The sequence below is a fragment of the Rhinoderma darwinii genome, chromosome 9, assembly GCF_050947455.1.
Source record: "Rhinoderma darwinii isolate aRhiDar2 chromosome 9, aRhiDar2.hap1, whole genome shotgun sequence".
NCBI lineage: Eukaryota > Metazoa > Chordata > Amphibia > Anura > Rhinodermatidae > Rhinoderma > Rhinoderma darwinii.
Genome location: NC_134695.1, coordinates 18,928,863 through 19,073,041, shown reverse-complemented (window position 1 = coordinate 19,073,041; position 144,179 = coordinate 18,928,863). Strand labels below are relative to the sequence as shown.

Below are 144,179 nucleotides of genomic sequence, written 5' to 3'. Positions count from 1 at the left end.
GCTAGGTCCAAGACTCCCAGGTCCCGACCAGCGGGCTTACTATGTTCTTTGCCCATTCCCCAGAGACCTTGGACCCATATCTCCATGGATTTTATCACCGATCTGCCTCCATCTCAAGGCAAGTCGGTGGTGTGGGTTGTAGTAGACCACTTCAGTAAGATGTGCCACTTTGTGCCCCTCAAGAAACTACCCAATGCTAAGATGTTAGCTACCTTGTTTGTCAAACACATCCTGCGTCTCCATGGGGTTCCTGTCAATATTGTTTCTGACAGAGGGGTACAATTATTTTCATTGTTTTGGAGAGCCTTCTGTAAAAAGTTGGAGATTGATCTGTCCTTCTCCTCGGCCTTCCATCCTGAAACTAATGGCCAAACTGAGAGGACTAATCAGTCTCTAGAACAATATTTAAGGTGTTTTATCTCTGACTGTCAATATGATTGGGTCTCCTTCATTTCCCTCGCTGAATTTTCCCTTAATAACCGGGTCAGTAACTCATCAGGGGTCTCCCCCTTTTTCTGTAATTTAGGGTTTAATCCACGGTTCTCCTCCGTTTCACTTGGTGGTTCCAACAATCCTGAGGTAGATGTCGTTCATTGGGAACTGTGCACAGTCTGGGCCCAGGTTCAGAAGAACCTAGAGGCGTCCCAGAGCATACAAAAGACTCAGGCAGATAGTAGACGTTCTGCCAACCCCTTGTTTGTGGTCGGGGATCTGGTATGGCTGTCTTCAAAAAATTTGCGCCTTAAAGTCCCGTCCAAAAAATTTGCTCCCCGAAATATAGGGCCGTACAAGGTCATTGAAGTCCTTAACCCTGTCTCCTTCCGACTGGAGTTACCCCTGTCTTTTCGAATACACTACGTGTTTCATGCCTCCCTTCTGAAACGCTGCTCCCTGTCCTTGGCTCCCTCGAGAAAACCTCCGGTCCCTGTTCTCACCACTGAAGGGGTAGAATTCGAGGTGGCCAAGATTGTGGACAGCAGGATGGTCCAAGGCTCTCTCCAGTACCTGGTCCATTGGAGAGGATACGGGCCTGAGAAGAGGACTTGGGTACCCGCAGGGATGTTCACGCTGCAGTATTGCTCAGGAGGTTTCATCTTCGGTTCCCCAATAAGCCAGGTCCACCTAGAAAGAGTCCAGTGGCCCCTCATAAAAGGGGGGGGGGTACTGTAAAGGATCTGCCAGACACAGCTTCTGTGTCGACGCCGTGGTTAGTCAGTCTGCACCTGCTCCTAAGTGTGATTGAGTGACCCCTTTTTCTACCAATCAGGTTGGGAGGCTGAGGAGTGGGAGAGCCTATCACAGCCTGGCCAGACGGAGCTAGCTCCCGCCCTCTATCTATTTATACCTTCACTTCCTGCTCCTCCTTTGCCTGTGATTCTGTCTGTTTCCTGGCTCTGCTGCTGCTGCTTATACTTTTGTCCTCTGCTCCATATTGACCCTGGCTTACTGACTACTCTCCTGCTCTGTGTTTGGTACCTCGTACACTCCTGGTTTGACTCGGCTCGTTCACTACTCTCCTGCTCTGCGTTTGGTACCTTGTACACTCCTGGTTTGACTCGGCTCATTCACTACTCTCCTGCTCTGCGTTTGGTACCTCGTACTCTCCTGGCTTGACTCGGCTCGTTCACTACTCTTGTTGCTCACGGTGTTGCTGTGGGCAACTGCCCCGTTCCCCGAGCTTCTGTGTACCCTTGTCTGTTTGTCTGTCGTGCATATAGTGAGCGTAGGGACCGTCACCCAGTTGTACGCCGTCGCCTAGGACGGGCCGTTGCAAGTAGGCAGGGACTGAGTGGCGGGTAGATTAGGGCTCACCTGTCTGTCTCCCTACCCCGGCATTACAGAGGTCAGCCGGGTCGTGGTGGTGTGGGAGGCAGGCAGGCTGCTCTCAGATGGTGGTGAGGTTCTGCTAGCTCCTGCTAGCTTCGGCTCCTGAGCGTACCGACGCAGGGCTATTTAACCTTGACGGTACGCTCGCAGCGGGGGATGTGGCGCTTGCCCCTGGCTAGCATGGGTCGGCATGGTGATAATGTATCACCAGCCGACTCATGAGCGCCCGCACGAGAATGTCCGTGCGCGCGGGAGACTTGAAATGGAGACAGGGGATAACTATCTCCTGTCTCCATGGTTACCAAACAAAGCAGGGCAATGCTAATTGTCCTTCTTTGCTTCCAACCGCATTCATGACCAGGGCTGTTGTTGTTACAGCCCTGGCTCATGATACATTATATGTATAATACATACACATATATATTATATATATATATGTGTGTATATATATATATATATATATATATATATATATATATATACACACACACACATACATACACACACACTATACACATATATATATATATATATATATATATATACATATATATATACATATATATATACATATATGGACACTTCCCTTTACAGCGGACATAGAATCTGTCATTACTATCTCTTGGGTTGGGCATGCCATAGTTTGACTCTAAGGGCTCATTCAGATGAGCGCGAATCTCGGCCGTGTGCTGTGTGTTGAAACAACGCACAGCATATGGCCCCATTGATTTCAATGGGGCTATTCACACATGCGTGAGTTTCCATGCAGCGAGTGTTCGTTGTGTGAAACTCGCTTCATGTCTTATATTGGTGCCTTTTCTAGCTGCCCATTGAAGTCAACAGGTGCATGAAAACCACAGACAGCATCCGTGTGCTGTCCATGTTTTGCTCATCAATTACATTGAAAAAAACAAGTGCTTGCGAGTACGTGAAAAACACCTGCCACTTGTAAAGCAAACTGATGCAAAACACAACGCACACGGACAGATTTTACGTGCATTTTTTAGGGGCGTAAATCTGTCATGCTCATGTGAATGTGGCATTACTGTCAAGAACCCTTTCCTATAATAATGTCTGAAACATTATTTTTCCATGCATACTGAATGTCCCCTGGTCCGTTGTTAATGTAATTATCTTGTATTAAAAATAATGTTAACTTTTTGAGATACAGCTGCTTTGTATCCTGTATGTAGAGCAGCTGTAACAAGCTAGTGCAGCGTCCATGGCCGCGGGCCGTCGGGTATACTCACCTCCCGACGCCTGCAGCTATGGATCAGTGAGCGCTGGCTCACATCTCCTTCCTAGGAGACCCCAGCGCCCACTTCCGCTCCGATCCGCTGTGTCCCGTAGGGTGCGAGTGTACGCTCGTGCCCGGTCTTTAAGGGCCAGCGCGCACCCATGTAAACAATCATCATCATCAACTACACATGGTTCCTGGACTATAAGAAGGGCCCTGCCCTTCTGATCCTTGCCAGAGGATTGTTATTTTATCCCAAGTCTGTCTTGCAAATGGTCCCTTAGTGTTTTCCCGTTCCAGTTGTTACCCGTGCCCTGTTACCCGTATCCTGTGCTGTGTTCTCATTTCTGAGCCCCTTAGTGCTGGAGTCGTGCCATACTGCACCTGCTGTGGTTTGCCACGTCCAGTGTCTTCTGCCATGTCCAGTGTCATTTGCCACATCTAGTACTGTCCGCCACGTCTGGCGCAACCTGCTGCACCTACCTCCATTCGTGCTGAAGCCACAGCCACTGTCTGGACAAGTTCACGTACCCTTGTGTTACGAACTGCTATAGACTTTTGTATAGACTGTGACTAAGGCAGCTGCTTCTCCGCTACGAAGGAGTGGCCTAATGGGTCCACATACCCTATGATCGTGACAATACGCTCAGGCCATGGAACCCTTTGGCCAGCCCAAGACCACAGTGCAGAAGATACAGACGGAGATGCATGACCTACGAACACGTCTGGATCAACTTCCTGAGGCGGTAAATAGTTTCATGGTCCGTCCGGATCAACTCACTGCTCCTCCTCCAGATGCTGTTGCTGTGCCACTGCCCGTTGCTCCCCCTGTTTGTTCCAGATCCTCAGTTCCTCTGATTTTTCCTCCTCGCTATGACGGTGATTGAAGAGCCTGTAGAGGATTTATTAACAAATGCACGGTTCATTTTAGGCTACGAGCTCATCTCTTCCCCTCCGAGGAGGCCAAAATAGCGTTTATTATCTCCCTCCTCGCTGGCAAGGCCCTCGCATGGGCGAACCCAATCTTGGAACAACAAGGACCTGTATCCTCGGACCTAGCCTTGTTCCTGCAGTCCTTTCGTGCCGTGTGTGAGGAGTCGGGCCGAACATCCTCTGCCGCAGCCACTCTGTTGACCCTCAAGCAGAAGGTTCCACAGTGGGGGTGTATGCTATCTCCTTCTGTACCCTGGCAGCAGAGCTGGCATGGAACAATGAGGCACTGGTGGTGACCTTCTGACAGGGACTGTCCTCTCACATCAAGGACGTACTGGCGGCCCGCGACTTTCCTTCTACCGTGGATGCCCTCATCCTGTTAGCCACTCGGGTTGACATGAGAATCCGGGAGCGCACTCAAGAGGTTTGACAGGAGAGCCGGGGTCACAGACCAGCACCCTCGGTCCAGGGAGAACTATTGCCTTCCCCTAGTGCGCTACCTGAAGAACCAATGCAGGTAGATGGAGTCCGGTTGTCCGAACAAGACTGGACTATGTATGTATTGTAGCCTTAAGGGTCATTTTGCGTGCCAATGCCCACAGAAACCGGGAAACTCCAGCACCTAGTGTTGGTTGGAGAGGCAACTCTAGGTGGGAAGTCTCCAAACGTTAAAAGCTATTCCAAATTATCGATTCCTGTGGCCATCGTCTCCGGAGAGACGTCGCATCCCTCCTCTGCCTATCTTGACTCCGGAGCAGCTGCTAATCTCATCCAGCAGGATCTAGTGGATCGTTTACATCTACCCACAGTTCTTCTGGCTGTTGCCTCTGTGAATGGTCTACCATTGCTCGATCTGATTGTGTTCATCACGGAGCCGTTAACACTACGGGTCGGAGCTCTTCACTCGGAGCAGATCGCCTTCCTTGTACTACCCAAGGCTATCAATCCTATCCTGCGGGGTCTGCCATGGCTTCGCCTACACGCCCCGATTCTTGACTGGAGCTCCGGAGAAATTCTTCAATGGGGTCCCAGATGCCATAGCCATTGCCTGACACAAGTTCGTCCTGTTATGCCACCTCTGCCTCAGTCACTCTCTGATCTATCATTTCAGCATGCCAGTTTTGCGGATGTCTTGCAAGCGAGAGGCTGAGACATTGCCTCCACATCGGAATTATGACTGCCCCGTTGAACTGGTTCTAAATGCTTTTCTTCCCTGTGGACTGGAATATCCTCTCTCCTTGCTAGAGACTTTATCCATGTCAACCTATATTAAGGAGATATGGAGAGGGGTTTTATACGGAAATCTTCCTCGTTAAGATGAGAGATGGATCTCTTCGACCCTGCATTGACTGTCATGGTGTCAACCAGATCACGATCAAGAACAATTCTGCCACTTATATCTGAACTGTTTGACCGTATACGAGAAGCCAGAATTTTTTCAAAATTAGATTTGCGTGGGGCTTATAATTATATTCGAATCCGTCAAGGGGACGAGTGGAAGACGGCGTTCAATACCCGAGACGGGCACTATGAATACCTGGTGATGCCCTTCAGACTGTGTAATGCTCCCGCAGTGTTTCAGGAATTCATCAATGATATATTCTGAGATCTCCTCTTTATCTGTGTTGTAGTCTATCTCGATGATATTTTGATTTTCTCCCCAGACCTGACGACCCATCGGAGGCATGTCCGTTAGGTTCTACTGCGATTAAGGGAGAATCGCTTATATGCCAAGTTGGAGAAGTGCGTCTTTGAAAATAAGTCTTTGCCCTTCCTGGGTTACATCATCTCGGATCAAGGTCTCAAGATGGATCCTGAGAAAGTAAAGTCTGTCTTGGAATGGCCACGTCCTCAAGGCCTGAGGGCCATACAGCGTTTCCTGGGATTCGCCAATTTCTACCGGCAGTTTATTCCAAACTTCTCATCTCTGATGGCTCCCATCTCTACCCTTACCAAAACGGGTGTGAACGCCAAGGTGTGGACTCCAGAGGCAGAGTCCGCATTGATTAGCCTCAAGAAGGCCTTTACTTCAGCCTCGATCCTCCATCATCCAGACGTATATCTGCATTTTTCATTGGAGGTGGACGCTCCTCTGTTGGTGAAGGGGCACTTCTGTTCCAGAGGAAAGGCAGTATTATGTGGCTATTACTTGAGACTTTTTTCTTCTGCAGAGCGCAATTACTCTATTGGGGATCGGGAGCTACTGACCATCAAATTGGCACTGGAGGAGTGGAGACATCTTCTAGAGGGTGCAGCTCACCCCATCTTGATCTACATCGACCACAAGAACCTCACCTATTTCCAGTCCGCTCAACAACTTAATCCCCGTTAAGCCAGGTGCTTGCTGTTCTTCACCCATTTCCAATTGTGCTCCACTACCATCCCGCTGACAAGAATGTGAGGGCCGATGCCCTGTCCAGGTCATTTGAGATGGATGACCCGTCCTGCATTGTCACTGCCAATTCTTTGCAGGTTAGAGACATCCCTCCGGGGAGGACATTTGTTCGGTTGGCAAACAGGAGAAGACTACTCCACTGGGGACACAGCTCTAAACTGGTTGGGCATGCTGGTGTTCGTAAGACCTGATTGCTCGTCTCTTCTGGTGGCCCACGCTACCCAAAGATGTTGTGGACTTTCTCTCTTCCTGCACGGTGTGTGCTTCTAACAAGGTTACTCACTCCAGGCTTACCGGCCTGCTCCAACCTCTGCCTGTACTCAATGCTCTCTGGCAGCACATTGCGATGGACTTTGTCACAGACCTTCCTCTCTGAGCAGGATGCAACACTGTCTGGGTGGTGATGGACCGGTTCTCGAAGATGGCACATTTTATCCCACTGACCGGCATACCTTCTGCTCCCCGACTGGCGATTCTCTTCATTCAGCACATTTTCCACTTGCATGGCTTGCCACTTCACATTGTGTCCGATTGGGGGGTTCAATTTACCTCAACGTCCTGGAGAGCCCTTTGTAAACTACTGGATGTGAGATTGGACTTTTCCTCAGCCTATCACCCCCAGTCCAATAGGCAAGTCGAGAGGATCAACCAGATCATGGAGAATTATCTCCGCCACTTCATCTCCTTGCAGCATGATAACTGGGTACAGCTTCTTCCATGGGCCGAGTTCTCGTATAACAACCACAGAAGCAAATCCACCACTTCCACTCCATCTTACATTGTGTACAGTCAACATCCAAGAGTCCCTCTTCCTGTGTCGACTACATCTCAGGTACCCGCTGCTGCCTCTGCATTTGGGGACTTTCTGCAAATCTGACAACAGGCCCAATCCTCTATTTTGCTGGCAGTCGATCACATGAAGCGAAAAGTGGATACAAAGAGAAGAAAGCCACCTCAGTATCTTCCAGGTACCAAAGTCTGGCTGTCCTCACTGAACATTCGTTTGAAGGTGCCCTCATACAAGTTTGCTTCCAGGTTCCTCAGTCCTTTTTGAGATTTTGCAACAGATAAACCCTGCCTCTTATAAGCTGTGGCTGCCTCCTAACCTCAGAATCCCCAACTCCTTTCATGTGTCCCTCCTGAAAACAGTGGTCCTGAACAGCTACAGTAAGACTTCCAGTACCACAGTTGCTCCCAGCGGTTCTTCTGATGTGTTTGAGGTGAGGGAGATCCTGGACTGCAAAAGGGTAGGAGGAATGACTTTCTATTTTTTGGACTAGAGAGGGTTTGGTCCTGAGAGGTCCTGGGAGCCGGAAGAGAACCTCAGTGCCCCTGCTCTCATTAAGAAATTTCTCTCTCGCTCTGGTCCCAAGAAGAGGCGGCGTAAGAGGGGGGATACTGTAGCGTCCGTGACCGCGGGCCGTCGGGTTTACTCACCTCCTGACGCCTGCAGCCATGGATCAGTGAGCGCTCAGGTACCCGTGTGTTACGAACTGCTATAGACTTTTGTATAGACTAGGCCAGCTGCCTCTCCGCTACGGCGGAGCGGCATAGTGGGTCCACATACCCTGTGATCGTGACAGCTAGTAACAAGCTAGGATACAAGCTGCATCCGTCAGGTCAGGAGCATTGATGGGTTCAGTGTCAGCGGGTCCTGCGTGCCTCTGACACACAGGATCAAGCTGTTACCGATTACATCTAAATTCATAACTTAGATGTGATCGATAACAGCTCGATCCGGCGTGGCAGAGACATGCAGGACCCACTGACACTGAACACATTGATCGGCGCTCGTTTACACGGCCTACGCAATCAGTTTCCGGACATATATAACATATGTGCCAAAGCCATCCTCTCCTCGCGAAAACAGAGAGGTCTTCCACATTCATATGGTGAGAGGGTAACAGTCACAGCACTGATCATATCCACTACTCACTTTCAGAATATCTCCAGATACAAACAAGTTCCCATCACGTGGATCAGATCTGTGTTGCATCTAGGATAAAAGTGAGTCTCTTGTACACCAATGTGCAATAAGAATTGAGGAGTTTTGGAGGCTCTGTGTAAAAGATAAAGCTAAGAAAGTCTGCGGGCCTCACTCAATGACAATTGAGATACGTATTTAAAAATTTCCCTCCAATGACCATCCTCTATAGGGCGAATATCTCGTTCCCATTTGCCTTTACTGTGCGCTGTTTTTCTGAGCAGTATCCAGGAGGTGTATATATAACACTAAATATGAACCCTGCCGATGAATTACTCCCAGCAATCAATGCAAAAATTTTATTAGGCGTTGCCCCAAGATTCAACTCATTAATTTCTGCTTGATATGCGTGCCTAAGCTGTAAAAATCCATCAGTACAATTGTGAACTCTGTTCGTAACAGATCAAATTGTTTAACCCCTTCCCGCACCTTGACGTTAATGCACGTCAATGTGTGCAGTTCGTTCGCGCACCTTGACGTGCAGTATCGTCTGCACTTTATAAGTTAACCGCCGCGCGGCGCAACACCGCAGCGGCGGTTAACTTTACAGTCTGTGTGCCCTGATGTCCGGGCAGACTACAAGGGACCAATGAAAGCGGTCCCTTGCTGGAGATAGCTCTGATTGGTTAGTCTGTTCAGACTTTCCAATCAGAGCTTTGTATCTTAGAAGAAAGGCGTCACAGGCTCCGATTTCCTGTTGGAGTCAGGATGTTAAGGAGATCGGAGCCTGTGGACGTCGTGTGAAGAAGCAGTGAAAAAAAACAAACAAAAAACACCCACTAACCCCTTGATCACAGCCTTTAACTGTGATCACCCCCTCCCTTCCTCTCCCAGTCTATAAGGGAGATTTTTTTCTGTTCTTTTTTTTGCATCAGTGAATCAGCGTCAGTTAGCATCAGTCAGTGTGTGGTTGTCAGTCAGCGTTAGACGTCGTCTTTTTGTCAGTGTACTTTAGTCAGCGTAAATTGTCAGTCAGTCAGCGTCAGTTAGTCAGTCTTTTTGTCAGTGTGAGTGAGAGTTTTAGTGTCATAAAATAAAAAAAAACAAAAAAAATATATTAGTGTACATTAGTGTTAGTATTTAGTGTTTTTTGTAAAAAACAAAAACAAAAAAAAGACAAAAAAAGTTATATTATACATTTGTTGTATACAGCACTTTAGTATACAAGTCCACATATACAGTTTGTAAAAATAATAAAAATGGCCCGCAAAACCTTTACTGCAGAGGAGGCGTATGAGATGCTCGCATCGGACACCGATACTGCGAGTGATGCTGGGTCCGCTTTTGTGCTGTCCTCCTCCTCAAGCGACACCGAAGAACCTCCTCGCAGTCGCAGGAGGGTTAGTGTTCAGGTTACACCTGCACCTGAACCCAATTGGTTGCCCCCAACCTCCTACACCTCCCCAAGTACCGGACTTTACTGCTGCTGCAGGGGTCCAAGTCCAGACATCAGGACTGTTCGAAATAGAGTTTTTCCAGCTCTTTTTTTCGGACAGCGTTGTGGAAAATATTGTTGAGCAAACTAATCTCTGTGCTCAACAATTTATTGCTGTCAACTCTGGTAGTTTTTATGCCCGGCCATTCAGGTGGCATCCCACCGACAAAGCAGAAATGCTGCAGTACTGGGGATTGGTCCTAAATATGGGCCTAACGAAGAAGCCATCGGTGAGGGCCTATTGGTCCACGGATATTTTGTACCACTGCCCCTTATACCGCACCACAATGCCCAGGGCTCGTTTTGAGGCAATCCAAAAATTCTTGCATTTCAATGATAATTCCCAGTGCCCCCCCCCCCAAGAATGACCCAAATTTCGATCGACTCTATAAAATTAGACCCCTTATTTCCCATTTGGCCCAAACATTTGCATCGTCCTATACCCCAGGAAGAGAAATTGCCATTGACGAGTCCCTGGTGCATTTCAAGGGAAGGGTGAAGTTCAGGCAGTATTTGCCCAACAAACGTGCCAGGTATGGCATCAAGATCTATAAGTTGTGTGAGTCGGAGTCGGGCTACACACATACTTTTAGAATATATGAGGGAAGGGACAGTCAGATTGAGCCCCCAAACTATCCACCTGTACTGACCACAACTGGGAAGATTGTCTGGGACCTCCTGCGACCCACTGTTTAATCAGGGGTACCACTTGTATATAGACAACTGATATACACGTGTACCCCTGTTCAAATGCCTGGCGGAGCAAAAAACAGTGGCGTGTGGGACCGTCCGCAAAAACCAGAGACAGCTCCCAAAAACCCTTCTCAGTCAACCCCTGCAGCGTGGGGAGAGCAGGGCGCTCCATAGTGAAAGGGTCGTTTTTTTTAAAATTCAGGGACAAGAAGGATGTCCTAATGCTGAAATCCATTCATGATGCCACCTGCTCTCTTGTCCCTGTGCGTGGTGCAACACCCACCACCACGTCACGGCCTGTCTGCATCCAGGCCTATAACAAATACATGGGGGGAGTGGACCTTTCTGACCAGATGCTCAAGCCGTACAATGCCATGCGGAAATCAAAAATTTGGTACAAAAAAATTGGCGGTGCACTTTGTCCAAATGGCATTGTACAACTCCTTTGTAATATACAGGAGCACTGATCAGGAGGGGACATACCTGGAGTACCAGGAGAAGGTAATCAAATCCCTTCTCTTTGGGAATGTGGCAGAGGTAGGGGAAAGTTCTACCTCTGCAAGTAGTGATGTCCCCAGGATTGTTCCAGGACAGCACTTTCCTGGTGAAGTGCCGTCCACAGAAAAAAAAAAGAGCCCCCAGAAAAGGTGTCGTTTCTGTGCCAAAAGAGGCAAAAGAAGAGACACGACATACCAGTGTAACACCTGTCCCACCCACCCTGGACTATGCATAAAGGAGTGCTTCCAAATATATCACACCTCTCTGGAGTTCTAAGTTAAATATGTATCTTCCCCTTTCAATTATAATTATCGGCCCTTTCATTTACAATTACACTGCCTTACCATAACCATTTCACCATTTAAAAATTGAACATCCCCTCCAAAACAAAACTAAAAATATCCATTATACCCCTAGATAAATATCTAGGATTTGTAATATGGTGTAGTATCTGCACAATTTTTTAGGCCTATGCAAACATGACATGTGCCCAAAAAATCATCCAAGTAAAATAAGGCCTCAAAATCCTTGTGGCCCTGCCATATGTCCAGCAACAGCAGATTAGGGCCAAGTTGGGGGTATTTCTAAACTCTAAATAGCCTGATAAATATTGAGGTGCTTTTCTTCACTTGTATGCTGTGTGTCTGAAAAATATGTCCTATAAATGAAGCATTTGTGAAAAAAATTGAAAATGTGATTTTTCACGCCACATTTCCACAAGATTATGCAAAAAAACTGTGTGGTCAAAAAAGTGATGACACCCCTAGATAAATTCCTTGAGGGGTGTAGTATTCGAAATGGGGTCATTTCTGGGTGCTTTCCATCATTATGGGGGCTCAGAGTCTCTTCAAAGATCAAATGGGGCCGTTGAACCAATCATGCAAAACTTGGGCCCTGAAAATCTAAGGCTGCTCCTTCAATTCCAGGCACTGCCATGTGCCACACAACATATTTGGACCACTTTGGGGGTATCTCTGAACTCGGTACAAATGAGCTAATAAATGTTGAGGTGTTTTTCTGCACTTGCATGCTCTGAACAATCTGTCCTATAAATGAAACATTGGTGAAAAAATTAAAAATGTAAAATAGTTTTTTTCACGCCAGATGTCGACAAGATTCTGCAAAAAAAAAGTGTGGTCAAAAATGTGATCGCACACCGAGAAAAATTCTTAGAGGGGTGTAGTTATCAAAATGGAGCCATTTCTGGGGGTTTCCCATCATTATGGGGGCTCAGAGTCTCATGCAAAACTTGAGTCCTGAAAAACTAAGGCTTCTGCTTCACTTCCATGCACTGCCATGTGTCCACACAACATATTTGGACCACTTGCATGCTCTGTGTCTGAAACATCTGTCCTATGAATGAAGCAGTTGTGAAAAATTTTTAAATGTTCTTTTTCACGCCAGATATCCACAAGATTCTGCAAAAAAATTATGGGGTTAAAAAATTGATCACACCCCTAGAAAAAATTCCTTGAGGGGTCCAGTTTCCAAAATGGGGGTCACTTTGGTGGGTTTCCACTGTTTTGGTCCCTCCAGGGCATTGCAAATGCGACATGGCACTGAAAACTATTCCAGAAAAATCCGTGCTCCAAAATCCAAATTACGCTCCTTCTCTTCTGAGTCCTGCTGTGGGTCCAAACAGCAGTGTATTACCACATATGTGTTATTGCCGAAATCGGGAGAAATTGCTTTACAAATGTAGTGGTGCTTTTTCTCCTTTATTCCTTGTAAAAATTTTACATTTCTATGTTTTTCCAGAAAAAAAAGAAGATTTTCATATTCAAACACTAATTCAAATAAATTTCGCAAAACAACTGTGGGGTCAAAATGCTAACTATACCCCTAGAAAGATTCCTTGAGGGGTCCAGTTTCCAAAATGGGGTCACTTTTTCTCTGTTTTTACTGTATCGGCAGCACAAGAACTCTTCAAACCTGACATGGTGCCTAAAATATATTCTAAAAAAAGGAGGCCCCAAAATCCCCTAGGTGTTCCTTTGCTTCTGAGGCCTGTGCTTCAGTCCGTTAGCACACTACGGCCACATGTGGGATATTTCTAAAAAGTGCAGAATCTGGGCAAAATATTCAGTTGAATTTCTTGGGAAAAAGCTTCTGTGTTACAGAAAAAAATGGATTACATATGATTTTTGGCAAAAATTCCTCTGAAATGCCTAAAGGGTTAAAACACTTTCTGAATGCTGTTTTGAATACTCTGAGGGGTGCAGTTTTCAAAATGGGTTGATTTATGCAGACTTTCTAATATATAAGGCCCCCAAACTAACTTCAGAACTGACCTGGTCCCTGAAAAAATAGGCTTTTGAAATTTTCTTGAAAATATGAGAACTTGCTGCTAAAGTTCAAAGCCTTGTAACGTCCTAGAAAAATAAAAGAATGTTCCAAAAACAATGCAAATATAAAGTAGACATATGGGAAATATAAACTAGTAAGTATTTTGTGTGGTAATACTATCTGTCTTCCAAGCAGATAGGTTTAAATTTCGAAAAATGGTAATTTTTGCAAATATTCTCTAAATTTTGAGGTTTTTGACAAATAAATATTGAATTTATCGACCAAATTTTTTCACTAACATAAAGTACAATATGTCACGAGAAAACAATCTCAGAATCGCTTGGATAGGTAAAAGCATTCCAGAGTTATTACCACGTAAAGTGACACATGTCAGATTTGAAAAATCGGCTTCGTCCTGAAGGCCAAAACAGGCTCAGTCCTGAAAGGGTTAATATGGTATATAATACATTCCATTTCTGCATTAACTATATCTCTGCTGAACCTGCATTTCAAAATGCTGAAACGTTTATTTTATGGTACTCTGCTTTCCTGTCTTCCTATATAGTCTAATGTTATCTCTAACTTTTATCAAAGTGTTTGATCGTCGTTAAGTTTTATCATCATCCAGAACAGCTAGTTTGTTTGTTTATCTCTGCAGAGCTTTTTCACCTCATGTGTGTAACGTTTATGGCCACGGCCCGTCGTTCTAACTTACCTCTCGACGGCCGTGGCCATAGACATCCGAGTTGCTTGCAGGGTCGTCCTCCTCCTGTGAGGCGCCGGCACTCACTTCCGGGTATCGAGACTGTCTCCGGTGGGTGCGCCCGCCTGCGCGTGCATGGTCTTAAAGGACCAGTGCGTGCATAATTGCAGGAAGTCTGAAATCTAGCCCAAAATGCTACTGGGCTATAAAAGGGGCCCTGCCCTCTTGTTATTTGTCTTGCTAATGGTCCTCTAGTGTCTTCCAGTCTCCTAGTGTTCCCTGTTCCTGTATCCTGATCTAGTGCCGTGCTGAGCTGTTGCCGTGTTGTGCCGCATTCCACGCATGTTCTGCTACGCTACGTCTGACTGCCGCCTGGTCCCAGCCAAGCCTGTCTTGCTGCTGTCTACATTGCCTCAGGTACCCTCTCTGGACTATAGACTCTGTACTATACCTGTTTGACCAGCTGCCATCCCGCTATGCGGAACGGCCCAGTGGGTCCACACCCTGCATCGTGACAATGCGTCTAGTTGATTTGATTAATAGCTGAACGAGCTTAATTAGGCCTAGATCTGAGCATCTACTCCCCTATAAATTTAGATGTAGAATAAGGGGAAGGCACTTGCTGCAGGGGTGGCATGAGAGCAGCAGTCTTCTCTGTCTAAGTATCATATTGTCAAAATGTACTGGCAGTTATACATGGCACTTAGACAGGGTAAGTGACAGGTAAGCTGCATTTCCCAACCAAGCAAACCTGCACACATCCCAATTATTACATTCACTATTTTTACAAAATACAAACAAACATGTTCACTACCGCACTCATCATTGCAGCTGTTGTTGGTTTACAAACCTACAGTCAGTGGTGGGATTCAAATTTATAACAACAGGTTCCCTATTTTGCGGACAAAGCCATATGCGCCGCAGGGGGGGGGGGTCACAGTGTTTTGCGGTGTATCGCGCCAATGAAAATTATTCTAATAATAAAATAAAACAATTACGATATTCCAAATACCCCCTACATTAAAGTGACTCTAAATAAAGAAATTCCCTGTCCAGAATGCTTTAGTGTGAATAAGCGTACAAACCTACCTACCCACACATTATATTAAACTCACCCATTGCGCACATTCAATAGCCTAAGCGTGCTCAGCCCATCTGGTTAGGCTGTGCACATGAGAAGGGTGGAGGACAGTGCGGCGTGCGCAGTAAGCTGCAACAACTCTCCCGGCTAATGCCCAGATACGGTGCCAGGAGCAAACTCAGTACATAAATACAACACCAGAACAAAGCTCAGTACATATATACAAAACCAGAACCAAGCTCAGTACATAAATACAACACCAGAACCAAGCTAAATACATATATACAACACCAGAACCATGCTGTAAAGGATCTGCCAGACACAGCTTCTGTGTCGACGCCCATGGTTAATCAGTCTACATCTGCTCCTAGGTCTGATAGAGTGACTCGATCTGCTACCACTCAGGCTTGTAGACTGAGGAGTGGGAGAACCTATCACAGCCTGGCCAGACGGTTGAGCTAGCTCCCGCCCTCGGTCTATTTATACCTTCATTTCCTGCTCTTCCTTTGCCTGTGATTCTGTCCTGTTTCCTGGCTCTGCTAGTACTATTGACCTCTGCTTCACATTGACCCTGGCTTTACTGACTACTCTCCTGCTCTGCGTTTGGTACCTCGTACACTCCTGGTTTGACTCGGCTCGTTCACTACTCTTGTTGCTCACGGTGTTGCCGTGGGCAACTGCCCCATTTCCCTTAGTTTCTGTGTACCCTTGTCTGTTTGTCTGTCATGCACTTATTGAGCGTAGGGATCGTCGCCCAGTTGTACGCCGTCGCCTAGGACGGGCCGTGCAAGTAGGCAGGGCCTGAGTGGCGGGTAGATTAGGGCTCACCTTTCTGTCTCCCTACCCCGACATTACATAATCACAGACCCAGATACCTTTTCTACCCTGGTTCCTACACAACTATGGACCCCCTTGAGACCCTGGCTCAGTAAATGCAGGGTCTCTCCCTACAGGTCTAAGCCCTGGCTCAGAGGGGCAACCAGCGTGATGCTAACCAGGTAGTGTCCTCCACCTCACCTCTTGAACCCCACCTCAAGTTGCCTGACCGGTTCTCAGGGGACCGGAAGACTTTTTTTCTCCTTTCGGGAGAGTTGTAGGCTCTATTCCCAATTAAGACCCCACTCCTCAGGTTCTGAGAGCCAGCGAGTGGGTATAATTATGTCCCGGCTCCAGGACGGCCCCCAAGAATGGGCCTTCTCCTTGGCTCATGACACCCCTGAAATTTCCTCTGTTGACCTTTTTTTTCTGCTCTCGGGCTCATATATGACAAGACTGACAAGACTGCCTTTGCCGAGAGTCAGCTGGTGACCTTACATCAGGGTAAGAGACCCATTGAGGAGTACTGTTCTGACTTTAGGAAGTGGTGCGTAGCTTCTCGGTGGAATGACCCTGCCTTGAGGTTCCAGTTTAGATTGGGTCTGTCGAACGCCCTGAAAGACCTATTAGTTAGCTATCCCTCTTCTGACTCTCTAGATCAGGTTATGGCTTTAGCGGTATGTCTTGACTGACATCTCAGGGAACGACGACTTGAACGTTTTTGTGCCTTCTCCTCTGGCTCCCCCATGATGGCTCCCGAGGTTCCGTTGCTTCGTTCTTCCACGGGAATCTCGGATGAACCATTCCAACTCGGAGCCTCCGTGTCTCCCCAACAACGTAGAGAGCTCCGCAGGAAGAATGGTCTCTGCTTCTACTGTGGGGATGACAAGCATCAAGTGAACAACTGTCCAAGGCGTAAGAATAAGCAGCCGGAAAACTTCCACGCCTAAGTGACCATCGGGGAGGTCGCTTGGGCGCACAGGTATTTCACGTAAATATGAAACCTAATAAGATCTTGCTTCCCTTTCAGGTCTCTTGTGAGGGTAGGTCTGCCACCGGAAGTGCCTTCGAGGATTCAGGGTCTTCTGCTAATATTATGTGTGTGGAATTTGCTATGTCTCTAGCTATGCCATTGATTGATTTGCCTAAACCTGTCCCGGTAGTGGGTATCGACTCCACTCCACTTGCTAATGGTTATTTTACGCAGCATACCCCTGTTTTTGAACTCATTGTTGGCTCCATTCATTTGGAGCAGTGCTCTGTACTTGTGATGCAGGGATTATCATCCGATTTGGTTTTAGGCCTTCCCTGGTTGCAGATGCATAATCCCATGTTTAACTGGAATACTGGGGATCTTACCAAATGGGGTAATGAATGCATGACGTCCTGTTTTTCTGTTAATTTTATTTCTCTCCCTGAGGAGGTAAACACTCTACCTCAATTTATTCAGGACTTCGCTGATGTTTTTTCTAAAAAGGCATCCGAAGTGTTACCTCCTCATAGAGAATACGATTGCGCAATCGATTTGGTACCAGGAGCTAAGCTCCCTAAGGGTAGGATTTTTAATCTCTCTTGTCCCGAACGTGAGGCCATGAGAGAATATATCCAGGAAAGCCTGGCCAAGGGTTACATTCGCCTCTCTACTTCTCCGGTAGGTGCTGGCTTCTTCTTCGTAGGGAAGAAGGATTGTGGTCTTAGGCCATGCATCGATTACCGAAACCTGAATAAGGTCACTGTAAGGAACCAGTATCCCCTTCCTTTGATTCCTGATCTCTTCAATCAGGTTCAGAGGGCCCAATGGTTCTCTAAATTTGATCTTCGGGGGGCTTATAACCTTATCCGAATCAGGGAAGGGGATGAGTGGAAGACTGCGTTTAACACACCCGAAGGTCATTTCGAATAACTCATCATGCCCTTTGGGTTGTGTAATGCTCCCGCGGTATTACAGAATTTCATAAATGAGATTTTAAGAGACTACCTGGGGGGATTTCTTGTAGTGTACCTTGATGACATACTTGTGTTTTCCAAGGACTGGTCCTCCCACATTGAGCATGTCAGGAAGGTGCTGCAGGCCCTTTGGGAAAACAAACTCTTTGCTAAATCCGAAAAATGTGTGTTTGGGGTGCAGGAGATACCATTTTTGGGTCAAATCCTCACTCCTAATGAATTCCGCATGGACCCTGCCAAAGTTCAGGCTCTGGCTGCATGGGTCCAACCTGCCTCCCTGAAGGCGTTACAGTGCTACCTGGGGTTTGCTAATTATTACAGGAGATTTATTGCTAACTTCTCGGTCATCGCTAAGCCTTTTACGGATCTTACTCGCAAAGGTGCTGATCTCCTCCACTGGGCTCCGGAGGTGGTCCAGGCTTTTGAGATCCTTAAAGAAATGCTCTATCTCTGCCCCAGTGCTGATTCAGCCTAACCAAATGGAGCCATTCATCGTGGAGGTTGACGCCTCCGAGGTGGGAGTGGGTGCTGTCTTGTCCCAGGGTACCAGGTCCCTCACCCATCTCCGTCCCTGTGCCTACTTCTCCAGGAAGTTCTCGCCCACTGAGAGTAACTATGACGTGGGCAACCGCAAATTCTTAGCCATTAAATGGGCATTTGAAGAGTGGCGCCACTTCTTGTAGGGGGCTAGGCACCAGGTAACTGTCCTTACCGACCACAAGAATCTGGTTTTCCTAGAATCTGCCCGGAGGCTAAACCCGAGACAAGCTCGATGGGCGTTGTTTTTTTTACTAGATTCAACTTTGTGGTCACCTATAGGGCTGGGTCTAAAATTATTAAAGCTGATGCACTGTCGCGTAGCTTCATGGCCAGCCTTCTTTCGGAGGAAGATCCTGCTTGTGTTTTGCCCCCAGGTATAATCATATACTGCACATACTTTTCAGTAGGACATTTTTGAAATTGGGCTTATATAATATTCCAATTTTCTGAGACACTCAATTTTGGGTTTTCATTAACTATTCCCATAATCATCAACATTAAAAGAAAAAAAAAAATGCTGGAAATAGATCACTCTGTGTGTAATGAATCTATATATTATATGAGTTTCATTTTTTTAATTGAATCACTGAAATCAATTAACTTTTTGATATTCTAATTCATTGAGAAGGACTAGTATAGAGCATCAGAACCAAGCTCAGTATATATATATATATATATATATACCGTGTTTCCCCGAAAGTAAGACAGTGTCTTACTTTCTTTTTATCCCCAAAAGCCCCACTATGTCTTACTTTCGGGGTATGTCTTATATTGGGAAAAAATTGTCGAATTTTTTGCACTTTACTTTATTATTTATTATTTTTTTATTACTATGGTCTGTCCCTCAAAGGTCAAAAAAGACCTTTGGGGAACTTTATATATATTTTTTTCTTTCTTTTACACCATCTTTTCCCCTGTAACTGGAGCTGCACAGCAGCCCCAGTTACAGGGGAAATCAGCCCTCTCATAGTGACGATTGTCACTAATAGGGCTGTGCTGGGTCTTGTTAGACCCAGCAGCAGTCTGTCACTAACGGGACCCTGCGATCATGTGACCTGTCACATGATCACCGGGAGGAATAGAGACAGCGCCGCTGCTGCTGTCTCTATTCCTGTACACAGCGTTCATTGAACGCTGTGTAAAAAGACATCGGATAAGACAGAAGCAGCTAAAGCTGCTTCTATCCTCTCCTCAGGGTCCCCGGCAGTCACTGACAGCCGGAGACCCGACATTCAGCTGCCCGATCGCGCGGGCAGCAAGTTAAAACCCGAGCCGTAAAAAGTCTATGGCTCGGGTTTTAAGGAGGAGGCGGCATTGACAAGTGCTGGGGACGGCGCGGTGACGTATGGAGAGGGGGGCGGCGCGGAAGTGGGCAGGAGGCGGCAATACCTCCGTGTTTCCCCGAAAGTAAGACATATGTCTTACTTTCGGGGTACGGCTTATATTAGCCGACCCCCCTGAAACCCCCGATACGTCTTACAATCGGGGGTGTCTTACTATCGGGGAAACACGGTATATATATATATATATATATATAGCAGGAACAAAGAACAAGTAACGGCACCAGGACTTCAATGTTGGGAAGATGTTGGTTTATTCACCACCAGGTGGAAAGAATGAGCAACGTTTCGGTTCACACCTGAACCTTTCTCAAGCTAATTACAACAGTGCATAGTGCCACATATATATAGTGATACATAAGATATACATTCAACAGTGCAATTAATAATATATATGTAAAAAATCCATTAATATATAACATATAGTTATACAAAAATAGACATATGCCAATATGTGTGTCCAATAAATGTGTTTAGGAAACAACATCTCATAATATATGATAAGCAATACAGGGAAAATAAGGTAATGTTATAATTACCCTAATCAAAAGCACCAGCTCATAATGAAGGGGGAGGAGCAGAGGGAATGTTCCAACGCAATTATAGTGGAAAAGAAGTAATATTATATCATAAAACTTACAGTGTCAGCTCTCGGTGATGCATGGAATAAACCATGGCGTCCCACGGTCGATAATGCGCATGCGCAAAATGGCGAACTGCCGGAAATGCGTCATGTGGAACGCATATCTGGAACGCAGTATAGCCGCGCATGCGCAGACAGTGAATTCTGTCACGACGTATGTTTACATCAATATGGAAAAAGACTCAAAAGAGTGTATAGCCAGCAATCTATAGTTTTTTATATATAGATAGCCCAGATTAGATGGGGGATTTATTTAAATGTCTATAACAAAAAGACTCATTTATGTAGTCTAAAAGGAAATGGCCACGGACCACAACATAAATGGAGAGAACGGCTACACCTAAAAATAGGTGGCCACATCTCACAGAGACAACATAGTCTCAACCACCCACTCATGTCTTTTTGAATTCAGGACCATGTTATAGACATAAATAGAAAAGTAATCATTTGTTACAAATAGAGATGAGTGAACCGGGACAACCCAACCCGGTTTCGGTCCGAACATCGGGAAAAGTTTGGTTCGCAGCAAATCCGAACTTCACCGGGTTCGGCCGAACCTGTTTTGACCGAACCCGGCTACATTTTGGCGCCTGCCACATGTTAGATGTAAAATGGAGGATTTCACAATATCACCTGACATCAGGCTACCCCATAATGCCTTGCAAAACGGCTCTCCCAGCCAATCGGGAGGCAGCATAGGGGCGGGCTCAAGCCTGCAATAAAAGTCTATGCACGGAGCTCAGCGGCCATTTTACAGAAAGGAGCTGTAGGGATAGCATCTCTGTGCAGTTAGGGAAGGCTTTAGGAATCTAAAAGCCAGGAATCCAGCAATCGCAGGGGCTCATCCACTACAGCAGGAGTCTACTCTCAACATCCAAATTGCAATACAAATTCTCCATTTGCCAAGCCAGTGTGTGAATAAGCTTTTATAAGGGGCTCATCCCCGTTACATGGGTTAACATCCAACTTGCCATCCAGGCAGGCAGCTGTAGTACTACAATGCCCAGCATTCCCTGAGTGCACCGCGGCGTGGCTGATAGAAATTCTCATTCATTGCCATTTGCCAAGCCAGTGTGTGAATACGCTTTTAGAAGGGGCTCATCCCCGGCCGTTACATAACAAATAACAATCCAACTTGCAATACAGGCAGCCTTTGTAGTACTACTACAATGCCCAGCATTCCCTGAGTGCACCGCGGCGTGGCTGATAGAAATACTCATTCATTGCCATTTGCCAAGCCAGTGTGTGAATACGCTTTTAGAAGGGGCTCATCCCCGGGGTTTTGATTCAACTTGCTGCACTCCAGCAGTGAAATGTCTGGTAAAAAAAAGGTTGTGAAAGGACGGGGTAGAGGAAAAAACACCCATGCCGTGTCCTCTTCCAGTCCAAATGTTGGATCTGTTGGTGCTAGACCCAGTGCCTGCTGGTAGTAGTAGCAGTATCAGCAAGCCAGACTTATCCATCTCCTCCGGTGGGCGGGTTACTTTAGACAATACGGCCATTGTGGACTGGTTGGCTGGCTCGCTGTCATCTAAGCAGGAAGACTCTGACGATCTGGCTTCAAGCCAGGTTTCGTTGGATTCCAGATCCTCTACAGTTCCTTGGCACAGTGACAGTAGTAATATGGGTATTTCTAGCGTTTCCATTCCATTATCTATGTCTTCACTCCCCCTTCCTAGCGGGAAGCCATCTTTCCTGAGAGTCCTAAGAGACATCTCCTCGGGTGCGAAGGAAAATACTGAACAACATAGTGATGATGATTTGTTTTCCGCGAGTCACCCAACGGAGTGTGTTGTGGCGGTAGTGGAGGTGGAAGCGGTGTCTGAGACGCATAGCTGTGGTAGTGGGGGTGTTGGTGGTGGTAGCCGTGGTGGCAGACGCAGTAATGAGTGGGGGCATGGAGCCCGCCATGATGTCACATCACATTCACAACACAGTGACAGAAGTGGCGGGGATGATGAGGAGGGCTATGATGATGATGTTGTTTTAGACAGGACGTGGGAACCAGGTGACGAGGTGATGACGGCGTCAGAGGAGGAGGGTAGTAGTGGCAGTACTGGCAGTGATAAACAGCCAAGCCGAGGTTGGGGCAGAAGTGAATCTGCAAAACGTTGCAGCGGTAGGGTCAGCTCAGGAGCCGGTGACGGCGACACCGATGCTGGTGTAGGCTCCCGAAAAAAGCCTGCCAGACAAGGGGCAAGCTTGGGTGGTGGTGGTGGACGTGGTGGTGGACGTGGCACTACCTCTTTACGGTACTCTGCCATGTGGCAATTTTTATGTACCTTCCCGGAGGACGAAAACATGGCACAGTGCCGTATCTGCAAGCAGAAAGTAAGGCGTGGGCAGGGCAGCAATGTAGGAACTACCGCTCTACGTAAACACATGGAGCGGCATCACAAGGCCATGTGGGACAATCAACATGCCCCACCATCATGTACATCTACTGAAGACCCCTCTGCCGCTGCTGCTGCTCCGAGTCCCTGTCATCTAAGTAGTAGCCAGGCCTTATCCACCATGTCGTTGTCATCATCATCATCACTGTCATCTAGTACTCCTCCTACGTCCCGTCAGTTATCCATTATGGAATCGTTGTCCATTAAGCAACAATATATACCCAGTCATCCACTTGTCGTGTGGACACCAGGCGCCTACCATCCTCCTCCTCCTACTCCTCCTCCTTGCCCTCCTCAATGGAGGTCTTCCCGTCCCTGACAGGACACAGCGTATCTTCCACTCCTCCTCCCTCCTCTTTTCATAGGTGCAAGGTGAAGCGCCACAACGCTGTCTTACACCTGCTGAGCTTGGGCGAGAAAAACCACACAGGGCAGGAGCTGCTGCTGTGCATCAAGGAGGAAATCGCACGCTGGCTGTCTCCTCTGAAACTCACACTGGGCAAAGTTGTCTCTGATAACGGGAAGAACGTTGTGGCTGCACTGCGTCTAGGTCACCTGACACACGCTCCTTGCATGGCACATGTGATCAATCTGGTCATAACACGCTTCTTAAAGTCATATGTTGGTTTGAAGGGTGTGCTGGCCAGAGGGTTTGCGTTCACTTTAGACGTTCGTATGCATTTAAGCACGCCCTCCTGGACTTGCAGCGTCAAAACAATCTCCCAGAACACAGCCTGATTTGCGAAGTTCCAACAAGCTGGAATTCCACCCTGCACATGTTGGAGCCAGTGTAATTTTCGAGCTCAGGCACTGGCAGCTGGTTAGAGACGCATGTCGCGTTTTGAAGCCCTTTGAAGAGGCCACACGATTTGTGAGCCGGGACGCTAGCGGAATGAACGATGTTATGCCGCTGATATTCATTATGGAGCAAACGCTCACAGCGATGATTCAGCAAAGGATGGAGGAAGGATCACATCTGGCTATGGATGTTGAGGAGGAGGAGGATGAGGAAACAGGACCTGAAGAGGAGCTGGATTTGGAGATGGAATCACCGGAAGGGATAGGGGACGAGGAAGCCGTACAACATGACAGTGATGGTGATGACTAGAGATGAGCGAACTTTTCAAAAGTTCGGTTCGGCAAGTTCGCCGAATTTCACAAAAAAGTTCGATTCGGACCGAACTAGTTCGGACGGAACCTGTCACTTACGTGTGCTGAGCATGCTACTGTCTCGGGTGCTGATAGAGTTAATGGACTGCACTAACTCTTTCAGCAACCTTGACAGTACATGCTCGGCGCGCGGAAAATACAATTTAAATGTAATAAAAAAATAAAAATTATACGTTCGTACTTACTTTCCTCCTGTCCGGCCTCCAGCGATGACGTTTCATCCCTTTCGCCGTTGCAGCCAATCACAGGCTGTAGTGGCGGTCGCGCACGTCAGGATGACGCTTCATCCCACGTCACCGCCTCTGCAGCCAATCACAGGCTGCAGCGGCGACATGGATGAAACGTCATCGCTGGAGGCCGGACAGGAGGAAAGTAAGTATGAACGTATTATTATTTTTTTTGGCATGTATGTATGTATGTATGTTGTATGTATGTATGTATATATGTGCATGTATGTTTGCATGTATGTTGGCATGTATGTATATATGTGCATGTGTGTATGTATATTTGCATGTATATATTTGCATGTATGTATGTATGTTTGCATGTATGTATGTTTGCATGAATGTATGTTTGTATGTATGTATGTATGTATGTATGTTTGCATGAATGTATGTTTGCATGAATGTATGTTGTCATGTATGTATGTTGTCATGTATGTATGTATGTATGTATGTATGTATGTTGTCATGTATGTATGTATGTATATATGTGCATGTATGTTTGCATGAATGTATGTTTGTATGTATGTATGTATGTATGTATATTTGCATGTATGTATGTTTGCATGTGTGTATGTTGGCATGTATGTATATATGTGCATGTATATTTGAATGTATATATTTGCATGTATGTATGTATGTTTGCATGAATGTATGTATGTATGTTTGCATGAATGTATGTATGTATGTTTGCATTTTATGTATGTTTGCATGTATGTATGTCATCATGTATGTATATATGTGCATGTTTGTATGTATATTTGCATGTATATATTTGCATGTATGTATGTATGTATGTATGTATGTTTGCATGAATGTATATTTGCATGTATGTATGTATGTATGTTGTCATGTATGTATGTTGTCATGTATGTTGGCATGTATGTATACATGTTTGTATGTATGTATGTTTGCATGTATGTATGTTGTCATGTATGTTTGCATGTTTTTATTTTTGCATGTATGTTTGCATGTATGTTTATATATATGTGCATGTATGTAATTATGTTTGCATGTATTTATGTTTGCATGTATATTTGTGCATGCTTGTATATATGTATGTATGTATCTTTGCATGTTTGTCTGTATGGTTTCATGTGTGTGTGTATGCATGTATGTATGATAGTTTGCATGTATGTGTGTATGTTTGTATATATGTATGTTTGCATGTATGTTTGTTTGTATATATGTCTGTATGGCCATGTATGATACTGTCTGCTGGCGCCCTGTATCTAAGTCAACTTCGCGGCAGGCTTCTATACATGGTATAACAGTCAGTTTCACACATTAAACTGAATCTAAGCCTACGACATGTTTTATTTCATATATTTTTTTTTTTTACAGGTTTGGTGTTTGGACTACGTCGGTTTCGAGGACTACTTCGATGACGGGTTTTTTTTCTACAATAAAATGGTTAATGAGGGTTGTGTTGGGGGTGCTTTATTTCAATAAAATATTTTCTCTATATCTTTGTCTTTTTCTTTTCAAATTTTATTACTACCACTTTAGTAATGGCCGCTGTCTGAGTGACAACATCCATTACTAAGGCGAGGCTTAGTGTTAGCCGGTGCAGAGGCTAACACTAACCACCATTATTACCCCGGTACCCACCACCACCAGGGGTGCCGGGAAGAGCCAGGTACGATCCAGTACCCGACCATCTGTTGTGATGGTCGGGCTCTGGGGCGGCCGCAGGCTGGTATTATGAGGCTGGGAAGGGCCAAAAACAGTGGACTTTCCCACCCTTGTAATGCTAGGCTGCTGCTGCTGTGTTGTATCTGGCTGGTTATAAAAGTGGGGGGGGACCCCCACGTCATTTTTTTTAAATTATTTATTTATTTATTTATTTTTTTTTTAAAAAGACATGGGGTTCCACCCAATTTATCATAACCAGCCACATACAACACAGTGTTATTAGCCTGGGAATGGACAAAACCAGTGGCCCTTCCCACCCATGTAATGCCAGACTGCTGCGGCCTTGTATATGGCTGGTTATTAAAAATGTGGGGGACCCAACCTCTATTGTTAAATTTGTTAAATTCAAAAAAAAAAAACGACGTGGGGTCCCCCCCATTTTTATAACCAGCCCGATACAACACAGCAGCAGCAGCCTAGCATTAGAAGGGTGGGAAGGTCCACTGTTTTTGGCCCTTCCCAGCCTCATAATACCAGCCTATGGCCGCCCCAGTACCCGACCATCACAACAGATGGTCGGGTACTGGATCGTACCAAGCTCTTCCCGGCACCCCTGGTGGTGGTGGGTACCGGGGTAATAATGGGTGGTTAGTGCTAGCCTCTGCACCGGCTAACACTAAGTACTGCCTTAATAATGGACGCTGTCAATCAGCCAACTGCCATTATCTAGGCACTAATAAAGTTTAAAAAAAAACACAAAGACAATTCTTTTTTATTGAAATAAGAAATCCCCAACAAAACCCTCGTTAACCATTTTATTAAAATTTGAAAAAACGTAGATCTACGCAGTAGTCCAACGAATCGAAGATGTAGTCCAATCGGTATATCAAAATCTGCAACAACATAAAAAAACAGTTATCAATGTGAACAATAACAATACTTCTACTCACATATATACACGCACACACACACAAACAACCATACACAAACACACACACACACACACATATAAACAAACACACCCATATATACACAAACACACACACATAAACACAAACACACACACACAAACATATATACAAATACACCCATACATATACACAAACACACCCATATATACACAAACACACACATACACAAACACACACATATACAAAAACACACATATACAAAAACACACATATACAAAAACACACATATACAAAAACACACACAAACATCTACACACAAACATCTACACATACACCCATATATACACACACATATATACACAAACACACCCATATATACACAAACACACATAAACACAAACACACATATAAAAACAAAAACAGACAAAGACACATACCCAAACACACACACTGTTTCTTTTAACTGCTGCTGGGGAACCCGCTCGATCCACTATATAAGGCTGCGCTACAGTGCAGCATTTAAAAGAAACAGGATCCTGACCTGTCCATAGAGTTTAAGGCAGCACAGAGTATTTCAGGAGATGAGCATGCAGATTCAGTGCTGCTGTGAACTCTGCTCTTACCATTACGTAGCTCTCAGTCTGTTACCTCTCCTCCACTCCTGTCCTCAAGAACACCTTCACATGATTGGCAAGTCACCACATAATGGTAAGAGCAGAGTTCACAGCAGCACAGAGTATTTCAGGAGATGAGCGTGCGGATCTTGTGCGGGGTGGTGACTTGCCAATCATGTGAAGGTGTTATTGAGGACAGGAGTGGAGGAGAGGTAACAGACTGAGCTACGTAATGGTAAGAGCAAAAATCACAACAGCACAGAATCTGTACGCTCCTCTCTTGAAATATTCTGTGCTGCTGTGAACTCTGCTCTTACCATTACGTAGCTTTCAGTCTGTTACCTCTCCTCCACTCCTGTCCTCAATAACACCTTCACATGATTGGCAAGTCACCACTGCGCACAAGATCCGCACGCTCATCTCCTGAAATACTCTGTGCTGCTGTGAACTCTGCTCTTACCGTTACGTGGTGACTTGCCAATCATGAAGGTGTTATTGAGGACAGTAGTGGAGGAGAGGTAACAGACTGAGAGCTACGTAATGGTAAGAGCAGAGTTCACAGCAGCACTGAATCTGCACGCTTATCTCCTGAAATACTCTGTGCTGCCTTAAAGAGGCTCTGTCACCAGATTTTGCAAGCCCTATCTGCTATTGCAGCAGATAGGCGCTGCAATGTAGATTACAGTAACGTTTTTATTTTTAAAAAACGAGCATTTTTGGCCAAGTTATGACCATTTTCGTATTTATGCAAATGAGGCTTGCAAAAGTCCAAGTGGGCGTGTTGAAAAGTAAAAGTCCAAGTGGGCGTGTATTATGTGCGTACATCTGGGCGTGTTTACTACTTTTACTAGCTGGGCGTTGTGTATAGAAGTATCATCCACTTCTCTTCAGAACGCCCAGCTTCTGGCAGTGCAGACACAGCCGTGTTCTCGAGAGATCACGCTGTGACGTCACTCACAGGTCCTGCATCGTGTCAGACGAGCGAGGACACATCGGCACCAGAGGCTACAGATGATTCTGCAGCAGCATCGGCGTTTGCAGGTAAATCGATGTAGCTACTTACCAGCAAACGCTGATGCTGCTGCAGAATCAACTGTAGCCTCTGGTGCCGATGTGGCCGACACGATGCAGGACCTGTGAGTGACGTCACAGATCTGCACTGCCAGAAGCTGGGCGTTCTGAAGAGAAGTGGATGATACTTCTCATCAGAACGCCCAGCTAGTAAAAGTAGTAAACACGCCCCGATGTACGCACATAATACACACCCAGTTGTACTTTTACTTTTCAACACGCCCAGTTGTACTTTTGCAAGCCTCATTTGCATAAATACAAAAATGGCCATAACTTGGCCAAAAATGCTCGTTTTTTTTAAATAAAAACGTTACTGTAATCTACATTGCAGCGCCTATCTGCTGCAATAGCAGATAGGGGTTGCAAAATCTGGTGACAGAGCCTCTTTAAACTCTATGGACAGGTCAGGATCCTGTTTCTTTTAAATGCTGCACTGTAGCGCAGTCTTATATAGTGGATCGAGCGGGTTCCCTAGCAGCATTTAAAAGAAACAGGATCCTGACCTGTCCACAGAGTTTAAGGCAGCACAGAGTATTTCAGGAGAGGAGCACGGCCGGCCACAGGCAGCCGGTCGTTTTTCCAAGCCGTGCTCCCATTATGCACACGACCGTAAAAACACCCGTTATTGCGGGTCGTAATTACGACCCGCAATAACAGCCTCATAGACTTCTGTTACCCACGGGTACCTTCCCGTTTTCTCACGGGAAGGTGCCCGTGCCGTTAAAAAAATAGAACATTTTCTATTTTACGGGCCGTGCTGCTATAAAATTTAGGGTATGTTCACACGACAGCGTCCGTAACGGCTGAACTTACGGGGATGTTTCCGCCTGAAAACATCCCCGTAATTTCAGCCGTAACGGCATGTGCAGGCGCATGAACGCCGCGTCCATTACGGATGTAATTGGCGCTGCTATTCATTGGAGTCAATGAATAACGGCTCCAATTACGGCCAATGAAGTGACAGGTCACTTCTTTGACGCGGGCGTCTATTTACGCGCCGTCATTTGACAGCGGCGCGTAAATATACGTCTCGTGTGAACAGACAAACGTCTGCCCATTGCTTTCAATGGGCAGATGTTTGTCAGCGCTATCGAGGCGCTATTTTTGGACGTAATTCGGGGCAAAAACGCCCGAATTACGTCCGTAATTAGTGCGTGTGAACATACCCTGTGTTCACACGCACTAATTAGCAGCGCCAATTACGTCCGTAATGGACGCGGCGTTCAAGCGCCTGCACATGCCGTAACGGCTGAAATTACGGGGATGTTTTCAGGCGGAAACATCCCCGTAATTTCAGCTGTAACGGAAGCTGTCGTGTGAACATACCCTTATAATGACAGCACGGCTCGTAAAAGCGGCCGGCTGCCCGTGGCCGGCCGTGCTCGTAATTACGAGTCGTAATTACGAGCACGACCCGTAAAATAAAAAAATAGAACATGTTCTATCTTTTTAACGGCACGGGCACCTTCCCGTGAGAAAACGGGAAGGTACCCGTGGCTAACAGAAGTCTATGAGCGCGCTATTTCGGGTCGTAATTACGACCCTTAATAACGGGTGTTTTTACGGTCGTGTGCATGAGGCCCCATAATGACGGGTGGCTACATGTGTGCACCCGTCATTACGGCAGCGTTGCTGGGCGACGTCAGTAAATAGTCACTCTTCAGGGTGCTGAAAGAGTTAACTGATCGGCAGTAACTGTTTCAGCACCCTGGACAGTGACTACCGATCACAATATAGAGTACCTGTAAAAAAAAAAAAGACGTTCATACTTACCGGGAACTCCCTGCTTCCTCCAGTCCGGTCTCCTGGCCGTTGCCTTGGTGACGCGTCCCTCGCGACATCCGGCCCGACATTCCTTGATGACGATGCAGCCCATGTGAGCGCTGCAGCCAATCACGGGCTGCAGAGGCCTCTGCAGCCAATCACGGGCTGCAGAGGCCTCTGCAGCCAATCACAGGCTGCAGAGGCCTCTGCAGCCAATCACAGGCTGCCGCGTCAGAAAAGAAGGTTGGAATGGAGGAAGAAGAGGGACTCGTCTGCAAGACAACGACCAGGTACGTATGAAATGCTTTTTATTTTATTTTTAATCAGCAGCCTCTTTTCTCTATCAGTGATTGATAGAGACAAGTGGCTGCCGATTTGTATAATATTTTTGACCGCGTTCGGTCAAAACGGGTTCGGCCGAACCCGGTGAAGTTCGGATTCGCTGCGAACCGAACTTTTCCGGAAGTTCGGACCGAAACCGGGTTCGGTTGTCCCGGTTCGCTCATCTCTAGTGATGACGAGTCTGACGACGACCTTGATGATGGACAACCATGGCAGTATGGGGCGGAGATGGAACCAACCGGGCCCTCTGAAACGCTGGCCAGGATGGCGATATGTATGCTTCGTTACTTGCGCGCTGACTGTCGTATTGTTAGCATGAAGCAAAGAGATGAGTACTGGATAGCCACACTTTTAGACCCTCGGTATAAAGCCAGAATGGGGGAGTTTTTTGCGCCTTCCGAGAGGGAGGCAAAATTGGCTTATTATCGAGAGAAGCTATGCAGCCAGCTTGTCACGGCTTTCAAACGGCAAACACCTGCTGCAAGCATGTCTGACCGGGGGGGCCACTCTCCGCTCCCCACTGTCTCATCGTTCCACCGCCTCTGGCAGAGCTACCACTGCAATAGGCGGCAGCAGCGGCAGCAGCAGCAGCAGCCAATTCAGTTTGGAAAATATGATGACAACATTTTTACATCCAATACCCCGACCTGACACACATCGTAGTCACCAAAGGGATGTTCACCATCACCAGGTGCAGCACCTAAACAAACAGGTTCACTCGTACCTGGACTGTGCCCTTTCTCCGTCAGAAATGCTGATCCCAGACCCCATGGACTTCTGGGTCAGCAGATTGGATCATTGGCAAGAACTGGCCCAGTTTGCCATGGGTGTACTGTCTTGTCCACCCTCCAGTGTAGCGTCAGAGAGGGTATTCAGCGCAGCAGGGGGCTTCGTCACCCCTAAGCGAACAAGATTGTCCGCCAACAGCTTGGAAAATCTCACGTTTCTGAAAATGAATCAAGCGTGGATCGGTGAGGATTTTAAAACCCCTGTGCCTGATGCCACTGATTAGATCTGACATTGCTGCTGCTGCTGCCGCTGCCGCCTGCTACTGCCGCCTGCTACTACGGGATTCTGTCCTGTCCACTCTTTTTTTAATGTGCCGCTGTTGGTGCTGCTACTACTTCTACCACCAATCCACCCCCAGTGCCGTCTGCTACAAGCAGGCCTGCCCCACCACAGGGCTTTGTCCTGTGACTATCCAGTCTCTTTTAATGTGCTGCTACTACTACTACCACCCTTGCTGTCTGTTGGCTACCTCTACTACCACCAATACACCTCCACTGCCGTCTGCTACAAGCAGGCCTGAGGCTTGCCCCACCACAGGGCTTTGTCCTGTGACTGTCCAGTCTCTTTTAATGTACTGCTACTACTACTACCACCCTTGCTGTCCGTTGGCTACCTCTACTACCACCAATACACCTCCGCTGCCGTCTGCTACAAGCAGGCCAGAGGCCTGCCCCACCACAGGGCTTTGTCCTGTGACTGACCAGTGTCTTTTAATGTGCTGCTACTACTACTACCACCCTTGCTGTCCGTTGGCTACCTCTACTACCACCAATACACCTCCACTGCCATCTGCTACAAGCAGGCCTGAGGCCTGCCCCACCACAGGGCTTTGTCCTGTGACTGTCCAGTCTCTTTTAATGTGCTGCTACTACTACTACCACCCTTGCTGTCCGTTGGCTACCTCTACTACCAACAATACACCTCCACTGCTGTCTGCTACAAGCAGGCCTGAGGCCTGCCCCACCACAGGGCTTTGTCCTGTGACTGTCCAGTCTCTTTTAATGTGCTGCTGCTACTACTACTACTACCACCCTTGCTGTCCGTTGGCTACCTCTACTACCACCAATTCACCTCCACTGCTGTCTGCTACAAGCAGGCCTGAGGCCTGCCCCACCACAGGGTTTTGTCCTGTGACTGTCCAGTCTCTTTTAATGTGCTGCTACTACTACTACCACCCTTGCTGTCTGTTGGCTACCTCTACTACCACCAATACACCTCCACTGCCGTCTGCTACAAGCAGGCCTGAGGCCTGCCCCACCACAGGGCTTTGTCCTGTGACTGTCCAGTCTCTTTTAATGTGCTGCTACTACTACTACTACTACCACCACCACCCTTGCTGTCCGTTGGCTACCTCTACTACCATCAATAAGCCTCCACTGCCGTCTGCTACAAGCAGGCCTGGAGGGCTTGTGAAATGCCATTGCTTGTTGATTTTACATTACATCCATGTATGGATGAACCCTGGCAGGCATCTGCCAATAAAAAAGGGTACATTTTTGGAGGCCTTGTCAAAAGCCATTGCTTGTTGCTTTTATATCCATGTATGGATGAACCCCGGCAGGCATCTGCCACCTTAAAGGGTACATTTTTTGAGGGCTTGTCAAAAGCCATTGCTTCTTCTTTTACCACCTTATATGTATGAACCCTGGCAGGCATCTGCCGCCAAAAATGGTTAATTTTTGTACCTTTTTTAACAATGCATTAAGCATACAACATGCACAAGTGCAGTGGTTTCTGTTAGTTATCACCGTGTCCCATCCGTTTTCCTATAGCCATACATGTTGGCGTAACTTTGACACTAACTTTGCCTTAAAGACAGCTCAAAAGTACTTGGATACACTCATGGGTGACCTAAGCGTGTTATACAGAGCTTCTAGGGCTTTTAAACAGTGTTATACACGATTTTTAGGGGCTTTCTTGCATCACAGGTTCGGTCAGAACTAGTTCGGTCCGAATCAAACTTTTTCATGAAATTCGGCGAACCAGCCGAACCGAACTTTTGATAAGTTCGCTCATCTCTAGTTACAAATATTGATTATAATTTATTCCATATGATTTCCACAGAGAGCATATAATACACATAGAAAGTTTCTTATTTACATCAAAGAAAATCTGTATATAATCCTTTGAACAAAATTGATTAAAAAACTTGACCCCATGATGTATATCCCTTCATATAAATTGGTATCTGTGAATAGAAAAAAAATGTGTATAAAGTGAGAAAATATGTATATAAAAATAAATATAGATAAAAATTCACATCTGTATTTATATAGATTTAAAAACAATGTCAAAAAGATCCCACCTACACTCAAAAGAATGGATTGGATATGGATCTATCAGACTCATAATAGATCATGTCAAATATACATGAACTTTCAGATATGTGGGAAATATGTATATTCTACATTAAGTCCCTTTGGGGACATGGTTTCAAGAGTAAAAATCCACTCAAGTTCTTTACGTTTGAGGGCCAGCTCTCTATCACCTCCTCGTCTGTTTAGGGGTACTGAATCAATAATTTTAAAGCGCATTTGGGATACATTATGTCTACAGTCTACAAAATGTCTAGAGACTGGTAGATCTCGTCTCTTAGTGTTAATACTAGATTTGTGGTTCCTCATTCTAAGCGTTACTTCCGTAGTGGCCTCACCCACATAATATAGGCCACATGGACAAATCAATAGGTAGATTGCAAAGGTGGTTTTACAGGTATAGAAGCCCTGAATTGTAAAAGTTTTACCTGTTTGTGGATGACAGAAACTATCTCCCTCAGGCCCCATGCACACGACAGCAAAAAACCTCCGTTTTTGCGGACCGCAATTGCGGTCCGCAAAAACGGAGCCATTCACTTTCATTGAACACTGACACCTTTCCGTAGCACTACGGAAGGGTGTCAGTGCCGTGGAAATGTTCCGGGAATTATGGAACATGTCCGTTCTTTCGCATTTTGCGGGCCGTGCTCCCATACTTTGTATGGGAGCACGGCCCGAAAATGCGGCTGTCAGTCAGCGGCCGGCCGTGCCCGCAATCGCGGGCCGGGATTGCGGGCACGGTCGTGTGCATGGGGCCTCAATCATATGATTACACATATTGCATCCCAGGCACGGAAAGTATCCATATTTTGGTGGGGCTAGAACAGTCTGTGACATCTTAGTTTTAGATCCAATATCTGCCCTTACTAGCCTATTTCTGATGGTTTTACCTTTACGGTATGCTAATAATGATGGCTCTTGGAATTCCTTAATAAGTTAATAGACGCCATTCTCTTCTCAGAATATTGCCAATTTCTGGGCTTGATGTAGAAAAAGTTGAGACAAATGGTATACGAACATTTTTCTTATGCACCACTGTCTGTTTATCTAAAAGTTGTTGTCTATCCATTTTTATTGTCTGTCTTTTATATAAATTGAGCATATCAGTTGGATATCCCCTACATTTAAACTTGTTGCACATCTCGTCCACTCTTTTGGACAACTGATCTTCATTACTAACAATTCTTCTAACTCTGAGAAGTTGGCTAAAAGGCAATGATCTCACCATAGCCCTGGGGTGTCCACTATTATAGTGCAACAGGCTGTTCCTATCGGTTTTCTTACCAAATATATCTGTAGTTAGAATACCATCTTGTAAATAGATCTTAGTATCCAAAAATTCAACCGAAGAGTCAGAATGGATCATGGTGAATTTGATCCCCTGACACATATCATTTAGGAAATCGTCCAGATGAGGAAGTCATCGTCTATGTATCGCCACCACCACAATACATTTCTGAAGTGGTGGGACACATAGACAAGATCCTCCTCAATCCGCCACATGAAAATATTAGCATATGTCGGGGCCATATTAGACCCCATGGCCGTACCCCTTTTTTGAAGGTAGAATTTATCACCAACCATGAAATTATTTTTAGTGAGTATAAGCTCAAGTAATGTTTTAACAAATTCAATTTTTCTATTTGAAAAATCCAAGCGTGTCAGGTGCTGAAGAGCAGCTTCAATGCCTAGGGAGTGATCTATGGTGGTATACAGACTTCCAACATCAAGGGTAGCAAGGAAAGATCGGCCAGGGACCCTGAGGGAGCCAATCCTGACGAGAAAATCAGTGGTATCCTTGATGTAGGAGTCAGCCCCCTTAGCAAACTGCCGCAAAATTTTGTCAATAAAGATAGCTGCTGGAACAAATAGCGAATCACTACCTGACACAATAGGGCGACCAGGGGGTTTAAGTGGATCCTTGTGAATTTTAGGAAGAAGGTAAAGCACCGGAGTAACCGGATGCCTTACCTTCAAAAATTCACAGAGGTCCTTATCAATAATTTTAGATAAAAAAGCCTCATCAACAAGCGATTTCAATTCATTCATAAAGGAGAATTTTGGATCACCTGATAATTCAGTATATACATCATGGTCATTCAATTGCATCTCCAATTCCTGCAGATAAAGGGACGTGTCCATCACAACAATGGCACCCCCCCCCCCTATCTGCAGGTTTAACAGTGATGCAAGTATTATCAATCAATTCATTTAAAGCCATCTGTTCCAACCGTGTGATGTTTCTATAATAGTTATCCCTTTTATTTTGCTTATTTCGAAATGCTTGAATGTGCTTATCGACCAATGAAATATATGCCTCAACCTCATGTGAATTTTGGGGTGGCTGAAACTTACTCTTTATAGTAAGATCTAGACTTTTCAAATCAAACATATACTCATTAGACAGGGGTACATTTATATCAGAAGAACCAAACACTGGTTGTTCTGAAAAATGTGCTTTTAATCTCAACATTCTAAAAAAGCACTTCAAATCAAGATCCAATTCAAACCAGTTGACAACATTAGTGGGACAAAATGATAACCCACGATTAAGAATTCTTAACTGTAGCTGATTAAGAGAAAAAGATGAAATATTAACCACAAGATTTACGGATTATTTTTCCTCGTAAAAGATGTGTTGTCAGTAGTGGGATTAGTGCTGTGTTTCTTGCATCTATTTGAACTATATATATATATATATATATATATATATATATATATATACACCATGTTCCAAATTATTATGCACATTGGATTTAAGTGTCATAAACATTTAATTATTAGTTTTTCAATTAAACTCATGGATGGTATTGTGTCTTAGGGCTCTTTGGATCATTGTAATCAATCTCAGACGCCTGTGATAATTAGTTTGCCAGGTGTGCCCAATCAAAGGAAAACTACTTAAGAAGGACGTTCCACATTATTAAGCAGGCCATAGGTTTCAAGCAATATGGGAAAGAAAAAGGATCTCTCTGCTGCCGAAAAGCGTGAAATAGTGAAAACATTGGATATTTCAAGAAAACGTAAGCGTGATCATCGTACTGTGAAAAGATTTGTGGCTTATTCAGAGCACAGACGGGTTAGTTCAGATAAAGGCATAATGAGGAAGGTTTCTGCCAGACAAAATCAATAGGATTAGGAGAGCAGCTGCTAAAATGCCATTGCAAAGCAGCAAACAGGTATTTGAAGCCGCTGGTGCCTCTGGAGTCCCGCGAACCTCAAGGTGTAGGATCCTCCAGAGGTTTGCAAGTCTGCATAAAGCTATTATTCGGCCACCCCTAAACAATGCTCACAAGCAGAAACGGTTGCAGTGGGCTCAGAAATACATGAAGACTAATTTTCAAACCGTGTTATTTACTGATGAGTGCCGTGCAACCATGGATGGTCCAGATGGATGGAGTAGTGGATGGTTGGTGAATGGCCACCATGTCCCAACAAGGCTGCGACGTCAGCAAGGAGGTGGCGGAGTCATGTTTTGGGCTGGAATCATGGGGAGAGAGCTGGTAGGCCCCTTTAGGGTCCCTGATGGTGTGAAAATGACCTCTGCAAAGTACGTAGAGTTTATGACTGACCCCTTTCTTCCGTTGTACAAAAAGAAGAACCGTGCCTTCCGTAGCAAAATTATCTTCATGCATGACAATGCACCATCTCATGCTGCAAAGAATACTTCTGTGTCATTGGCTGCTATGGGCATAAAAGGAGAGAAACTCATGGTGTGGCCCCATGTTCCCCTGACCTCAACCCTATTGAGAACCTTTGGAGCATCCTCAAGCAAAATATCTATGAGGGTGGGAGGCAGTTCACATCAAAACAGAAGCTCTGGGAGGCTATTCTGACATCCTGCAAAGATATTCAAGCAGAAACTGAATGGATGCAAGAATTGTGAAGGTGATATCAAAGAAGGGGTCCTATGTTAACATGTAACTTGGCCTGCTAAGTTTTTTTTTTATTGAAAGAGCTTTTGATTTCTGTAAATATGACCTCCTGATGCTGCAAATTCAAGAAATTACCATTTTAGTTCTCTTTACAACCTTTAACCCCTTTAGGACGCAGCCTGTTTTGGCCTTGTAAAACACACAGGGAATATCCGGCGGACAACCCATACCAGTGATATCGTCTTACAGCGACCGTGACAAAGGCCGAGGTTCGGCCGAAACGTCTTTACCAAGTCGCTTTCCACCTCAACTTTACCATCTTTTGTTGCAATAAAACTTAAATTTGTTTGCATCTGGATCTTTTGCGTACCTCTGTGAGTGCTGGGGTTATATATTTTCAATATTGTGGGATTCTCGTCCCTACCTTACTAGCACCACGCCAATTGATTGAGGAGTGCATCCCAATATCTATTTTTGTTTTGGCCTTGTGACACAGCCCATTTTTTCAAATCTGACATGTGTCACTTTATGTAGTAATAACTCCGGAATGCTTTTACCTATCCAAGCGATTCTTAGATTGTTTTCTCATGACATATTGTAATTTATGATAGTGAAAAAATTTGGTCGACAAATTTAATATTTATTTGTGAAAAACACCAAAATTCTGAGAAAATTTGGAAAATATCGAATTTTTTTAAATTTAAGTGTATCTGCTTGTAAAACAGACAGTAATACCACACAAAATAGTTACTAGTTAACATTTCCCATATGTCTACTTTATGTTTGCATCATTTTTTGAACATACTTTTAATTTTTTAGGACGTTACAACGATTAGAACTTTAGCAGCAATTTCTCACATTTTCAAGAAAATTACAAAAGCCTATTTTTTCAGGGACTAGTTCAGTTCTGAAGTGACTTTGAGGGCCTTATATATTAGAAAGTCAGCATAAATCACCCCATTTTAACAACTGCACCCCTCAAAGTATTCAAAACAGCATTCTCAAAGTCTCTTAACCCTTTAGGCGTTTCACAGGAATGAAATCAATGTAGAGGTGAAATTTCAGAATTATTTTTTTTTGGCTGAAATTCATTTGTAATACATTTTTTTCTGTAAAACAGAAGGTTTTACCAGAGAAACGTATCTCAATATTTATTGCCCAGATTCTGCAGTTTTTAGAAATATCCCACATGTGGCCCTAGTGTGCTAACAGACTGAAGCACAGGCCTCAGAAGCAAATGAACACCTAGTGGATTTTGGGGCCTCCTTTTTTTAAAATTATATTTTAGGCACCATGTCAGGTTTGAAGAGATCTTGTGGTGCCAAAAGCAGTGGAAACCCCCCAAAAGTGACCCCATTTTGGAAACTACACCCCTCAAGGAATTTTTCTAGTGGTATAGTTAGCATTTTGACCACACCGTTTTTTTGCAGAATTTAGTGGGAATAGACTGTGAAGATGAAAATCTACTTTTTTTCTGAAAAAACATAGAATTTTTTAATTTTTACAAGGAATGACGGAGAAAAAGCACCACAACATTTGTAAAGCAATTTCTTCTGATTACGGTAATGCCCCATATGTGATTATAAACTACAGTTAGGACCCACGGCAGGGCTCAGAAACGAAGGAGCGCAATTTGTAGCACAGATTTTGCTGGAATGGTCTTCAGGTGCCATGTTGCGTTTGCAGAGCTCCAGTACAGTGAAGTGAGTACAGTGAAGTGACCCCATTTTGGAAACTGTACCCCTCAAAGAATGATAAAGGGAGGTGTGGGGGTTTCAAAAGTATAATTTTTTTTAATCCAGGGAGGTGTGGAAGCATCTTCCACACCTCCCTGGATTTAAAAAAATCTGTATCGGAAGCAGTTCTTCATGCAGAGTCCGGGTTTTAATGGACAGGTGTCGCACAGATATATGGTATCCTTACGAATACCCATTTTTGCACAGACACGGCACCTTTTTTGTGCCTGCCGTTTTTTTGGAGTTGCAGGCACTTCACTTGGAAAGTGCTGCCCAGGAATGATACGGCAAGAACTATTTGAAGCAGCAGATGTTTCGCCCACCTCGTCTCCAAGCAATAGAAATGTAATAATTTTTTCTTGGTACTCCAAGTAGGTACCCTGGTGGCCAGCTTTACGGAAATGAATTGTACAGTGCCAACTGTACAAGGTACACTGCCAATTTTTTGTACCAAATTTAGCTTTTCCGCATGGCACTATACGGTTTTAACACCTGGTCATTCAGGTCAACCCCCCCCCCCCCATGAATTTATTATATGCCTGAATGCACAAAGGCTTCATTGTGGAGGTTGTGAATCCACGTGTGGGGACAGGGGTGCACCTGGCATCATGCATAGATGTCAGCATGCATACATCTTTTTTATCCCGGTATTTCAAACACAGGATGCCATCCTGCAGCAATGCCCTGATTTCTCCAATTTGCAGGGATTGGCCGATGAGGGTCTTGGGAAGGTGCCGCTGGTTTTTTCGGACCGTCCCACATGCCACAGTTTTTTTGTCTTTTAGACATTTGAACAGGGGTACAATTGTGTACCAGTTGTCCAAGTACAAGTTGTACCCCTGATCTAACAGTGGGTGCAGGAGGTCCCACACTACCTTCCCTGTTGTGGACAGGACGGGGGGACAATTTGGGGGCTTTATTGTCCTGTCCTTCCCCTCATAGATCCGGAAAGCATATGTGTATCCAGTCTCAGACTCACACAGCTTGTAGACCTCTATCCCGTACCTGGCGCGCTTATTGGGCAAATATTGGCGAAACTTCAGCCTATCCTTAAAGTGCACCAGGGATTCATCAACTGAAATCTCTTTGTCGGGGGTGTAGATTTCAGGAAACTTTTGGGGAAAAAAGTTTAAGAGGGGCCTAATTTTAAACAGTCTGTCGGAATTGGGGTCATCCTGGGGGGGACATAGGGAGTTGTCACTGAAGTGCAGAAATTTTTGGAGGGCCTCAAAGCGGAGTCTGGTCATTGTATTGCGGTACAACGGACAATGATATAAAATGTCCGTAGACCAGTAGGATCTCACTTTGGGCTTTTTAGTGAGACCCATGTTGAGAACTAACCCCCAATATTTTTGCATTTCTGCACAATTAGTAGGTTGCCAACGATTGGGCTGGGCATAAAATGAGTTTGGGTGTTCGGCTATAAATTGGTGGACGTAGATGTTTGTTTGGTCCATCATAAGCTCTATCAAATTGTCGGTAAAGAACATTTTGAAATATTCAATTACAGGCAGTCCTTCCGTCTGCACATTAATTCCTGCTGTAGCAGTAAATTCTGGGATTTGGGGTGTGTAATTGGTTGGGGGTGACCAATCACTGCTGGCAGTACCAGGGTCAGGCAGAACGGCAGTTTCAGGGTCAGGCAGAGATTAATCGGTGAGATTAAAAGACAATTGGAAACGGATACATATTCCCTTTTGAATGATAACCCACTTGATAATATAATGGGAACTTTAAATAGAAAATTGACTTTTGCATTGGATGAGGGCTTAATTAATAAAAATGAGTTTCAATTTTTGGAGGTAAGAGAACCCCGTATGCCCACGATATATGTGCTTCCTAAGGTGCACAAAAATAGGAACACACCTCCGGGTAGACCTATCATTTCGGGGTGTGATGGCCCAACAGACCACCTTGGTAAATACATAGACGAAAAATTGAAACCTTTTGTCCGTACACTTCCATCTTTTGTATTGGATACGGGGGATCTTCTAAATAAAATTGACAAATTGATTCTTGAGGAAGACTTCATCCTGGTGGGATTGGATGTGGAGTCATTGTATACCTCCATCCCACATGATGTTGGCCTCAAAGCGGTCGCGCATTTTCTGGAGAGGAGAGGAGGAGACTGGGCCCATCAAAATGAATTTATTATTGAAATGTTGGAATTCGTTTTGAATTATAACTGCTTCTCTTTTGATGGCAAATTCTATCGTCAGATTCGTGGAACAGCCATGGGATCCTCTTGTGCACCATCGTATGCCTGTTTGCACTTGGGCTGGTGGGAAGAATTTATAGTATACCCTCATCCTCTCTTCAGAAAATGCGCCTCCGCTTGGCTTAGATACATGGATGATGTTCTATTATGTTGGAAGGGACCATTGGACTTACTTGAAAGTTTTATTGGGGATTTAAACTCTAATAAATTAAATATCCTTCTGACCTTTTCTTATAGTGAAGATCACATTAGCTTTTTGGATCTTAATATTCATAGGGAAGGAAACAAATTAAAAACGACTACATATCGGAAACCAACATCAGGTAATACCCTTTTGGCAGCAAGTAGCCATCACTTTCCCTCTCAAATTAAGGGGATCCCGATAAGCGAATTTCTTCGAATTCGCCGCAACTGTACTGACTTCAGGGACTTCAAAAGCGAAGCACAAGATCTATCATCTCGCTTTGAAGATAGGGGTTATCCCAAAAAAATGATCAAGAAAGGATACAATAGGGCATCTAGGCAGAATAGAGAGGAAATTCTCAAGAGAGGTAAAAAAGATAACAGTAACAACAGAGTCAGATTCATTTCAAGGTATGGGTCCTATTGGAACATACTTCGGAATTTGATGATCAAAAACTGGCCACATTTAACTTTGGACAAAAGAATTAACTCAATAGTGGGGAATGTACCGAGTATGGTTCCAAGAAAGGCCCCCACTTTGAGGAATATGTTGGTGAGTTCTGAGTTTAAGAGAAGGACCCCAAGTAATGAGAAATGGCTACAGAAACGTCCAAAAGGAATGTTCATGTGTGGCTCTTGTAAATGTTGTAAGTACGTTTTAAAATCAGACACTTTTCTGGATAGTGAACACAAAAGGGAATTCAAAGTCTATAATTTCATCAATTGCCGCTCAACCATGGTCGTTTACTCCATTATTTGCCCATGTGGGAAACAATATATTGGGAAAACGAAACGAGAATTACATGTTCGCATCGGCGAACATATTAGAGATATCACCAAGGGTGAAATGGTTAATCCTCTAGCTGCACATTTTAAAACATACCATGCCCAATCACCAACTGGCCTAAAATTCATGGGGATTTATCAACTATTCCAAGACAGAAGGGGAGGTGATCCCAATCGAATACTCCTCCAAAAGGAAACTATGTGGATATATACACTGAGAACTTTGAATCCCAGGGGACTAAATAATGAAATTAAATTTAATATGTTCCTTTGAACAGTTGGGGGCCAAGAGGCTGTTTTATATTTCCCTCAACTTTCAGTATTTTCGAGTTAGTCAGTGTTGGATATAAACAATCTCTGATAAAAGAATATTACATTAAAGAATGGGACCTTTATTATGTCATCCCTGGAGAATGATCTAGGAAAATTGGTTGTGAAACTTTTGGATTTAATATACATACTTTCTGGTTTTTATCTTTGGAAACCTGATAGTGAAATCCCAATATGTCTTTGATGTGGATATTATATTTTTCATATAATCATAATCTGTTTTCAGTGGTATGAGTATGAGCAATGTTATTCTCAATATGGAATGATCAATTAATTGGATAAATAATTCCAAATGAATGAACATAATTTTCAATTTTTGCAATCTTCTATAGTGATGGGATTTGAATCTAGCTCTTTATGTGTGGTGGGAATGGGAGATCTATTGTTCTATGGACACTGGATCCCCATTCCTGCCCCCCCTTGGAATTTCATGATGGCTCCCATTATTTACCATAGTCTTATATACGCATATGTTAAATATGATGAAATCCAGTAGTAAAATTATCAAACTAATATTGATGGTATTGAAATCGATTCTGCTTTGGGGGTGGTGGGGACCCGGGTCCTAATGCCCTAACAGGTAGTGGTTCTCTTTCCCTGCCTCCCCTGAAGTATTATCTGTATTTCATATGCTTAGGTGTATGGTTGGATGTATCCCATATAATATATATTAAAAGAATTGAACAGATTTCATCTTGTGTCAAAATGATATAATGGGGGATCCCTTATTGAAGAAAAATTCGTTCCTCCATAAATCCACTACAAAGTCTAGATAGTAGTAGTTATCCGTATTCACGGAAGAATTAATATTGATAATAAAATTCAGGTAGTAATTGTATTCCTATGCAAAATTCAATTATTGGTCTTATTTTGACCAAGTAGAGACACACCACTGATTGCCCTCCCCTTGATAAATACTGAATATATTTATGAATATGATTTTCTGGATATTCTAATTGTCTGTTTGAATATAAAAATATCTATGCCTGCTATTGAAATTGAGAGAGATATATATCATTGCGGCATCTCATGAAAGATTTAAATATATAATATCCATAATATCTTTGTGTGAAACATTATGTTTTTTATTGAACCAATGAATGAATTTGGGACACTATAAATATAGTGTGTTTGGCAGCACTTGTCAAACTGCTCTGAAGAAATCCCGTTCAGGGATGAAACGCGTCAGCTGTTCTAATCAACGGGGCGGGTAGTGACGTCCAAACCCTGCCCAGAGAATACCTGTCCAGTGTTGAAGATCACACGTGGAAAGGAACATACGTTGGAATTTCTATCTACCTGGCTGCCGGCGTGCGATCTTGTCCAGCTGGGTCCGTTCCTCTTGGAGTGCCTTCAATTCACCTGAAATATCAGGGTGCGATCCTGCATTGCTGGGCCCCTACCTCCGTGAGTACAGTGGTTGTTGCCTGCATGGATCAATAGAGGAAAGCGCCAAGGGAAGCAATGGTGGAGACGTGGATGCTTTGAAACCAAATGTGTGGCCACACAGGTGAACTTCCCTCTTGAGGAGACCTGCCATTCCTCACCCCGGAGTCAATTACCTCCCCGCATGGTCTTCCCGGCACTTACTGGATTTCGGAGGCGAAGGTAAAAATCCATTTAAGCTTATATCTTGCTTCAAAGCCCAACTGCTTGAGGGCTATACATTGACCCTAGGATCTGTAAAAAGACTTCCTATTATCATAAGATTTGAATTGGTTTTGTTGATCCACTTGATGAGAGAAAAAAGCACGCTTATAACCACATTCCTCTAATTCTTGAGGCTATTTGTCTATTTTGAGAGTCAAGTCATATTATATGCATATAAAAAAAGTCTCTTTATTAATATCATTACCAGCTATTCCAAATAGGTACTTTGGCAATATTGTGATACAAATTACATATATGTTTGGAAACCGCAAGTGTGAACATAGCCCAGCGGTTTCTCATTTTGAAATCTCTTTGTAAAATTGTTTAACGCGTGTACATCGTGCTGTATATCCATCAGGCAATATCACCTATGTTCTGAAGGTTTATTGTATGTTCTCTTTCCTGGCCAGGAGAATTCTCTTTTTAAATTGTTACTTGTGTATTTATGTATAAATTTAACTTTGCCGGTATTATCTGGATTCAAAAAATAAAATAATTTTTTATTCTTATTGAACCCAAGAGTGCTTAGCTATATTCCTGGATCTTTTTCTTTTTTTCTTTTTTCATAGACCTTGGCCACTAACCCTCCTGTGACTACGAGGAGGTTCCTCGCTGTCACTAGAGGAGGAGGAGGAGGACGAGAGAAAGAACTATGGTTCCTCACCACTTGCGGAGTCCATATCGGATGCGATCATGGCGTACACCTCTTCAGCGGTGTAACGCTTCGCAGCCATTTTATAAATTTGTGTGTGTGTATATATGTAGTTTATACACACGTAGCTGTAACAACGTTACGTTGTATAACAAATATTTTATTTTATTTTTTTCAATTTTTTAACACTAAAGCTGAAACACTAAGTATTTTTTTTTGTTTTTTCACAGAAAACACTAAACACAAATAATTTTTTGGGGGTTTTGTTTTTTTTATAATACTTAGTACCACTTACTAACTGACACGAACGCTGACTAACTGACAAGTGACGCGACTAACAGTGACGGATTGACGCTGACAAGTGACGCGACTAACAGTGACGGATTGACACTAACTGCCAAACTGACGCTACGGATTGACGCCAACTGACAACTAACGCTATAGTGCTACAGATTGACGCTAACAAATTTGATGAAAAAAAGAAAATCTCCCTTATACACTGGGAGGTGTGTGGGGTCACACACTAGGAACAGGGAAGAGGGAAATTAGCGGTTGATTCTTTTTTTCACTTTGTGGGGGGCACACAACACGACCCAGGCTCTGATCTCTCCAACTTCTCTTCACCTACTAAGAGATCAGAGCCTGTGTCCGGTATTCTTCACCCGCCCTGGGTGAAAAACGCACTGTGATTGGTGGGTCTGAACAGACTCACCAATCACCTCTTCTATTGGTTCCCTGATGGTCACATGGGGCATGGGACAGGAGGGGGGGGGTCACATGGGGCATGGGACAGGGGGGGGGGGTCCCATAGTAACTGTTTCTGGACTCATTTCAAGTCCAGAAACAGTTTTGAAAACTTTATTTGCAGAAGCGATGTAATCGGTGGATCTGTCAGATCCGCCGATTACATTGATCGCCGGCATTGGACCGCTTTTACGGGTCCAATGCCGGTAACTGGGGAGTGTTAGTTGTCAGGGGAGGGGGTTTTACCCGCCCCTTTATCCGCCCCCGGCTGAGAATGAACTATGATAGGTGGGTCTGTTCAGTGCTACTTTTCGAGGACTATTCTATGGAGGTCGCGAAAAGCCGTCGTTCTTTCATCAAGATCTGTACTGCACTGTTCCAAGCGAAAGTGCGCTTTAACCTGCAATACCCAGCCATCTTACGGGTGTTTCAAGCTAATGGTCGGACCAAGACATTTACTACAGCGAAGGAAGCGGAGGACGCACTTGCAGAGTTATGTAGGAGCCGCCCCCCGCATGAGGAGCAACGCAGTCCAGAGCACAGTCCACGTCGCAAGTCAAGAGATGTCGGACGGAGTCGCTTGGATATGGAGCGGACTTGGGCAGAAGCTCTCCTACCCACACCCGGAAGAGATCGTGGAGGAAGATCCAGGAACAGAGGGGACTCTCCGAAGCCGCTGAGATGGCCGCGGGACCGCACCCGGTCTCCGTCTCCTGATTGACGATTGAAGTTTCTTCAGGACCCTTATATCTTATGGGGTGGTTCTGTGGACGCTGTAGACCAATCGCAGGGTTCAACCTTTTGCAGATAATTCTGGATGGTTACACATGAATGTCTTATAGCGAAGCACTTTTTCTGTTTTCAAATGCTCGAATGTTATAATGTCTGCTTTCTGATATAATGTCGTATATCTACTGGAGGGGGTCTGTGTTAGGGCCTGCTCTATGCTCTCTCTTTATTTGCATCTCCGATTGAAAATTCAGCAAGGCCTTTCTCTCTTACGGGTTTGTTTGTGGCCGTGGTAGGTCAAATACTCAGGGAATTTTCAGCAGGGGCCTCTGGGTCGCTGTCCGTGTCGGCCTTGTCACTACATTGTCTATATTGTTGTAGGAACGGATTCTGGGCTGTTTGCTCTTTGATATAATACCGTATACCTGCTGCGAGGGGTTTCTGGTCTGTTATGGTCTGAGGTATCTCTGTCTATATACGTATTATATATCGTGCTACGCAGGTCTGGGAGGAAGGGGGAGAGAGGGATGTGTTGAGCACACCAGAAAAAAGTGAAGTCTCTTACGCCAACGGGTACTAGGGGGATGACTGCCCTTACTGCAGGCGTTCTTTTTCTTTCCTTTTGTCAAAGTCTGTTGACCTTGATTTGGAGTTTATTTTTGTTCTCTAGGCTGGGTTTTGGCTATGTTCCTAGTGTTCATTCATGGCTTTTAAGTAAAGATGGATCCGACTCCCCGAGCCAACCACGGCTTTTTGACGCCTTTGCTCATCTTGTGCATAGCCCAATAACATGAAAATAGTTTCATGGAACGTCAAGGGGCTTAGATCCCCACAGAAAAGGACCAAACTTTTGCGGCACATGAAAAGATTACATCCAGATGTAGCCCTATTACCGGAAACTCACCTTACTGAGCCAGAATTTAAATATTTACAAAAGTTCTGGTTGGGCCAAGTTTTTGGCTCGGCTGCTAGAGACGGTAAGGTTGGAGTTATAATATTGATGCACAAAAATTTGACTTTTACATTGGTGTCCCAGGAATGTGATGATGAGGGCCGTTGGATCCATCTAGTGGTGGAACATGCAGGGGAAACTTTTAGTATCTATAATGTTTACGGTCCGAATGCGACCAATACATGTTTTTTCTGTCAGTTGGAAGCCCAGCTTCAGCAAGATCGCACCAAATTATTAGTGCTAGGGGGAGACCTTAATACTGTAAGGTCGTCTAGGGAGGATAGGAGCGCAGTGTCCATTTCGCATTGGCATAGGGATTTGATCTTGACAGACTTTTTGAGACACACTACCCTTACAGATGCTTGGAGGTGTTTACATCCTGATGCTCGGGAATACACACATTATTCCCATGTCCATCAATCATGGTGGCGTATTGATTATTTACTGGTGAGCGAAGCCTTTTCCCGCCGGTTACGTGACGCGACAATAGAGGATCTAGTCATTTCTGATCATTCCCCGGTTACCATTACACTGGCCGACACAGTAGCTAAGGGGATGGATTTTGTATGGAGGTTCCCCTCCTTTCTGATGGCGGATGAGGGTTTTTTACAGAAGCTAAGGGGAAGGTGGACGGAATTTGATGGGGATAATGCGTCGGACCCATCGTTGTATTGGCGTACAGCTAAAGCGGTGATTCGCGGGAAAATTCTACAATTTATGTCAATTCTTAAACGCAAGACTACCGAAGGGTACAAGACAGCGAGCGAACGATTACGATGTGCATAAATGGCATTTCTACAATCTCTGTCAACGACTCTGGGGAGGACTGGAGGGAAACCAAGCGGCAATTTGATCAATGGTTAGATAAAAGAGAAAGTATTTATCGGTCCCAATTTGATGCTGATCTTATGCAGTTCGGCAATAAAGCGGGCAAATTATTGGCACGCCTAGCGAGGGGGAGGTATACACCGTCACATTTTAACCCTTAAAAAGATAGCAACGGAATTCCTACATCAGATCCCAAAAAAATTAACACTATTTTGCGTACATATTACCAAGCCCTTTACTCAGACACGCCCATTGACTCCCAAAAAGGCAGTGAATTCTTGGGGAGGGTCAATCTGCCTGGACTCACTCAGGAGCAGAATGATTCCTTGAGCGCAAAGGTCACATTGGAGGAAATCACGAGTACCATTCGGACCCTATCTAACGGAAAGGCTCCTGGGCCAGATGGGTTTACGGGAGAATTTTTTAGGTCACTAAGAGAGGAAGTTAGCCCCATCTTGGTGGAATATTATAACATTTTACTAAAGACAGGTACTTTTCCAGCTGAGGCCAAAACAGCGAATATAATGGTGTTGCCCAAGAAAGGGAAGGATCCTCTTGACCCGGGGTCCTATCGCCCTATATCATTGATAGACCAAGACCAGAAGTTACTCTCTAAAATTTTTGCAAATCGCTTGGCTCTGTATTTACCTACATTAGTGGGAAAATCCCAAGTGGGCTTTGTTAAGGGTAGGGCAGCAGTGACTAATCTGCGTAAGGGGTTGACGATGCTAGAAACAGTCAGGCATGATCCCCAGCTAGGAACCGGGCCGGCACTCTTGGCGTTAGACGCAGAGAAAGCTTTTGATAACATACAGTGGGAATGGCTGGGGATGGTGCTGGATAAGATGAATGTCCAGGGAGCCTTTAGGATCTTTTTGAAAGGTGTCTATGCTAATCCCCAAGCTCGCATTTATTCCTCAGGATTTCTGTCGGCTCCCTTTCAATTGTATAAAGGGACCCGTCAGGGATGTCCCTTGTCGCCACTATTATTTAACTTAACTCTGGAACCTATGGCTAGATTTCTGGAGGAGTCCGCAGTTTTCAGAGGTATTCAGGTGGGGTCTTTGGCAGTTAAGTTAGCCTTGTTTGCTGACGATGTTATACTTTTTATGTCAAATCCTCAAGAGTACTTACTGCCAGTCTTCATTTTTTTGCATGACTTTGGGCAATGCTCGGGGTACAAAGTCAATGTAGCTAAAAGTGGACTGCTGGAGTTGGGTAAACCGTTACCTAGGACCTTTTGCCAATCTTTGGGATGTGGGATATATCCGGTTAAACAGTGCATTACTTATCTAGGCATTAAGATAGGGAAGGTGCCTGAAACCCTGTATGGCCTGAACTATCCACCGCTATTTAAAAAAATACAGGCGGAACTCACAAGATGGCGGCAGTTGCCGTTATCCCTTCTGGGGAGGTGCCACTTGATTAAGATGGTTAGTTTCCCTAGACTTTTATATCCCTTTCAAACACTCCTGCTCTTGCTGAAGCATGTGGATGTCTCCAAACTGAATTCTTCATTTACAAAATTCATATGGGCAGGAAAGAGGCCTCGCATTGCACTCACTAAGCTTATGTTAGGTAAACATGTGGGGGGGCTGAAGTTCCCAAATATCAGGGGTTATAAAGTGATTTGTCTCTTTCGCCATGTGGTGGATTGGCTCCATGAAACGAGTCATTATTCCAACTTAGATCTGGAAGGGGACATATGCCTCGCCCTGGAACTTGAAAAGCCTTGTTACACTGATGAGTTGCTTCTCTTCCGTGCCGTCTCAAAACCTCCATTGTTCTGAGGGATACAGTTCTAGCCTGGAAAGTGGTTCGTAAATTTTTTGACCTGCCTCACTTACTCTCTAAACATATGCCGTTGTGCGGACATCCGGAATTCTTACCGGGAGTAGACAGTGGGGATAGATTTACCTCTTGGGGGGATGCAGGCCTTAACTGCGCAGGTGACCTTATGCATACAGAGGAAAGGAGATGGTTAACCGGTTCGGAAATTAAAGCTAAACTTAGGCCCTTAGAAGGTAATTTTAATTTTCTACAAGTTTTCCAGGTACGTTCATTTTGTACATCTAGGCTGAGGGATTTGAATAAGGAAGCCACCACACATACTCTAGATGAGATCATAGGCCCAACGACTCTTCGGGCGACTATTTCGAGGTTGTATAGAGCACTTGGGTACTGCTTTGTTCGCCCGCGTCCATGATCTATGTTCAAAGTTTGGGAACGATGGACTCAAGATCCGGCTATAGGGGAGATCATATTGGAAGGTTGGGAGCCGGTACGGAAGGTTATCGTGAACAAGAGCTGGAGGGAAACCTATTTTAAATTAATGCATTTGGCTATATATGGCTTCAATATTTTACCTTCACAGTCCTTCCCGGATCGCATTACTGGTTGCCCCAAATGTAGCACCCCCCTGACGAATTTGTGGCACGGAGTATGGGGTTGTGGTTGTGCTCATACTAAACGATACTGGGTGATGGTACAAAACTATATTTCGGACCATTGGAACTTCCAATGACACCTGAGGCACTGCTGTTCCATCAGGCGCGACCGCCAGAGGAGGATGGTGCTGGAGGGACGAGATCTCCTCCCCCCTTGATACACACAATTTTACTGGTGGCCTTGAGATGCCTTCTATGTAAATGGCTGGAAACTGACACACCGGGTCTTGACATGATCGTGTTAAGTTTAAAACAGTTATTACCTCTGGAGGTGGAAAGACGGAAAGAAGCGGGAGCTAAGAAGTTATTTGCTAAATGACGAATATTTATTGAATCGCAGTGTACAGCTGCCGAGGTGGCAGAAATTGTTGCGCCCTTTAGACATACTGCTTGGTATCATACGCAGCTTCTGGCAGGCACTCTAGGAGGCTTGGAACTTTAGTCTTGATAGGGGATGGTAGGGGGGAGATCTCTGGCTCTCGTTAGCACTGATTTCTTACTATTATAGTCGGGGCGCTGTTACTGTTTGATGACCTAAGTCGTGTTCAGGGGTAGGTGAAGTCCTGTTCTTTCATTTGATATGTGGATCGAAACATATGCCATGATTGTATGTTATGTTATTTTGCATGCTACGCTATTCTTTCCAGTAAAAATCAATAGCTGTAAGGCCGGATTCACACGAGCGTGTGCGTTTTGCGCACACAAAAAATGTGGCGTTTTGAGTGTGCAAAAGGCACTTAACAGCTCCGTGTGTCATCACCATATGATGCGCGGCTGCGTGCTTTTCACGCATCATGATGACATTTTCGTTGGATGTTTGTAAACAGAAAAGCACGTGGTGCTTTTCTGTTTTCATTCATACTTTTCACTGCTGTTGCGCGAATCACGTGCGTCCCACGGAAGTGCTTCCGTGTGGTGCGCGTGATTTTCACGCACCCATTGACTTCAATGGGTGCATGATGCGTGAAAAAAGCACAAATATAGGACATGTCGTGAGTTTTATGCAGCATAAAAATCACGGACTGTCTGCACGGCCCCATAGACTAATATAGGTCCGAGCGAGGTGCGTGAAAATCACGCGCGTTGCACGGACGTATATCACGTTCGTCTGAATAAGCCCTAATAAAGTGTTAACAGAGCATAAGGATAAGACCACATGCAGTGCACGCATTGCATCCTAGACGCGGGCGCCATGCGTCAAAAAACTAGCCAAGCCATCTTACCTGCAAATCAGTGTGGTTTTCAAAATTATTGTTAATGGCTGAACAATTTTGCAGCTTAATAGCAATTTGAATATTAATAGTCGCCAGTTTTTCCAGGTAAAACTGCTGCTTAGCTGCAAAATTGTGCGGCCATTAACAATCACTTTATAAACTGAAAGTTTTTTTGGCTGCCTGTCTCTTAGAGCCTTATAACAACTAGTCTTTCCTAAAAAAAAGTTAATCAAACAATTAATTGAAATTAAAAAAATACGCCCCCCCAGGCCTTGAGCTGATAATCCACCCATGTTTCCATGCAGGGATGATCATAGCTTTTCTGCTGCCTGAGGTGAAAATTGAAATGGCGCCCCCCAGATCTTGATTGACATCCCCCTGGCTGTTCTACATCACTAGCAGCCTCCTCCAACTCTTGCGGATGCACCGTTGCCTTGTACTCCCCTGACGTGTGCGGTGCAGCGATGCAGCCGGGCAGAGTACACCTCGCTGCACGGTGCGTGCCCAAGTAGTAAAAGGTAATGGCAAATCCAGTTGGAGGAGACTGGTAGTGGTGTATAACAGCCAGGGGGATGTCAATCATACATGGAAAGGTGGGTTTGGAGGCAGGACTATGTGACTCTTTAGGATAGCGGCACCGACCAAGTAATTAGAATACAGCATGCACGGTTTTAAAAGTTGATTTTATAGATTTTGCAGCATCTGAAAGAAACATACAATGAATGTTTGGAAATATTGTCAGTTCATGTATTACCGCATGGTGGCGGTTTAATAGGTTAAAACTACCTGACAGGTTCCCATTAAATATACAATGAATTGAAAGCAATACCCATCTGCCCCGCAATTTTTTTTATTATAGATGTATCCTATATAATTACAGCTCCAGAACCAAGTTCGTACACAGTGGCGTAACTACCGCCGTAGCAGCAGTAGCGGCTGCTACGGGGCCCGCGGCATGAGGGGGCCCGTGTCGCCCGCCGGCACGGGCCCCCACCATGGCCGGAGGCTCCGCTAGCAGCCGCTATGGCTGCTACAGCGGGACGCCACTGAACACTACGGCAGAGCAGGGAGGTATCTCCCCGCTCTGCCATTAACTGGTTCCCGACCGCTGGCTGTATTTTTACGGCCAGCGGTCAGGGTCCTTAAAACCCGAGCCATAGACTTTCTACGGCTCGGGTTTTAACTTGCTGCCCGCGCGATCGGGCAGCTGAATGTCGGGTCTCCGGCTGTCAGTGACTGCCGGGGACCCTGAGGAGAGGATAGAAGCAGCTTTAGCTGCTTCTGTCTTCTCCGATCACTTGTACACAGCGCTCAATGCGCGCTGTGTACAGGAATAGAGACAGCAGCAGCGGCGCTGTCTCTATTCCTCCCGGTGATCATGTGATGATCGGCGGGTGCCGTTAGTGGCAGACTGTTGCTGGGTCTTACTAGACCCAGCACAGCCCTATTAGTGACAATCGTCACTATGAGAGGGCCGATTTCCCCTGTAACTAGGGCTGCCGTGCAGCTCCAGTTACAGTGGAAAAGTTGGTGTAAAAGAAAGAAAAAAATATATATAAAGTTCCCCAAAGGTCTTTTTTGACATTTGGGGGACAGACCATAGTAATAAAAAAATAGTAAAGTAAAGTGGAAAAAAAATTTAAATACTAAATACACATAAAATACCCACCCCAAAAAAAAAACATCCCCCCCACCAATCATTGACGTAACGCTAGCGCTGACCCAATTACCCTAATATAGACATGTAATATATAAACATTTACGGTAGACAATGACGATCACAAATAAAAGGTCTATTTTAGGGTAAAACTATGTTATTACCAAAAAATAAAAAATAGCTGAAATGTAAAAAAGCTTCTTTTTTTACTATTATTTTCAAACTTTATGAATAAAAATTCTAAAATAGCAAAAAAGGTGTGTATAAAAAATGAAACCTGCATTGTCTACGGAAAAAACGTCGCAAAAATCACGTCGTTAGCCCAACAAATAAAAAAGTTATAGCCATTTAACTAACACGTGCTAAAAATGGCTAAACGGTGTCTGGTCCTGAAGGCGCAAAATAGAGCAAAAGACATGTATCCCCTCTCCACAGGACAGGGGATACATGTGTGATCGCTGGCAGCGATAGGGAGAACGGGGGACTGAAAGTCCCCTGAAGTTCTCCATCACAAACCTCGGACTTCCGGGGGCTGTGTCGGCAGCTCCGTAGAAATGAATGGAGCGCCGGTCGTGCTTGTGCGCATGCGTGACCAGCGCTCCTTTCATTTTTATTGAGCTGCGCAGACGCCGGAAGTCAGAGGTTTGTCATGGAGAACTTCAGGGGACTTTCAGTCCCCCGTTCTCCCTATCGCTGCCAGCGATCACTCATGTATCCCCTATCCTGTGGAGATCCTGTGGAGAGGGGATACATGTATTTTGTAGGACACACTGTAGGTCGCATTTTTTTGGGAGGAGGGACGCTGTATGGCGTTCCCTACAGGGGGGGCTGTATGGCGTTCTCTACAGGGGGGGCTGTATGGCGTTCTCTGCAGGGGGGCTGTATGGCGTTCTCTGCAGGGGGGCTGTATGGCGTACTCTACAGGGGGGGCTGTGTGGCGCTATCTACAGAGGGGGGGCTGTATGGCGTTATCTACAGGGGGGGCTGTAAAAATGGAACTATCTACAAGGGGGGGTTGTGTGACACCCAGGGGAGGGGGGGCCCAGTCAAAAGTTTGCTATGGGGCCCAGTCTTTCCTAGTTACGCCCCTGTTCATACATATTGCAGAAGTGTGGCTACTAAAGGGCAGGATTTTTGCCCAAATCAAAAGGAAAGTTACAAGAAAAAGTGTCCTTTCTCCTTATTTATTAGGCAAGAAACCTGGAAATAGGTCTGGGTTGCTGGAGTGGAAGAGAATAGTAAAAGTTCCACTCCGTCTTAAGGACAGTCCAGGGTTTGGGCTGCCTTATGAGTCTCATTAGCTGCCAGCTGTTAAGAAAGGTGTTATCTATTCACACAATGCTCCCAATCTGAGGTAGACAGGCATTGCCATCCTGTGGGAGTCAAAATTTCTGGTAAGAACACGTTTGTTGTGAGGTGCTGGGCAGAAGGCCTTTCACACTGATAGCTAGGGAAGCTGTATGGCTTAAGGTTTATGTTGAACTGTTTTGTAAAATCGCTTTCCATGTATGAAGACAATAAAGCTGGTTGCGGCCAGTTTCATACCGAATCCTTTGTGTTGGAGTAAAATTCTTAAGTGTGCCAACCATCTTACCCTGGAGATGGCGATTCTGTGAGCAAACTTACCCCAAATTGTCACATATGGTAGAAAATTGCTTTGGGCACAAAAATGGCACCTGAAATTTAAAAGGCCTAAAGCCGGGTGTTTGAATGTGACTGTCTCTGAGGAGAGAGGCTGTTTATGCTGAGTTGTGAAAGTTCGGAGACCGTTGCAATGGGTATTATGGAGGAATTTGTTAAACAAATGTTGCAGATACAGCGGCAGAAAACCTTGCAAAACAAAATGGTCGTATCCAAAGTGTCTAGGCAAAGTTTGACGCCGAGCAAAAGGCTGAGCATGCAGGTGTCGCTGGATAAACGGACCTCTGCACAAGGTGTCTTGATGTCGGTGACTCCTAAGGTTTTGGAAAAGGTTTGCAAGCAAGATCAAAGTGCTTGGATGCCAAAGGCAACCAAACGGAGCCAGGCTGGAGATGTCAGAGAGAATTGCTGCATGGTCAGTTGTCCTGTTGCTGAGTGGCCAAGTGTTAAAGTCAATTAGTCTGTGGTGCCATGATGCCGTTACTAGGGGCAACAAATTTCAACAGCAGGCTTCTATTGCTCAGCCGAAGGAGCTGTGCAGGAAGTGCCATCAAGTGGAGACCTGCACTTAGTTATCCTTTGGTCAAGAGGCCAGAGGAATGGTAGACCAAGACCTTGGAGTTGGAGGTGGGAGGAGTTCCACTACTTGTTGAATTGGATCCCACCCAGGTGGTATCGAGGGTGCTTCCAGAGATATTGCTATTCATTAAGAATCTTGAGAGTCCTTCTTACTTTTGGGACTGTACAGCACAAACTCCTAAAATGTGAGGGACTTAATGTGGAATTTGCTCTTGGCAGACTTTCCTCATTTTTGTCAGCCATGGGAGAAAGACAGTATCCCAAATAACCATGATGGCTATTCCTGGGAGAAGCCTTCTTCAGAATATGCTGCTACTAATTCTAAAGGGGCAAAACAGATAAAAACAAGGGGACATATATACAAAAACACCGAAAAAGACCATACTTACAAATGGACACAGCCAGGTCTGATGGAGTGTGAGCAGGTGCTTTAAATAATAATAGCCACTCCCACTAGTCTTGAGGGGAGTGGTGTGTGGTGCATGGGATGTGTAGTAAGAAATAATAAATGAATAGTGTATGTGCAAGTGTAATGATGTAAGTGAAATATAGGGGGCAGTAAGGAGTAAAGTGCCTCAAAAATAAATGAATAATGGGATGCAAGTGTGTGAAACATGGAGGGATAGTGTGTAGGTCATGAGGCGTAACGTGTATAGCCAGGTAGAAGCCTATTTGTGACGCCTTGATAATTCATAGAGCGGGCTACCCTGCTTGTTAAGCCAAACAACAACACACCATGCTCTCCCAGTATCAAAGACCCGGCTGTGTCCAAAAGAAGCGAATATAAGTAATAATGAAAAATACCTGGGGTATTAGTGATCATTTTGGCCAAAAGGACGCAAGCTCGCAATCCACGCCTCATGACCTACACACTATCCCTCCATGTTTCACACACTTGCACCCCATTATTCATTTATTTTTGAGGCACTTTACTCATTACTGCCCCCTATATTTCACTTACATCATTACACTTGCACATACACTATTAATTTATTATTTCTTACTACACATCCCATGCACCACACACCACTCCCCTCAAGACTAGTGGGAGTGGCTATTATTATTTAAAGCACCTGCTCACGCTCCTTCATCAGCGTTTCTGACCTGGCTGTGTCCATTTGTAAGTATGGCCTTGTTCTGTGTTTTTTTTAATTCTAAAGGGGGACATGCACCTGTTGTAACTGTGTCTGATGATAAAAATGTGTTTTCCTGTGTTAGAAAATGACACACAACAGGTATGTGATGACACTAATGAAATGTCCAGTTTTGCACTTAAGGCTGGATTCACATGAGCATGTTACATCCGTAATGGACGGAACGTATTTCGGCCGCAAGTCCCGGACCAAACACACTGCAGGGAGCCGGGCTCCTAGCATCATAGTTATGTACGATGCTAGGAGTCCCTGCCTCTCCGTGGAACTACTGTCCCATACTGAAAACATGATTACAGTACGGGACACTTGTCCTGCAGCGAGGCAAGGACTCCTAGCGTCGTACATAACGATGATGCTAGGAGCCCGGCTCCCTGCAGTGTGTTCGGTCCGGGACTTGCTGCCGAAATACGTTCCGTCCATTACGGACGTAATATGCTCGTGTGAATCCAGCCTAACATGTCTGTAACACATGAACAGGTCACACAGTCTGAACAGGTGAATGCAGCTTGTGAACGGGCTGGTAAAGAAACAGCAGCTGAGACAGAAGAGGAGATTAGCTCAAGTGTGCCCCTTGAGTCCATAGGAGAGTGTCACATGTGATGTGCGTGTTACTAATGGTAACCCAGGGAATAATGTTGCCATTTCAGTTTTGGGTGAAACTAATGTGGTTGCTACTGGCAACCAGATGCTTTGTGCATCTGCGAGTGACTATGATCAAATAAGTTTTACTGAAGGATTGGGTGAATTTGACAAAATGCAAGCTGTAGGGGTGACCCTGAGTAAAACTGAAAGTTCTCTCATAGAGGTTGATACAGGAGATGCTGAGAAGACATTTCCACATTTTGCAGCAGAGAGGGAACTGTTCTATAGAGCCAGTGAGGTGTATGCAGTGGTGGATGGGTGTCACGTAGGGTCTGTGGACCCACTGGGCTGTACCGCCTTGGCGGCATGGCAGATGGCCAACAGGGCGCAGGTCAATGTCTATAGTTCGTATAGGGTACCTGTGGCAGCTCGGACAGTAGCAAGGCAGGCTTGGCTGGGACTAGGCAGCAGATAGACGTCAGGCGTGGTATACAGCACGGCACGACTTTGGCTTAGCACGGTACTCGACCAGGATAGTACGGAATGCAGGGAACAGGAACACACTGGGAAAACATTGCATAGACCAAACTAGGGAAACAACAACAACAACGCTCAGGCATCGAAGCAGGGGGCTGGAGCCCTCTTATAGTCCAGAGTAATCACGGCCTGATGCTTCATCAAAGTCCATGTGCACCATACGGGATCCAGCGGAGGTGAGTGGAAGCGAGCGCTGGCGTCTCCTGAGGAGGAGACTGGGTTCAGCGCTCGCCGACTCGTAGCTGCGGCTGTCATGGGGAGAGTGGCGCTGATGGCCCGCAGCCACGGACATGACAATGGGTCCTTGGACAATGACGTTTTATGTAATAAACCAGGTGTATCTGAGATTTCCCTAGAGGTTGGGATTGTTGATGGTAACCTGGAGTACAGCACTGCCATACCTAATAATTGTGATGAAAATGTGCGTGGTGCAATAGATGTGACTGCAGCAGCTTTACAAATATTGCCCCCTACTGGTCATTCATATCCTGTAGAAACGGAGACTGATGTTAATGCTCACTCATTCCAAGGAGATGGGGGGGGAAGCACAGGAGTTAGACGTTCAAACCGTGTTCAGTGGATGCTACTACAGTGTATGATTCTGTCACTGATATTACGTGTGATATAGAACAGGTTACTAATGGCAACAAGCCGTGTTCCATGGATGCTACTATAGTTTATGATTCTGTCACTGATATCGCATGTGAGGTAAAAAAAAGATTGCCTTAACCCTGAAGCACTCGAACAGTGTCATGGGAAATCCTCCCTGGGTAGCCAGTCTGAGCATGTAAATGCTGAGACACCTGTTTTGGACTCCAAAATGGAAGGGAGTAAAGCTACTGAAAGTAGGGATGTAGCTGATAATACATTGCGTGCCACATCCAATGGGGGTGTGTAATGATGTTCGGGTTCTACTGTTCAGTGTGAGTCAGGCAGATTGTAGTGAGCCTAGTCAATGTACGTGTTCACCCATGTCAGCACACAAAGGGTTAACTCCTGACCGTTTATGTGCAGTAACGGATGTAACCTTGTCACATGAAAGTAAAATGCAGAGTGATAAAGAATTATGTGCTAATACTCCAGCGCAAATAGATTATGGACCTTCCATAGAGAAAGGTCCACAACCTCATGTTAAGGGCTCCTTCACACGAACGTAGCACAGCTCAAATGTGAAAAACTGCCATTTTCCATGTCCGAGGTGGACCTACAGTCTATGGAGGGATGCGTGACACGCAGTAAAATAGGACATGTCCTATTCTTCAACAGAGCATTCACGCGCTCCGTTGAAACAACGTTCGTTGTTTTAACGTCCGTCACACGGACGTGATTCACGCTCGTGTGAATGGGGCCTAAGGAGATGGTCGCAGAAGATGACGTATGTGGTAGGCAAGAGCCCCATTGTTCTGATCGGCACAGTCAGGGCCGGCCTTAGGGTAGATGGTGCCCCGTGCGAAATTATCTTTCGGCGCCCCACGCCATTATAAAAAATGCCCCATAAAAAAGCATAATTCCTCCCCACAGTATAATGCTCTATATAGTGCCCCCACACAGTGTAATACCCCTTTAGTGCCCCACACAGTATAATAATAATATTTAATAATGTAATATATTATAACCCCTTCAAGGACACAGTATTTTGTCCTCTAATTGTGCCCACAAAGTTTTATGCCCCCTAAGTGCCACACACATTATATTGCCCCCTGTAGTGCCTCTACACAGTATGATGTCCGCTTAGTGGCCTCCACAGAGTATAATGCCCCCACAGCCCCCCTTGTAGAAAGTGCCCCCTGTAGATTGTGCCGTACAGCCTCCCTGTAGACAGTGCCATAATCCCCCACCTCCTCCTTGTAGACAGTGCCATACTGCCCCCCACCTCCACCTGACAGGATCCTTGCGTAGGCCGGCTTGATCCAGAGATGTCATCACACCAACTGCGGAGGGATCCTGTCCCTGCGCCTCATAGGCTGCAGGCACCTCTGTACCCTGCTACAGAGTTTCCCAACCTTTTCGGACTTGAGCCACCCCCGGAAAAAATAAATTCCTCAGGGCCCCCCTACCAAAAATTGTTTAGAGAAAGACAGAAAATAGCTAAAAATAAGCACTACATTATTAGGGTATGTTCACACAGCGTTTTTTGTAAGGCTGGGTTCACACGACCACATTAACGTCCGTAATGGACGGACGTATTTCGGCCGGAAGTCCCGGACCGAACTCGGTGCAGGGAGCCGGGCTCCTAGCATCATAGTTATGTACGATGCTAGGAGTCCCTGCCTCTCTGCAGGACAACTGTCCCGTACTGTAATCATGTTTTCAGTACGGGACAGTAGTTCCACGGAGAGGCAGGGACTCCTAGCATCGTACATAACTAGAGATGAGCGAACTTATGAAAAGTTCGGTTCGGCAGGTACGCCGAATTTCGTGAAAAAGTTTGATTCGGACCGAACTAGTTCTGACCGAACCTGTAATACAAGAAAGCCCCTAAAAATCGTGTATAACACTGTTTAAAAGCCCTAGAAGCCCTGTATAACACTCTTAGGTCACCCATAAGTGTATCCAAGTACTTTTGAGCTGTCTTTAAGGCAAAGTTAGTGTCAAAGTTACGCCAACATGTATGGCTATAGGAAAACGGATGGGACACGGTGATAACTAACAGAAACCACTACACTTGTGCATGTTGTATGCTTAATGCATTGTTAAAAAAGTTACAAAAATTAACCATTTTAGGTGGCTGATGCCTGCCAGGGTTCACACATATAAGGTGGTAAAAGAAGAAGCAATGGCTTTTGACAAGCCCTCAAAAAATGTACCCTTTATGGTGGCAGATGCCTGCCGGGGTTCATCCATACATGGATGTAAAAGCAACAAGCAATGGCTTTTGACAAGCCCTCCAAAAATTGACCCTTTTTATTGGCAAGGGTGGTAGTAGTAGTAGCAGCACATTAAAAGACACTGGACAGTCACAGGACAAAGCCCTGTGGTGGGGCAAGCCTCAGGCCTGCTTGTAGCAGACGGGCGGCAGTGGAGGTGTATTGGTGGTAGTAGAGGTAGCCAACACAGACTGCAAGGGTGGTAGACTGGTAGTAGCAGCACATTAAAAAAAGAGACTGGACGACAGTCACAGGACAAAGCCCTGTGGTGGGGCAGGCCTGCTTGTAGCAGACGACTGTGGAGGTGTATTGGTGGTAGTAGAGGTAGCCAACACAGACAGCAAGGGTGGTGGTAGTAGTAGTAGCAGCACATTAAAAAAATAGACTGAACGACAGTCACAGGTCAAAGCCCTGTGGTGGGGCAGGCCTGCTTGTAGCAGACGGCTGTGGAGGTGTATTGGTGGTAGTAGAGGTAGCCAACACAGACAGCAAGGGTGGTGGTAGTAGTAGTAGCAGCACATTAAAAAAAGAGACTGGACGACAGTCACAGGTCAAAGCCCTGTGGTGGGGCAGGCCTGCTTGTAGCAGACGGCAGTGGAGGTGTATTGGTGGTAGTAGAGGTAGCCAACACAGACAGCAAGGGTGGTAGTAGTAGCAGCAGCAGCACATTAAAAAAAGAGACTGGACGACAGTCACAGGACAAAGCCCTGTGGTGGGGCAGGCCTGCTTGTAGCAGACGGGCGGCAGTGGAGGTGTATTGGTGGTAGTAGAGGTAGCCAACACAGACAGCAAGGGTGGTAGTAGTAGTAGCAGCACATTAAAAAAAGAGACTGGACGACAGTCACAGGACAAAGCCCTGTGGTGGGGCAGGCCTGCTTGTAGCAGACGGCAGTGGAGGTGTATTGGTGGTAGTAGAGGTAGCCAACACAGACAGCAAGGGTGGTAGACTTGTAGTAGCAGCACATTAAAAAAAGAGACTGGACGACAGTCACAGGACAAAGCTCTGTGTTGGGGCAGGCCTCAGGCCTGCTTGTAGCAGACGGGCGGCAGTGGAGGTGTATTGGTGGTAGTAGAGGTAGTCAACACAGACAGCAAGGGTGGTAGTAGTAGTAGCAGCACATTAAAAAAAGAGAATGGACGACAGTCACAGGACAAAGCCCTGTGGTGGTGCAGGCCTGCTTGTAGCAGACGGGCGGTAGTGGAGGTGTATTGGTGGTAGTAGAGGTAGCCAACACTGACAGCAAGGGTGGTAGTAGTAGCAGCACATTAAAAAAAGAGACTGGATGACAGTCACAGGACAAAGCCCTGTGGTGGGGCAAGCCTGCTTGTAGCAGACGGGCGGCAGTGGAGGTGTATTGGTGGTAGTAGAGGTAGCCAACACAGACAGCAAGGGTGGTAGTAGTAGTAGCAGCAGCACATTAAAAAAAAGAGTGGACAGGACAGAATCCCGTAGTAGCACAATCTTGTTCGCTTAGGGGTGACGAAGCCCCCTGCCGCGCTGAATACCCTCTCTGACGCTACACTGGAGGGTGGACAAGACAGTACACCCATGGCAGACTGGGCCAGTTCTTGCCAATGATCCAATCTGCTGACCCAGAAGTCCATGGGGTCTGGGATCAGCATTTCTGACGGAGAAAGGGCACAGTCCAGGTACGAGTGAACCTGGTTGTTTAGGTGCTGCACCTGGTGATGGTGAACATCCCTTTGGTGACTACGATGTGTGTCAGGTCGGGGTATTGGATGTAAAAATGTTGTCATCATATTTTCCAAACTGAATTGGCTGCCGCTGCTGCCTATTGCAGAGGTAGCTCTGCCAGAGGTCGGTGGAACGATGAGACAGTGGGGAGCGGAGAGTGGCCCCCCGGTCAGACATGCTTGCAGCAGGTGTTTGCCGTTTGAAAGCCGTGACAAGCTGGCTGCATAGCGTCTCTCGATAATAAGCCAATTTTGCCTCCCTCTCGGAAGGCGCAAAAAACTCCCCCATTCTGGCTTTATACCGAGGGTCTAAAAGTGTGGCTATCCAGTACTCATCTCTTTGCTTCATGCTAACAATAGTCAGCGCGCAAGTAATGAAGCATACAGCTCGCCATCCTGGCCAGCGTTTCAGAGGGCCCGGTTGGTTCCATCTCCGCCCCATACTGCCATGGTTGTCCATCATCAAGGTCGTCGTCAGACTCGTCATCACCACCATCACTGTCATGTTGTGCGGCTGCCTCGTCCCCTATCCCTTCCTGTGATTCCATCTCCAAATCCAGCTCCTCTTCAGGTCCTGTTTCCTCATCCTCATCATCCTCCTCCTCCTCCTCCTCAACATCCATAGCCAGATGTGATCCTTCCTCTATCCTTTGCTGAATCATCGCTGTGAGCGTTTGCTCCATAATGAATATCAGCGGCATAACATCGTTCATTCCGCTAGCATCACGGCTCACAAATTGTGTGGCCTCTTCAAAGGGCCTCAAAACGCGACATGCGTCTCTAACCAGCTGCCAGTGCCTGAGCTTGAAATTACACTGGCTCCAAACGCTGCCCGTCTGCTGCATCAGGAAATCATTCACGGCTTTCCGCTGTTCGTACAGACGGTCCAACATGTGCAGGGTGGAACGTCGCAAATCAGGCTGGATTCTGGGAGATGTTGTTTATTGTTGAACCAAACAAACCAAGAAGATGTGATTTTGAGGTGTGTTCAACCGAAGGGAACAAAGTGTGTCCCACAATTACTGCGAGAAGTGATTTTTTTACGTTTCAGAGTTTGCTGTAGATCTATATGATTGCAGTGGAGAACATAGTGGTAATGTATACACCTCTGTCTCTGAAGTTTATCTTGATTCTATTGAGTTGTCAGAGTACAAAATGGATCTGGTGGGTCACACGGAGTCACATGACCAGGATGTATACTCCTCTTTACCACTGCAGGAGCATAAAGCACAGCAAGCGTAATCACGCGAGATTACGCTGTAAACTGTCATTTCAAATGAGATTACGCTTGCCTTGCTGTAAATCTCACAGAAATGTTAGCGAAGTGTCAGGATTCTGAATAGACATCACGTCCTGGCTGGAGGTAATGTATACTCACTGTCAGGACACGGCAGTAACGTTATAGTGTGTTTATGTGGCTGCACATAGCAATATAGCTATATCGCTATGTGCTGTGTAAATTACTGGGGAGAAGTGCATGATGCTGATTGGTCAGCGTCATACACTTCTCTCCACAATGCCCACTTGGCCAAAAAGTAAAACGCGCCCAGTTGTCCATTAGTAAACTCATTAGCATAAACCTAAAATAGGTCATAAAAATACTGCTGTAATCTACGTTACAGCGCCGATCACACCATGTACAAGATAGGGCATTTATAATGTGGTCACAGAGCCTCTTTAACCCCTTAACGCTCAGGGACGTACTATTCCGTCATGCAAACCATCCCGTTCGCGCTCCATGACGGAATAGTACGTCACGGGAGTATCGACCATTTCGGCCGTCTTCCCGACACATGCAGGAGCTGTGACAGCTGCTGCCTTGTACAGCGGTTGCCGCAGCTCCTATAGTGGGGACCGATCGCTGTGTCCCCGCTGATTAACCCCTTAAAAGCCGCGTTCAATAGCGTTCAATAGCGATTGCGGCTTTTTAGGGGTTAAGCTACCATCGCCGGCCTGCTACACGATAACGCTCGGCAATGGTGACTATGGCAGCTGGATTGTTATGGCAGCTGGACACCTAACAATGGCGTCCGGCTATGCCATCGACGGAAGCCTAGTGGGTCCTGACAAAGTCAGGACCCACTATGCTTGCTGTCAGTGAGTAGCTGACCGCTCTAATACACTGCACTACGCATGTAGTGCAGTGTATTAGAATTGCGATCAGGGCCTCCTGCCCTCAAGTCGCCTAGTGGGACAAAGTAATAAAGTAAAAAATAGATGTGTGAAAATAAAAGTAAAAATCCCCCTTTTTCCCTTATCAGTCCTTTTATTATTAATAAAAATGTATAAACAAACTATACATAATTGGTATCGCCGCGTCCGTAACGGCCTGAACTACAAAATTATTTCATTATTTATCCCGCGTGGTGAACGCCGTAAAAGAAAATAATAATAAACCGTACCAAAATCACAATTGTTTGGTCACTTCACCTCCCAAAAAATGGAATAAAAAGAGATCAAAAAGTCGCGTGTACCCCAAAAAGTTTGTTACGCAAAAAAGAAGTCCTCGCACGGCTTTCTTGATGGGAAAATAAAAACGTTATGGCTCTTTAAAATATGGTAACACAAAAGGTAAATTATTTTTTACAAAAAGCATTTTATTGTGCAAACGCCATAAGACATAAAAAAAAACTATAAACATATGGTATCGCCGTAGAATAAAGTGAATGTCATTTATAGCGCTCGGTGAACGCTGTAAAAAAAATAGAATAAAAAAACAATAGTAGAATTGCTGTTTTTTAGTCACCACGCCACTTAAAAAGAGAATAAAAACTGATCAAAAAGCCGCATGCACCCCAAGAAAACTACAATGGATTCCTCAAGGGGTCACTTTTGGGGGTTTTCCACTGTTTTGGCACCACAAGACCTCTTCAAACCGGACATGGTTGCTTCGGAGGCCGGTGCTTCAGTCCATTACCACACTAGGGCCACATGTGGGATATTTCTAAAAATGGCAGAATCTGGGCTATAAGTATTATGTTGTGTTTCTCTTGTAAAACCTTTTGTGTTATAGAAAAAAAAATGGTATAAGAAGGATATTTTGATAAAAAAATAAAATATATGGAAATTTCACCCCTACTTTGCTCTAAATTTCTGTGAAACACCTGAAGGGTTAATAAACTTTCTAAATGCTGTTGTGAATACTTTGAGGGGTCTAGTTTCTAAAATGGGGTGTTTTTTGGAGGGGTTTCTAATATATAGGCCCCTCAAAGCAACTTCAGAACTGAACTGGAACCTAAAAAAAATAAATTAGGCAATTTGCTTCTTACATTATACTGATAATGAGCAGTGCCCACCTTGATGGCCCCAGTTTTGACCGTTTGTATAAACGGAGACCCCTATTAGACAGTTTCAGTGCCCGGTTTTCCCAAGCATACACCCCTGAGAAGTGTATTTCTATTGATGAGTCCTTGGTAGATTTTAAAGGGAGGCTTCAATTCCACCAGTAGTAAGAGGGCAAGGTATGGTGTGAAGATATATAAGCTGTGCGAGAGTGCATCAGGGTATACCTACAAATTTAGAATATATGAAGGGAAGGACACCAGTATTCAGCCCCCAGAATGCCCCCCCCCCCCCTTACTGGGAGTTAATGCAAAAATTGTGTGGGATTTGGTGCACTCACTGCTGGACCAGGATTACCAACTCTACCTGGATAATTTTTATACCAGCGTCCCACTCTTCAAGTTCCTCTCTTCCAGAAGTACTGCGGCATACGGCACTGCTAGAAGAAATCTGAGAGGCCTCCTTAAGACTCTGCTTGGGCAAACACTCAGAAGGGGTGAGAGCAGGGCACAATCCAGCAGCAACATATTGTGTGTCAAGTACAAGAGAGATGTCCTTGTATTGACAACAATACATGGCCACACCAGTACCCACGTACCGTACGAGGTACCAGTACAGAGACCACCAAACCAGACTGAATCCTGGACTACAATAGGTACATGGGAGGGGTGGACTTGTCAGATCAAGTCCTGAAGCCCTACAGCGCCATGCGGTGTGGTATAAGAAGCGGGCCGTGCACATCGTTATCAAGAGCCTAATCTTTAGGGACCAAGAACGGGCACCCAGTACTTCTGGAAGCGAGGCCACATGCATCGCACCAGGGCAACACTTTCCAGGAGAAGTTCCCCAAACTGGTGAGAAGGGAAAAAGTCAAAAGAGGTACAAAGTCTGCTATAAGAGGGGGATAAGGGAGGACACAATATATCAACGTGTCCTGAAAAACCAGGGCTCTGTATGAAAGTGTTTTAAAATTTACCATACATACCTTAGATTTTTCATCTACCCTGACGCACTCCGCACAGCTTATCCCCCTCCTCTTTCCCTTCTGAGCCCTGCTGTGTGCCCAGTCAGCTGATAACAGCCACATGTAGGGTATTGCTGTACCCAGGAGAACCCACATTACAGTTAATGGGGTGTATAACTCCGGTGGCGCATGCTGGGCACATGACTTGCCTAAGTAGAGTCGTGTGTTATTGAACATTATACTTCTCCTTTTTTCACCCCTTTGCCCAAGAAAAAGACACGTGACAACCGAGGTTGGATGTGAAGTGGCCACAGCAGCCGTTTATTCATTTACATTGTTTATAAAATGCAATTTGATCCGAAACATTCGGATAACTACTTAGGAATTCAACCAGAGAATTCCTCCTATAATTCACATGACCCAACATGGGTCAGAATCATAAATAACAATTAACATTAACACTAATCAGAGCAGGGGAAGTCCTTGAAGCCATTTTTCCGATATGTTTTACCTCGAGTTAGCCATCTGCAACCACCACCAACTATTTACCTCCAGCCGTAAACCAGCTCGGAGGCACCACTCACCTCTGCAGATGGCTCCAACCACCAGAAGACCACTTCAAAGGGATAACACCCTATGAAGTCTTCAAACAATGTACCTTTTTGGGAGACGCATACCCCCGATGCGACCCCCCCCCCACCATTTCGTACTGACCAACCTCAAGGACTCTTCCCCCCCCCCCCCGCCACAGCGAAATAGAACTTGACCACCTTAAGCCTGTGAGTTCCGCCACACCACCACCGCCCTTTCAATTCCTTCTGCTAGTGCCAGGCTCCACAAATCAATCCCAACCTCGGTCAGATGCACTCCATCACTCCTCCAGTAATTCCCCTCTCCTGACTCCAAATCCCTGTGCCGCACACAAATGCCCCCATTCTTGGCCACAAAACGGGACAATGCCCGATTCACTTTAATGCGGGCCTTATTAACCCTCTCCACAAACCGTGCCAGCCGCCAATGCTACCTCGGAACTAAGTCGGACCAAACTATCACTAGGCAGGGATAAGATGCCCATAAACACAACATATCGTGTTTGATATCCCGCACCAACTCCCGAAAAGGGCGAACCCCCAAATCATTGCCCCCCACGTGCAATACCAGGACTTCCGGAACCCTATCCAGCCGAGAGTATGTCTGAAACTCTGCTAAAACCCGGCTCCATAACATACCTCTGAATCCCAGCCAATGCACAACCGCATCCTGCCGCGGAATGCGCAGCTGCCGGCCGTCAGGGCGGACGTCCGCCCTCAAGGCCCCCCAATGCACGTAAGAGTGTCCTAACAACCACACGAGGCAAGGGAGCTGATCTGAAACGAAAAAGGACAAGCACACACGCTTTTAACACCAATCAAGCAAATAACAACATGACTCATAACAAATGAGGGCGCACATATGTCCTAAACCTGTTGGACTCCCAACGGCCAATGCGCCGCACCCCCTCGTCATCCAACGCCCAGCCTCAGTCGCTGCGCCAATCCGAAAGGAGTGAGATGAGTAAGGACCCGAACCGACTCCGACCGCAGCCAAACATTTCTTAAATACTGCGCCAAATTGATATCTGGACAAAAATGACCCATTTTTGTGATGTAGCAACGGCAACTCGGGCGCCCCCACCCGTAGCTTAAAAGCACGCATACAAAGCGACCGGACACATCGCCGATCCCGGGAGGGCAAACAAAACTATGCGCTTTCCTTTTCTCATTTGGTCAGTTTTTGACCGTCGCAACAACAACTCAAGTCTATCCCCATATAGACCCACCTCATCCAATCTCAACCCCCCTGCCCGCTTGGTACTAGGCGAAACCAACTCGCCAATTCGAAGTGCACCAAAAAACGCTAAGGAAAATGCTAACTGAAATAACTCAACCTCAAAAGTTGAACGACAGACAGACGCTAGCGATAAGCCCAAAGAACCGAGGAGAGCAAAAGACACGGGCCGCCTCCGATCTGCTTCGACCCTACCTCGACGCAGACACTTTAAAGCTTGTCCTACCAAAAAATCCTTAGACACATCCCGTAGGCCCCGCAACTTAAAACCAAAAGCCAATGCAGAGACGAAACGATTGACCTTAGCCAGGGAAAACCCCGCCTCCTAAGCGTCCCCCAACCAATACAAAAGTGCCACCAACCTGTCTTGATCCGTTCTGACGGTACCCAAACCTCTTACCCACATTTCCCACTGCCTCTAACAAGCAGAATAAGCACTCCACGTCGTACGTGCCAACGACCTTTCAACCAACCGTTCTACGGGACCGAAACCAGATCCCAGATATGTTCCGGACAAGCCAAACTGAGCAGCTCCGGTGCCAATTGACGAAATCGATCCCACTGTGAGCGAGAAAGAGCATCAGCAATACAATTCTGCACCCCCGGCACATGCACCGCAACCACCCATGCGTTCAAGGACAAGCACACCAAAACTAAGTGTCGCAACAACTGAACTACAGGAGGAGAAGATGCCGATATGTTATTGATGGCCAGCACCACCCCCATGTTGTCGCAGTAGAAACGAACCTTCTTGTCCCTGAGCCTATCCCCCCCCCCCAATTGGTCACCGCAACCATGATAGGGAACAGCTCGAGCAGGGCCAGATTCCGCATAAGTCCGCTGACCACCCAGTTAGCCGGCCAGTTACCCGCACACCATGGACCACCACCGTACGCGCCAAAACCACCTGCCCCAGCCGCATCCGTAAAAATGTCCAACTCACTCGTATCCTGAACTGGAGACATCCATAAAGAGCGACCATTATACTGACCGAGAAAATCCTCCCAAACCTGAATATCAGCCCGTTGCTCCTCCCTGAGCCGCACACAATGATGTGGTGCACGAACCCCCGCCGTCGCTGCCGCCAAACGTCTACTAAAAACTCTCCCCATCGGCATAATCCGACATGCGAAGTTCAACTTCCCCAGCAGAGACTGGAGATCGCGCAACGTTATCTTCTTCAATCTACAAGCCGCCGTACCTCCTGACTCAATGACCTTAATTTATCCTCGGGAAGTCGACACTCCATCACCACCGAGTCAATTTCAATCCCTAAAAAACAAATGGTGGAGACAGGGCCCTCAGTCTTTCCCGGCGCCAAGGGAATCCCAAAGTCCTTCGCAACTTTCTGCAAGGAATACAACAAATTACCGCAAATAGGCGAACCCCCCGGGCCGATGTACAAAAAATCATCAAGATAATGTATCAAAGAATCAACCCCGGCTACGCCCTTCGTCACCCATTCCACGAAGCTACTAAATGCCTCGAAATATGCGCAAGAAAGGGAACACCCCATAGGAAGACACCTATCCACATAAAAAGCCCCGTTCCAGAAACAACCCAACAGCCGCTGGCTCTCTGGATGAACTGGCAACAACCGAAAAGCCGCCTCAATGTCGGTTTTTGCTAGCAACGCGCCAGACCCCGCCGCGTGCACTAACCCTACTGCCTTGTCAAAGTACGTGTACACTACCGAGCATAAATCATGATCAATCCCATCATTCACCGACAAGCCCCTGGGAAAAGATAAATGCTGAATCAAATGAAATTTTTGGGGCTCCCACTTCGGCACAATTCCCAATGGGGACACCACTAAATTTTTTATTGGCAGATCAACAAAAGGCCCCGCCATGCGACCCAACGAAACTTCCTTCAAAAGTTTTTTCGACACGATCTCCGAATGCAAGTAAGACGACTTAAGATTGCGCCGAGTAACCGGAACCTCATAAGGAGGTGGAGGAATAACGAAACCAAAACAGAACCCCTCATAAATTAACTTGGCCGCAAGCCTATTTGGGTATTCATTTAGATACGGGGCCATCCTTTCCACCCTCACCGGCGACAACCCCTTGACCAGTTGAGGAGGACTGGTTCCCTGACCGCTTCTTCCGCATACACTTGGCAGCCCGTGCGATGATCCGTTACATTCTGAACACACGTGCTTGAATTTACATGTGGCCCCGAACTTACACTGGCCGTCATTAAATTGCCAGCAGAACCCAAGTTTTGACCCTGAACCTTGCCCGGCCTGGCTGGACTGACCTCCGTGGCCAACGCTCCCGGGAAAGGACTGCTTAACCGGAGCCGTCACCCTCAACCAAAGCGCAATATCCTTCTGGTCCCACCGAATCGCCGACTGAACCGCCTTTCGCTGGAGAAATTGCTCATCGTACAGCAACCACGCCTGACCTCCGTATACCCTATGAGCCTCTCCGATGGCATCAAAATAACGCCGAGCAATTTTCAGGCGCCTTCTCTCCGATCACGCTGGCCAAGATGGCAAAAGCTTGCGACCAATTGACGAACGTCTGCGGGATAAGCCTATACCGCCGACGCTCCTCTTCCTCCTTCTTACTCTCATCCCGCTTGCCCTTATCAAAATTGAATTTTGCAAGCGGCAGAAGAGAAAAGATCTCCACGTACTCATCCTTCCAAATCTGATCGCGAACCTCCTGTTTTAGATGTGCCCCTAAAGGACCCTCGAAGCATACATAAACCTCGCCACGAGCATGATCATCAAGCCGGATTCTATCCCCATCTTTTTGCGCCTCAGTTTGAACTGACACCGCGACCGCCTCCCTAGACGCCGCCAACGCTTCCAGAACCACGGGACGCGACTAACACACCAACCTCACGAGGACCTTCCCAGACTACCGCCGGGGAAACCGCCAGAACAACAGGCGCCGCAGCCCTATCTAAGCGCCCGACTAAATCCCGCAAGCAACCCACTAAATCCGATAAGCCATCGCCGTCGCGCCCGGCAACGCCACTACCGACAGCCGATACCGCGCTCGCTGCCCCACCCCGACACAAAAATCGCTGGATACGGCAAAGAAGGAGTTACGCACTCACCAGGCTGCCCAGGCGCTGTGTTCCCGCCAGCCGGAAAATCCTGACCGCGCTGAAAATCGTCCAACTCGCCATCCTCCAGGTCTCCTCTTGCCGACGACTGGCCATCCCACCGACATCTCCGACACGGGGACACCGACATGCTGACAGATGGGCCGGCAACCTGCCGCCCGACCGCAGGGACCCAGACTTCCAACCGGACCTGTTGCCTCATCGCCGCTGATGATGATGATGATGATGCTGGTGATCTAGGCGTCCTCCCTGAAGGTCTCGAGGAAGCCTGCCACCTGGCCGGAACATCACCATGCGGGGCGGCCGTGGGCTGCTCTTTGGATATAGCGTTAGATGGAGGTGGGGTGACAGGGAGCCCGGCCTGCGACTCCCTGTGGACCGCCGGACCTCGTTGCAGCTGGGGATTCCTGCCAGGACGCAGGGCCTGGGAGGAGGCGGCCTTCCCAGCTGCCTGGCCTGCAGCGTCCTTAGAAGGGCTCGCCCTGCGACGCCGTGCCCGCGGGACCACCTCGGGACTGAGGCGTTCTGGTGGGCGAGACCGCTGGGGAGACCCGGCCTGAGCCACCGCCGCTCCCGACGACGCTCTCTGCTTCATCCGAGCAGGAGCACTGGGTGCCAACTCCCCCCCCCCGCCGCCACAGTACCAGCACTAGAGAGGGGGCCGGGGGAGGGGAGCCTGTCCCTCATATTCACTGACCCTGAGCGCCGGGCCTGGCGTGGAGTCTAGCCAGCCTCCGGCATCCTGGACAGCGCTAACCACGGTCTCCTCCAACCACCCGGGACCGTGAAACGCAGCTGCCGCCCGCAACTGTTCCAACATGCAGACCTCAGACGACATGGCACAGGTAAGCACAGTAGCAGAGGGAGCTCGTGATTTCTACGTGCTCTTCCTCCCGCTGCTTCAGGCTCAATGCCGAAAACAGCGGGAAGAACTGATAACGTCCCCTAACTCCTCCCTTCCCCAACTCCTCCCTATACTCCCTCCTTCTCTTAACTCATTAACCCTTTCCCTCCTATGTCCATCATGGAGGCTTCCCTCTGAAGCCCTTCGTGCTGCGTCCAGCCTCTTCTATATATTGGACACTGAAATTGCATAGATATATAGAAAATTGTAAATCTCACACTGCACCATCTGCTGCGCATTACCTTTTACACAATACTTGTGTGGTCAAAATGCTCACTACACCTCTAGATGAATGCCTTAAGGGGTGTAATTTTTAAAATGGGGTCACTTCTCAGGGGGTTTCAACTGTACTGGTACCTCAGGGCTTCTGCGTACATGACTTGGCACCAGAAAAGCTCCAGTAGGCCAAATGGTGGTCCTTCCCTTCTGATCCCTGCCGTGTGCCCAGGCAGCTAATAACAGCCACATGTAGGGTATTGCCGTACCCGGGAGAACCCACATTACAGTTTATGGGGTGTATATCTCCAGTGGCACATGCTGGGCACAATATATTGGACACAGACATGGCATATATATAGAAAAAATTGCAAATCTCACTCTGCACCATCTGTTGCGCATTATCTTTTACACAGTACCTGTGGGGTAAAAATGCTCACTACACCTCTATATGAATGTCTTAAGTGGTGTAGTTTTTAAAATGGGGTCACTTCTCAGGGGTTTCAACTGTACTGGTACCTCAGGGGCTTTGGCATACATGACTTAGTACCAGAAAAGCTCCAGTAGGCCAAATGTTGGTCCTTTACTTCTGAGCCCTCACATGGGCCCAAACGGCAGTTTATCACCATAAATGAGGGATTGCCGCACTTAGGACAAATTGGGCAAAAAAATGGGGTATTTTGCTCCCTGTGAAAATAAGAAATTTTGACCAAAAATTACATCTTATTGGAAAAAATGACATTTTTTTAAATTCACAGCCCAATTCAAATACGTGCTGTGAAAAAACTGTGCAGTCAAAATGGTAACAACAACCATAAATTAATTCCTTGAGGGGTGTAGTTTCCAAAATGGTCACTTATGTGGGATTTCTACTGCTTTGGCACCTCAACACCTCTTCAAACCTGGCATGATGCCTAAAATATATTCTAATAAAAAAGAGGCCCCAAAATGCACTAGGTGCTTCTGGGGCTTGTGTTTTAGTCCACAAGCACACTAGAGCCACATGGGGGACATTTCTAAAAACTGCAGAATCTGGACAATACATATTTAGTAGTGTTTCTCTGGTAAAACCTTCTGTGTTACAGAAAAAATGGAATAAAATTGAAGTTCAGCAAGAAAAATGAAATTTGCAAATTTCACCTCCACTTTGCTTTAATTCCTGTGAAATTCCTAAAGGGTTAAAAAAAAAATCTAAATGCTGTTTTGAATACTTTGAGGGGTCTAGTTTATAACATGGGGTGTTTTATGCAGGTTTCTAATACATAGGCCCCTCAAAGCCACTTCAGAACTGAACAGGTACCTTCAAAAAAAGGCTTTTGAAATTTTCTTAAAAATATGAGAAATTGCTGTTTTATGTTCTAAGTCTTTTAACGTCCAAGAAAAATAAAAAAATGTTCAAAAAACGATGCCAATCTAAAGTAGACTTATGGGAAATGTGAACTAGTAACTATTTTGGGGGGTATAACCATCTGTTTTACAAGCAGATGCATTTAAATTCAGAAAAATGCTATTTTTATTCAACATTTTCGCAAAATTTTGCTATTTTTCACAAATATACACTGAATATATCGAACAAATTTTACCACTAACATAAAGCCCAATGTGTCACGAGAAAACTTTCTCAGAATCGCTTGGATAGGTTTAAGCATTACGACGTTGTTACCACAAAATGGGCTCTGAGCCTTAAGGCCAAAACAAGGCTGCGTCCTTAAGGGGCAAGTGAAATATATGCTCGACCGGGTTGAGATCTGGAGATTGACTTGGACATTGCAGAATATTCCACTTCTTTGCCTTAAACTCCTGGGTTGCTTTCGCAGTATGTTTTGGGTCATAGTACATCTGTAATGTGAAGCGACGTCCAATCAACCTTGCTGAATTTGGTTGAATCTGAGCAGAAAGTATATCCCTGAACACTTCAGAATTCATCCGGCTACTTCTGTCTTCAGTCACATCAATAAACACTAGTAACCCAGTGCCTTTGGCAGCCATGCATGCCCATGCCATCATACTACCTCCACCATGTTTTACAGAGGATGTGGTTTGCTTTGGATCATGAGACGTTCCAAACATTCTCCATACTTTCTTACTACCATCATTCTGGTATAGGTTGATCTTAGTTCCATCTGTCCAAAGAATGCTGTTCCAAAACTGGGCTGGCTTCTTTAGATGTTGTTTGACAAAGTATAATCTGGCCTTTCTATTTTTGAGGCTGATTAATGGTTCGCACCATGTGGTGAACCCTCTGTGTTTTCTCTCCATGAAGTCTTCTCTTTATGGTAGACTTAGATACTGATACACCTACTTCCAGGAGAGTGTTCTTCACTCTGGTTGATGTGAAGGGGTTTTTCTTCACCATGGAAAGCATTCCACGATCATCCACCACTGTTGCCTTTCGTGGACGTCCAGGCCTTTTGGAGTTCACGAGATCACCAGTGCGCTCTTTTTCTTCAAGAATGTAGCAAATCTGTTAATTTGGCCACTCCTAGCATTTGTGCTATCTCTGAAGGATTTCTTAATTTCTTTCAGCCTAACGATGGTCTGTTTCACTTGCATTGAGGGCTCCTTTCACCTCATGTTGTGGGTTCATAGCAGCAGCTTCCAAATGCAAATGCCACACCTGGAATCCACTCCAGACCTTTTACCTGCTTAATTGATGGGTTAATGAGGGAATAGCCCATGCAGCCCATTAAATAGCTTTTGAGATAATTGTCCAATTACTTTGGTCCCTTGAAAAAAATGCAGCTACATATTAAAGAGCTGTAATTCCTAAACCCTTCCTAAAATTAGGATGTGAATACCCTCAAATTAAAGCTGAGTCTACACTTTAAGCCCATATTGATTACCAAAACATATTGAATATACAGTTCTATAAACAGCTAAACTGCCAAAACTTGTATCACTGTCCAAACAATTCTGGACTTAACTGTATATACAGGACCAGAACAAATCTCAGTACATAAATACAACACCAGAACCAAGATCAGTACATAAATACAACACCAGAACCAAGATCAGTACATAAATACAACACCAGAACAAAGCTCAGTACATATATACAGCAACAGAACAACGCTCAGTACATATATACAGCACCAGTACTAAGCTCAGTACATAATTACAACACTAGAACTAAGCTCAGTACATAAATACAGCACCAGAACAAAGCTCAGTAATAAATACAGCACAAATATAATACAGCTCAATTTAGTGCAACCCCTGCCGTATAGGTTTGTGCGGCGCAACACTGCAGCTCCCAACATGGCCCGAACAATTGTAAGGATATGTTGGGAGTTGCTGTTTTACAAAAAAAAAAAAATCATACCACCCATCATTTCGCTGCAGATCATAAAGTGACTACAGTACAGATTAGAGGCATTACATTAAGTGACTCACAGTTGACGTCTTCTCAGATTCTAGTTGTTGTTTTTGTCTTTTCTTCTCAATCTGGTCCAGACCTCTATGATGACTTCTCCCGGCCACAGCCCATCTCTGCAATTTGACGCTCAGATGTCTTCAACTTCTCACTTTTAAAAAAATTCTGCAACTATAAACGAAGATAAAATTTTCATGGTGGCACACACTACGTCCCTAAATATAATAGCACCATACACGGCAGCTCTTATTATAATAGCGCCATACACTGTGTCCCTGATTATAATAGCACTATACACCGCCACTCACACACACACACACACACACACACACACACATAAAATCAGTGTCCCTTGTAGACAGTGCCCCCCACATAGAGCCCCTTGTAGACAGTGCCCCACATAGAGCCCCCTGTAAGCAGTGCCCCACATACATATTGCCACAATAGAGCCTCCTGTAGATAGTGCCCCCATAGATCCTCCCCCACTGTGAACAGTACCCTCGTAGATAGTGGCCTCCCTAAAGCCCCCTGTAGATAGTGGCCCTCATAGATCACCTGTAGATAGTCGTCCCCCCCGCATACAGCCCCCTGTAGATAGTGCTCCACATACAGCCCCTGTAGATAGTGGCCCCATAGATTTCCCTACATACAGCCCCCTGTAAATAGTGCCGCACATATAGCCCCCTGTAGATTGTTCTTTCCTGTAGATAGTAGCCCCCGCAGACAGAGCCATACATATAGCCCCCATTGTAGATAGTGCCCCACATATAGACCCCCTGCGGATAGTGGCCCCATAGATTCACCTGTAAATAGTAGCCCCTGTAGATAGTGCCCTACATACAGCCCCCTGTAGATAGTGCATCACATGTAGCCCCCCCCCCCTGTATAGAGTGGCCCACATACAGCCACTCCCAATTTTAACAGAAAAAAAAACTTTACATACTTACCTGATCCCATTCCCACACCGTCCTCTTGCAATGCAGACTTGCTGAGCAGGTTTCCTGCGGCTTAATGACACAAGAGGCACGAGGTCATCGCGCCTCTTGCATCATTAAAATGCACTGAATGGCAGGGCAAGGTATTATGTGGTCTAGGGTCTGTATTTAGGGGTCTGTTGTCTATTTGGGGGGTCAGTATTTTTGTCTAGGAGGTCTGGACACGGGTCTGTATATGTTCATGGGAGCATTCATATGCAGTATTTGTGATTCAAATGCTTCAGTTTGCGATGCTCTTCTTAATCTCCCTGATGTCCCTTCTCAAAAGCTGGAAAGAATGCATACAAAAGTGGTGCTTGGAGCTGTGTAAATATAGCGTTTGGCCAGAGCCTAAAAAAACTGTTCTGGATACATTGATAAATCTTCTTCAATATTCATAGGTCTCATTTATCAAAACTGACTAAAGAAAAACTGTTCTTGTTGACCATAGCAAACATTCTGTGCTCAGCTTTCAAAAATTAAAGTTGCTCTGTGAATGGTTGCTATGTGCAACAGGGTCAGTTACTGTAAGACCGTTTTGATAAATGAGGATGAGCTGACCATGTCTATTAATTTACCCCCTATTACCACTGTAGTAGTTTCCTAGCTATCTTACTGCCTGCACAGAATAAAAGATGCCAGGATTAGTTTCTCTAAACTCCTAATAGACAATGGTTAATGTCAGAATAGATTACATTTTTATAAGCATATCCCAGCGTACCCTCATCTCAGGTAGTTAAAGTAATGTTGTCCTCGGCACAGATTGCTTCTGCTAATAAGGGTAATTGCAAACAGCAAACATTATGGCTGATTACTCACAAGCATATAATGCTATCACTAAAGAGCATAATGTTATACATTGTAAGCCTGTTCTATATCATTTCTCTACTGTCAAAGTTGGTGTTCTTTACAGCAATGTAATATCTTTCTAAATTGACTCTTATTATAATGATATCATTTTTAAGCAAGAGACTGCAATGTACATGAACTTGACTATTTCCGTGTAATAGTCTATGTACGAAGATCTTAAATTTTCTACATTTTAGTTACAGGTCATGTTTAGGATTTCCGCAAACTTGATACCAAGGCAACCTGATTTATAAAACCAATAATGGCTGTGTGGTTTATGGGCTAAACACTGATTACTGAGCAGTATTGAATGACTACAGTATGATAAGGTTATTAGTGAAATTTGCTGCCTTGGAATAACGTTCGATTTCAGCCTGTTCTTCAGACCTGTCCCTGTCCCTCAGAACTTACATTCAAGCCCTTACTACCTCCTGCCGCCTTCAGCTCTAAAACATTTCTCAAATCCGCTCTTTACTCAAACTTGAGTCAGCAAAAATGCTTGTACATGCCCACATCATATCCTGCCTGAATTACTGCAAACCAACTTCCACCTAACACTCAAGCACCCCTCCAATCCATTCTAAGCTCAATTGCATGGTTAATCTACCTCTCCTCTCCTTCCTCTACTGCTTCTCCTCTCTTCTAGTCCATTTACAGGCTACCCTTTGCCTAGGAAATACATTTCAAAATGCTGACATACATACAAAGCTGTCATACATCTGATACCTTATCTCATGTAATCATCAGTCCTCGCAAGACCTTCTTCTCTGTTCTCTTTTTGTCTGCTCCTCACATTAACGTCTCCAAGATTTCTCCTGTACATCCCCCATACTCTTGAACTTGCTACTTAAACACGTCAGACTCTCCCCCACTATCCAAAATTTCAAAAATCAACCTAAAAACCGACCTCTTCAGAAAAGCTTATACCCCCCAATAACCCCTGTTCCACTACAGAACTGTACATACAGTTTCTACCCACACGTACTGTCTCTATCTTTGCAGATTGCAAGCCCTCATGGGTAGGGCCCTCTAATCTTCTGTAGCAGTCTGTCACTTAGTAACCTAATGTTTATTGTGCTTGTTGGTTTCATCGTACATGCATGTTATGTATTTAAATCACTGGCGTAGCTATAGGGGTCGCAGCGGTCGCAATTGCGACCGGGCCCTGAAGCCAGGGGGCCCACGGCCCCCCGCACCACATCAATAAAAAGTTACTATAGTAACTCGGGCCGCGGGCCCCTGTTACTATGGTAACATACTTTACTTACCTTCCTGGTTCCGGATCGCAGCGGAGGTCCTGACGTCAAGCGCTGTGCGCAGCGCATGACGTCACAGCGCTATGCGCCGCGCACAGCATCGAGACGACAGAACTCCCGCCGCGGCCGAAGAGGAAGGTAAGGTTTTAGCCCTGACTGGCGGGGTCCGACTCCCGGGACCCGCCAATCAGCTGTTTTGAAGGGGCCGCAGCACTCGTACGAGAGCTGCTCCCCTTCATTCCGGTCACTTAATTCCGGTCACACTGTGAATCGGTGTCGGCGATTCACAGTGTGAGCGAGTAGTGAAATGAAGGGGAAGCAGCTCTCGTACGAGTTCTGCGGCCCCTTCAAAACAGCTGATTTGCGGGTCCCGAGAGACACATCAGCTATTGATGGCCTATCCTGAGGATAGGCCATCAATGTTTAGGGACTGTACAACCCCTAAGCCTACGATGTAGCAGGCTTAGGGGGCCCATGAGACAGGATCACAGATTGTGAGATCCTGTCTCCTGGGCCCTGTATCTAAGCCAATCACATGGTAGGCTTGGATACATGGCCCATGCATGATCCGGTCTGCTGGGCCCTGTATCTAAGCCAATCACATGGTAGGCTTAGATACATGGCCCATGTGTGATCCTGTCTGATGGGCCCTCTATATAAGCCTACCACACGTGTTACGAATCGTTTTTCTTGTGCGTTTTCTTACAGGTTCGGTCGTTGGACTACGTCGAATTCCAGGACTACTTCGATAACGGCTTTTTTTTAATTATCAATAAAATGGTTAATGAGGGTTGTGGGTTTTTTTTTTTTTATTTCAATAAAATATTTTTTCTATGTCTTTGTGTTTTTTTTTTAAACTATATTATTACCGCCTTAGTAATGGCCACCGGCTGATTGACAGCATCAATTGCTAAGGCGGGGCTTAGTGTTAGCCGATGCAAAGGCTAACACTAACCCCCTTTATTACCCCGGTACCCACCGCCACCAGGGGTGCTGGGAAGAGCCCTGTACGATCCAGTACCTGACCATCTGTAGTGATGGTCGGGCACTGGGGTGGCCGCAGGCTGGTATTATCAGGAGGGGAAAGGCCAAAAACAGTGGCCCTTCCTACCCTGGTGATGCTAGGCTGCTGCTGCTTTATTGTATCTGGCTGGATATGAAAAATGGGGGGGACCCCACGTCATTTAAAAAAAATAAAAATTAAAAATAATTGGAAAGAACGATGTGGGTCCCCCCCAATTTTCATAACCAGCCAGATACAACACAGCAGCAGCAGCAGGCAGCATTACAAGGGTGGGAAGGGCCACTGTTTTTGGCCTTCCCCAGCCTAATACTACCAGCCTGCGGCCACCCCGGTGCCTGCCCGTCACTACAAATGGTCGGGTACTGGTTCGTACCCGGCTCTTCCCAGTACCCCTGGTTTTGGTGGGTACCGGGGTAATAATGGGGGTTAGTGTTGGCCTTTGCACCGGCTAACATTAAGCCCCGCCTTAGTAATGGAGGTTGTCAATCAGCCAGCGGCCATTACTAAGGCGGTGATAATAAAGTTTAAAAAGATACAAGCACATAGAAAAAATATTTTATTGAAATAAAAAAACACAACCCTCATTAACCATTTTATTGAGAATAAAAAAAACGCTGTCATTGAAGTCCTCGAATCCGAAGTCCAACAACCGAACCTGTAAAAAAAAACAAACACACAAGTAATCAGTAACACATAAAGAAGCAAAATTATTATTCTTACCTATCCTGGGTCCAGCGCTGGAGACGCAATGTCAGCGAGCTGAGCCCTGTATCTAATCCAATCATGTGTGATTCTGTCTGCTGAGCTGTGTATCTAATCCAATCATGTGTGATACTGTCTGCTGGGCCCTATATCTAATCCTATCATGTGTGATACTGTCTGCTGAGCCACTGTATCTAATCCTATCATGTGTGGTACTGTCTGCTGAGCCACTGTATCTAATCCTATCGTGTGATACTGTCTGCTGGGCCACTGTATCTAATCCTATCATGTGTGATACTGCCTTCTGAGCCACTGTATCTAATCCTATCATGTGTGATACTGTCTGCTGAGCCACTGTATCTAATCTAATCCATAGTTTATAGGGTCGTAGTGCTATAGATATGCTGTCTCATATACACACTTTTTTTTGTGCGGACACATATGTATTGGGGCTATTTCCCCTGACATTTTAAGCCCTGAGGGTATGTTCACACGGCAGCGTCTGTTACGGCTGAAATTACGGTGCTGTTTTCAGGAGAAAACAGCACCGTAATTTCAGCCGTAATGGCATGTGCAGGCGTCTTTCGCTGGAGTCCATGGAAAACGGCTCCATTTACGTCTGAAGAAGTGACTGGCACTTCTTTGACGGGGGCGTCTTTTTTACGCGCCGCCTTTTGACAACGGCGCGTAAAAAAAAATGACCGTCAGCACAGAACATCGTAAGACACATTCAAATGAATGGGCAGATGTTTGCCAACGCTTTTGAGCCGCATTTTCGGACGTAATTCAATGCTAAAACGCCCGAATTACGTCCGTAAATAGGGTGTGTGAGCCCAGCCTTAGTGACGCCCCCGGCTGCTAGTGCTGCATTGTTGGGTCACTCAGGAGACCCACCGATGCAGCTGAAAGCTGCGGACCGTCGGCCATGAGAAGTTTGCAGGGGGGGGGGGGCCCAGTAAGAATTTTTGCATCGGGGCCCATGAGCCTTTGGCTACGCCCCTGATTTAAATCCCTCTGTATTACATATGTACTGTGTCCTGGAAGTTAATGGCACCATCAAATAAATAAGAATAAATTCTATGATTACGTACTAGACTAAAAGACGTGTGGAACGTTCACAAGACATGAAAGTTGTCTCCTGATGAAACTGTGGGCATAAAATCTGCATCTTTTTAATTTTATTTTTTATTGTATAATCTTTTAAAAAAAAAAAAAAACACTGAAGATGTACCAAAGCTTGACAGAAAATGTAAAAATTAATTAGGCGTAAATCCATCTGGGCCTGAGCTTTTCCCCACCTTATAGTGGTTTTCCCAACTTGGCTTTCTGTAAGACATTTGTTTTTATTAAGGGCTATCTACAATTTGAACAATTTATTTTTTTAAATAAAACAATGTTTTAGGTTATTTTAAGCAAATTTTTAAATTGGTTATTTTTTTTCTATACTTTTTGAGATACATCTTCTATGTAACCTGTATACCTAGAAGCTGTATCTTGCAGTCAAAGCCGATTACGTCATGTCAACTGGACTGACGGCTCAGATGAAAGCTGGTCCTAAGGTCTTTGACATGCAGGATCCAGCTAATAATGATTGCAACTAAGTTCATGTGTAAAGTTACAAAGCGGGGTCCCCGAGTAATGAGGCCCACAGATCAAACCTCCTCTGGCATTATTATCAGCACCAAAACTGTGCGCTGGGAGCTTAATGACATTGGTTTCCATGGCTGAGCAGCCACATGCAAGCCTTAAATTACCAAGCACAATGCCAAGGATCGATGGAGTGGTGTAAATCACGCCGCCACTGGACTCTGAAACAGTGGAAACGTGTTCTGTGGAGTAACGAATCACCCTACTCTTTCTGGCAGTCTGAATGGATGACTCTGGGTTTGGTGAATGACAGGAGAACATTGCCTTACTGCATTGTGCCAACTGTAAAGTTTGGTAGAGGAGGGTTAATCCTATAGGGTTGCTTTTCAGGGTTTGGCCTAGGCCCCCATAGTGCCAGTGAAGGGAAATCTTAATGCTTCAGGGACGTTTTGGACAATTGTATGCTTCCAACACATTGGGAAGGCCCTTTTCTCTTCCAACATGCCTGTTGGATGAAATCTCGTCAACCTTTAATTATCAAATTGTATCTCACTGCCCTGGGATGCCAAATAATAAATTTTTTGTGTCGCCATATTCTGAGAGGCATAACTTTTTTTTATTTTTCAGTCAAAAAAGTGGTGTAAGGACGCGAGGTAGTTTTTTATTGATACTATTTTTGGGTACATGAGACTTTTTGATCACCTTTTTATGCTATATTTTGAGAGGGGTGGCGAACAAAAAAAAGTGATTCTGGCATTGTTTTTTTTTTTTTTTTTTCCAGTGTTCACCTTGCGGGAAATATAACATTATAGTTTGGGTTGTTACGAACATGGAGATCCCAAATATGTGTACTATTTGTTAACTTTTTCATTTTTTCCTTATAATAATATACATATTCTAGGAAAAAAATAATCTTATTTTTACATTTTTGTAAAACATTTTTATTAACTTTTTTTTAAATTATTTTTTATACTTTTCTTTTTTGACCTGCAGTTCTGATTGCTGCTAGAATACATTACACTACCAAGGTAGTGTAATATTGCAAATGTGAGTGTGACGTAACAGTCACTCTGACAGTAAGGGCGGGTTCACACGTGGCGGAATTTCACTTAAATTCCGCTGCGGACACTCCGCAGCGTTAATCCGCAGCGGTGCCGTTTGTCCATTGACTTACACTGAACGCCGCATTTAAGGGGTTAATTGCCGAAATCAGCGGAAATGAGCCGCTGATTGGCAACAGTGGAGTGTCAGCTGTCGGGGACAGCTGGCCTCCCGGTTACCGATGCACACTATCGCCAACTTTGTGACCGGGAACCACGCAGTAACTGTACATCCTCGTGCGCTAAGATACTGGCCACCAGGACGTACAGTTGCGTCGTGGTGCGCCTAGGGGTTAATGGCAGGGATCGGATCTAGCACCATTCCCTGCCATTACTGCAAGCTTGTACTTGGCAGACAGGAGGTTATTGTTAGACCTCCTGTTGCCAACAGCCGATCATAGAAAATTGGCTCCCTGTTTTTTTTTTTTTGTGGCTGTGCACAAAGCAAGGTCCATAAAGACCTGGTTGGATAAATTTGTTGTGAAAGAACTTGACTGACCCACACAGAGCCCTGAGCTAAACTCCATTGAGCACCTTTTAGATGAACTACAACTGAGATTGTAAGACAGGCCCTCTTGTCCAACATCAGTGTCTGACCTTACAAATGCTCTTCCGGAAAAATTTCCAAAACTTTGTAGAAAGCCTGCTCAGAAGAGTGGCAGCTGTTTAACTGTAAAAGGGGGACCAACTACATATTAAAGCCTATGGATTTAGAATGGGATATCATAAAAGCTTCTATAGCTGTCCCAATACTTTTGGCCATATAGTGTATCTGTGCAGAGAGCTACTGCATATGTGAAAGCTATACAGTACATGAGAAACCCAGCCGGGACTAGAGGGGAAGGGGAGAAAGCACTGCGAATGCACAGCCACCACTATAATCCAAACTAGGTAAAATGATTTCGGGAAATTGCAGCATTTTCAAAAATAGCTTATAATTGCTGAAATGCATAACATTTGAGGTAGAAATAAAATAGAGTAAATCATTGAGTTGAGAATATCCCTTTAAGTTCCTTTATTACACCATCCAACTCCTCTATTGTCAAATCCTCTCCTAAAGATGAAATCTCGTCAACCTTTAATTATCAAATTGTATCTCACTGCCCTGGGATGCCAAATAATAAATTTTTTGTGTCGCCATATTCTGAGAGGCATAACTTTTTTTTATTTTTCAGTCAAAAAAGTGGTGTAAGGACGCGAGGTAGTTTTTTATTGATACTATTTTTGGGTACATGAGACTTTTTGATCACCTTTTTATGCTATATTTTGAGAGGGGTGGCGAACAAAAAAAAGTGATTCTGGCATTGTTTTTTTTTTGTTTTTTTTCCAGTGTTCACCTTGCGGGAAATATAACATTATAGTTTAGGTTGTTACGAACATGGAGATCCCAAATATGTGTACTATTTGTTAACTTTTTCATTTTTTCCTTATAATAATATACATATTCTAGGAAAAAAATAATCTTATTTTTACATTTTTGTAAAACATTTTTATTAACTTTTTTTTAAATTATTTTTTATACTTTTCTTTTTTGACCTGCAGTTCTGATTGCTGCTAGAATACATTACACTACCAAGGTAGTGTAATATTGCAAATGTGAGTGTGACGTAACAGTCACTCTGACAGTAAGGGCGGGTTCACACGTGGCGGAATTTCACTTAAATTCCGCTGCGGACACTCCGCAGCGTTAATCCGCAGCGGTGCCGTTTGTCCATTGACTTACACTTTAATTTAGCAGTGTTCGTTTAGACGAGGCGTAAAATTCCGCTGCGGAGCATAGGCTGCGGAGCGGAATTTGGTGTCCGCAGCATGCTCTGTCTGTTGCGGAGCAGTGGCGGACTCATGGCGGAATTTCTCCATTGACTTCAATGGAGAGTCAAAATTCCGCAATGAAGTCCGCAGATCTTATGTGTGCTGCGGAGCGTATTGGTTTTACTACCATGACATTTCTTCATTCTGGCTGGACCTATGTATTTCTAGGTCTACAGCCAGACTGAGGAAGTCAATGGGGCTCCCGTAATGACGGGAGCGTTGCTAGGAGACGTCTGTAAATAGTCACTGTCCAGGGTGCTGAAAGAGTTAAGCGATCGGCAGTAACTGTTTCTGCACCCGGGACAGTGACTACCGATCTCAATATACATGTATCTGTAAAAAAACATATAAGTTCATACTTACCGAGAACTCCCTGCGTCTGTCTCCAGTCCGGCCTCCCAGGATGACGTTTCAGTGTAAGTGACGGCTGCAGCCAATCACAGGCCAAGCACAGGCTGCAGCGGTCACATGGACTGGCGCGTCATCCAGGGAGGTCGGGCTGGATGCCGAAAGAGGGACGCGTCACCAAGACAACGGCCGGTAAGTATGAAATTCTTTTACTTTCACTAGGGAAAGTGCTGTCCCTTCTCTCTATCCTGCACTGATAGGGAGAAGGGAAGCACTTTTCCCGCAGTCCGCAGCAGCTAGTCCGCATCAATTTTCTGCACATTTTGTGCAGATCCGCAGCAGAATCTGCTACGCAGATTCTGTGCGGCATTGATGCGGACAGTTGCGGAGGAAATCCGCCACGTGTGGTCATGCCCTAAGGGTATGTGCACACAATGAGAGGCGTTTCAGACGTAAATGCAGCTCCTCATATTATGCGAGGCGTCTTTGACGCCTGTAATCTTGACTTCAATGAAGAACGGCTCAAATTACGTTGCAAAGAAGTGTCCTGCACTTCTTTGCCGAGGCAGTCAATTTACGCATCGTCGTTTGACAGCTGTCAAACGACGACGCGTAAATGACAGGTCGTCGGCACAGTACGTCGGCAAACCCATTCAAATGAATGGGCAGATGTTTGCCGACGTATTGTAGCCCTATTTTCAGACGTAAAACGAGGCATAATACGCCTCGTTTACGTCTGAAAATAGGTCGGGTGAACCCAGCCTTAGTCTACAAGGACCAGCTAGAGGCTGGTCCTGATAGGCTTGCAGACCCGGAGGCCATTACTTGGCCTCCGGTCGCCATGCTAGCCATTTGCAAACCTCACGATTTGCTAGAAACCACTAAAATTCGGCGATTGCAATTGAACGCCGCATTTAAGGGGTTAATTGCCGAAATCAGCGGAAATGAGCCGCTGATTGGCAACAGTGGAGTGTCAGCTGTCGGGGACAGCTGGCCTCCCGGTTACCGATGCACACTATCGCCAACTTTGTAACCGGGAACCACGCAGTAACTGTACATCCTCGTGCGCTAAGATACTGGCCACCAGGACGTACAGTTGCGTCGTGGTGCGCCTAGGGGTTAATGGCAGGGATCGGATCTAGCACCATTCCCTGCCATTACTGCAAGCTTGTACTTGGCAGACAGGAGGTTATTGTTAGACCTCCTGTTGCCAACAGCCGATCATAGAAAATTGGCTCCCTGTTTTTTTTTTTTTGCCGGGTAACCATGTTGCAATGCTGTGATCGGTCAGTAATTATTAACTGACCAATCACAGCGATCGCAGCCGGCGCTGCGCCGCGATTGGACCCTGCTGCATCATAGTGACTATCGGCTGTCTGTGACAGCTGATATCACTGTTCTGTCAACATGTCTTTTGACATGGCGACAGAACTAAACCATGACGTAACAGTACCTTATGGTGCCTTAAGGCAGAGCAAACCATGACGTACAGTTGCGTTAAGAGGTTAAAGAGGCTCTGTCACCAGAGCGAGGACACATCGGCATCAGAGGCTACAGTTGATTCTGCAGCAGCATCAGCGTTTTCAGGTAAGTCGATGTAGCTACTTACCTGCTGATGCTGCTGCAGAATCAACTGTAGCCTCTGGTGCCGATGTGTCCTCGCTCGTCCGACACGATGCAGGACCTGGGGCAGGAAGTGAGTGACGTCACAGCGTGATCTCTCGAACACGCTGTGTCTGCACTGCCAGAAGCTGGGCGTTGTTTAGAGAAGTGGATGATACTTCTATACACAACGCCCAGCTAGTAAAAGAAGTAAAAACGCCCCGATGTAACGAACACAATACACGCCCAGTTGTACTTTTACTGTAAACATGCCCAGTTGTACTTTAGAAAGCCTCATTTACATAAATATAAAAATGGTCATAACTTGGCCAAAAATGCTCGTTTAAAAAAAAAAAAAAAAACGTTACTCTTATCTCCATTGCAGCGCCGATCTGCTGCAATAGGAGATAGGGGTTGCAAAATTTGGTGACAGAGCCTCTTTAAGGACACTGCTCTCTCTTGGTTTTCTTCTTATCTCTCTGACCGCTTGTTCAGTGTATCATTTGCTGGTTCAACTTCTTCTCCTCTTCTTCTTGCTTCCCCTCTCTCTATCTGAAACTGAATCCTTCTAAAACTGAGTTCCTTGTGTTTTCACCATCTACTAAACTACCTAAACCTTGTGTGTCCATCTCAGTGTGTGGCACCACCTTAAGGCCCTATTCACACGACAGGGATATTCGGCCGTGTGACGGACGTTTATTTATAAAAGTTAGGCCCCCAGTTTCTGCCCCCATATAAAAGGCAGGCCCCTGTTTCCGCCCTGCCCCCATATAGAAGTTAGGCCCCCAGTTTCTGCCCCATGTAAAAGTTTTAGGTCACAAGTTTTTGCCCCCACTTTGTGCCCGCAGTTTGGTCCCTTTGCGCTAATAATTAAAAAAAAACTCTCCTAACACGTTCCCACGATGAGCAGCTGAACTGTCCCGTCACTGTCTTCTTACTGGTACTTGACACCACTCGCACCCACAATAACAAAGCGATGCAGCGCACAGATGACGTAATCACATCAGTGTGACATGATTACCTCATCTATGCTGCAACGCTTTGTTACTGTGGGCCCCCTTTCTGCATTAGTAAGCTAAGCTTCAGGATAGCGGCACCGCCACCATAAGCCTTTAATGAGTAATTAGCATATAGTGTGCGCCATTTTAAAAGTTAAGTTTTATAGGTTTTGCTGCATCCGAAAAAAACATACATTTGGAAATATTGTCAGGTCATGTATTACTGCATGGTGGTGGTTCAAGGGGTTAAAACTACCAGACAGGTTCCCATTAAATATACAATGAATTGAAAACAATTCCATCTGCCCTGCAATTTTGTTATAATAAATATGTCCTATATAATTACAAGCTCATACATATACAGTGAAGGAAATAAGTATTTGATCCCTTGCTGATTTTGTAAGTTTGCCCACTGTCAAAGTCATGAACAGTCTAGAATTTTTAGGCTAGGTTAATTTTACCAGTGAGAGATAGATTATATATTTAAAAAAAAAGAAAATCACATAGTCAAAATTATATATATTTATTTGCATTGTGCACAGAGAAATAAGTATTTGATCCCCTACCAACCATTAAGAGTTCAGCCTCCTCCAGACCAGTTACACGCTCCAAATCAACTTGGTGCCTGCATTAAAGACAGCTGTCTTAAATGGTCACCTGTATAAAAGACTCCTGTCCACAGACTCAATTAATCAGTCTGACTCTAACCTCTACAACATGGGCAAGACCAAAGAGCTTTCTAAGGATGTCCGGGACAAGATCATAGACCTGCACAAGGCTGGAATGGGCTACAAAACCATAAGTAAGACGCTGGGTGAGAAGGAGACAACTGTTGGTGAAATAGTAAGAAAATGGAAGACATACAAAATGACTGTCAATCGACATCGATCTGGGGCTCCATGAAAAATCTCACCTCGTGGGGTATCCTTGATCCTGAGGAAGGTCAGCTCAGCCGAAAACTACACGGGGGGAACTTGTTAATGATCTCAAGGCAGCTGGGACCACAGTCACCAAGAAAACCATTGGTAACACATTACGCCGTAATGGATTAAAATCCTGCAGTGCCCGCAAGGTCCCTCTGCTCAAGAAGGCACATGTACAGGCCCGTCTGAAGTTTGCAAATGAACATCTGGATGATTCTGAGAGTGATTGGGAGAAGGTGCTGTGGTCAGATGAGACTAAAATTGAGCTCTTTGGAATTAACTCAACTTGCCGTGTTTGGAGGAAGAGAAATGCTGCCTATGACCCAAAGAACACCATCCCCACTGTCAAGCATGGAGGTGGAAACATTATGTTTTGGGGGTGTTTCTCTGCTAAGGGCACAGGACTACTTCACCGCATCAATGGGAGAATGGATGGAGCCATGTACCATCAAATCCTGAGTGACAACCTCCTTCCCTCCACCAGGACATTAAAAATGGCTCCTGGCTGGGTCTTCCAGCACGACAATGACCTGAAACATACAGCCAAGGCAACAAAGGAGTGGCTCAAAAATAAGCACATTAAGGTCATCAAGTGGCCTAGACAGTCTCCAGACCTTAATCCCATCAAAAACTTATGGCGGGAGCTGAAGATCCGAGTTGCCAAGCGACAGCCTCAAAATCGTAATGATTTACAGATGATCTGCAAAGAGGAGTGGGCCAAAATTCCATCTAACATGTGTGCAAACCTCATCATCAACTACAAAAAACATCTGACTGCTGTGCTTGCCAACAAGGGTTTTGCCACCAAGTATTAAGTCTTGTTTGCCAAAGGGATCAAATATTTATTTCTCTGTGCACAATGCAAATAAATATATATAATTTTGACAATGTGATTTTCTGTTTGTTTTTTTTATATAATCTATCTCTCACTGGTAAATTTAACCTAGCCTAAAAACTCTAGACTGTTCATGTCTTTCACAGTGGGCAAACGTACAAAATCAGCAAGGGATCAAATACTTATTTCCTTCACTGTATACAGCACCAAGCTTAGTACATATATATACAGCTCAAGAACCAAGCTCTGACATATATGGCTTCAGAACCAAGCTCAATACATATATACAATACCAGAACAAAGCTCAATACATATATTTACAGCACCAGAACAGAGCCCAATACACATATAAAACACCAGAACCAAGCTCAGTACATAAAAACAGAACCAGAACCAAGCTCAATACATATAAACAACACCAGAGCAAAGCTCAGTACATAAATACAACACCAGTACCAAGCTCAGTACATATATACAGCTACAGAACCAAGCATAAATACAGCCCCAGACCAAAGCTTAATACATAAATACAGCCCCAGAACCAACCTCAGTACAAATATACAGCCCCAGAACCAACCTCCGTACATATATACAGCCCCAGAACCAACCTCAGTACATATATACAGCACCAGAACAAAGCTCAGTACATATATACAGCTCCAGAACCAAGCTCAGTACATATATACAGCATCAGAACAAAGCTCAGTACATATATACAGCACCAGAAACAAGCACAGTTCATATAGACAGCTCCAGAACTAAGCGGAGTACATATATACAGCACAAGAACCAAGCTCAGAACATATATACAGCACCAGAACAAATACAGCTTAATTTGTGCAACCCCTGCCATGTAAGTTTGTAATGCGTAAAACTACATCTCCCAGCATGGGCCGAACAATGGTAAGGATATGCTGGGAGATGCCGTTTCCCATAAAAACAATCATATCATAATCAAACCATCCATCGTCTGGCTGCAGATCATACAGTGACTACATTACTGATTAGAGGCAGAATAAACATTTACATTAGGAGACTCACCGTTGACGTCTCAGATTCTAGTTCTTGTTCTCTTATCTTTTCCATCCGGTCCAGACCTCTATGATGACTTCTCCCGGCCACAACCCATTTCTGCAGTTTTCCGCTCAGATGTCTTCAGTTTCTAACTTTTTTAAAACATATCTCCACCTATAAATGAAGATAAAATTCTCAACAACCCTAATTATAATAGCGCCATACACTGCACCTCTAATTATAATAGCGCCATACACTGCACCTCTAATTATAATAGCGCCATACACTGCACCTCTGATTATAATAGTACTATACACTGTGTCCATGATTATAATACTACCATACTGTGTGTCCCCCACACACACACACCGTGCCCCCTGTAGATAGTGCCCCTGTAGCCCCCTGTAGATGGTGACCCCCATAGAGCCTCTGTAGATAGTGCCCTACATAAAAGCCCCTGTAGATAGTGCCCCACATACAGCCCCCTATAGATAGAGCCCACATATGGACTCTAGAGCTGCAAGGCAATAGTGCAAACCACTTAGCCACTGTATTGCCCTACATATAGCTCCCCTATAGATAGTGCTGCACATATAGCCTACCTCTGTAGATAGTGCCTCACATATAGTCCACTACTTTGGACAGTGCCCTACATATAGTCCCCCTGTAGATGGTGCCGTGCAGGTAACCCACCCTGTATTTAGTGTCCCATATATTGCCCACCCCCATAGATAGTGCCCTACAAATAGCTCCCACTAAAGTGCTCCACATATAGCCTACACCTGTATAGATAGTGTCCCACATATAGCCCACCCCTATAGATAGTGCCCTACATATAGCTCCCCACGGATATAGTGCTCCACATACCCACGTATAAACCCCCTATAGATAGAGCCCCCCTGTAGATAATGGCACTCAGTTTTATTAGAAAAAAAACAAAACTTTACATACTCAAATAATCCCGTTCCCGCGCCTTTCGATGGTCTGCTGCGGCTGAACGATGCAAGCGGAACGATGATGTAATCGCGCCGCTAGCATAGTTGAAAGGCGATGATTGGGCAAGTCATTCTGCCCTGCCAATCAATCGGCGCCTTTCAACAATGGAAGTGACACAATGACGTCATTGCGGCGCTAGCGTCGTTGAAAGGCGCTGATTGGCGGGGCAAGTCCTTTTGCATGGCCAATTAGCGTCATTGTAAGATGCTGAATGGGCGGGCACGGAACGTGCCCATCTATTCAGCGCTAATGCATGTAATTGTATCTGCATATTATAGACGCAGGTACAATTAGTGCAAGAGGGGGTGGCGGCGGCTGGTTTCAGTGGCACTGCTGCCCTCTCAGAGAGGCAGCAGCAGCCTATAATATTCATTTGTATCTACGTCTGGAGGACGCAGATACAAGTGAATGTTGCTATCGCTAGCACCGGGGCCCCATCCTTAATGTTAGTGGCCGGGTGGCGCTGGCCCCGCAGTGGTGTCGCCGCCACTAAAGCAGCTAGCGGCACCACCATGCCTGGGAGGGCCGTATCAGCGGGCAGCACAGGCCCACTCATGCCACGGGCCCTGTAGCAACCAATACAGCTGCTACAGAGGTAGTTACGCCACTGGGTGCTCTGTATGCAGGATACAAAGCAGCCGTATCTCAAAAAGTTAAAATAATCTTTAGGAAAAAGTTTCACCCAACAAAAAGACAGTATCCTGGCTATTATTATGCCCAGTCTGCCTTGATTGACGTCCTACTCGCCAGAGCTTACAATGACCACACGCCCAGACATCAGTCAAGGGAGAATAGGCATGATTACAGCCAGGACGCCGTGACTCCTTATCTCTCCAGCACTGCACAGATGACACTGGGTAAGCTATTTAGATATAGCGTGAGTCGTTGCATATCTTCTTTTTATACGTAATCCTAAAAATAACTACTTTTACAGTGGCACGTGTAGATAGGTATTTACAAGCAGTACAGCTGATATTGTCAGTTTAATATTTTTTAATGTAGTGACAGGTTCTCATTAAGTCATGTCAACATGGGTTTTAACAAGATGAACAAACTAAAGGCGTTGTGTGGTCTTGTCATTGTGGAACTGGCTGTTCTGCTACAGTTATTGAATATGAGGTCTTTAAACTTTTGTTTTCCACTTATCTGCCACCTATCAGCTTTTTGAGGGTAATTAGACTCCTTTCTTTTTTTTTTTTTTGTATTTCATAAAACGTGTATATATTTATAGTAATATGTACAGTAAAGTATAATTTCACTCATTGAAGGCGATTGATGGAATTTTCCCTTCAGCCTTCACCTTCAAATATCTCTTTTTTGCCTCTTCATAATGCCAGTCATTCTCCTGAAGGCACCTCTCAGGCCATAATGATGTCATTCCTGAGAATATAGTAAATTTTAGCACCATCTCTTGCTGGAGAAATGTCAGACTGGGTGTTTGGCTGCTGGACTTGGTGACTGATAGGATGGTTAATCTCTCGATTTCTTCTTTAGTAGCCTCTCTGATGGTCTGTTGGTCATTTGTCAAGAGCATTCCCCCATTGCTGCTTGGTACTGCCACAAAAACTCGGGTAAAAGCCAGTGCCTGGTCACTTGAATGTCCCACAACTTTAACCCTTTCACGACCAAGGACGAAAATGAACGTCCCGGTCGGCTGCTAGTTCCTGCCCCAGGACGTTCATTTTCGTCAGTATTTAAAACTGTCACTCTGTGTAAACACAGAGTGATAGACCCGCGCTGACAGCTGTCCTAGACAGCTGACATATCAGTCTCGCCGGACAGCGGACCATCGCCGCTGCTTTCGGCAATTAACCCCTTAAGTGCGGCGACGGATTGCCGTCGCCGCATTTAAGTGGTTTGAAGCACATCGGCAGCCCCCACGAAGTGATCGTGGAGGCTACCGATGCTTGTCACGGCAATCGGAGGTCAGACAGTGACCTCCGGGTTGCCATGTACGGAAGCCTCGGAGGAACAGCCTCCGGCCGGTCCTCCTCGGCTTCCTGTCAGAGTGACAGTTACGTAACAATGACAGTTAGAGTACATTACACTACGTGTGTAGTATAATGTACTCTAGCAGCGATCAAAGCTGCAAGTCTAAGTGTCCCCTAGTGGGACAAGTGAAAAAAGTAAAAAAAAGATAATAAAAGTGTAAAAATAAAAGTTATAAGTTATATAAACAAACACTGCATTTTTTCCTATAATAAGTCTTTCATTATAGGAAAAAAATGAACACGTTAAAAAAAGTACACATATCTGGTATCACCGCGTTCGTAACGACCCCAACTATCAAACTATAATGTTATTTTTCCCGCACAATGAACACCCCAAGAAAAATCAATAAAAAACGACACCAGAATCGCTATTTTTTGGTCACCACCCCTCCCAAAATAGAGAATAAAAAGTGATCAAAAAGTCGCATGTACCCGAAAATAATACCGATAAAAACTACAACCCGTCCCGCAAAAAACAAGCTCTTACACAGCTTTTTTGACTGACAAATAAAAAAGTTACGGCTCTCAGAATATGGGGACACAGAAAATTAATTATTTTATAAAAGAGTGATTTTATTGCGCAAACGCTGCAAAACATAAAAAAATTATATACATATGGCATCGCCGTAATCGTACTGATCCGCAGAATAAAATATAACGGTCATTTATAGTGCACGGTGAACGCCGCAAAAAAATAAAACTAAAACACTTTGTCAGAATTGCTTGTTTTTGGTCACCCGGCTTGCAAAAAAATTTAATAAAAAGTGACCAAAAAAATAGCATGTACCCCAAAATGGTACCAATGAAAAGTACAGATTGTCCCACAACAAATAAGCCCTCACAGGGCTCCGGTTGTGAAAAAATAAAAAAGTTCTGGCTTTCAGAATATGGCGATGCAAAATGTGCAGAGTGTCGAAAAGTGGATAAGATCGAGCGCCATTTATAAGTGCGACACCGGGCACATATCTATGAAATATTATTTATTTACCCCATTATTATACCCTCTTATTATGCCCTGATGTAGTCCGCACAGATTACATACGCCCCCAAATTATAAACTGAAATACCAGCTAAACCGCAAACAGAAAAACTACCAAGCAAAATCTGCGCTCCAAAAGCAAAATGGCGTTCCCTCCCTTCTGAGCCCTGCAGCGTGCCCAAGCAGCAGTTTGCGCCCACACATAGGGCGTCGCCATACCCGAGAGAACCCGCTTAACGTTTTATGAGGTATTTGTCCTCTGTGGCACAAACTGGGCACAACATATTATGCACTAAAATGGCGTATCAGTGGAAAATTGCAATTTTCACTTTGAACTATCCGTGGTGCATTAACCCCTTTGCGCACTATGACTTAATTGCCCGTCATGGTGCGGCGGTTGATGTATGGAGTCGGCTCACGTGCTGAGCCCGCTCCATACGCTGCGGGTGTCGGCTGTGTATTACAGCAGGCCCCCTCGGTACTAACGGACAAGTACAGCGATCGCTCTGTTACAGAAGCCTGTAAGAATAACAATATACTGCAATACATTAGTATTGCAGTGTATTGTACCAGTGATCCATTGATCGCTGGCTCAAGTCCCCTAAGGGTATTGATTAATAAAATGTGTAGAAGAATTCTAGTTATTAGTAGTGAGAATTTTTTTTTTTTTAAAGTTAAAAAAAAAACACCTTTTCGCATTTTTCTTCTAAAGTAATGTAAAAAAATTAACAAAATTGGTATCGCTACGTCCGTAAAAGTCCGAATTATTACAATATACCATTATTTAATTTGCACAGTGCACACCTTAAAAAAATTTAATAATTGAAACTGCAAAAATCGCTGTTTTTTTTTTTGTCACCTTCGCTCTAAAAAAAAAATTACAACTTTTGAATCACTTTTTATGTACCAAAAAATGGTACCAATAAAAACTGCAGCTCCTCCCGCAAGAAATAAGCCCTCACACCGCTCTATTGATGGAAAAATAAAAAAGTTATGGCTCTTGGAAAGCGGGGAGTGAAAATCTAAAATATGAAAGCAAAAAATGGATCAGTCCTTAAAGGGTTAATTCATTTCTAATGAAAAAACGTATGACCACATGTGGGGTATTTTCAGACTCGGGAGAAATTGCTTTATAAAAAATGTTTGTTTTTTTCCTCCTTTATCCCTTGTGAAAATGAGAAAATGCAACATTTTAGTGGAAAAAATGTTGATATTAATTTTAATTTTACTATACCCCTAAATAAATACCTTATGGGGTCTAGTTTTCTAAATGGGGTCGTTTATGGGGAGTTTCTATCGTTCTGGCAGCTCAAAGCCTCTCCAAATGTACAGTGGGGCCTACAAACATTTTCAAGCAAAATATGAATTCTGAAAGCCTCCGGGTGCTCCCTTCCTTTTGGGTCCTTCCGGGTGTCCAGGCAGCGCATTAGGGCCACAATGTGGGTATTTTTGAAAACAGGAGAAAGAGGGTGATAGATTTTGGGGTGTGTTTCTTCATTTTCATGTTCGTTTTAAAAAAGAAATCGGTCTTCAAACTAATACTTTTATGAAAAAAGTGAAATGTTTTTTTTTTCACCTGCTATGTATTAAATTTAGCAAAAAACTGTGGGGTCAAAATACTTACTATACCCCTAGATAAATACCTTAAGGGGTCTAGTTTTCTAAATGGGGTCATTTGTGGGAGTTTCCATCACTCTGACACCTATAACATTGAGAAAACGACACCCCTTGAGGAATCCATCTAGGAGTGTAGTGAGCATTTTGACTCCGCAGGTTTTTTGCAGAAATTATTGAAAATGGGCCATGAAAATGAAAATCTACATTCTTTCAAAGAAAATGTAGGTTTAGCTAATTTTTTTTCTAATTTCCACAAGGACTAAAGGAGAAAAAGCACCGCAACGTTTGTAAAGCAATTTCTCCCGAGTAAAACAATACCCCACATGTGGTAATAAATGGCTGTTTGGACCCACGGCAGGGCTTAGAAGGGAAAGAGCGCCATTTGGCTTTTGGAGCTCAAATTTAGCAGGAATGGTTTGCGAAGGCCATGTCGCATTTGCAAAGCCCCTAAGGGACCAAAACAGTGAAAACGCCAAAAAAGTGACTCCATTGAGAAAACTACACCCCTTGAGGAATCCATCTAGGGGTGTAGTGAGCATTTTGACTCCGCAGGTTTTTTGCAGAAATTATTGAAAATGGGCCATGAAAATGAAAATCTACATTCTTTCAAAGAAAATGTAGGTTTAGCTAATTTTTTCTAATTTCCACAAGGACTAAAGGAGAAAAAGCACTACAACATTTGTAAAGCAATTTCTCCCGAGTAAAACAATACCCCACATGTGGTAATAAACAGCTGTTTGGACCCACGGCAGGGATTAAAAGGAAAAGAGCGCCATTTGGCTTTTGGAGCTCAAATTTAGCAGGAATGGTTTGCGGAACCCCTGTCGCATTTGCAAAGCCCCTAAGGGACCAAAACAGTGAAAACGCCAAAAAAGTGACTCCATTGAGAAAACTACACCCCTTGAGGAATCCATCCAGGGGTGTAGCGAGCATTTTGACACCACAGGTGTTTCATAGATTTTATTAGAATTGGGCAGTGAAAATAAAAAAAATCCTTTTTCTTCAATAAGACGTAGCTTTAGCTCCAAATTTTTAATTTTCTCAACAAATAAAGGAAAAAAAGAACCCAAACATTTGTAAAGCAACTTCTCTGGAGTACGGCAATACCCCACACGTGGTCATAAACTGCTGTTTAGACACACGGCAGGGCTCAGAAGGGAAGGAGCGCCATTTGCTTTTGGTGTACAGATTTTGCTGCATTTGGTTTCTGGTCACTATGTTGCATTTGCAAAGTCCCTGTGGAACCAAAACAGTGGATCCCCCCCCCCCAGAAGTGACCCCATTTTGGAAACAACACCCTCAAGGTATTCACCTAGGGGTGTAGTGAGCATGTTAACCCCACAGGTGTTTTGCAGAAATTCGTGTGCACACGATGTGGGAGAGTGAAAATGGGAATTTTTCCTTAGATACGCCAATATGTGGTGAGCGGCTTGTGCCACCATAACAAGACAGCTCTCAATTTTTATGCGGTGTTTCCCGGTTTTAGAAGCACCCTACGTGTGGCCCTAATCTTTTGCCTGGACATTCGACAGGGCTCAGGAGTGAAAGAGTACCATGTAAAATTGAGGCCTAATTTGGCGACATATAAAGTATTGGTTCACCATTGCAGGAGGCTTTGATGTGAAATAAAAGAAACCCCTGAGAAGTGACCCCATTTTGGAAACTACACCCCTCAAGGCATTTATTAAGGGGTGTAGTGAGCATTTTCACCCCTCTTGTCTTTTCCATAAATGATTGCGCTGCCGAAGGTACAAATTAAAATTTTGCCCTAGATATGCCAATTCATTGTCAAATATGTCGTGCCCAGCTTGTGCCACTGGGGACACACACCTCAAAAATTGTTAAAAGGGTTCTCCCGGGTATGGCGATGCCATATATGTGGACGTAAACGGCTGTTTGGGCATGCTGTAGGGCTCAGATGGGTGGGAGCGCCATTTGGCTTTTGGAGCGTGGAATTTGCTTGGTAATAGTTTTGTTTGGAGTATCACTGTTGTTTCCGTTTATAATGTGGGGCATATGTGAGCTCGGCAGAGTACATCGGGGCATAGTTAGGTGGTATAATAATAAGGTAAAAAAAATAATAAAATGATCCATAGATGTGTGTTACGCTGTGATCGATCCTTTCTGCACAGGCCGGTGTCGCACTGATAACTGGCGTCCTTCCTTATCCCCCTTTTGGTCCACACTCCGCACCTTTGCAGTTAGGGGAATTTTGCCGGGAAAGTGTTGTCCTGGTATAATACGGACGCCCTCGCTTCCAGCGGATATGGTTGGGCCCTCCCCTTCCTGGTTCCCTAATTTTAGAGCCTTGATACATCGCCTTTTGAAACAGAAGAAATGTTCCCCTCGGGCCGGCACAACCGGATATTTTTCTTTCCTGACTTATTGGAGCCTTAACTTATTTAATTTTTTCATAGACGTAGTGGTATGAGAGCTCTTTTTTTTTACGGGACGAGCTGTAGCTTTTATTGGTACCATATTGGGGTACATGCAACTTTTTGATAACTTGTTATCCTTTTTTTGGGAGGCAAGGTGACAAAAAAACAGCAATTCTGGCATAGTTTTTTTTTTTATATATGCAGCGTTCACCATGCGTTATAAACTACATGTTACCTTTATTCTGCGGGTCAGTACGATTCCGTCGATCCCAAATTTATAGAACTTTTTTATAACTTTTTGCACAATAAAATTACTATTCGAAAGAGAATGTATTTCTTCTGTTGCGATGTTGTGAGAGCCATAACTTTTACATTTTTTCGTCGATGGAGCTGTGTGAGGGTTTGTTTTTTGCGAGACGAGGTATAGATTTTATAGGTACCATTTTTGGATACATGCGACTTTTTGATCACTTTTTATTTCAATTTTTGGAAGACGGTGACCAAAAAAACAGTAATTATGGCAGTGTTTTTGAGGTTTTTTTTTTTACGGCGTTCACTGCGCTGGATAAATAACATAATAGTTTTATAGTTTAGGTCGTTACGGTCGCAGCGATACCAAATATGTATGGCTTTATTATTTTTTTCAATAATAAATGACTTGATAAGGGAAAAAGGGCGATTGTGTTTTATTTTATTACTTGAAACTTTTATTGTATGTTTTACAACTTTTATTTTTACTTTTTTTTTACACTTTTTTTTAGTCCCACTAGGGGACTTGAAGGTCCAACTGTTTGTTTGATGTTCTAATACATTGCACTACCTATGTAGTGCAATGTATTGGAACTGTCAGTTGTTCACTGACAGCAAGCTGATCAGGCTCCGCCTCTGGGCGGGGCCTAATCAGCTTACGTAATGGCAGACAGGAGTCCATTGTTAGGGCTCCTGTTGCCATAGTAGCAATCGCCAGCCTTGCCATCGCGTGGCAAATCTGCCGATTTGCTACAAACCTCTAGGATGCAGCGGTCACAATGGATCGCTGCATCGAAGGGGTTAATGCCAGGAATCGGAGCTAGCTCCGGTTCCTGGCGATAGATCGGGGTATCCGCTGTAACATACAGCAGACACCCACTGCTGATGACGCCGGCTCAGCTTCTGAGCCGGAAGCTGAGCCGGCGCCATCTTGCCGATGGTACCGGAAGCCTCCTGGGCCCCGCCGACGACGGGGCATAGGAAGATTCCGTTACTGGCGGACCGGGATGTAAGTATAAGCCCTCCGATCACTTTTGCAGCCACCGGCAACCCAGCGATCACGTTGCTGGGGTGCCGGTGGCTATAAACTCCTCACATGCTGCGATCTCTATTGAACGCAGCATGTGAGGGGTTAATCGGCCGGATCGGATGCTAGTTCCGGTCCTGGCCGATACCTCAGGGTGACAGCTGTAACATACAGCTGTCACCCGGCGGTGATGTCGCTGGCTCAGCTCCTGAGCCCGCTTCATCTCCATGACGTACAGTTACGTGAAAAGGCGGTAAGACATCAGCTTTAATCACGTAACTGTACGTGATTGGGCGGGAAGGGGTTAAAGCCTTTAGATTTCTGTTGTTCATATAGTACCTACAAAGACTGCTGCTGGAATGATTCTGCCTTGAAGTAGGAGCAATGCTCAGGGAGCAGAAAGCATCATCGTGGTAGATGTTGAGAAGCCCTTGACGATTCTCACTGTCATAGCAGGTGTAGTATTGTTGAATAAATTGTAGAACGTATCTTTTCATGTCATCATTTGGAAAATAACTGCCCTTGGAAAGTGGAAGTTCCGTTGTTTTTTTTACATCACCTTTAATAGGTGGGGGATAATCTTGTCCATCCAGGTGCTGTAGTTTAAGAAAACATTTTCTTATGGCACGGACGTATGCCTTGTGGTTTTTGAAGTTTTTGCACAGAGGATTCCCTTCTAACCACAGGTTCCAGTTGTAGTTTCTTGATGTTATACAGCTCCTTTTTACTCATCAAGATATTACCAGACAGATTAAGATTCTTTAGGTTTGGTGCTTTAAAGGGAATGTGTTGCCAGCAAAACATGATTTTTTTTTTTAGTTAAACAATTAGTGTATAGGTGATTAAACATTGTTCTCATTTTTTTTTTTTTTTCACGAGTCAGGAAATATTATAAATTGGATTCAATTGGATTCTAATTTATAATATTTCCCAGCACTGGTCACTAGATGGAGCCATTCCCAAAATTGCAGCATTGCATGTGGTAAAGCAACCACATTGCTTTATGCTGCAAAATTGGGTAAAAAGCCCTCGCTTTAGTGAGCTCTCAGCATCCCCCCCTCCTTTATCCTGGCTAGTGCCGGGAGAAACGAGGGGTTTGAACGGTCTAACCTCCTACACTGTGTGTCGCCATTTTTTGAGCTAACACACAGTGTAGAAGGTTTACATACAGTAGCAAACACACACTGAACAACAAACATACATAGAAATCCCTTACCCGCTCCAGTCGCCGCCGTTCCCTCCGGTCCATCCGCTCCGTCTGCTGCCGCTGCTCCATGTGCACAAGTCCGGAAGCCGCGACCGGAAGTAGTAATCTTACTGTCCGGCCGCGACTTCCGGTCCACAGGAAAATGGCGCCGGACGGCGCGCATTTCAAATTGAACTGTGTGGGAGCGGCGCATGCGCCGTTCCCACACAGCGGCGTACAATGTTAGTGGATGGAACGGGCCCCGTTCGCAGTCCCTATGGGACTGGAGCTGCCGTATTCCATGTCTGTATGTGTCGTTAATCGACACATACAGAAATGGAAAAAAAAATGGCAGCCCCCATAGGGAAGAAAAAGTGTAAAAATAAGAAAAAGTAACACACAAACACACAAATTAATCCAAACGTTTTTAATAAAGCACTAACATCTTTAACATATTAAAAAAAAAATTGTGGTAACACTGTTCCTTTAAGGTGAATCCCAACCATATGTTTCAGCTTATAGAGCTTGTTGTTGTTTAGATCCAAGGACTGCAGCTGCGGAATATTCTCTGAAATAATCTGCATCATAGTATCCATAGTAGATGTCCAGTTCAGATTGATGCTTATTTTCAGTACCATGAGGTCTGAATCTGTACGCACAGACGTCAAGTCCATAGATTGTTGCGCTCGATTGCATCTTTTCTCCATACAATTCTTAAAATGAAGAATTTCTCGTCCTGTTATATGTTTTGACTTTGGGGGAGGACATGGCCGAGTCAATATGATAATCTTGCGTTTTTTGCTGTCAGCGAGTGTCCCAGAGATCTTTTTCAGAGATTTTGCTACTTCTGAATTATCCACAGTGAAATGAAACTGGCGATAATAATCCCAATAATACCCGACTGGAATGAATGGCATTGTACAGGCTTGTTGCAGGAGACCGATTAACCAAGACCTATCGTAGTCCTTCCCATGTGGAATGGTGATTTTGAACCAGCTATTCTTTTCTTCCTTGGCCTTCACGCAGAGGCCGGTCATTCTGGTGGTAATATGATGGGACATATCCTTAGAGACATTTCCCTGAGATCTTCCTTCAGCTCTTCCTTGCCGCTCATCCCTCCTTTCTCTCTCTGGACGAGTGTAAGGATTGCTGTAGATGTAAAATTAGGGAGAAAGAATTAGGAATGACGGTGTACACACTGGTTTATTTTGCTGATGTGGGGCATGCCATTGCAACACTCCGGCCTGTGCATGACCTGGAGCTTTTCTTTGAGTTCCCCTTGTACTTGGAGGAGGTGAGACAATAAGCTACAGTTGCAAGATATTCTTTATGTAAAATCTTTTAATGTGAATCATAATTGAAAAAATTTTTAATTTTACTTTGTTCCGTATCAAAAAATGTAATTGCCTGAATAGCAAAAGAATAAGAAAATGAGTATTCACAGACTAAGGCCTCATGCACACGACCGTAAAAACACCCGTTATTGCAGGTCGTAATTACAACCCGAAATAACAGGACCATAGACTTCTTTTAGTCACGGGTACCTTCCCGTTTTCTCACGGGAAGGTGGCCGTGCCGTTAAAAAAATAGAACATGTTCTATTTTTTCATTTTACGGGCCGTGCTCCTATACTTTATAATGGGAGCACGGCTCGCAAAAGCGTCTGGCTGCCCGTGGCCGGCCGTGCTCGTAATTACGAGTCGTAATTACGAGCACGGTCGTGTGCATGAGGCCTAAGGGTGATTTCACAGGTTGTCTATTTGAAGTTTTTGCTACTTTTTAGTGGAAATCACTGCAAAAAACACTATGACATTAATGTTTGAACACAGCATAATAACCCTTTCTGCACTCTGTATTACATTGTTAAAGCCCATTTATAGCATTACTATATATAAAGTATTAGTAACGCTCTGTTCACATTATGTTTGAGGAATACGTTCGGTTACTGAATGTATGTCCCAGACTTATGCCACTGTATGACTATACAAATGCATAGGTTTCTCATGGACTCCCATTGTAAAATAATAATGTATACCGGATAGTATATTTTTGTTGCTGGCTCCCCTAGCCTTACAGAGACATAATCGGTATTATCAGCAGCCTATTGATGTGTTTATAGATAAAGCCGTACATGTCATATATACTTCATAGAGTAGTAGTGGAAAAAAAATCATGTATTGGGGTTCAAATATCCAAAAGCTATTTCACGAGATGTTGCACTTATGTTGCCAGAAATAAAATCTCTACCTCCACAATACAAAATATTATTGTATGACTTTGACTGCAGTATTAAAGTACAATCCATCCTCGAGTAGAGTACATCGATTGATCAGTAGTATACAGTCCCCTTCCCAGGCTACAGTTCTATGAAATTTGCTATCATTTTACAAATCAGAAGTAGCTGTCACAAAGATTTATTGGATTTAGTCTTCAGCAATTTCAGCCACTGATATAAAGTCAGGACTCGGCTAGAACTCTTCTTCTGGCTAATAACATGTGGTACTTACAATCTAGATCTAGAATAACGGCTGTAGTCACTCATGACTCTTGGCCGGTTGTCCTTATAGGGGTATGCTGGTTTCCGCAAATTTATTGTATTTTTTAAATAAAGAAAAGTTATACAATTTTCCATTTTCCTGTCATTCAATAGGAATCTTCATTGTTTACCTCCAGGGTATGTAAATCTGTCCATAGTTATGTGATGGACATACATTTTCTCGGCATATTAGAGTACACAGTTCTGATAACTGTTCTGCTGAATTCACATGAAAGTTTCAGCGCACATGTCAAACATAAGCGTTGGACCCTATTTATCTTGCTGGTATACGTCTTTACACCTATTTTTTCATTCTGCTGCGCTATTCCATACAGATGCATTTGGGCGCCGATGGAAGAAAGATGCCACTTTGTGCCTATACAGTAGAATCCATCAGAGTTTTTTTTGTCAGAGGTATATGTTGGAAAATACTCCCGAATTAGACCCTGACAAGTCGATCACCTGTGTGTCCATCACTTGACCATCACCAGGATAGATTCTTATCCACTGGGTGTAAACAATGAAGGTTCCTATTGAACGACTGCAAGCAGAGATCTTTAGAACAGTGAAGAAACGTACTGGAAAATTGTATAACTTACAATTATGCAAAGCATAACATTTATTTGTTGAAACCAGAATTCCTCTTTGACCCCTTAAATTTATTTATTTTTTTTTTTTTGCATGGCACCATTTTAACATACATATAATTTTAGAAGGTAGAATAAGGGAAAAAAAACAAAACCATTTTGCTATTGTTGTTTTTTGGTTGTTCAATGTGCGGTATAAGGGCTCATTCACACGAGCGTGTTCTGCATCCGTGTGCTGTCCATTTTAACAGTGGAGAGCACACTGACCCATATAATCCAATGAAGCTATTCCCAAATCGGTGATTCTTCACGGAGCGTGTGTCACTTGTGCAAATCTTACTGCATGTCCTGTTTTAATCCATGTTTGCAGATCAGACTCGCCCATTGAAGTCAATGGTTGCGTGAAAATAACGGACAGCACACCGACGACATCCATGTGCTGTGCGTTTTTCACGCACCGTTGCTAAGGAAATTGGGAAAGCTTTATTTTGCGATAATGCATTTGCAGGTCCTGGAAAGGTAAAGCCACATGGGCCAGAATTTTTTCACCACAAATCTGCAGCGATTTACGTAGCAAAATCTGCATGTGTTACATGCAAATTTTGCAGCAGATTGAGCTGTGGATACCAACCTATGCATTTGAAAGGGTGAAGTTCGCTATTAAAAATATCTGCGGCTTTCCCGCACAAGAATGACCATGCTGCTGATTGGAACATTTGCAATATGCTCTAATTTTTATGCAGATTTTTTCTGCTACATGTGGATGGGTTTTTGAGAACTTTATTGTATTGTACTGTAAATTGCTGCAAAATTGGGGTGCAAAATCAACATCAAATCTGCTACGTCTGGGCTTAGTCTAATAGTCACTTCCAGTGGCGTAGCTATAGGGGGCGCAGCAGTCTCAATTGCGACCGGGGCCCGAAGCCAGGGGGGCCCGCGGCCCCCGCACCACATCAGGGGGGCCCGGGCCCCTGTTATTATAGTAACTGACAGTACTTACCTTCCTGGTTCCGGGGGTCCTGATGTCACAGCGCTGTGCGCAGCGCATGATGTCACAACGCTATGCACCGCTTCTCAACATCGTGATCCCGAATAGAGTCAGAACAGTACTTCTGCCGTGGCTAAAGAGGAGGGTAAGATTAATATCCCTGTCTCCTGAAGCTGATTGGAGGGGTACGACTCCCGGGAGCCGGCCAATCGGCTGTTTTGAAGGGGCCGCAGCACTCGTACGATTCACAGTGTCCGCGATTCACAGTGTGAGCGAGTAAGGGAAATGAAGGGGAAGCAGCTGTCGTACGAGTGCTGCGGCCCCTTCAAAACAGCTGATTGGCCTGCTCACGGGAGTTGGACCCCGACACATCAGCTATTGATGGCCTATCCTGAGGATAGGCCATCAATGTTTAGGGACTGGACAACCCCTTTAAGCCTACGATGTAGCAGGCTTAGAGGGCCCATGAGACATGATCACAGATTGTGTAATGCTGTATGCTGGGCCCTGTATCTAAGCCAATCACATGGTAGGCTTAGATACATGGCCCATGTGTGATACTGTCTGATGGGCCCTGCATATAAGCCTACCACATGGTAGGTTTAGATACAGGGCCCCAGCACACAGTAATCTTATACTGTATAAGATTACTGTCTGCTGGTCCCGGTACCTAGCCAGTATCACACATGGGTCCTGTATCTAAGCCTAACTCATGTGTTACTAATTGAACCTGTAAGAAAACACACATAAAACTTTCGTTGGACTACGTCGAATTCCAGGACTACTTCGATGACGGCTTTTTTTATTATCAATAAAATGGTTAATGAGGGCTGTGTGGGTTTTTTTCAATAAAATATTTTTCTATGTCCTTGCGTTTTGTTTTTTTTAAACTATATTCCTACCGCCTTCGTAATGGCCGCCGGCTGATTGACAGCATCCATTTCTAAGGCGTGGCTTAGTGTTAGCTGGTGCAGAGCCTAACACTAAACCCCATTATTACCCCGGTACCAACCGCCACCAGGGGTGCTGGGAAGAGCCGGGTACAATCCAGTACCTGACCATCTGTAGTGATGGTCGGCCACCAGGGCGGCCGCAGGCTGGTATTATCAGGCAGGGAAAGGACAGAAACAGTGACCCTCCCACCCTGGTAATGCTAGGCTGCTGCTGCTTTATTGTATCTGGATGGTTATGAAAAATGGGGGGGACCCCACATCATTTAAAAAAAAAAATTGGAAAGAACGATGTGGGGTCCCCCCCAATTTTCATAACCAGCCAGATACAACACAGCAGCAGCAGCCTAGCATTACCAGGGTGGGAAGGGCCACTGTTTTTGGCCTTCTTCAGCCTAATACTATCAGCCTGCAACCGCCCCGGTGCCTGGCCGTCACTACAGATGGTCGGGTACTGGTTCGTACTCAGCTCTTCCCAGTACCCCTGGTGGTGGTGGGTACCGGGGTAATGATGGGGGTAGTGTTAGCCTCTGCACTTGCTAACATTAAGCCCCGTCTTAGTAATGGAGGTGGTCAATCAGCCAGCCGCCATTACTAAGGCGGTAATAATAAAGTTTAAAAAAATACAAGGGCATAGAAAAAATATTTTATCGAAATAAAAAACACAACCCCCATTAACCATTTTATTGAGAATAAAAAAACGCTGTCATTGAAGTAGTCCTCATATCCGAAGTAGTCCAACAACCAAACTTGTAAAAAAACACAAACACACACAAAAATAATTAGTAACACATAAAGAAGCAAAATTATTATTCTTACCTTCCCTGGGTCCAGCGCTGGAACTGCAATGTCAGCGAGCTGGGCCCTATATCTAGCTAACCCTATCATGTGTGATACGGTCTGCTGAGCCAATGTATCTAATCAGATCATGTGTGATACTGTCTGCTGGGCCCTGTATCTAATCCAGTCAGGTGTGATACTGTTTGCTGAGCTGTGTATCTAATCCCATCATGTGTGATACTGTCTGCTGGGCCTTATATCTATTCCGATCATGTGTGATACTGTCTGCTGAGCTGTGTGTCTAATCCTATAATGTGTATCACACTGTACAGGGACACATCCTCCTGACAAGAGGGGAATGGTAACACGCATTTGTCTATCAGTCCTGGACTGCACAAAGACTTTTTGTGAAAGACAAGGATTTCCTATAATAAACATGTCAGGAGAGGTGACAGATTATCTATAAATCTAGTGACTCGCAGGTGAAGACTTCTCAGATTCTGGTAACTTTTTTCCTCTTTTCTTCTCCATCCGGTCCAGACTTCATGACGACTTCTCCCGGCCATGACCCATTTCTGCAGAATTTGCCACTTAGATGTCTTCTGTTTCTCACTTTTCTAACATTTCTACACCCATAAACGAAAATAAAATGATCATGGTGCCACACACTGTGCCTCTAAATATAATAGCACCATACACTGTGCCCCTGAATATAATTGTGTCAAACACTGTATAGTAAAGCACCACGTGCACAAAGGCCCCTGTAGATAGCGTCACACACATCCCTCTGTAGATAGCGTCACACACACATCCCCCTGTAGATGGTGTCGCACATATCCCCCTGTACATAGCTCCACACACAGTCCCCCTGTAGGTAGCGCAACACACACAGCCCCTATAGATAGCATCACACACACCCCCTATAGATAGCGTCACACACACAGCCCCCTGTAGATAGCGTCACACACACAGCCCCCTGTAGATAGCGTCACACACACAGCCCCCTATAGATAGCGTCACACACACAGCCCCCTGTAGATAGCGTCACACACACACAGCCCCCTGTAGATGGCATCACACACACAGCCCCCTGTAGATACCGCCACACACAGCCCCCTGTAGATAGCCCCCTGTAGATAGCATCACACACACATCCCCCTGTAGATAGCCCCCTGTAGATAGCATCACACACACAGCCCCCTGTAGATGCCGCCACACACAGCCCCGTATATAGCGTCACACACACATCACCCTGTAGATAGTCATACACACAGTCCCTGTAGATAGTGTCACACACTCAGCCCCTGTAGATAGCGTCACACTCAGCCCCTGTAGATAGCGTCACACACAGCCCCTGTAGATAGCGTCACACACAGCCCCTGTAGATAGCAACACGCACACAGCCCCTGTAGATAGCAACACACACACAGCCCCTGTAGATAGCGTCACACGCACATCCCCCTGTAGATAGCGTCACACACAGCCTCTGTAAATAGCGTCACACACACTTCCCCCTGTAGATAGTGTCACACACACATCCCCCTGTAGATAGCATCACACACACATCCCCCTGTAGATAGCGTCACACATATCCCCCAGTAGATAGCGTCACACACAGCCCCCTGTAGATAGCAACACACACAGCCCCCTGTAGATAGCAATACACACAGCCCCCTGTAGATAGCAACACACACACAGCCCCCTGTAGATAGCGTCACACACACAGCCCCTGTATATAGCGTCACACACAGCCCCTGTAGATAGCGTCACACACAGCCCCTGTAGATAGCGTCACACACACAGCCCCTGTAGATAGGGTCACACAGACAGCCCCTGTAGATAGCGTCACACACACAGCCCCTGTAGATAGCGTCACACACAGCCCCTGTAGATAGCATCACACACACACATCCCCCTGTAGATAGCGTCACACACACATCCCCCTGTAGATAGCGTCACACACACATCCCCCTGTAGATAGCGTCACACACACACCCCCTGTAGATAGCATCACACATACAGCCCCCTGTAGATGCTGCCACACACAGCCCCGTATATAGCGTCACACACACATCACCCTGTAGATAGTCATACACACAGTCCCTGTAGATAGTGTCACACACTCAGCCCCTGTAGATAGCGTCACACTCAGCCCCTGTAGATAGCGTCACACACAGCCCCTGTAGATAGCGTCACACACAGCCCCTGTAGATAGCAACACGCACACAGCCCCTGTAGATAGCAACACGCACACAGCCCCTGTAGATAGCGTCACACGCACATCCCCCTGTAGATAGCGTCACACACAGCCTCTGTAGATAGCGTCACACACAGCCTCTGTAGATAGCGTCACACACACTTCCCCCTGTAGATAGCGTCACACACACATCCCCCTGTAGATGGCATCACACACACATCCCCCTGTAGATAGCGTCACACACATCCCCCAGTAGATAGCGTCACACACATCCCCCAGTAGATAGCGTCACACACATCCCCCTGTAGATAGCGTCACACACACATCCTCCTGTAGATAGCGTCACACACACACCCCCTGTAGATAGCGTCACACACACACCCCATGTAGATAGCATCACACACACATCCCCCTGTAGATAGCCCCCTGTAGATAGCATCACACACACAGCCCCCTGTAGATGCCACCACACACAGCCCCGTATATAGCGTCACACACACATCACCCTGTAGATAGTCATACACACAGTGTCACACTCAGCCCCTGTAGATAGCGTCACACTCAGCCCCTGTAGATAGCGTCACACTCAGCCCCTGTAGATAGCGTCACACACAGCCCCTGTAGATAGCGTCACACACAGCCCCTGTAGATAGCAACACGCACACAGCCCCTGTAGATAGCAACACGCACACAGCCCCTGTAGATAGCGTCACACGCACATCCCCCTGTAGATAGCGTCACACACAGCCTCTGTAGATAGCGTCACACACACTTCCCCCTGTAGATAGCGTCACACACACACATCCCCCAGTAGATAGCGTCACACACATCCCCCAGTAGATAGCGTCACACACAGCCCCCTGTAGATAGCAACACACACAGCTCCCTGTAGATAGCAACACACACACAGCCCCCTGTAGATAGCGTCACACACATCCCCCAGTAGATAGCGTCATACACATCCCCCTGTAGATAGCGTCACACACACATCCTCCTGTAGATAGCGTCACACACACACCCCCTGTAGATAGCGTCACACACACACCCCCTGTAGATAGCATCACACACACATCCCCCTGTAGCTAGCCCCCTGTAGATAGCATCACACACACAGCCCCCTGTAGATGCCGCCACACTCAGCCCCGTATATAGCGTCACACACACATCACCCTGTAGATAGTCATACACACAGTGTCACACTCAGCCCCTGTAGATAGCGTCACACACAGCCCCTGTAGATAGCGTCACACACAGCCCCTGTAGATAGCAACACGCACACAGCCCCTGTAGATAGCAACATGCACACAGCCCCTGTAGATAGCGTCACACGCACATCCCCCTGTAGATAGCGTCACACACAGCCTCTGTAGATAGCGTCACACACACTTCCCCCTGTAGATAGCGTCACACACACATCCCCCTGTAGATAGCATCACACACACATCCCCTAGTAGATAGCGTCACACACATCCCCCAGTAGATAGCGTCACACACAGCCCCCTGTAGATAGCAACACACACAGCACCCTGTAGATAGCAACACACACACAGCCCCCTGTAGATAGCGTCACACACACAGCCCCTGTATATAGCGTCACACACACAGCCCCTGTAGATAGCGTCACACACACAGCCCCTGTAGATAGCGTCACACACACAGCCCCTGTAGATAGCGTCACACACACAGCCCCTGTAGATAGCGTCACACACACAGCCCCTGTAGATAGGGTCACACAGACAGCCCCTGTAGATAGCGTCACACGCACAGCCCCCTGTAGATAGCGTCACACGCACAGCCCCTGTAGATAGCGTCACACGCACAGCCCCCTGTAGACAGCGTCACACGCACAGCCCCTGTAGATAGCGTCACACGCACAGCCCCTGTAGATAGCATCACACGCACAGCCCCTGTAGATAGCGTCACACGCACAGCCCCCTGTAGATAGCATCACACACACATCCCCCTGTAGTTAGCGTCACACACACATCCCCCTGTAAATAATGCCACACACAGCAGTGATGAAGGGAGCGAGTGAGTGATGAAGGGATGGAGTGAGTGATAGATGGAGGGAGGGAGTGAGTGATGGAGGGAGGGAGTGAGTGATGGAGGGAGGGAGTGAGTGAGTGGAGGGAGGGAGTGAGTGAGTGAGTGAGTGATGGAGGGAGGGAGTGAGTGAGTGATGAAGGGAGGGATGGAGTGATTAAGTGATGAAGTGAGGGGGTAATGGAGGGATGAATTGATGGAGATGGAGGGAGGGATGAAGGGATGGGGGTTTGGAAAAGCACTCACCAGCCAGGAGCTCTGTGTAAAGACTTGAATGGTGGGCGGGCCTTCTCCCCTGCAGATATTCTGCTTCTTCACTGTGGTAGACGGACCTGATTGGTGGGCGGGGTCACATGGGCATGACGTCATCAAAGGTCTGTTAGCCTACTATTCGGAGGTGTAACTTTCACTATCCCGGCTAAGCCCACCCCGAATTGCTCTCCCTGCACCTTCTCCCCATCTCTGCAGTGACAGTTAGCAGCGCAAATGCGCTGCATAGTTTTTAAGATTATGTGCAGCCCGAGGCACCCAGGGGGCCCATGGCTGCCGCCCGAACCGCCCATATGATGATCCACCATTGGTGATACAGTCTGCTGGGCCACTGTATATAATCCTATCATGTGTGATACTGTCTGCTGAGCCAATGTATCTAATCCTATCCATAGTTGATAGGGTCGTAGTGCTATAGATATGCTGTCTCCTATACACACACACACATTCTTTTGGGCGGACATATATGTATTGGGGCTATTTCCCCTGACATTTTAAGTCCTTAGCGATGCCCCTGGCTGCTAGTGCTGCATTGTTGGGTCACTTAGGAGACCGTCAGCCATGAGAAGTTTGCGGGCGGGCCCAATAAGAACTTTTGCATCGGGGCCCATGAGCCGTTAGCTACGCCCCTGGTCACTTCACTTATTCTGCATCAAAAATGGCTGATGCAACATGAGTGACAGAAGAGCAGGGTGGAGGCTTGGCTTGAGACGCAACATATGACTAAATATATTAAGAGCTTTGGAAATAATCTAGTCATGGACATGACACGCAGAACTATATAGACCAATAGTACTATTACTTGCCACTGATTGGCAGTGATTAATTGATCTTTTCTTTGTTTTGCCTGGAATATGCCCTTAATTGGACACTGTATGGTGGCACTGACCAAGCACTGAGCATATGAAATTGGTCAGATGAGTGGTGGGATTGAGCACTGAACAGCAGAAATATTTGGACCTTGCATGGGGGTATTGGACATTGAATGGCAATCAATATTAATTTGTAACTGAATCAAGATATTAATTGAGCACTGTATTGGGGGATTAATCGAGCATTGAATTGTCATATTAACCATTGTAGTGGCACTAATTGTGGGAGTGAGTGCTAAAAAGAAAACAAAAACACACAGCGCCTGACAGTGTAGCTATCCTGGTGTATAGGGAGAGAAACGGGTCGGCAGAAGGTAATGTGCTCACGTTGTGGTCTTGTGCATACACAGGCAAAACACTGGTGTTCGCGTTTCTAAGTTGCTGGTCAGCTTCTGCTCCTTTCCAATAGTGAACTGTCGCCTTTCAACTCTGCAGTGAGCAAAGCACTCAAATTGACAGAATTGGAGTATGGGCACTGCTGACATCAAGAATTAATTTTTGCCCATTTTATTGCTTTAATTGTGAGGACAGAGAAATACAAGTAATTTATGTATAATTGGCACTATCACCCCCCCCCCCCCCCCCAGTGTAATATGGTCAGAAACAAGAAAATCCATGACATCAGTACAAGTCACCCTCATTTTTCACAGTTCTTTACGGTCTCTTGGGATGGATGGCAAAGCATAATCAAGTAGGTATCGTTTTATTGTCAGGTAGGTATCCTTTTCCCACAGCCTGTCGTGGCAATATCCACTGTGTGTGCAGGACGTGAAGATCAGTCAGTAGGTTCAACCCCAGTCTATGGGCAGTGAAAACTAGCACCAATCTTTTGGATTGATCTATCGTTTGCTTGTTCATCGGATGATTGGAAACGATTGGAAATGAGCGTTCGTATAAACACTCATTTGCCCGATCATTGGCCCATGTAAGAGGGCCTTTGAGGGTATAACCATTTGACAAGGGACAACTACATATGGACAATATTAACTGTATACTAGCAGTGGCAGCTTCTCCTTCCTGTTTGCATGCAAGAATTTTCTTGAGCGAACCATATTTTGGAGGATTTAAATTATATTTATTTTTTCCATGGATAGTGCCTTTGAATGCCTCTGTTATTATTAGAGCATCTGAAGTGTTAGAGAGCCTGTTGCTTCCATTATAGATTCTGCTCATGAATTTCTAAATTCCCTCAGACAGGGTGTTGAGAATTCATTCAAACCTCTTATACACTACTGTAGAATTGTACACCAAATATAGCATAACTCATATTGCTTCTCTTTTATCTGCTATCACAATTCCAATGATTCCGATGGTTAAAATCCGTAGATTTTGGTGCAGAATTGTAGACCAATTCACCAGCGCAATATTTATGTAATTTGTGAATTTTGCCATAAAAGGGTATTCTCATATTAGACATTTATGGCATGTCCACAGGATATATCATAAATGTTTGATACGTGCAGACAGGGCTGGCCTTAGGGTTGTACAACCTGTGCCATTGCACAGGGCGCATCACTCGAGCAAGTGGAAGGGGGCGCTGCGCTGGCTGCCTTCTCCTGCTTGTTTGAGAAGCGTCTGGTCCCGTCGACTCAGCAGCCGCCTTTCCGCCCGGGCACTTCTTCCCTCAGTAGTGTCGCTACCGCTGTTTCAGCCATAGCGGCTTCTAGCGGTGACACCGGCCGACACTCCTAGTAGCCACTGCGGCTACTACAGCGGTAGTGACGCCACCATAGCAGAACAGGAAGGTATCTCCCTGCTCTGCTATCTACTAGCGCCACTGTAGCTCCCTGAAGGAGTGGAATCCCCGTGTGGCTGGGGATTTCGCTCCTGGATGGAGCACTTCATGTCTCTGTCTATATATGGACAGTGACATCAGGGGCAACTCCTGAAGCGGAATCCCCGTCCAAAGCGGTGCCGACTCTGTGACCGGGGATTCTACTCGAGGAGAAGCCCTTGATGTCACTGTTCATAAATGGACAGAGAGGTCACGGAATTCTCCTGGAGTGGAATCCCCGATGCTGTGACCGGTATTCCACTCCAGGAGAAGCCAGTGACGTCACTGTCTATAAATGGATGCAGAGGTCAGCGGCTTCTCCTGGAGGGGAATCCCCGGTCACAGCGTCGGCAATGCTGTGGATGGGGATTCTGCTTCAGGAGTTCGCCTGATGTCGTTGTCCAGCCACATGGGGATTCTGCTCCTTCATCAAGCTACAGTGGCACTATCTACAGGAAAGGGGGGTGCTATCTACAAAGGGGCCTGTGTGGCACTACCTAGAATGGGGCTGTGTGGCACTACCTACAAGAGGGCTGTGTGGCACTACCTACAAGGGGCAATGTGGCACTATCTACAGGAGGAATCTGTGATTGGCGGGCTGATACCTGTGGCACCGGTTTGGAGAGCTTTTTTGAATGCGTCTTTTGATTTAACTTCAATGACTTAAAAAAAACGCAAAAAAAAAGGTCAAACAATGCTGTCACTTTCAAAATCTGCTTCAAAATTCCTGAACGAATAAGGCAGGATCACGCCGGCCTATGCAAGGATCCCGTAGAGCAGCTCAGTACGTCATGGGAACGGGGCCTAAGTGAGTACAATTTACATTTTGTTTGGGGGCACTGTCTACAAGGTGGATGTGGGGGTCTGTACGGCACAATCTACAAGGAGGGGGTGGAGGATTATGGCACTGTCTACAGGGAGGCTGTCCCAGCCTGGTTAAATGGCCAATGAATGCCACTGTAATGGATTTGCCTGACAGATTCTTTGTCGACGCCCGTGATTAATCAGCCAGCATCTGTGCCTAGGTCTGTTAGAGTGACTCGATCTGCTACCACTCAGGCTGGTAGGCTGAGGAGTGGGAGAACCTATCACAGCCTTGCCAGTCGGAGCTAGCTCCTGCCCTCTGTCTATTTATACCTTCATTTCCTGCTCCTCCTTTGCCTGTGATTCTGTCCTGTTTCCTGGCTCTGCTGCTCCTGCTTGTTCTATTGTCCTCTGCTTCAAATTGACCCTGGCTTTACTGACTACTCTCCTGCTCTGCGTTTGGTACCTCTTACACTCCTGGTTTGACTCAGCTCGTTCACTACTCTTATTGCTCACAGTGTTTCCCTTCGCTTCTGTGTACCCTTGTCTGTTGGTCTGTCGTGCACTTATTGAGCGTAGGGACCGTCGCCCAGTTGTACGCCGTCGCCTAGGACGGGCCGTGCAAGTAGGCAGGGACTGAGTGGCGGGTAGATTAGGGCTCATCTGTCTGTCTCCCTACCCCGTCATTACAGCCACATCCAGAAGGAGACTCAGTGGCAAGATGGCTGGCATCCTGGTTATATACGAGCTAGCTGTGCTACGCTTTTTCCGTAATTTACATTTACTTCTTTGGGAGTATTGGAAAGAGAATATCTTAGTGAGCCACCATGCCACTGAGTCTCCACCTGGACCCCCGTTTTTGAGATAGGTTCAGATCCCAGATCTTAAACCTGCATCTATCAGACATTTATGGCATGTTCTGTGGATATGACATAAATGTTTAAGATGGGAATACCCCTTTAAGAAGTTAGGAGGCCGAGATATCAGATTTCAGCGGCAATTATGTATCTTATTTTCACTGAATACTTAACCCTTAGTATTGTTATTACAACGTAAACATATTTTATTTATTTAATTTGGTATATTAGCATAGCTAAATAATAATATCCAGTAAATATAACTAGTACTTTCGCAGTTTACATTGACACTTTTTTAAGGTAGTTAGGGAGACCAATAAAAACAGTTATATTTATTTTTATATTGCTTATGTAATGACTGGGTAGGGAGACAGACAGGTGAGCCCTAATCTACCCGCCACTCAGTCCCTGCCTACTTGCAACGGCCCAACCTAGGCGACCGCGTACAACTGGGCGACGGTCCCTACGCTCAATAAGTGCACGACAGACAAACAGACAAGGGTACACAGAAGCTAAGGGAAATGGGGCAGTTGCCCACGGAAACACAGTGAGCAACAAGAGTAGTGAATGAGCCGAGTCAAACCAGGAGTGCACGAGGTACAAATCGCAGAGAAGGAGCGTAGCCAGGGTCAAAAATGAAGCAAGGTCAATAATCATAGCAGGAGCAGCAGAGCCAGGAAACAGAAAAGAATCACAGGCAAAGGAGGAGCAGGAAATGCAGGTATAAATAGGCAGAGGGCGGGAGCTAGCTCCGTCTGGCCAGGCTGTGATAGGCTCTCCCACTCCTCAGCCTCCCATCCTGACTGGTAGAAGATCGTGTCATTCTCTCAGACTTAGGAGCAGGTGCAGACTGATTAACCACGGGCGTCGACACAGAAGCTGTGTCTGGCAGATCCTTTACAGCTTATGAGTTATTTTTATTTTATATATATTTTTATATTAATGCTTTTTTTTTTTTTTATATTAATTTTCTTTTTGTTATTAAAATAATATTAGCACAAGTGAGGATCGGTAACCTCATGTCACGTAGCGGGTTAGTGGACCCACTAGGCCGTACCGCCGTATCGGGAAGGCAGCTGGCCGGAAACCCCAGCAATACAATGTCCCGCACAAGGGTACCTGGATAGTCCAGACAGTGGCCGCAGCTCTGACACTGATGGAGATGGGAGCAGCAGATAACGCCAAACGTGGCAGATGAAAAGGTGCCGCAGGTTGCGCCAGACATCGCGGATTCCTCTGGACGTGGCGGATTCCTCTGGATGTGGCAGATGACACAGCATGTGGCACGACTCTATACTAAAGGCACAGCACGGGGAACAGGTAACAAGGCATGGGTAACAACTGGAACAGGAAACACTAAGGGACCATTTGCAAGACAGACTGGTAAACTAACAACGCTCAGGCAAGGATCAGAAGGCCTGGGGCCTTCTTATAGACCAGGAAATCGTGGCAGTTGATGATGATGATGACTATTTCCTTTGTGCGCGCGCTGGCCCTTTAAGGCTGGCACGAGCGTGTGCGCGCACCCTACGGGACACAGCAGACCGGAGCGGAAGTGAGCGCTGGTGTCTCCTAGGAAGGAGATGGGGACCAGCGCTCACGGATCCATGTCTGTGGGCGTCGGGAGGTGAGTAAACCCGACGGCCTGCGGCCATGAACGCTACACCTCACTTGTCAATCATTAGCACTGGGCTATCCCTGTATATAATACTTTCTTGATCCCCAACTTCAATGATGAGGTTGTGTAGGGTGAAAGGGTATAGCACCTGTGCAGTTTGAACAAACTCTCAATGTAACTACCAATTACTAGCCCTACGCGTTTCTTTACTATAATGCCGTTTCTTTACTATAATGCTTCTCTGCAGTAAATCATCAGGGATTAGATCTTCTAGCATTCTAGAAGTCTAAGTGTACAATGTACTGAGCATGAAGTCATGCGTGGCGTGGATATAAATGCCGGCCGGCATTAGCTAGACTTGTGCTAATATTCTTTTAATAACAAAAATAATAATAAGATAAGCAATATAAATGGAAATATTTGGCACTGCTCGCATTAAGTTTTTTGCAGGCGGAAAATTCTGCCTGTAAAAATCAGCTGCGTTTTTTTTAAGTGGTTTTGCACCACAAGCGTTTGACGCGTTTTTCAACGTGTTTTTTCTCGTGAATAGGGAAAAAAAGGCCTCCACCTCTCATTGAAATGAGAGGCAATTTCGGCAGTTTTTTGCCACGGTTTTTGCTGTGATTCCCGAGTCAAAAAAATGTGTAAAAAAAACTCTGTGTGAACAGGGCCGTTTTTATTGGTCTACCTAACTACCTTAACCCCTTAATGACAAGCCTATTTTAAACCTTAATGACCAAGCCATTTTTTACGTTTTTCCATCGTCGCATTCCAAGAGCTATAACCTTTTTTATTTTTGCGTCGACATAGCTGTATAAGGTTTTGTGTTTTGCGGGACAAGTTGTACTTTTTAATAGCACCATTTTGTGGGGACATATTATTTATTGATTAACTTTTATTAACTTTTTTTTGGGGGGGAATAGAAAAAAACCTGACATTTTGCCACTCTTTTTCGCGTCTTAAATCAACGCCATTTACGTGTGTGATATAAATAACACAATAACTTTATTCAGCGGGTTGTTACGATTGCAACGATACTAAAATTTGTATCGTTTTTGTATATTTTACTACTTTTACACAGTAAAAACGCTTTTTTTTCAAAATTATTTCTTTTTGTGTCTCCATATTTGAAGAGCCGTAACGTTTTTATTTTTTCGCCGATGCGGTTGTATGAGGGCTTTTTTTTGCGGGAAGACTTGTAGTTTTTATTGGTACCATTTTGGAGTAGATGCGACTTTTTGATCACTTTTTATTACATTTTTTTTAAGTCAGGATTCACAGAAAACAGCAATTTTTCCATAGTTTTTTTGATTACATTTTTTACAGTGTTCACCGTGCGGGTTAAATAATGTAATACATTTATAGTAGGGGTCGTTACGGACGCGGCGATACCAAATATGTGTAACGTTTTTTAATAGTAAAGCATTTTGTAAGGGGAAAAGGTGGGTTTTTCATTTTTTTTCAATTTTTTTTTCAATTAACTTTATTCAACTTTTTTTTTACTAGTCCCACTAGGGGACTTTAATATGCTATTCTCCGATCGCTATTGTACCTAGAGCTTTTTATTAGATTATATTTTAGGCACCATGTCAGATTTGAAGAGGTCTTGTGGTGCCAAAACAGTAGAAACCCCCCAAAAGTGACCGCATTTGGCAAACTACACCCCCTCAAGGAATTTATCGAGGGGTATAGGGAGCATTTAGCCCCACAGGTTTTTTGCTGCATTTCATAGAATTAGACTGTGAAATTGAAAATCACATATTTTTCTGATAAAACGTGCAAATTTAAATTAAAGGAGAAAAAGCACATTTGAAAATCACTTTTTTTTTTTTTTACAGCGATCACTGTGCACTATAAATGACATATTCACTTTATTCTGCGTGGTGATATGATTATGGCGATACAATATGTTTATCTTTTTTTATGTCTTTTGGCGCTTGCACAATAAAATACTTTTTATAAAAAATAATTTACTTTTTGTGTTGCTATATGCTAAAAACCATAATTTTTTTATTTTTTCATCAAGAAAGCTGTGTGAGGGCTTGTTTTTTGAGAAACAGACTGTAGTTTTGATCAGTACCATTTTCTGCTGTACGAAACAGCAGTTGTCAGAGCTCATGCACGCGCCCGGCGGGAACGTCGCTGTGTTTAGAGCAAGACGTACTATTAGGTCATGGAGCGCGAACGATGCGCTCATCATGACCTTATAGTACGTCCAGGAGCTGGAAGGGGTTAATGAGTTACATGATTCTGTTTTGTGTGGTCATCCAGGGATAACTGGTACTAAAAAAATAATCTCACGGCTCTACTGGTAGCCAACTGTGTCTCGTGATGTTAATTCCTATGTCTCTGCTTGTGATGTCTGCGCTCGCGTTAAGAGTCCTTGAGATCATCCTATGCGTGAACTACTTCCATTGTCTGTTCCACAGAAACCTCGGTCTCATCTGTCTGTGGATTTTATTACCGATTTGCCTCCCTCTGAAGGGAAACTGTGGAAAATATTGTCTCTGATAGAGGTGTACAATTTGTGGCTAACTTCTGGAGAGCTTTCTGTAAGAAACTTGGTGTACAGTCAGCTTTCTCTTCTGAATTTCACCCTGAGACTAATAATCAAACCTTGGAACAGTATTTTAGGTGTTATATTGCTGATAACCAGGCTGAATGGATCCCGTATCTTCCATTACCGGAATTTCCATTAAATAATCGCCACCATGTTTCTCTTGATACCTCGCCGTTGTTCTGTAATTATGTTTTTCATCCTCGTTTTGGTTCATTTTCCACCTCTTCTAGTGATCACCCTGAGGTGGAAGTTGAATCAAATAAACTGTGCACAGTTTGGGCTCATGTTCAATCGAACCTGAAGAATTCACAATTAATTCAAAAGAAAAATGCTGACAAAAGAACTACGGTGGGTCCTGTGTTCAGTGTGGGTCATACAGTGTGGCTTTCTACTCAGAATCTGCGACTGAAAGTGCCATGTCGTAAATTTGCTCCTAGGTTTATTGGTACATATGAGATTTTTGAAGTTTACCCTGTGTCTTTTCACCTGCTAATTTTAAAATTCATGATGTTTTTCACAAATCTCCCCTTAAATAATTTGTACCACCATCTATTCCACTCAAGAAACCTTCTCCTCCAGTTCAGGTAAGAGATATGGAATTTGAGGTTCAAAGGATTGTGGAGTCCAGAAGGGTCAGGGGAACACTCCAGTACTTGGTTCACTAGAAGGGGTAAGGGCCAGAAGAATGAACTTGGGTGACTGCTTATTCAGTCCATGCTAATCATTTAGTTAAAATTTTTCATTTGAAGTTTCCTTTGAAACCTTGGCTGAGGTTTAAGGGTCTGGTGACCCTTCGTAGAAAGGGGGTACTGTTAGGAAACATCCATCACTTTAAGGTTGTCATGACTACAAGCCAAGCTTCTGAGTGGCCCTGGTTTTTGATGCAGAGTCCATCTCCTTTCTCTGTTTACATCCTATGAGGGCCAAGGGTGGAGTATTTGAATCTGTTCAGTTTTTCTCATTGTTGCTTGTGATTTCTTGTATTTGCATGTGTCTGATCAAGCTCCTGGTTACACCCTGTATCACCATGACTGTTTGGACTCTTCTAACTGGACCTCTGCTTTGTCTTAGGATTTTTCCCTCTGCTCGCTGATTTGGACATTCTGCTCTCGGCTGGTTTTGACCTCTGCAAGTCCTGGTAATCTTCTGTTTTGCGATTTGGACTTATAGTATCTCCTGATTGTGAATTCTGCTTGCTGATTACCCCTCTGGCTTGTCTGGTTATCCGTTCTGGTATTGCCTGCATTGCATCTCCTGTCCAACACCGTATTCTGTAAAAGCAACCTGGGTTCTATGCAGTCAAATCCAACCGGCCTTGCAGAGGGCTCTGGTGAAGACCATAGAGTAGCCTTAGACTCTGCTGACTAGAGTGGTGACGGACTTGAGGTAACTGATTTACCTGCAGCTGTGCCTGTCCCTGTTCTCCAGGTCTTCCAATTTATCTCTTAAGGTTTGAGCCATGGCTTAACTCTGATGCAAAGATTCCTGCATTGTGGAGATGGATTGTTCTGAAAATATAAACCTCGTTTCCTGGTTGGCAATTTTTGGGAAATTTTGAGGTTGTTTACACCAGTGCTGTATTTATGGATGTGTGGAATATATCGAATCACTTTTCAAAAAATGGCAACAATATTTTGGAAACCTCCTGCGCCACCAAGGTGGCTTGGAGGGAGTCTATGTAGGAACTGTATTGTGGACTGTTTTGTGGGGATAATCTAGGTGGAATAATATCATCCCCAGTAAGCAATTCAGGAGAAGATTTTATTTGTGGAGAGTGGGCCTTGGTAGATGTGGGTCTGGGAACTGAATTGTCCCCCTTCGTAGTCCCTCTATTCTTGTGCATCGCTAAAAAGCGGGGGTCCTCAGGTGGAAAAGTGTTTTGAGAGCGGGTTGATCTCCTCTGTGATGATTTCATAAGATATTTGTTCATGTCATGATCCCCCATGCCAGGGGATGAGGAGCGTTGCCAGGAGGAAGCAATGGAGCTGGGCACATAGGGTAATAAAGGGAAAAATAACCCAAAAGGCTTGCAAGGTTACAGAAGCATTATTATCAGAATATTCCAGAGCAAATAACAAGATGCCATAGCAGATGCAAAGTTGAATATATTCCGGGTAAAGTGTTGCAGACCAAGAGAATATAGATGTCCCCTATGGAGACTTGCAGGCTTATCCCAGCCCCTGTCACCAGTTATTTGCAGAGGCCCCAGGGGTGTCTTAGTGGGATATTCCAAGGGTCATGTCTGGGGCCAAAACTAGCAAGGCGTCCCAAGAAGGGCTATCAGGGGCGGTCTTGGTATTCTTGAAAGTATGGCTGTACACTAAGCAAAGTAGGGCCAGCAACATGCACCATCTAAGTGCTACTTAGCGGGAAGGGAGTTTTGGAATTTGACACCCCACAACTTCTGGTGCCCAGCTCTGGGAATGCCAGAAAGACAGAGAGGGTTCACCTTCTCACCTGGAGTCAGCCCAGTGATCCCAAAATATAGCCAACGGGCCGGTTTGGCAGTACGGCAGTCAGGTCTGTCATCTGTGGAGGCTTGGGTGTTGTGGCAAGCTTGGCGGCTGCCGAATTCCTGCTGTCCGCCTCTGTGCGACCTAACAAGATGGTGGCAGGGATGACATGTACGGGCCTTTGTCAGCGGTCCACCGCCTTAGACTCCGGATTGGAGGAAATAGGGAGCCCCTCTGGTGCTGTCACTTCCACTGAGCCCAGTGGAATTGCCAGCTAAATAAGATGGTGAAGATATACCACCGTAGGTGCTATGTAGTGGAGGAGCCCTCGATAAAAGCGGCCATCCACAATATCCAACTTTTTCTTTTATTCCTTGTGTCTTCTAGCCACGTTTAATTTTGGAACAGTTCACTATGAGGGAGATTTATTAAGACTGTGGCAGTTTTAATTAGAAACAAGCTAAAGTAAATGCAGCAAATTTATTAAGAGGCACATGCAATTTGTTGCATCTTCGGCTGTCATGAATAGAGATGAGCGAACTTATGAAAAGTTTGGTTCGGCTGGTTCGCCGAATTTCACGAAAAAGTTCGATTCGGACCGAACTAGTTCTGACCAAACCTGTAATTTCCGTGCGCCGAGCATGGTACTGTCCAGGGTGCTGAAAGAGTTAATGAGCTGCACTAACTCTTTCAGCAACCTTGACCGTACCATGCTCGACACGCGGAAAATACAATTTTAATGTAATAAAAAAATTAATAAAATACGTTCATACTTGCATTCCTCCTGTCCGGCCTCCAGCGATGACGTTTCATCCATGTCGCTGCTGCAGCCAATCACAGGCTGTAGTGGCGGTTACGCACGTCACGTGACCGCCTCTGCAGCCAATCACAGGCTGCCGCGGCCGCTGCAGCCGATCACAGGCTGCCGCGGCCGCTGCAGCCAATCACAGGGTTTGTTTGTAATCGGTTACTGTAGAGACACACATTGTGTTTTTAACTGGGCGTGTTTATGTGTATGACGCTGACCAGTCAGCGTCATACACTCCTCAACATCTGCACGCTCCTCTCCTGAAATATTCTGTGCTGCTGTGAACTCTGCTCTTACCATTACGTAGCTCTCAGTCTGTTACCTCTCCTCCACTCCTGTCCTCAATAACACCTTCACATGATTGGCAAGCCACCACAAGATCCGCACGCTCATCTCCTGAAATACTCTGTGCTGCCTTAAACTCTGTGGACAGGTCAGGATCCTGTTTCTTTTCAATGCTGCTGGGGAACCCGCTCGATCCACTATATACAATCACAGGCTGCAGCCAATCACAATCGGGCTGGATGTCAAAAGAGGGACGCGTCACCGTTGCCTTGGTGACGCGTCCCTCTCGACATCCAGTCCGACCTCCCGGGATGACGCGGCAGTCCATGTGACCGCTGCAGCCTTGGATTGGCCTGTGATTGGTTGCAGCGGTCACTTGGACTGAATCGTCATCCCGGGAGGTCGGACTGGAGGAAGAAGCAGGGAGTTATCGGTAAGTAGGAACTTCTATTTTTTTTACACGTTGATGTATATTGTGATCGGAAGTCACTGTCCAGGGTGCTGAAACAAACAGTTAGTGCCGATCGTTTAACTCTTTCAGCACCCTGGACAGTGACTATCTCCGCCGGGTTCGGTCAAAACGTGTTCGGACGAACCCGGTGAAGTTCGGATTCGCTGCGAACCGAACTTTTCCCTATGTTCGGACCGAAACCGGGTTCGGTTGTCCCGGTTCGCTCATCTCTAGTCATGAATATAAATCTACATCAGCCAGAAGCTGGTGTAGATTTCCGCTATAATTGTAGTAAATGCATTGGGTTGAAAAATGTCGAGAGCGGGGAAAACGGTCAAATTTTTGCGACTTTGGGATGTTTGCAACATTTCTATACCAGAAAACTGGCGTAGGAACGTTGTTAACTTATTAATGAGTTTGTTCTGTTACTGCTATGTTATTGTAGTGGAGAGCCTCTTGATCTGTTCCTTCTGAAGTGAAAGATGTCAAGAGCTTTTTAATTACTGTAATTTAGTAAAGCCTTTTTGCACAGTAATCAGCTCTTAAAAGTACTTGTAGCTGTTTATATTTTTACAGGATTTAATCATTATGAAAGGTAAAATCAGCAAAATAAGATCCCATATATACACTACCGTTCAAAAATTTGGGGTCACCCAGACAATTTTGTGTTTTCCATGAAAACTCACACTTCCATTTATCAAATGAGTTGCAAAATGACTAGAAAATATAGTCAAGACATTGACAAGGTTAGAAATAATGATTTTTATTTGAAATAATAATTTTCTCCTTCAAACTTTGCTTTCGTCAAAGAATGCTCCATTTGCAGCAATTACAGCATTGCAGATCTTTGGCATTTTAGCTGTTAATTTGCTGAGGTAATCGGGAGAAATTTCACCCCATGCTTCCAGAAGCCCCTCCCACAAGTCGGATTGGCTTGATGGGCACTTCTTGCATACCATACGGTCAAGCTGCTCCCACAACAGCTCTATGGGTTTGAGATCTGGTGACTGCGCTGGCCACTCCATTACAGATAGAATACCAGCTGCCTGCTTCTTCCCTAAATAGTTCTTGCATAATTTGGAGATGTGCTTTGGGTCATTGTCCTGTTGTAGGATGAAATTGGCTCCAATCAAGCGCTGTATACAGGGTATGGCATGGCGTTGCAAAATGGAGGGATAGCCTTCCTTATTCAAAATCCCTTTTACCTTGTACAAATCTCCCACTTTACCAGCACCAAAGCAACCCCAGACCATCACATTACCTCCACCATGCTTGACAGATGGCGTCAGGCACTCTTCCAGCATCTTTTCAGTTGTTCTGCATCTCACAAATGTTCTTCTGTGTGATCCAAACGCCTCAAACTTCGATTCGTCTGTCCATAACACTTAGTTCCAATCTTCCTCTGTCCAATGTCTGTGTGCTTTTGCCTATATTAATCTTTTCCTTTTATTAGACAGTCTCAGAAATGGCTTTTTCTTTGCCACTCTGCCCTGAAGGCCAGCACCCTGGAGTCGCCTCTTCACTGTAGACGTTGACACTGGCGTTTTGCGGGTACTATTTAATGAAACTGCCAGTTGAGGTTCTGTGAGGCGTCTATTTCTCAACCTAGAGACTCTAATGTACTTGTCTTGTTGCTCAGTAGTGCAGCGGGGCCTCCCACTTCTCTTTCTACTCTGGTTAAAGCCTGTTTGTGCTTATATCTCCTCCCTGTAATGTCCATTGATATGACATAATAATAGCCTGGACATGCTGGGAGTTGTTGTTCTTATACCTCCTTATTTATAACTTCCCCAGGGGTAAGCACACTTTCTCTCTGTGATGGTCACTTTACTAGAGGGGCAGATGGTCATTTTATCGGGGGGGGGGGGGTGACGGGGGACTGAGGCTGATGGTGACTTTACTGTGGGGGCTGAGGCTGATGGTGGCTTTACTGGAGGGGGCTGATGGTGATTTTCCTGGGGGCGACGGAGGCTGATGGTGACTTTACTGGGGGGGCTGAGACTGATGGTCACTTTACTTGAGGGGGCTTATGGTCTCTTTACTGAGGGATAAACAAGAAATCAGCAGCACAACCATGAGAGTTCCTCCAGAGGGGATCAAGGTAGAAATCCCAAGTATGGACGGTGCAAGCAGTAAGACTGTCCCAGGTCCAACAGGACAACTTGTGCAGAGTAGTAGAAGAAAGGACTGCAGCACTCAGTAATCCAGAAAATAGAAAATGTATTCACAAAGCATAAAAACTGCAACGTTTCAACCCCAATAGGGTCTTTATCAATGCTTGATAAAGAACCTATTGTGGTTGAAACGTTGCAGTTTTTATGCTTGGTGAATAAATTTTCTATTTTATGGATAACTGAGTGCTGCAGTCCTTTCTTCTACTACTCTTTACTGAGGGGTCATTATACTGTGAGTGGGGGGCTGATGGGCATTACTGTGAGTGGGGGGCTGATGGGCATTACTGTGAGTGGGGGGTCTGATGGTCATTACTGTGAGTGGGGGGCTGATGGTCATTACTGTGAGTGGGGGGGCTGATGGTCATTTTACTGTGAGTGGGGGGCTGATGGTTATTTTACTGTGAGTGGGGGGCTGATGGTCATTTTACTGTGAGTGGGGGGCTGATGGTCTTCGAGTGGTTTCCGCCTCTGACCTCCCATTGAAATTAATAGGAGGCAGAAAAAACCTGCGGCGCTCGTTTGGTGCTTTTTTTGTCTGCGGTTTTTGCATTCGCTTCAAGGGCTTAAATAAAATGTGGGCAGAAAACACAGCAAAAAAAAAAAAGTCAAACAACGTTGTCAATTCAAAATCTGCCTCAAAATTCCTAAATGAATTTGGGGGCAGATTTTTAGTTTCTGCCTTACAAAAAACATTGTGTGAACATACCCGAAGAGTGTAGTGCTTGCTTTTAGCCATTTTTTGTCATTTTGTAAACCATTTTTGGTAGGGGTGCCCTGAGAATTTTTTTTTTTTCCCTTGGGTGCCTCGAGCCTGAAAAGGTTGGGAAACTCTGGTCTGATGGATCAATAGACACACATCTTTTACCTTGTATTAAGGCATGGGAGACTGACCTTGAACTAACGCTCACAGTCACGCAAATTAAAACTATATTGATGGCACCAAAATTAGACTCGAGGTGCATCAGCATACAAGAAAATGCTCATAAGGTCCTGACGAGATGGTATATGACCCCCCGAGAACATACATAGAATAGATTATACCTACCCAGATGTGTGCTGGGAGTGTGGTGTTAATACGGGGACATATATACATATGTGGTAGTCTTGTAACATAGTCAACCATTTTTGGAAAGATATATTAAAAATGACTAATGAAATTTGCAGAACTGATTTGCAATTTAGCAAAGAAGTATTACTTTTACATTTATTTCCCCAGAGTACTAAATCTAACAACTCTAGACTAGCTCGGCATCTTTTGTCGGCAGCTCGTATGCTTTTATCCAAATATTGGAAAGCAAAACACCCTCCCTCATTACAGGAATGGTAGGCAAAGGTTGATAATGTTTATAGATTAGAGGAATTGGCATTTTGGGAGACCAGAAATCATTCAAAATTCAGAGACATATGGAATGCCAGAAGAAACTTTAGAGGATTTTCTTCCTTCTATGACCATGGGTTAGGCCTCATTTACACGAGCGTGTGCGTTTTGCGAGCGAAAAACACGCTGCGTATTGTGCGCGTTGCCATTGCGTTTTCCATGCGTATACGCAGCGTTGTTGCGTTCTTAACGCGTGCACGACCAGCGTTTAAAACGCGCGTAAAAACGCAGAGGTCGTTAATGCGAGGCCAGCCTACAAATAGGAATGCTGGCCCAACCCCTGCTTGCTGGGAAAACAAGTTTTGCGCCTTAATTGCAGCCTTTGCAGAAACCCCAGTGTGTGTTTCACCAGTTGACACGTTTTTGGATTTGCAAGGCCCAGTTATGCCTTCTCAGTCGCTGGCACGTGTGCTTCTTGCGTGGATGAGTTTGCGTTGTTTTGGGGAACGCCGCCCCATGCTGCAGCACCAGACGCGTGGAAGAAGTCGCATGTGGGTTCATCCACTTGTGGCCCAACGAACCTCCAAAGGGCATTTTCATACTCTGTATGAGGACTTACGTTGGCACCCCGATAAATTTAGAGCGTTCTGCCACATGTCTGTGGCCACATTTGATCTTCTGCTTGAGCAGATTCGCCCTGGCATCACCTACCAGAATACCAACATGAGACGTTGCATTTCCCCTGAGGAACGTCTGCTTGTGACCTTGAGGTATGTGTGCACTTGCAATTACTTGTTCATGACGCTGTCTGGTTTACAAGTCCCCCCTAACATGTGTTGTTGATTGCTTTTGTTTTCTCTTGGCTTTTTAGATTTCTGGCCACAGGCAATAGTTACCATTCGTTACATTTCGAATTTCTTTTGGGAGTGACCACCATTTCCTTCATTGTCACATCCACCTGTGTCATGCTGTGGCAGAGATTAAAGCCCATGGTCATGCCTCAGCCCATGACAGAACAGTGGCTACGAATTTCGGAGGGATTTCTTAGAGCAACTCAATTTCCTAACTATATTGGTGCCCTAGACGGCAAACCCATTCGGGTTAAGAAGCCCCCACGCAGTGGCTCGCGATACTACAAACAGTTTTTTTCTATGGTATTGTTGGCCTTGGCGGACACAAATTATTGTTTCACTATTGTTGACATCGGCTCGTATGGAAGCTCTGCAGATGCCCGCATATTCCGTTCATCAAGAATGGGGAAGCGACTTTTGAATAATCGACTGGCGGTGCCGGTACCTTCCATCCTCCCTGGCTCCAGCGGACCCCCCATCCCATATGTCATCGTTGCGGATGAGGGGTTTGCCCTGACAAGGCAAGTCATGCAGCCTTTTGCAAGAAGGGGCTTGGATGTCCAATCTCCGCCTAGGCCGAGCTCGCAGATGTGTGGAATGTGCCTTTGGCATTATGTCGAACAGGTGGCGGGTCTTTCTGTCGACAATGCAATTGTCCATGCAGAATGTGACACGTGTCATACAATTGTGTGTAGTTCTGCATAACTTCTGCCGCATTCATGATGCTACCTTTGATGCAGAATATATCCTAACACATGCAGCCACCAGTGACACTGTCCCGGCTATTCCTTTCGGGCGATCTCTCAAATCCAGACTTCGAGTGCGGGATAGTTTGGCGGCATATTTTGAGAGCCCATCAGGAGCCGCACCATGGGGGCGTGACGTCATTTGAAGGGTTGGCTATTTTTTGGAGTTTTCAGGACACAGGTCCCAAGTGTTTGTTGTTTTAGGTTATGTACGTGTAGGGTTAGGGACTCGCAATACATGAGGACCCTTGAAGTGGGTTGCGAGCTTACATCTGTTGGGGTTTGATCAGCCCATTTGCCATTCCGGAACCTGTTTTCATGAGATTGAATGATGGTCGGCCAAAAGTTAGGCGACTCCAATTGCGACTGTCCTTAGTGTGTCTAGAGTCACATGACAGCACGCAAACTTTCTCATCTCTTGCAAACAATGGCAAACCCCTATAGATTAACTAATACCTCATAAAACGTGTGCATGTATTTGGGCCCAAGCCTAGCAGTGTGTGAGTGTACAGTTAAAATACATTTGTGGCAAGCATTGTGTGGAGGGGTGTGAAATAAAAACACACAATTGAAACTGTGACAACCTTGTTTATCTGTTTTCACTTCACAGTAAACACGGGGTGCAAAGGAACACAACTAGTCAACCAAATATAAACACCAACATGGTGGAAAAACATCAGAGGGCAGACTTTACAGCCCTTCCAAACTCTGCCTTGCTACGCCCAGCACACCAACACTTTCACAGGTGCTGGTAGTGGTGGCCCGGGGAGGAGTATGCGTGCATTTCAGCACCACTATGCTGGCCATGGAGCTGCTGAGGATGTTCCTCTCCAGAATAGTGGTGCTGATGATGCCCCTGGTAAGTTGAGGTAGGGAAAGGGGGGGCCATACGATCCTCGGGGACCCTCCGTAGCAGAGGAACAATTCCCCGGGCAAAGAAGTCCTGGCCGTCCTCGTCCGCCGCTCGCCTAAGGTACTCCAGTACCCGCGTATCCACCTGTGCCGCGGCTGGCTGCTGAGCTCGTCGGCATCGTGTTGTGGGTTGCGGGGGGCGCTCCTCAGGCGGAGAGGCTACGGCACAGGCCGACTCTAAAGGGGCGGGGTCCAGGGGTGTAGGCTCCAGGCTAAAGGGCAGCTCTTGACCGGCGGGAGGTTGCGGCCGTGACTCGGGCAGGTCAGTGTCCTCCGTGCTATCCTCCAAATTGTTGGTGGTTCTGTAATGTGAAAACATCATGAAAACACAATAGAGATCATTGCCCCAAACAACACGATGGCAAACATTACCCGGGCAAGAAAACATTTTACACATGCAAAAGCACAATTTCTTACGGGCGCATCTCCATTATGTCCTTCAAAAACATTAGCTGCTTCGTATACATGTAGGGGCGCTTTCTAGAAGCCCCATCTCCACTTCTACCTCGGTCCCCCATTTCTCGCCGGAACTGGTCTCTACAGCTACGCCATCGTGTTTTGATATCCAGGACTGTTGGAGGACAAATAAATACATGGTCACACATTGTGACAACGCCCTAACAACTCAGCCCTAAAATACATGACGGGCCCTACCCTGAAAATTACATGCTACACGGTGATGCGGCATAAACAGAAAACGTCAGTTGGGCATTTAGCTAAAGACACATACAGGGACACAGTACTTCAATAGGGATGACATTGCATCGCTTCTAAACACATGGTACTCACCCATCCTACTGCAGTCCCGGGTTCTGCTGCTCTCCCATTCTGCCCCAAAAAGTGCCTGGGCCGTCTTCTCCCAGGCATCCTCCTTGGCCGTGCGGTCGTGGTACGACTCCGCGCGGGTGTCCCAGATTTCTGCTTTGGCCTGTACCAGGCTGATGAGCCTCTCTACATCCAGCCCACGCGGCATGCCTGCAGTTCTCTTCTGTGTGTAGTTTCTCCAGACTGGCCCACTCGCAGAGGAAACGCAAGCACTTCCTGGTTTGTGCTTGTTTGGACCAGCTTTATAAACTCTCTTTCATGGACATAACAAGTGATGCGTGAAAAACGCGCATGCAACGCAGGAGCTTCCGTGTGTCATGTGTGTTTTTCACGCACCCATTGACTTCAATGGGTGCGTGATGTGCGAAAAACGCACGATTATAGAACATGTCATGAGTTTTACGCAACGCATTCGCGCTGCGCAAAATTCACGCATTGTCTGCACTGCCCCATAGAGTAATATAGGTGCGTACGACGCTCGTCTAAATGATGCCTTATAGTCACGTTAAATAAATTCCATTACATCCTTGGGCTACATTATATGCTTTCCCCCCCTCCTACAAACCCCCTCTTCCCCCTCATCCCCCTTTCCCCCCCTCATTGTTACCTTGTAACTTACAGTTTTATAGGTTATGCTCCTCAACCACGTATGTACTTGGAAGTTTGAATATCAAAATCAAATGTACTATAATTGAACTGCTTCTTTGTCTATTTGAATAGATGTTTTTACCAAAGTGAGGGAGCATTGTTATGTATGTATCGTTTGTCAAATACTGGATTTAAATTTTTCATGATGGAAAGTGAATGTACTGTTCTATTAATCTAATGTTAGAAAATATTTCTTATAAGATTAATGCGTTAAAAGTCAAGGTAAAGACTGTTACATCTGTATTTACGAACAGCTTGCTTTACCATTGATGAAAAAGGGGAGCTTAATCAAGCATTTTTTTATGCATTTTTTTGGCGCCAAAAATGCGTAAAATACACGTCTAGTGAACCTGTCAACTCATAAGTAATTCACCACAGGCAGGGCCGGACTTAGGGGTGTGCGACCTGTGCCTTTGCACAGGGTGCATCACTCCAGCAGGTGGAAGGGGGCGCTGCGCTGGCTCCCTTCCCCTGCTTGTTTCAGAAACACCCGGGCCCAGCGACTCGGCAGATGCCTTTCCGCCCGGGCGCTTCTTCACTCAGTAGCGTCGCTACCGATGTAGCAGCCATAGCGGCTGCTAACGGCGACACCGGGCATGAGGGCTCACACCCCGGCCCCCCCATGGGCGACGACACCGCTAGCAGCCGCTGCGGCTGCTACGGCGGTAGTGACGGCACTATAGCAGATCAGGGAGGTATCTCCCTGCTCTGCTATCTCTTAGCGCCACTGTAGCTCCCTGAAGGAGCGGAATCCCTGTGTGGCTCGGGATTCCGTTCCAGGAGAACTCCCTGACTTCACTGTGTCCATATATGGACACAGTGACGTCAGGCACTTCTGAAGGACATTGAAGTCAGCGCCACCATTCCTGGTGAAGTCCCTATCTACAGATAGGTAGGGGGTGCCATCTATGGGGGGTGCTGAGTAGAACTACCTGCAGGGGGCTGTGTGGCATTACCTATGGGAGGGATGTGTGGCATTATCTACAGGGGGCTGTGTGGAATTATCTACAGGGGGCCGTGTGGCTTTACCTACAGAGAGCCGTGTGGCATTACCTACAGGTGGCCGTGTGCCACTACCTACAGTGGGCTGTGTGGCATAACCTACAGGGAACTGTGTGGCATTACCTACAGGGGGCTGTGTGGCATTACCTTCAGGGGGCTGTGTGCCACTACCTTCAAGGGGCTGTGTGCCACTACCTACAGGGGGCTGTGTGCCACTACCTCCAGGTGGCTGTGTGGCACTACCTACAAGGGGCTGTGTGGCATTACCTACAGGGGGCTGTGTGGTATTACCTACAGGGGGCTGTGTCGCCACTACCTACAGGGGGCTGTGTCGCCACTACCTACAGTGGCCCATGTCGCCACTACCTACAGGGGGCTGTGTCGCCACTACCTACAGGGGGCTGTGTGTGGCAGTATCTACAGAGGGCAGTGTGTGGCAGTATCTACAGAGGGCAGTGTGTGGCATTATCTACAGAGGGACGTGTGTGGCAAAAATTTACAAATAAAATTTATCCGATTTTTAAAACGGACAGGGGAAAAAACTGATGCAAAACGGGTCAAAATTGGTCGTTAAAAACGGCAACACGGCCCAGAACGGAATCGGAATGGATGCAAAACGGATGCAAACCGGCCGGGAAAAATGGCCCAAAATTTTATTGGCCGACACTCGGACCCTCCAAGGCCTATCTTAACATGCGGTCCTGCTCTGCCTATTTCCCCAGGGATCCGTTACAGCAGCATCAGCGAACGCAGTGCACAGTAAGAAGCCCAGCACTGATGGGGGTCTAAAAATGGCAAATGGGCAGAGGATTCAGTGCCACCTTGGTGCCCATTTGCCACTTATTGCCCCTTTAGTGTCCTGTTCAGTGCCCCTTCGATGCCCATTTGCCATTTATTGCTCATTTATTGTTCTTCTGTGACAGAGGGTGCTAAAGGGACAGTAAATGGCAAATATGCATCAAGGGGGCACTGAACATAAGGACACTAAAGGGGCAATACGTGGAAAATGGTCACCAAGGTGGCACTGAACAACACTGTTAATAAATGGCAGATGGGCACATTGTTCAGTTGCTCCATAGTACACATTTGCCATTTGTTGCCTTTTTAGACCCTGTACATATTACATTAAAGGGATTAAAAAGAAATTCTGTTGAAGCAGTAGAGGAGAAGTTAAAATAAAAAAGAACTTATGCTTACCTCTCTCTTCTTAGACGTTCCTGCGCTGGGGGCTCCCGTCACCTCTGTTCACTGTTTGTATACAGAGCAGCTGCAGCGGTGATGTACGGTCGACGTGATGTCACCACTACTGCAGCCGCTCTGTATACAAACAGAGAAGAGAGGTGACGGGAGCCCCCAACGCAGGAACGTCTGGGGAGAGAGAGGCAAGTATGGTCTGCTTTCTTATTTTAACCCTTTCAGGCCGGAGACATTTATTGCTTTTTCATGTTTTTCACTACCCTCTTTCCTAGAGCCATCACTTTTTTTATTTTTCCGTCAATAGGGTGGTGGTCATTTTTTGCGGCATGAGTTGTAGTTTCTATTGGCACCATTTAAAGTACCATATAATGTACTGGGAAACTAAAAAAAAATCTTTGTGGTCTGAAAGTAGAAAAAAACTTATTACTCCATCGTTTTTTGGGTTTCGATTTTACGGCTTTCATCTTGTGGTAAAAACGACAACTTAACTTTATTCTGCGGCTCAATACGATTACGTAGATACCAAATTTATATAGGTTTTTAATATATTTTACTACTTTTACAAAGAGAACTATTTGTTAAAAAAAAAAAATGTTTCACCGCATTCTGAGAGACAGAACTTTTTTTTATATTTTTGTCTAAGCGGTGTGAGGGCTTATTTTTTGCGGGACGAGCTGTAGCTTTTATTGGTACAATATTTTGGTACATGCAACTTTTTGATAATTTTTTATTAATTTTTTTTACAGCTAATGTGAACAAAAAACTGCGATTGGCTATTTACTTTTTTTTTTATGGCCTTCACAGTGAGTTAAATAAGAAGTAATAAAAAGTACCAACATTGCCCACGTGGACAGCAGTTTTAATATGTTTTCCTGTTATACAAAAGATAGCCTTTGAGTAAATGGAGTAAGGGCCAGTTCACACGATGTGTAAATACTGCGGATTTCCCGCAACGGAATTCGTTGCAGAAAATCCGCAGCAAATACAGTAGCAGCAAAGTGGATGAGATAAAACGTGTATAGTGCTAGTATTATACACTGTAATCCTGAATATAATAATACTATACACTGTACTACTGAATATAATAGTACTATACACTGTGCTCCTGAATATAATAGTACTATACACTGCACTCCTGAATATAATAATACTATACACTCTACTCCTGAATATAATAGTACTATACACTGTGCTCCTGAATATAATAGTACTATACACTGCACTCCTGAATATAATAATACTATACACTCTACTCCTGAATATAATAGTACTATACACTGTGCTCCTGAATATAATAGTACTATACACTGTACTACTGAATATAATAGTACTATACACTACGCTCCTGAATATAATAGTACTATACACTGTACTCCTGAATATAATAGTACTATACACTACTCTCCTGAATATAATAGTACTATACACTGTGCTCCTGAATATAATAGTACTATACACTGTACTACTGAATATAATAGTACCATACACTGTACTCCTGAATATAATAATACTATACACTCTACTCCTGAATATGATAGTACTATACACTGTGCTCCTGAATATAATAGTACTATACACTGTACTACTGAATATAATAGTACTATACACTACGCTCCTGAATATAATAGTACTATACACTGCACTCCTGAATATAATAATACTATACACTCTACTCCTGAATATAATAGTACTATACACTGTGCTCCTGAATATAATAGTACTATACACTGCACTCCTGAATATAATAATACTATACACTGCGCCCCTGAATATAATAGTATTATACACTGCAGGGGCGTAGCTAAAGGCTCATGGGCCTGGGTACAAGAATTCAGCTTGGGCCCCCCTACCCCTCCCCAACACCACCATCATCATCAGACACCTGCGCGCCCCTATGCCCAGACGCCTTGCCCAACAGCCCCCATAGTATTATGCCCCCACACAGTATAATGCTCCCATAGATGCCCCCACACAGTATAATGCCCCATAACGTATAATGCCCCGCCATAACAGCCCCATACCGTATAATGCTCCCCATATCAGCCCCTAATACAGTATAATTCCCCCCCCGCAATATCAGTTCCCCATACAGTATAATGCCCCCATATGTGCATAATAGAAAAATAGCATAATTACTTACTTGTCCCCGTTCCCACGTCGAGTGGAGGATCCTTCGCCTCCTCCGGTCTGTGCTATGAGTGACTCAGCGCAGGCAGGCGCGATGATGTTGCTACATCCCGCCTGCCTGCGTCGAGCCGCTCAGGGCACAGTGAATGCTGGATCAAGGAGATGTCAGCTCCTTGCTCCACGATTGAATGGAACCGGGACCTCGGTGAGTGACTCGCGACCCCCCGGAGGTCTTCACACGAACCCCCAGGGGGACGCGACCCACAGTGTAGGGATGTCACGATACCAAAATTTGGACTTCGATACCGATACTTCGTTTACTTTGCCAACAGTAATGAAAAAAAAAAAAAGTTCTTTCGTTTTCTTATGTGAGGCACGAGGTGTGATGAATTTTGAATGTGCCTCACATAAATAGTAATTAACCCCATCATGTTTCTCAGTCATAATGGGTTACATAGTTAGTACGGCTGAAAAAAGACACATGTCCATCAAGTCCAACCAAGGGAAGGGAAAAGGGAAGGAAAAATTTCTACACATAGGAGCTAATATTTTTTTGTTCTAGGAAATTATCTAACCCTTTTTTAAAGCCATCTACTGTCCCTGCTGTGACCAGCTCCTGCGGTAGGCTATTCCATAAATTCACCGTTCTTACTGTAAAGAAGCCTTGTCGCCTCTGCAGCTTGAACCTTTTTTTCTCCAGACGGAGGGAGTGCCCCCTTGTTTTTTGAGGGGGTTTTACAAGGAACAGGATATCACCATATTTTTTGTATGTGCCATTAATATATTTATATAAGTTAATCATGTCCCCCCTTAGTCGTCTTTTTTCAAGGCTAAATAGGTTTAATTCTTTCAATCTTTCCTCATAACTTAAATTCTCCATGCCCCTTATTAGCTTCGTTGCTCTTCTTTGTATTTTTTCCAACTCCAGGGCATCCTTTCTATGAACTGGAGCCCAGAACTGAACTGCATATTCTAGATGGGGCCTCACTAATGCTTTGTAAAGTGGCAATATTACATCTCTGTCCCGCGAGTCCATGCCTCTTTTAATACACGACAATATCTTGCTGGCCTTTGAAGCAGCTGATTGACACTGCATGCTGTTATTGATTTTATGATTTACAAGAACACCCAGATCCTTCTCAACAAGTGAATCCGCCAGTGTAGCTCCCCCTAGGACATATGATGCATGCAGGTTGTTGGTACCCAGATGCATAACTTTACATTTATCTACATTAAACTTCATTTGCCAAGTGGACGCCCAAACACTTAGTTTGTTTAAATCTGCCTGCAATTCACAAACATCTTCCATAGTCTGAACTATATTACATAGCTTGGTGTCATCTGCAAAAATAGAAATAGTGCTATTAATCCCATCCTCTATATCATTAATAAATAAGTTGAATAATAGTGGTCCCAGCACTGAACCCTGGGGTACACCACTTATAACCGGTGACCATTCAGAGAAGGAATCATTGACCACAACTCTCTGGATACGGTCCTTGAGCCAATTCTCAATCCAATTACAAACTATATTTTCTAAACCTATAGTCCGTAATTTACCCATTAGGCGTCTATGGGGGACAGTGTCAAATGCCTTTGCAAAGTCCAAAAACACTAAATCCATAGCGGCCCCTCTGTCTAGACTTCTGCTTACCTCTTCATAAAAACAGATTAGGTTAGTTTGACAACTTCTGTCCTTAGTAAAACCATGCTGGCTGTCACTTATAATGCTATTTATTGTCACATAATCCTGTATATAGTCCCTCAATAGCCCCTCAAACATTTTCCCCAATATGTAATATTGTTAATGTTAATATGTAAGGTACATGATGGGGTTAATTACTATTAATGTGAGGCACGTGGAGGTTAAATTCATCATCGCACCTTGTGCCTCACAATTAGGCCCCATGCACACGACCGTAAATAACCTCCATTCACTTTCATTGAGCGCGGACACATTTCCGTAGCGCTACGGATGGGTGTCCGTGCCGTAGAAATGTTCCGAAAATTATGGAACATGTCCGTTCTTTTGCATTTTTTCGGCCCGTGCTCCCATACTTTGTATGGGAGCACGGCCCAAAAATGCGGGTGGCAGTCGGCGGCCGGCCGTGCCCGCAATCGCGGGCTGTGATTGCGGGCACGGTCGTGTGAATGGGGCCTAAGTGATAGAAAGCAATTTTTATTTTATTTTTTTACAGAGTACACATCTTAAATGATGCAAAAAAATAGTTGTGCAGGTTATTACGGCCGCGCCAATACCGATTATGTGTATGTTTTATGTATTGAGACTTATTTTAATGTTTATTGTAAAAAAGGTGTATGTGTATTTTTTTTATTTAACATTACTTTATTTTTAAACTTCAATGTCCTGGCCTATAGCTATATGCCAGTACATTAGTCTGTGTACTGATAGTACACAGGCAGTTGATAGGACATACCTCAGTATGCCCTAACAACAGGAAATATGGTAGGATAGCCCTAGGGTCCTTCAATGGACCCTGGGCTGTCTGCCCATATATGGTATGTCCCTCAATCGAGTCACAGGGAATTCCCTGTGATGCGATCCAGGGGCATCCCCCCTTCTCATTTTCCCCTGAATGCTGATATCAGCTTTGATCGCAGCATTCAGGAGAATAGCGGCGGAGATGAGAGGTTTCTCTGATCTCCGCCGTTATAGAGCGGGGCTGCGGCTGTGTAATACAGCCATTGCCCCGCTCCGGACAGGATGTGCACGCACGGTCAGCATGAGGTGATGCGGCCGGCGCTGCACTAATGAGCGGCGGCGCAGGCACCGAAGACAGAACATGGGGGTGTTTTGTAGCGCACCCGCTATGTTCTGTCTTCAGTGCCGCAGATCATTAGTGCAGCGCCGGCCGCATCGCATCATCCTGACGACGCGCACATGTCATGACCTGCCTAAGTAGAGTCGTGTGTTAGTGAACCTTCCTTTATCCCTTCCTATCCCTCCACCCCCACCTTTAGAAAAGACACGTGACACCGAGGTTGGATGTGAAATGGCCACAGCAGCCGTTTATTAATTTCACAGTTTTATAAAAACAATTTAAATCCGAAACGTTCGGATAACTAATTAGGAATCCACCAGAGAATTCCTCCTTATAATTCACATGACCCAACATGGGTCAGAATCATAAATAACTGTTTTAACGTTAACATTAATCCGAGCAGAGGAAGTCCTTGAAGCCATTTTAGATATTCCTTTTAAACACACCCCGAGTTAGCCATCTGCAACCACCACCAACCAATTACCACCAGCCGTAAACCAGCTCGGAGGCACCGCTCACCTCTGCAGATGGCTCCAACCACTAGAAGTCCACTTCAAGGGGATAACACCCGATGCAGCCTTCAAGTGATATACCTTCCACCAGAAGACCACTTCAAAGGGATAACACCCGATGAAGTCTTCAACCATGTACCTTTTTTGGGGGACGCATACCCCCGATGCGACCCCCCCACCATTTTGTACTGACTGGCCTCAAGGACTCCCCCCGCCAGCTGCCATGACACCAGGACCTACTCCGAATGAAAAGAGAAAAAAAAAAAAATAACATGTTAAATAAGCACCATAAAATCACAACACTCATAGACGGACGTACATAAAGACCCCCAGGGATAACGAACAAAGGACGGGAGGGTGGGAGCTTGTCTAGCTGCGTGTTACTCCTCACGCTGCTTCCGGCTCAATGCCGAAAACAGCGGGAAGCTCAGTAACGGCCCCCAACTCCTCCTTGTCCCTCCTCCACCTCCTTCTAACTTTCCCTCAACACTTAACCCTTTCCCTCCTAGGGCTGTCATGGAGGCTTCCCTCCTAAGCCCTGCAGGCTGCGTCCAGCCTCTTCTTGACCTGCCTAAGTAGAGTCGTGTGTTAGTGAACCTTCCCTTATCCCTTCCTATCCCTCCACCCCCACCTTTAGAAAAGACACGTGACACCGAGGTTGGATGTGAAATGGCCACAGCAGCCGTTTATTAATTTCACAGTTTTATAAAAACAATTTAAATCCGAAACGTTCGGATAACTAATTAGGAATCCACCAGAGAATTCCTCCTAATAATTCACATGGGTCAGAATCATAAATAACAGTTTTAACGTTAACATTAATCCGAGCAGAGGAAGTCCTTGAAGCCATTTTAGATATTCCTTTTAAACACACCCCGAGTTAGCCATCTGCAACCACCACCAACCAATTACCACCAGCCGTAAACCAGCTCGGAGGCACCGCTCACCTCTGCAGATGGCTCCAACCACTAGAAGTCCACTTCAAAGGGATAACACCCGATGAAGCCTTCAAGTGATATACCTTCCACCAGAAGACCACTTCAAAGGGATAACACCCGATGAAGTCTTCAACCATGTACCTTTTTTGGGGGACGCATACCCCCGATGCGACCCCCCCACCATTTTGTACTGACTGGCCTCAAGGACTCCCCCCGCCACAGCGAAACAGGCCTTGACCACCTTAAGCCTGTGAGTTCCGCCACACCACCACCGCCCTTTCAATTCCCTCTGCTATTGCCAGGCTCCACAGATCAATACCAACCTCGGTCAAATGAACCCCATCACTCCTCAAGTAATTCCCCACTCCCGCTTCCAAATCCCTGTGCCGCACGCAAATGCCCCCGTTTTTGGCTACAAAACGGGACACCGCCCGATTAACTTTAATGCGTGCCTTATTGACTCTTTCCACTGACCTAGCCAACCGCCAATGTTTTCTTGGAACAATGTCCGACCACACTATTACCAACCTGGGATAAGACACCCACAAACACAACATATCGTGTTTTATATCACGCACCAACTCACGAAAAGGGCGGACTCCCGAGTCATTCCCACCCACGTGCAATACTAATACCTCTGGGACCCTATCAAGCCGGGCATATGTCTGGATTTCTGCTAACACCCTGCTCCATGACATACCTCTAAATCCCAGCCAATGCAAAACCGCATCCTGCCGCGGAATGCGCAACTGGCGACCGTCCGGGCGGACGTCCGCCCTCAAAGCCCCCCAATGCACGTACGAGTGACCCAGCAACCACACCAAACACGGAGGCGGATCTGAAACGGAAAAGACAATTAGACACCACCACACAAACATTTTTTAAGCGCTAACAACAAGACTCATAACAGATGGGGGCGAACATAAGACCTAAATCTGTTGGACTCCCAACGACCGATGCGCCGCACCCCTTCGTCATCCAACCCCCAGCGCCCTGCTTCTGTTGCTGCGCCAATCCTGAAGGAATGAGATGAATATGAGCCCGCCGCGACACCAACCGCCGCCAAACATTTTTTAAATACAGCTCCAAACTGAAATCTGGACAAAAATGACCCGTCCTCGTGACATAGCAATGGCAACTCTGGAGACCCCCCTCGTGGCTTAAAACCCCGCATGCACGCGACCGGGCACATAGCCGAACCCGGGAGGGCGAACAAAACTATCAGCTTTCCCCTTCCTAATTGTTCAGTTTTTGACCGACGCAACCATGCCTCAAGCCGATCATCATATAGGCTCACCTCCCCCAGTCTCAACCCACCTGCCTGCTTGGTACTCGGCGACACCAACTCGCCAATTCTAAATGCCCCAAAGAATGCTAAAGAAAAAGCTAACCGAAACAACTTCATCTCGGCCGAAGAACGACAGACCGATGTTAATGAACCACCCAAAGAGCCAAGCAAAGAAAACGACACAGGCCTTCTACGATCCGCCTCCACCCTACCTCGGCGCAAACCCTTCAAAGCCTGTACCACTAAAAATTCCTTAGATACATCCTGAAAGCCCCGCAACTTAAAACCAAACGCCACCGCAGACATGAAACGGTTAACCTTTGCCAATGAAAACCCCGCCTCCCAGGCGTCCCCTAACCAGTACAAAAGTGCCACCAACCTGTCTCTATCCGTGTTGACGTCACCCAACTCTCTTACCCACTCCTCCCACTGCCTCCAACAAGCAGAATAAGCACTCCACGTCGTGCGCGCCAAGGACCTCTTTACCAATCGTTCTACGGGACCGAGACCAGATCCCAAAGATGTTCCGGACAAGCCAAACCGAGACGTTCCGCTCCCGGTGCCAATTGCCGAAACCGGTCCCACTACGATCGAGAAAGAGCATCAGCGATACAATTCCGTACCCCCGGCACATGCCACCACCCCCCCGCCACCACCCACGCGTTTCAACGACAAGCACACCAATACTAAATGTCGCAACAACTGCACTACCGGAGGAGAGGACACCGTGATGTTATTAATGGCCAGCACCACCCCCATATTGTCGCAGTAAAAACGAACCTTCTTATCCCTGAGCCTGTCCCCCCAAATGGTCGCCGCAACAGCTCGAGCAGGGCCAGATTCCGCGTGAGTCCACTGGACACCCAACTAACCAGCCATCGACCTGCGCACCACGGACCCCCCCCGTAAGCTCCAAAACCGCCCGCCCCAGCCGCATCCGTAAAGATATTTAAATCACTCGTATCCTGCGCTGGAGCCATCCATAGTGAGCGACCATTATACTGGCCCAGGAAGTCATCCCATACCTGCACATCAGCCCGATGCTCCTCCTTAAGCCGGACAAAATGATGTGGCGCACGCACTCCTGTCGTTGCCGCCGCCAACCGTCTACCAAACACCCTCCCCATTGGCATAATCCAGCAGGCGAAATTCAACTTCCCCAGCAACGACTGAAGCTCACGCAGCGTAATTTTCTTTAACTTACAAGCCCGACGTACCTCCTGACTCAAAGCCCCCAACTTATCCGCAGGAAGACGACACTCCATTGCTACCGAATCTATTTCAATTCCCAAAAAACAAATCGTCGGTACCGGACCCTCGGTCTTTTCTGGCGTCAAAGGGATCCCAAAATCCCTCGCCACCTTCTGCAGTGCATGAAGCAGATTACCGCAAACCGGCGAACCCCCCGGGCCGACGCACAAGAAATCATCTAAGTAATGTATCAACGAGTCGACCCCGGCTACTCCATTCGTCACCCATTCCACGAAGCTACTAAACACCTCGAAGTATGCGCAAGAAAGGGAACACCCCATCGGAAGGCAACGATCCACGTAAAAAGCCCCATTCCAAAAACAACCCAACAGCCGTTGGCTTTCTGGATGAACTGGCAGCAACCTGAACGCCGCCTCGATGTCGGTTTTTGCTAGCAGCGCGCCTGGACCCGCAGCACGAACCAACCCCACCGCCTTATCGAATGAGGTATACACTACGGAACACAACTCGTGATCAATCCCGTCATTTACCGACGAACCCTTGGGAAACGATAAATGCTGAATCAAACGAAATTTCCTGGGCTCGCGCTTTGGAACGATGCCCAACGGGGACCCCACTAAATCTTTTATTGGCGGATCAACAAAAGGCCCCGCCATGCGACCCAACGAAACTTCTTTAAACAATTTTTCCGACACGACCTCAGCATGCAAGTAGGCCGATTTAAGGTTCCTCCGCGTAACCGGGACCTCATAAGGAGGCGGAGGAATAATAAAACCAACACAAAACCCCTCGTAAAGCAACTTGGCCGCCGCCCTATCCGGGTACTCATTTAGATAAGGGGCCATCCTTTCCACCCTCACCGGTGACAACCCCTTGACCAGCCGAGGAGGACTGGTTCCCTGACCTCTTTTTTCGCATACATTTTGCAGCCCCGTGTGATGCACCATTACACTCTGAACACACGTGCTTGAACTTGCACGTGGCCCCGAACTTACACTGGCCCTCGTTAAATTGCCAGCAAAATCTCAACTTCGCCCCGCCCCCTTGTCCGACCTGACTGGACTGGCCCCCTTGGCCAGC

At 45.5% G+C, this 144,179-nt stretch overlaps 1 pseudogene; it reads right to left on the bottom strand.

Annotated features, from left to right (window-relative positions):
• Positions 1–69,108: 69,108 nt before the first annotated feature.
• On the bottom strand, positions 69,109–131,540 carry LOC142660151 (nuclear RNA export factor 1-like; annotated as a pseudogene).
• Between the last annotated feature and the right edge of the window lie 12,639 nt (positions 131,541–144,179).